General features: G+C 38.7%; 1 protein-coding gene across 1 annotated transcript; it reads left to right on the top strand.

Moving 5' to 3' along the window:
- Positions 1 to 58,280: 58,280 nt before the first annotated feature.
- Positions 58,281 to 112,795, top strand: SCML2 (Scm polycomb group protein like 2; the record flags this gene model as incomplete). Its single annotated transcript, XM_080718804.1, has 13 exons — positions 58,281 to 58,302; positions 65,487 to 65,557; positions 66,178 to 66,412; positions 69,221 to 69,309; positions 80,733 to 80,976; positions 87,967 to 88,184; positions 90,204 to 90,324; positions 92,494 to 92,697; positions 93,494 to 93,676; positions 105,746 to 105,856; positions 106,481 to 106,729; positions 111,240 to 111,391; positions 112,667 to 112,795. The coding sequence occupies 13 exons, from the start codon at positions 58,281 to 58,283 to the stop codon at positions 112,793 to 112,795; spliced, it is 2,028 nt and encodes a 675-aa protein (XP_080574930.1).
- Positions 112,796 to 144,179: the final 31,384 nt, after the last annotated feature.

Raw genomic sequence — 144,179 nt, 5'->3', positions numbered from 1 at the left:
AATAGTTAAAATACCAGGTGTATTGACACATGCCTATAATCCTCGTACAAGGGAGGCTGAGACAGAAGGAACACAGGTTCCAGGCCAGAATGAAGTACTATTGAGCCTTTCCTACTTTTTATTTTATGTATCTGTGGCCATAAAATGTAAGTTTTAAAAAGCATCATAATGAAAGCAATATCTGGGAGTCAGGTACCTATGTTGTTTTCTGATTCTAAACATACTCCCTTTATCTTTACTTGTGTCCTATTTTTCTACTTCTTTTTTGTTAAACTTTCCTTATTCTATAGAAATGTTATTGCTTCATAGATAAGTGTTCTTTGTTCTGGTGAGTTTTTGCTGTTCTTATAGTTGAAATGATGTGACTTTAAGCCAGGTGTTGTGGCATGTCTGGAATCCTAGTACTTGGGAGGCTGACAAAGGAGGAACCTATGTTTGCAGCCAGCCTCAGCAGCTTATAGGACCCTGTTTTTATTTTTTTATTTTTATTTATTTATTTTTTGAGGGTCTGGAGATGGAACCCAGGGGCATTTGACCTCTGAGCTACAACTCTTGCCTAATTTTTCAAAATTCTTTATTCTGAAACAGGGTCTCACTGAGTTGCGGAGGGCCTCACTAAGTAGCTGAGGCTGTCTGCGAACCATGATCCTCCGGTCTCAGCCTCCCAAATGCTGAGATTACAAGCGTGCGCCACCACGCCTGGCTTGGACCCTGTTTTTAAATGAAAAATAAAATAGGACTGAGGGTGTATCTTGGTCATAGGACAAACAGGCATTCACTTGTTGAGTAAAGGACTATTACATTTTTATGTAAATGAATAAAATAGTTCTTTGTGTAAAATTATGTATATATTAAGTTTATAACAGTGAAATTAGACAAGTTAAAATGAAAATTATTCAGAGAATATTTCCTTTTTTTAACTCAAAGTGGTTGTTTAGCTCTGGTTTGGGGGAATTTCCAACAAATTCCCCTTCATTGCAAGGTGTCTTTCCAAATCTTGTCTCTGGGCATCTAGAGAGAGGGAGTCAGTCTATCACATGGTCTATAGTCCTGGGTTTAGTAGCCCCTCAATAGCACAGTATTTTAAATAGCTTCTCTCCTCTACTCAAGTAGTAAGGACTATTGACCCATGTGCCTAAGAAAAGAAGATAGAGATTTGTGGTTTAGCATGATGGTTTGGTTAAACCCATAGTGTGCAAACCTATCTCTCTATCTACATATCTATCATCTATCTAGCTAGCTAGTTAGCACTGGCTAATAATGAGAAAGATAGATATATCAAGTCTAGATCTGAAAATGTCCAGAGCTTGATACCTTACAGCATCAATGTCATTAACAATCAGATCCTTGTTGTCTTCCCATTTGCTAGAACAGTTTCCAAATTTAATAGACAAACACTAAAGTTTCATAAAATGTCTGTCAATGCAGGATGGGTCAGCTTTCTGGCAACCTTTATAAGAAAACGCGTGGAAGTGTTTTTGGTTTGAACAGCCCTAAATATTTTAAATCCTTGGTAAACAGAGTTTCCAACAGTCCCAAATGTGTTTTACTATTTATGAATTGGACATTCAGAATTAATTTAGGATAAATCTTTTTCAATAATAAGTATTTTAAAAATTAATTATCCCAATTCCCTGTTTTAAATGTTAGAAATTTTGGAAAATTTTGTAAATGAGAAACATTAAAAGCCAAATTAGAGTAGTTGAGATAATGAAAAATTTCCCAGAGAGCATACTATACAGAAAATATTGAGCTGGACATATTGCCACCCACTTGTAATTCCAGTATTTAGGAGACGTTGACAGGATGATCACAGTTTTGAAGCAAGCCATAACAATTTAAAGAGGCTTTTAACAGCTTAGTGAGATCCTGTTTCCAAATAAAAAGTAAAATAGGGTTGAGGGTGTAGAAGAATTTGGGTCCAATAGCTAGCTACTTAAAAGAAAGAAGGCAGGAAAGGATGGGAGGGAGGGAGGGAGGAGATAGGAAGAGAGAGAAGGGAGACTGGCCAAAAAAACTTTGTCTTGGAGTTAAATGTCCCTGGGTTCAGTTCCTAGCACCCCTCACCAAACACACACACACACACACACACACACACACACACACACACACACACTCTCTCTCTCTCTCTCTCTCTCTCTCTCTTTCTCTCTCTCTCTCTCTCTCTCTCTCTCTCTCTCACACACACACACACACACACACACACACACACACACACACACTGATTTTGTTTCCATGTGTCTTATGATTGGTTAGGCTGAGTCAACAAGTACAAGTTTTGGGAAAGGAGTCTTAGATTTAAAAAAAAATCGGGAAACTCGTATTTATCCTCAGAGAACTAACATTTTCCTCAGAAATCCCAAACAAAAAATAGATAAAGCCCAAGATGGTGGTACACGCCTGTATTCCCAACTACTAGAAGGCTTAGACAGGAAAATCACAGGTTCAAGGCCAGCCTGGTTGACTTAGCAAGAACATCTTTCAAAACTGAGAGTATAGTTCAGTGGTAAAGCACTCCTCAGTTCAATCCTCAATACCACAAGCAAACAGTTAAAACACCAGAATGCAGTACTATAGCAAGAGCGTCTTTCAAATTTAAAAAATTTAAAAAGGCTGGAGGTGTGGCTCTGGGGTAGTACTCCACTGGGTTCAATTTCCAGTAGTGTGCACACATACACACACACACAGAGAGAGAATAGGGAGGAAGGCTAAGAGACTAAATTCAAAATTTATTTCACTGAAATTAATTAAAGCATTTTGGGGTATGGGTGATAGAACCCAGGGGTTCACACATGTTAGACAAGCATTCTACCGCTAAGCTATCCCCTAGCTCCAAATAATTTAAATTAAATTTGAAATAGCCTCATGCTTCAAGATTATAATATATTGGAAGCCATATTGAGAATATACTTCATGAAAACATGCTGAAAGTTAAAATCAGGTTATTAAGTTATGCTGGTTTCATAAACCTTGGATTTAGATATACCATCTTTACTATTGGTATAAGTTATTCCTAGAAGCCACAAAACAGTTATTTTTTTCTTTTTATTTCCTTCTTTTTCTTTTTTGTACTGGGAATTGAATTGAACCCATGAGAATTCTACTTCCAAGTTATACCTACAGCCCCCCTTTTTAAAAAAAAACACAAGGCCTGAGTTACTGAGTATCTTACTGAGTTGGTGAGGCTGTCCTCAAATCTGTAATCCTCCTCTTTCAGCTTTGGAAGGACTGAGATTACAGGCTTGGGCCCACCGCGACTGGTGCTTGGTGATAGTGTTAGATGGAATCTCAGTATAGTTTTGATTTGCATCACCCTTATTACTAATGATGTTGATCATTTTTTCATGTATCTATTGGCCATTTGTATCTCCTCTTTTGTGAAATGTCTATTCAATTCAGTTGCTCATTTCTTTTCTTTTCTTTTCTTTTTTTTTTTTTTGGTGGTACTGGGGTTCCTGGAAGCCCTTCTACCTCCGGGCTACACTCCCAGACCTATTTTTACATTTTTATTTGGAAACAGGGTCTCCTAAGCCAGCGCGTGCGGCTGGCTTCGAACCTGCGCGATCCTCCTGTCTCTTCCTCCCAAGTGCGGGGATTACAAGCGTGCGCCACCACGCCCGGCTTTTGCTCATTTCTTGATTGGGTTGTTTTTCTAGTGTAAAGTTTTTTAAGTTCTTTGTATATTCTAGGTATTAGACCTCTATCAGAGGGAAATCTGGTAAAGACCTCCCATTTTGTAGGCTTTTTAAAAACTCTTTATGATTTCCTTTGATGAGCAGAAACCTTTTAGCTTGATGCCATCCCACTTATTTTTTTTTATTTTTCATTTATTTTTATTTTTTTAATGGTGCACTGTAGTCTCACATCCTAATGTGGATCATGTGAATGGGATATATTCACAAAGAACTTGGTGCCCCCCACTTCCCCTTTTCCTTCCCCCCCAGTACTGAGTGTCCAGGTCAACAATGTTATATTCACATGTATACTCATATTCGAATGTAGCTTTTCTATTAATTAACTTCAGCTTTCTTCCTCCCTACTCATCCTTTCTGGTTTTGCTGAGGTTTCCCCTCTATTATCTGGACTCCCTCTGCTATCTCTAATACTGCCTAGCTTGAGCATATTAGAAAAAGCATATGTTCCTTCTCTTTCTGTGCTTGGCTAATCTCACTTAGCATAGTGTTCTCCAGATCTTTCTATCTTTTGTGAAAGACATGATTTTGTTCTTCTTTATAGCTGAGTAGAAATCCATTGTGTGTATTTCCTATAACTTTGCAATCCATTCATCTATTGATGGAGACCTAGGTTGGTTCCATATTTTGGCTATTATGAATTGTGCTGCTATGAACATGAGTATGCATATGTTACTGTAGTTCTCTGATTTCAACCCCTTTGCAAAGATAACTAGGAGGTATAGCCAGATCATATGGTAGATCCATTCCTAGTTTTCTAAGAAATCTCCACACGGATCTCCATAGCAATTGAACTGTTTTGTACTCCCACGAATAGTGTGAAAGAGTTTCTATGTCCTCACATCCTCACCAGCATTTGTTGTTATTTGACTTCTTTATACTTGCCTCTCTGATTTGGGTTAGATGGAATCTCAGTGTAGTTTTGATTTGCATCTCCCTGATGGCTAATGATGTTGAACAGTTTTTCATGTGTCTCTTGGCTATTTGTATGTCTCCTTTTGTGAAGTATCTTTAAATTCAGTTTCCAATTTCTTAATTGGGTTATTTGTTTTGTTAGTGTATATGAGCTCTTTGTATATTCTAGATATTAGCCCTCTATCAGAGTGGTAGCTGGTAAAGATTGTCTCTCATTCGTGGGCTTTCCCTTTAGAATTTTTTTCTGGTACTTGGAGTGGAACCCAGGGGCTTTGCTACCTCTGGGCTATACTCCCAGACCTATTTTTTATACTTTATTTGGAAACAGGATCTCACTAAGTTGCTGAGAGCCTCACTAAATAGATGAGGCTGGCTTCAAACCTGCGAGATCCTCCTGTCTCAGCCTCCCAAGTGCTGGGATTACAAGCGTGTGCCACCATACCTGGCTTTCTCTTTAGATTTCTGATTGTTTCCTTCGATGAGCAGAAACTTCGTGGTTTAATGCCATCCCACTTGTTAATTTTTTTTAACTTCCTGTGCTTTGGAGGTCTTGTTGAGGAAGTAACTACCTGTACTTATATGTTGGAGTGTTGAACCTATCCCCTCCTCTAATAGCTTCACAGTGTCTGGTCTGATTTCCAGGTCTTTGATCCATCTCTAGTTGATTCCTGTGCACGGTGAAAGGCAAGGATTTAGTTCCATTTTTTTTTTTTACAAATGGATAGCCAGTTGTCCAGCACCATTTGCTGTAAAGGCTTTCTTTTCTCCAGCATATTAATTTGGCCCCTTTGTCAAAATCAATTGACTATAAGTGTGTGGGTTTGTTTCTGTTTTTTTTTTATTCTTTTCCATTGTCAGTGTGCCTGTTATTGTGCCAATACCATACTGTTTTAACTACTATTGCTCTGTAGTATAATTTGAAGTGAGGGCTTGAGATGCCTCCTGTATGGTTTTTATTGCTGAGAATTGCTTGGACTATTCTGAGTCTTTTCTTTCTTCATATGAAGGTCATGACTGATTTTTCTAGGTCTATGAAGAATGTCATTGGTATTTTGACAGAACTTGAATTGAATCTGTAGATAACTTTTCACAGAATGGCCATTTTGATGATATTTATTCTGCCTGTCCATGAGTGAGAGAGATCTATCCATTTTCCAAGGTCGTCTTCAATTTCCTTCTTTAATGTTTTACAGTTTGCATTGTAGAGGTTTTTACATCTTTGGTTAGATTTCTTCCTAGGTATTTTATTGGTCTTGAGGTTATTGTGAATGTAATTATTTTCTTTATTTCTCTCTTTGTGAATTCATGGTTGGCATATAGACAAGCAACTGATTTCTTTAGGTTGATTTTGTATCCAACACTTTACTGAATTGGCTAATCAGCTCCAGTAGTCTTTTGGTTGAGTTCTTTGGGTCTCTAGATATAGGAACATGTCATCTGGAAATAAGGATAATTTTTTTTTGGTCATATTGGGGATGGAACTCAGGGGCCTTCTGCCTCCAGTCTACACTCCCAGACCTACCTTATATTTTGTTTGCAAATAGGGTCTCTTAAGCCAGCTGAGGCTAGCTTCGAACTTGGGCAATCCTCCTGTCTCAGCCTCTCAAGCGCCGGGGATTACAAGCATGAGCCACCACACCTGACAATAAGGATAATATTTGTGTCATGTGGTTTTTGTTCCCTGTTCTATTTATGTGGTGAATAATGTGTATTAATTTGCATATGTTGAACCAGCTTTGCTTTTCTGGGATGAAATCAACTTTGTTGTGATGTACAATTTCGTTGATATGGATTTGAATGCATATAGCTAGTATTTTGTTTATAATTTTTGCATCTATGTTCATCCATGATATTGGCCTATAATTTTCTTGAGATATCTTTATTTTGTTTTGTTATTAATGTGATACTGGGTTTGGAAGAAATCCATCTCTTTCAGTTTCTCAGAACAAGTTGTGAAGTACTCTGATTAGTTCTTTGAAAGTTTTGTAGAATTCAGCTGGAAACCCGTGTGGGCCTGAGCTTTTTTATTGCTGTTTCTATTTCTTTGCTTGCTATTGGTTTGATTAGGCTTTCTATGTCCTCTTGGCTCAATTTAGGTAGGTTATATGTGCTTATAAATTGATTTCTTCCATGTTTTCTAGTCTATTGGAATATAAATTTTCAAAATAGTTTCTGATAACCTTTGAATTTCCCCACTGTCTGTGGTGATGTCTCCTTTTTCATTTCTGATTTTAATTATTTGAGTTGATTTTCTCTTTCTTTTGGTTATGTTGGCCAGGGGTTTGCCAATCTTATTAATCTTTTCAAAGAACCCACTTTTTGTTTTGTTGGGATTACAAGCATGTGCCACCATGCCTGGCTGTACTTTCTTTTTGCACTATTGGGGATGTAACCCAGGGGCATTTTACCTCCAAGCCACACCCCTAGTCCTATTTTTTATTCTTTATTTTGAAACCAGGTCTCACTAAGTTTCAGAGAGCCTCACCAAGTAGCTAGACTGTCTGTGAACCACGAACCTCCAGAGTCAGCCTCCCAAGTATTGTGTTTACAAGCATGCATCACCATGCCCAGCTTGTGCTTTTGGTTTTGAATGAACTGTTTTCTATTAGTGATAATCTTTTTTTTCATTTCATCTAATATTTCAGAATTATTTACTATTGCTGTCTTCAGTTCATTTATTGACTCCATATCCTTCAAGGCCTCTTTCTGTTTCTTAAGGTCTCAATTTTCTCTTTTATTTCTTGTGCATTTAATCTGAGGCCTTTTATTGTATTGAATATCAGGCTTTGGAATTCTCAAATTTCTTGTAGATCAGTAATGGTGATTTTTTTTATTGTTGAGTTTATTGTTTCCTTATTGTTTTTTCTTCTCATATTTTCAGATTTCTCAGGTTTGTGTTTCCTATGTCTTGTCATCTTCTTTCTCTTTGTGTGTGAGTTCTGTGTTTATTTACTGTCCCTTAATAATAAGGTCTATGTTGGGGGTAAATATTCACCCCTACCAATTTGACTCATATACTCAAACATTTGAGTTTTTCAACCAGAGTCTCTTTAGTTGTTAGTGTGGATAAGCAATAGCCTGACAGACTGACTGGTTTTGCTAGAGAATAAAACTTGAGATTAACACAGAGACATTTCACATTTATAACAAGCTTTAGAGAGTTTACAGATTGACCTTTTAGGTATATTGGGTCTAAATATGTGGTGCTTAGCCAAGGTAGCTCTGCTGATTATTGCATCAAGGTGGGTTTTCTTCATTATGTCTTGGAAGAACCCCACAATTGAAAAAATGTGGGGGACCTAAAAATGCTGGGAGACCAATCTTTAAAATTTGTTTTTCTGGTCTAGTGACTTATATTCCCTCTAACCCTAGAGGGGGTATGTTAGTCCGATCACTCATCTTCTAAGGGGTAGTGGGTTTAGACCAGAAAAAAAGGGAGAAAGAAAATTCTCCTTTACATCCTATATCTAGATGATAAATTTAATAGCAACACTTTTGCTTAGTCTCAAAAGGTGTATGGGAAATGTTTCTTACATTCTAACCATATTTTATACAATAAAACACCAACAGACAACTAAGGAACATGGGGAGTCCAGCAGAGAAAAAAGAGTAGAAAAGTAAAAAGGTACCATTGAGCTCCTGCATGACTTTAGACTTCTAAGATGAAGACAGTGTGGGGGACTAAAAACAAGAGGAGGAGCCGGGCACGGTGGCGCATGCTTGTAATCCCAGCATTTGGGAGGCTGAGACGGGGGATCACAGTTCAAGGACAGCCTCAGCTACTTAGGTCTTTTGCAACTCAGACCCTGTTTCAAAATAAAGAATAAAAAAATAGGGCTGGGGTGGAGGTCGGAGGTAGAATGTCCCTGGATTCCATCCCCATTACTGAAAAAATGGAAGATTTTTGGAGGAACAGGGTTGACAGGGAGGGTATGGGAACCACTGACCATCTACTGCTGCAGTGGTGCAAAATTTAGCGATTGCTCTGAATTTGCAAATGGAAAACAAAATTTTTCTGACCATTGACTGTCATCGTCTAGTTTATATTGAAGCCAAATTTTATTGCAGAAGGATATTAGGTATTTGGGGTTAAAACCCACGTGAGGCTAAGAGCATTAAGATTGGGAAGAAGGCAACTGAGTGAGGTGTCCCCTGGAGGCTTAGAGGAAGTTTTCACTTGTAAACTGGTCTCTGGGAGGGTCCAGGTCACCAGGTGTTTTTTGGGAGGGTTTCTGAATCCTGGAAGTAAAGTGGTAATTTGTAAATTGATTTCTGAAGGGATCTGGACCCTCATATATTAGCAGGAGATCTTTGAGCCTTTGGAAAGGGAAGGGGAGTTTCAAAACCCGTTCTAAGAGGATTCTGAACCCTCAGAAGTTAAACCAAAGTGGAGGGGTGTCCCCACAACTCTTTAAAAACCTCAGAGTCAAAGGACCAAATAGCCTTTGAGTGTCTCAAAGAGACCTAGGGGCCAGCAGTCCTGGAGCATCATGGGAGCAACTCTCCTACCCACTGCCAGTATTTTCTTTTTTCTTTTTTATGGGTCTGGGGATGGAACCCAGGGGCATTCGACCTCTGAGCTACACCCCCTGCCTCTGAGTTGCGGAGGTCCTCACTAAGTACCTGAGGCTATCCACGATCCGCGATCTACTGGTCTCAGCCTCCCAAATGCTGGGATTACAAGCGTGCACCACCACACCCAGCTAGTGCCAGTATTTTCATAAAAAATTTAGTTAAGAATTGAATCTGGGGCTGGGCATGGTGGTGCACGCTTGTAATCCCAGCACTTGGGAGGCTGAGACAGGAGGATCACACAGGTTCAAAGCCAGCCTCAGCTACCTAGTGAGATTCTCAGCAACTTAGTGAGACCCTGTTTCCAAATAAAGCATAAAATAGGTCTGGTAGTATAGCCCAGAGGTAGAAAAGCTCCTGGGTTCCACCCCCAATACTACAAAAAAAAAAAAAAAAAGAATTGAATCTGGTCTTAGTGGAACACAACTCTAATCCCAGTACTGGGAACCTGAGTCAGGAGGATTGCAGTTTCAAGGCCAACCTCATCAACTTTATGGGAATCTCAGTAACATAAATCTGTTTTGTGTATAAACAGGGACAGGAGCAGAGCTTGGACATAGAATGCCCCCTCCCGGGTTCTATCTCCTATCTTAATCCACAAACAAAAATTAGATTTATAAATGGTTGGATTGGCATATGCCTATAATCCCAGTACTTGAGAGCCTGACAAGAGGATTGCAGGTTTAAGGCCAGGCAACTTTGCAAGACCTTGAGTTTCAATGTAAAAAATAAAATTGGCTCTGATGTAGTTAGTAGTGGAGTACTGTGTGTTTAGTATCATGCCCACACAATATGTTTGTTCCTCTTACTACCCCTTTTGAGCATGATCTTACTGTATTTTGGATGTTTTCTTAGTTTGTTTTGCCTAAATAGTTAATATCAGTCTTAACCAGCTTCATACCTATAATCATACTACATGGGCTATAGGAGGAATATAGGTTTGAGGCCAATCTCGGGAAATTAACCAGATCCTCAGCAACTTAGTCCCTGTTTCTAAATAAAAAGAGCTAAAGGAATAGCTAGGAGATAGATTGATGCTTGGTTCAATCCCAAGTACCAAGGAAAAAAAGTGTTTGTTAATCTTAAAAATCACCACTTGGGAGGTTGAGACAGAAAGACGATTGCAAGCTTAAGATCAGTACAAAATTTAGGAAAAACCTATTTCAAAATGAGTAAAATTAATAGTGTTGGGGGTTTGGCTGTATTATAGAGTGCCCTTGGGTTCAATCCTTAGTACCACAAGAGAAAGTTTACCATTTGGCAACCCTTGGCAAAATGTCAAGCCTCTCAGCCGGGCTTGGTAACGCATGCTGGCTTCAAACCTCCAGAATTCTCCTGTCTCTGCTTCCCAAGCGTGGGGATTACAAGTGTGTGCCACCATGCCTGGCTCATATTTACTTTTTAAAACTTATAAGTATAACCTTTATTTAAAATATATTTTAAACACATATATTTTATTTTAAAGGAAAAGACCAATCTGATATAATGTTTACCAATATTAATAAAACAAAATATCGGAGAAGTTCCACACATGTGACATTCTTGCTCATGAGTCTGAAGCTTATCCCTAGAAGAAACTTCTAATTCATGGTAATCAAGCCCTTTTTGGGGGAATGTGTCTGTTTTTCTTGAATGACTAAGAAAGTACTATGGTATAGATTACTATTCCCCCAAAGTTCCATATGTAAATGTCTTGTGCTAAGGGTGATGCTGTATTGGGAGACTGTGGAATCTTTAGGTGGTAGGGCCTAGTGGAGGTTCTTAGTCCACTGGGTCATGCACTCAAAGGGAATTATGAGACCTTGTTCTCTTCCTTTGTTTTCTTCCTCTTGATATAAGTGTTTTCCTCTGCAAAGTGTTCCCACTATGATGTACTGCCTTGCCATGCTGAAAAGCAATGGAGCCGCTTGATAATGGACAGAAAATGCCAAACCATAAGCCCCCAATTTTTCTTTATAAATTAATTTTTTCACAGTTATTGTTATAGTAATTGGAATGTGAATAATACAGTATTTATTCTGGGTTTGAGTAGGTAGAATAGGATTATATTATTTGAATTCTCTCATTTTATTGAATGTTTTTGGGATTTCATCTATATCTCAGTGTATACCTGCATTTTGTTATATAGTATGTATTTCATTGACTGAATATGCCACAAAACCCATTTTTCTCTTATTATAGCATGATTTGGGTATTTCTGATTTGGTTTATTATGCATAACTCATGAATTATGCTGGTATGAAGACTTAGAATTTATCTTGTACAATGGTTATATACAAGTTTCTCTGGGATATATACATATTCTAGTCCACAAACTTTGTTTCTCTTCAATCTTACTACAAAATGTCCAACTGTTTTCCAAACCAGTTGTATTTACACTCTCAGAGTAGTCTATGAGAGTTCTTATATTCCACGTTATCAGAACCTTATATTGTCAGAAATGTAAGTGTGGTACTGGGGTTTTACCCAGGGGTAAAACTATCTGAATTAAGCCCTCAGCTCTGTTTTATTTACTTTTTAATTATCTTTATACAGACCACCCACTAGTCTCTTATTACTGTGGAGTTTCCTTGAATTCTGATGGATGCCTAATGCTTCCTGCTTGCAATTCCAAGCATTTTCTGTTTTTCTGCCTTTCCTCCCCCATCTTCTATGTTAAGGTAAATGTCAGAGTCCCCAATTTTCATGTATTCATGCATGGCCGCACCAAAAAAAAAAAAAAAAAAAAAGCCGCCTTTTTCCTCCTTTGTAACTTTGGCTCTTTGCACTTTAAATATTCTTTTTCTGCTGTGGGTGCCTTGTTCCAGTCAACCAATAGGGGTCGCTGTTCTTGAATGGTCGATGACGTTTCTCCTTCTGGTTGGCCCCTTTTGTTTCTTCCGCGTCTGACCTCTTCTGCCCATCAGCCTTTGCGCCTGGCTGGCGAGGCGAGGCATGGCGTGCTGCCCGCCGTCGAGGTGTTGGTACCACTAGCGGTACCTAGAGCTGATAGTGCTGTTCATCCTGGGTTCTAGGGCATACTCTGCAAGAATCCTTTCATCCTCCGTGTGATGATGGTAGGTGAAATTTTTCTTTGACTCCACTCCATCGCCTCAGGATTCTGAATTTCAGCTTTATGGGGGTAGAACCTTCTAGAACCGTCTGGGTCCTTTGTTGTCAACTGTCAGCCCTGGAAGCGGCAATCACTTTCCAAAATAGCTCTTTTTCACACCCTTGACTTTACAATTTTTCAGTAATTATGAGCCCTTTGCCTAGAGAATGATTTTTTGTGTGTGGTTTTTCTGGTTGTACCAGGATTGAACTGGGGCCATTCTATCTCCGAGTGTCACCCAATACTTAATTCTTTATATATTCATTTTGTAGCCCTTGGCATTGAATCCACTGGTATTCTGCCTCTGAGGAATTTCTCCAACTCCAAACCCTCCCTTTTTTAAAGTTTCAAACAGCCGGGCATGGTGGCGCACGCTTGTAATCCCCGTGCTTGGGAGGCAGAGACAGGAGTATCGTGCAGGTTGAAGCCAGCCGCATGCGCTGGCTTAGGAGACCCTGTTTCCAAATAAAAATGTAAAAAAATAGATCTGGGAGTGTAGCCTGGAGGTAGAAGGGCTTCCAGGAACCCCAGTACCACCAAAAAAAAAAAAAAAAAAAAGTTTCAAACAATGTTGTGCTGAGTTTCTGGGTTCTGGCTTCAGAGTTGCCATCCTCTGGTCTCTGCTTCCCAAGTACTGGGAAACCAGGCTTGCACCACCATGCCTGCCTGTGAACTGAATACTTTATATTCAATTTTTTTCGGTACTGGAGATAAAACTCAGGGGTATTCTGCCTCCAAGCTACACCCCCAGCCCTATTTTTTTATTGTTGATTTTGAAACAGGGTCTCACTGAATTGCAGAGGGCCTCACTAAGTATTGGAGGTTCTCCAGAGCAAATGGTGATCCTTTGGTTTTTGCCTCCCAGATGCTGGGATTACAAGCATACGCCACCACACCTGGCCCCAATTTTTCTTGTTCAATTTCCTGATCTGATTTCTGTTTTCTTACTAGATTGTGATTTTAATTTAGATTCTCACCTTTATTTCTCTATATTCTTCATTTGTGAATCGCTTCCAAAGGCAGCACAGTAGCCTATGCCTGTAATTCAATAACTTGCAAGGCTCAGTACTTGTGAGGCTGGAAATTTAGTGATACCCTGTTTTAAAATGAGAAAGGTCTGAGAGGTCACACACTTGAGAGACTGAGGCAGGAGGATCTTAGGTTAGAAGATCACCTTAACAAGTAGTGAGACCTTGTTTCAGAATGAAAAAGGATATAGCTTGGAAGTAGAATGTCCATTGGTTAATACCCTCAGTACCACAAATCTAAATGAAAATTAAACTGGAAGCTGTGGTGCACATTTGTAAGCCCTGTTTTTGTAGGCTGTTAGGGAAGGATCATATGTTTGCGGTCAGTCTCAGCAATTTAGCCAAACCCTCTGCAACATAGTGACACCCTGATTCAAACTTAAAATAGCACCGGGCATGGTGGCACAGCTTGTAATCCCACCATTCAGGAGGCTTGTAATCCCAGCATTCAGGAGGCTGAGACCAGAGGAGGCTGAGACCAGAGGATCGCAGTTCTCAGACAGCCTCAGCTATCTAGTAAGGCCCTCTGCAATTTAGTGAGACCCTGTTTCAAAAATAAGGAATAAAAAACAGGGCAGAGGGTGTAGCTTGGAAGTTGAATGCCCTTGGGTTCCATCCTCAGACCCCCCCCAAAAAGGGGGGGGGCTAAGGAGTATAGTTCAGAGGTAGTAGTTATTGGGCTTAATTTCCAAAAGCATGACTACATACACACACATACAAAAAAGAAAATTGGTGTGCATAAGTGACTAAATTAAAATTTAATTAATTTTATTTTACTACAACTAAGTTTTTTTTGTGGTGTGGGAAATGGAATTCGGGGGTTAGCATATTTATTAATCAAGTACTCTACCAGTAAGCTAATATTCAGCCCCAAACAGTTTAAATTCAATTTGAAGTGGCCTCACGTAACTAGTGGCTACATATTGGAAGCCAGATTGAGAACATACTTCAAGATAACTTGCTGGAAGACTGTGTTCTGGAATTATTTCAGGTTAATAACTTATGCTGTTTTTTTTAAACGTTTGATTTAGATATTAGCATTCTAATTTACGGAAGACTGGGTGTTAAAGCCACAAAATATTTATGATTTTCATTCATTTTCTTTTTTTTTCGAGGGGGACTGGGAATTTAATTGAACCCATGGGCATTCTAGTTCGGAGTTAACACTTATGGCCCCATTAATTTTGTTTTGTACTTTTTGAAACAGATTATTTTTGCTAAGTTACTTAGGGTATTATTGACATGCTGAGGCTGGCCTCAAATGTGCTATCATCCACCTTGCCTGGTGTTTTCTTCTTCCTTCCAAGTTTGGGGTTGAACCCAGGGCGTTTCCTACATCCACAGCCCTATTTTAATTTTTATTTGGAAACAGGGTCTCACTAAGTTGTTAAAAACCTCTTCAAATTATTGCTGCTAGCTTTGAACCTGCAATTCTCCTGTCATAGCCTTTTAATTTTTTTAATTTTTTTTTGGTGGTACTGGGGTTCTTGGAAGCCCTTCTACCTCGGGGCTACACTCCCAAACCTATTTTTTATATTTTTATTTGGAAACAGGGTCTCTTAAGCCAGCACAGCTGTCTTCGAACCTGCGCGATCCTCCTGTCTCTGCCTCCCAAGCGCGGGGATTACAAGCGTGCACCACCACTCCCGGATGCCATAGCCTTTTAAATACTGGGATTTAAATACTGGGATTATAGGCATGTAGCACAATACTCAGGTCCATATTTTGTTTATAAGAATACTCTCTAGGAAATTTGTATTTATCTTAACTCCTGAAATTTGCTTCTAACATTTATTCCTCATTATAAAAATTTCCAATATAGCTAACTTTAAGAAAAGGAATTAAGATAACTAATTTTTAAAAATAATTAGTATTGAAAAATTTCATCCTAAACTAATTCTTTAAAGGGGTTCTTTTTTTGTTTTTGTTTTGTTTTTTTTGTTTTTTTTGGAACTGGGGATCGAACCCAGAGTGCCACACCTGCAAAGCTTTACCACTGAGCTACATCCCAGCCCCCACCCTAAACTAATTCTGATTGTCCAATTTAAAAATAGTAAAACATATTTGGGGCTGTTGGAAACTGTTTACCAAGGATTTTAAAATTTAGGTGTGTTCACACCAAAACCCACTTACACTAATTTCCTTAGAAAGATTTCGAGGAAGTTGTCCTATCCTGCAATGCCAAAACATTTTATAGTGCTTGCTTGTTGTTTGTGGGAAATGTGCTAGCAAAAGCATAGACAACAAGGATCTGATTCTTAATGACACTAATACTTTAAAGTGTCAAGCTTTGGACATTTCCAGGTATAGGTTTGATGTATACACACACATCTGTAAGTACACACACACACACACACACACACACACACACACACATTCTCTTAGCATATGTTTAAAAAAGTTTACACACTATGAATTAACCCAAAGCATCATGTTAGAACCACAGATCTCTTTCTTTTTTCCTCAGGAACAAGTGTTCATAGTCCCCACCAATAAAAGGGAGAAAGAAGCCATTGAGAGTCGTATGCTTTGATTGTCTACTAGACCCAGGATTCTAGACCATGTAGTTGACTCACTCTATTTCTAGATGCCCAGAGGCAAGGTTTTGAAAGAAATTTTGCAGTTAATGAGAGTTTGTTTGGAATTTCCTCTAACTAGCAGCTAAACAATATCTTTGAGTAAAAAAAGGGGAATATTATCTTAATAATTTTCATTTTATGTCCTTTAATTTTACCATGTTCTAAATTTATTGCATACAGTAAATTTATTTTACACAAAGTACTGTTTTATTCACTTATATAAACATGTGTCTCTTTGCTCAACAAATAATTACCTATTTGTGCCTCTCCACAACATGTTAACTTTATTGGTAAGTATCACCATTTAAATTGCTTATTTAAGGAATGATGCTTGGTTGTACAGTCCTTACCTAACTTGTGTTAGGCCCTTGGTAAAACACCAGTATGGTGGGGAAAAAGAATTTATTTTTCTTTAGACTGTGCATCTTGCACTGGAACTGGCATGTGATGTCTTAGTACTTCCTCCCTGAATGAAGGATGAACATGTATTTCATGTCATACAGATACATCCCAGTATTAGATACGGCCTTTGGCTTTGGAGTCTAGAATAGTCCTGAGAAGGGACTTTTATCTGGTGGGGTTGTTTTTCAATCAACTTAAAATCCGGTGAACTTTAAATCAGTCTCAGTTCCAGAAAAAAGCAGAGCCTACTTTATTTTTTTTAATTTTATTGGTGCATTGTAGTCATACATCTTATTGGGGTACAAGATAATGCAGGCATATATGCAATTAGTCCTTACCCATTTCCCGCCCAAGATCCTCAATTCCCATGATATTTCTTCTACTATCACAAGAACTTAGATATTCACAAACCATGTATATTGGAAGTAGAAATACTTCTTTCAAATTTGTATTGAATGTTTAATTTTGAGCTATGTGTAAATGCAAGCCTTTGAATTCATTTTACTCAATCTTGGGCTATTTGAATTTAAGCCTTTGAATGCTAAAGGGCTCAAAGCATTTTCTGTTACTCTTTCCATATGCCTGATCATCAAGTCAACAATGCTGTGTTCCTTGGTTTTCCTTCTCTTTCTTTCTTTCTTTCTTTCTTTCTTTCTTTCTTTCTTTCTGTACTGGGGATGGAACTCAGGGGCATTCTACTTGCAAGCTACACCCCCCAGCCTTATTTTTTTATATAGTTTATCATGAAACAGGTTCTCACTGAGTTGCAAAGGGCCTCACTAAATAGCTGAGGCCATCACCAAAATGGTATCCTTCTTTCTCAGCCTCCCAAATGCTGGGCTTACAAATGTGTGCCAGAACACCCTGCCTTCAGTTTTCTAAATTCATTCTTCCTGAGGATGGAGGCAGATCACTGTAATCCTAGTACTTGGGAGGCTTAGGCAAATCAGTGGTTCCAGACGAGTTTTAGAAATTAAGTGAGCAGGGCGTGGTGGCACACACTTGTAATCCCCGCACTTGGGAGGCAGAGACAGGAGGATCATGCAGGTTTGAAGTCAGCCGCGCTGGCTTAAGAGACCCTGTTTACAAAAATAAAAAAGTATAAAATAGGTCTGGGAGTGTAGCCCAGAGGTAGAAGGGCATCCAGGAACCCCAGTACCACCAAAAATAAATAAATAAATAAAGTGAGGCCCTCTCAATTTAGTGAAACACTATTTAAAAAAATAGGGCTGGGAGTATAACTCAGAGACAGAGTGCCCTAGAGTTCAATTCTCAGTACCACACACACACACACAGTCATACCCAAATCTAGATGAATTTTTTTTTTTGGATTGTAAAGCATTCTTAATTTATCCTCTCTTTTAAAATAAGCAATTTTAAATATTTAAATGAGGTTTAAAGGTTTTGGTGTGAGGTAGATGATGGGAAATGGCTCACTGGCAATACATGGTTATTGGAATAAAACCTGCAGGGGTAGCTCCAGAAAATGTTGGAGTTGTGTCTGCTTACAAACAAGAAGCCCATATAGGTTGTTTAAGAGGAAATTATACAGGGCAGTGGAGAGTGGTGTTAGATATTGTTAGGGAGGCTGTTGAGGGGAGTTAGTTGTTAGACCTGGTTTAAGGAAGACAATGGGAATTTCCAAAAGCAGAGGGAGAAGATAAATAAGACATTTATCAGGCACAGCTTGGAGAAGACAATGAGGAAAATTAATGGTGGGAGGTGAGTGTTTTTGAGTAAGATTTTTTACTTTTCTGGTTAACAAGAGGCCTGAAAAATGACACTTCTTCACAAGATGGGGACACTCATGTTTGGGACTCAACATTTTACATTTGTTTTTGTTATGCTTGGAATGGAACCTAGGGGCATTTTACCTCTGAGCTATACTCCTAGTCCTATTTTAAAAAAATTCTTGGGCCAGGATTTCACTGAGTTGCAAAGGACCTCACTAACAGATTGAGGCTGTCCTTGAACCGTGATCTTCCTGTCTCAGCCTCTCATATGCTGGATTACACGTGTGCACCACCATACCTAGAGCATTATTTTTCTTAATAGAAGTGAAGCATGATTTTGGGAAGGTTCTTAGGGTTTGGGGAAAGGATGTCAAGTAATTTCTATACCTGCTTCTCACAAATGATGATGTTGAGTTCAGCAGGGATGGGTAGCCTTTTATATACAAATTGTTGAGGAGGAGAACAGTACTGTAATGTTTTAAGTGGCAGTTTTGATGACAGTTGAGGCTATATGAAAAAATTATTAGATTCAACTTAATATGCAAGGGGCAAAGGTTATTACAATAAGCAGAATGAGAAGGGGGGTCATAATTGGAGTGATACAGGGTGCCGTTTCAGGATGTTTGGCCGGTATCCTCAGGTACTACTTGATTGCTTCTGAAGTTTGGGTCTTCTTTTTTTGGATTGTGTCACAAACTCTTCTGGATTGTTAAACATAAAAACATACTTGTGCTGTAGAAATAAGCCAGAAGCCTTCCTTTCAGCAGTGAGGAAAATGTAATCCTCATATATTTAGGAGCTTGACTCTTACCAGTAGGTCAATTTGGTTTTAGAGGTTTGTGATAGAGTAGGCCAGGTAATGGACATTTTCTCTATAGTTTTAAATAGTTGTTTGAAAGTATGTGGGCACAAAGGAGACTCCAGCTTTTTCCAGTCATAGTGCAAATGTGATCCCATGCCAGAGAGGTTGAAATTGACGTGTATCACTAGCCTGAACAAGTGGACAGGGACAGTTTGTTTGTTGGGGACAGGGCTCTAGGGGGAACAGAATGAATCAGGATACAGATTCCTGATCAATTATCTGTAAGGCTTAAGTGGTAGGCTGAAGTTTAATAGAGGAATAAAATCTCATATTGAGATAGAATTCTGATGCAGAGGACTCTAGCCATGAAGGTATTCTTTAAGAGTGTCTAGATTTGGCTACACATTGTGCTAGCATGAATATTGCCTGAAAGAGTGGCTCTGGTGAGGGGCTGAAAGTGTATTTTTAGAGCGTATAAGGGGGGTTATTCTTCTCTGTGAATTTGGCCAGATTTAGTAGAAGTCAGAACAATGCAGATCCATTGGTTAGGGTAATTTGGATTGGTGGGAGACAAGTGGGACACTCGGTATAGGGCATCTAGGGAAATGTGTCATGTGCAAAAAGGGGAGCCAAAATCAGAAGATATCATGTTAAAGTATGAGGGAACATTTAAATGATAACATAAGCATGGCTTTTTCTTTTTTACCTCAGAATTACTCGCCTTTTCATGTCTACGCTTTCCTGTGGGGTAATTAAGACCAAAAAAGTAGCCCTTTTTGAGTCCAACATAACAAAATTATTTTGTTATTAAACTTTGTGAAGGCTCCTCAGGGTTACTCATGGGGATTTTGTGAAGCTTTTCTTTCTGTCAGTTGTGCTGTGTTTCAGGTTGCTTCCCTCGAAGCATCAAGGATATTTCCCTCGTCACCAACCATCCTTTTTGAAGAGTATGTGTTGGTGGTGGTAAGTCTCTGGGATCTTAGAAATCCCCCTGTTCAGAGAGTGAGCTGACTTGGCAAAATTGGAAAACCCTTAGGACTCCCATCAATTGCTTTGGGTCCTATTTGACCTTGTAGAGAAAATACCACAATATTGGATGTTTTATCTTAGACCTTTTATTTTCTGATTATTTTCCAAACCCCAGTTGTTGAACCTTCAGAATATCAATATCAGTCCTTTTTAATGAAAGGGGCCAATATTTCAGCCTGTTTTCCCGGTGATGGCTATAAAGTCAAAATGCTGTTTTGGTCAATCTGCTTAGCTTAACAGATAACAGTCATGAAGAGTTACAAGGAAAATGCAAAGTCAAGTTATTAGAGTCAGGAGAAATTCAGTTTGTATAATAGTTCTTGTAATATTTGATGATATAAATACACCTCGATAAATTTATGTGTTTATATATGTAAATATATACTAATTAATGCCCAATTTTTAATCAACAGAGTGGTATATTGTAGATGTCAAGTGTTTAAATCAACAGAGTGGTATATTGTAGATGTCAAGTGTTTGAGCACCTCTACTTACATTTGCTGCAATTTGGTTGTAATATAATTTAGAAAAATACAAAAATAGAACAGAAAAAATGTATCAATAGTAAATATTTTGGTTTTGAGGGCACCAGATGGGTAAATGTTCTCCTAACCTTTATATTTCAGAAGATACTTGAGAAACAGAAATATGTTTGATAGAAAGAAGCTAGTATATTTACCATCATAGTTACACAATAGTTAAACTATGATAATTTAGCATTTACTATTGGATTGAAATGCAGAATTTATGGCTCACGTAACTATAATTACAGATCTATGTAGATTAACAGCATTGACACAAACAATAGATCTAGACCTTTTGTAAGTTGAGAAAACAGTGGTAATAATTGTAAACTGGTTTACTGTCTGATGGGCATTTGTATCTCTTTTATAGAATAAAAATATTCACTCAAAGCAAATAGATATAAACCATGTCCTAAATGGTAGGGCAGGTTTTTTTTTTTAATTTTTTTACTTATTGGTGGTACTGGGGGTGGAACCCAGAGTCTTTCTACCTCCAGGCTATACTACCAGACCTATTTTTTTTATATTTTATTTGGAAACAGTCTCACTAAGTTGCTGAGAGCCTCACTAAGTAGCTGAGGCTGGCTTCGAACCTTTGTGATCCTCCTGTCTTAGCCTCCCAAGCGTGGGGATTACAAGCTTGTGCTACCACACCCGGCTGATAGGGTAGTTTGAATGGAACTAAACATCAGTTACAATATACATTGAATAAGGTGATCACTTATTTTTACTTTGCATATATAAAAAAACCACATATCTAACTTTATAAGCTAATCGCAGATGCACAACATATTTCACCCTCATTTGCAATGTCCTCAAACCTATATAGTGACTTGCTTAAACTTCTAATTTTTATTGTTAGTTTTCTTTTTTCAGGATAATTTAGTCATTTAGAACAAAAATATTGCCATATTAAATCCTTTCCCACCTAAAAGCATTTCTCTATTTCTCTTAACTTTTTTAAATTAAAATACAAATTAAAAAGTCCTTATATTCACACGCTTGTAATCCCTGCGCTTGGGAGGTGGAGACAGGAGGATCACGCAGGTTTGAAGCCAGCTGCGCTGGCTTAAGAGACCCTGTTTCCAAATAAAAATAATAAAATAGGTCTGGGAGTGTAGCCCAGAGGTAGAAGGGTTTCCAGGAACCCCAGTACCACCAAAAAAAAAAAAAAGAAAAAAAAAAGAAAAAGTCCTTATATTTATTGAGTTTACTTTGTCTTTTAACTTTTTCAAATTTGTATTTAAAAAAAGTCTTCAAAAGATCTTTTAATTTTAAAGCTATCTGTTACAGGCTTAAGGTATGTGAACTAAACAGCATTTGAACCATTTTGTTGCTGCTGGTATTGTTTTTCGTGTTCTCATTTATAAGTCTGTTTTTTTGTACCATGTAGACAACAGACAATACATTCATTGGTACAGATATACATAAGCATAGACAGCCAATAAATATCTGTGGCTTTCATTTTCAGGAATTGTATCTTTATAGACAGTGGAAAGGGAGTTATAGATATTTACTAAACATAGTGGAATATATACAGTAGAGGATGTTCTGGGCAAGGTCTACCAGTCCAGGCTGACACCAAATCAAATTATTCAGGAGGCCACTAATCAACATGAGGAAGATTCTCCAACAGCCACAAATTATTTAAGAGGTCACTTGTCACATGAAGGTTTCCAGTAGCTATTACCATTGTTTACTTTATGGGGTGGGGAAATATTTTGATCTTTGTCCCTTTTTTTCTCATTTACAGAACAACCATCTATTCTCTAGTTTTCATAAGGGCAAACAGGTAACACAAAACAGGTTTTCTCCTTATCTCTTAAGTCTTCTGTCTTAATTTATAATTTTATGATAACAATGATCTAAAACCCTTAGGGAAGCCAGGTGTGGTGGTGCACTCTTATAATCCCAGCATTTGGGAGGCTGAGACAGAAGGATCTTGGTTCAGGGACAGCTTCAGCTACTAAGGCCCTCCGCAACTTAGTGAGACCCTGTTTCAAAATAAAGAATAAAAAATTGGGCAGGGGATGGAGCTTGGAGGTCAAATGCCTCTGGGTTCCACCCCCAGACCTTGAAAAAAAAAAAGAAAAGAAAAAGAAAACCTTTAGGGAGTATGTGAAGAGGAACTCAGGGCATTTTTAGACAAATCAAAGTTTAAGCAGATAACACTTTCATTTTAGGTATAGCCATTGCTGTTCCACAAAGGTGGAGCTATTTTTCTTTAAACATTATCACTAGTTATCTTGATTTAGACAAAAGGTCAGAAAAAGAGGCTGAATCTATATAAAATTACAAGCTTGTACTCAGATTCTTTGGAAGTATGAGATAAATGTCCACTTTCGTTAAGCCATTGTTTTTTATATTTGTTATAGTAACAATAGAAAGCTTTGCTTATCAGTGTTCTGTCACTGTGAGAAAATATGTAATATAAAGAATTTAAAGGAGAAAAGGTTTACATATAGAATAGAATCATTTTGTTTAGATTTTATCTTATTATATTAAATATTTTTGAGATTTCATCCATATCTCATAACTGTGCATTTGTTATAGAGTATGCATTCCATTGACTTAATATGCCACAACATATATTTTCATCTGTCTGTAGCTTGATTTTGTTTCTTATGCATAATACATGATTTTGTTTCTTATGCATAATACATGAATTATGCTGGTATGAGTAGGCTTAGAATTTATCTGGATGTACAGTGCTTGGATACAAGTTTCTCTAGGCTATATACACATTCTAGTCCATAGGCTTTGCTTCTCTTCAACCTTATTACATAATGTGCAGCTGTTTTCCAAAGGAGTTTTATTAATTTACATTCTCAACAGTAGTCTATGAAGAGTTATTATGTTCCACATTATCAAAACCTTATATTGTCAGAATGTGTGTGTGGGGGGGGTGTTGGGGATTTTACCCAGGGGTTAAACTCCCTCTGATTTAAGCCCTCAACCCTGTTTTATTTACTTTTTAATTATTTCTATACAGTTTCCCTATTTGCTGAGGTTTTTGCTATGTAGCTACAGGTGCATGTGAACTTGTGAACCTACAGTCTCAACTCCATAATATTGGAATTGCAGATGTGCGCCACCAGGCCTGGCCATTACTACTTTCTTCTTTACCTTCCACGTTTACTCAAAGAAGTAAAAATAACCTCATTCTAGAAGCAAAGTATTATTTTAAAAACTAAGTCATAATATACAGTAAGGTGAAGAAACCCTAATAGCGCACTTGATTTCTACCTATACGCATTTAATTACCACCCACATCAAGAGAGATGCTGTTTCCAGCAACCTCAGAAGGCCCTCTCATGAGGCCCTCTCATGCCCTATCTGTATTCCGTCCTCTAGGGGTAACTACTACTCTGGCTGCTAGAACTGTAGATTAGTCTTGCCTGACAGACAGAAGTTACCAGTATCTCTTCTAACCTACTAGTCTCTTATACTGTGGAGTTTCTTAGGATTTTGATGGATGTATATTGTCTCCTGCTTGCAATTCCAAGCATTTTCTTTTTTTTCTGGCTCCCCCCCCAATCCTCTATGTTCAGATAAATGCCAGGATCCACAATTTTCATGTATTTATCCATGGCCGCACCAGAAACCCCTTCTTTTTCCTTTGTAACTCTAGCTCTTTGCACTTTAAATTTTCTTTTCCGCCGGGCATGGTGGCGCAAGCTTGTAATCCCCATGCTTGGGAGGCGGAGACAGGATCCTGCAGTTTCGAAGCCAGCCGCGCTGGCTTAACAGACGCTGTTTCCAAGTAAAAATAATATAAAATAGGGTTGGGAATGTAGCCCAGAGGTAGAACGGCTTCCAGGAACCCCAGTACCACAAAAAAAAAAAAAAAAAAAAAAAATTATTTTCTGCCTCAGGCGCTTTGTTCCAGTCGGCCAATAAGGGTCGCTGTTCTTGAATGGTGGATGACGTTTCTGTTTCTGGTTGGCTCCTTTCGTTTCTTCTACTTCTGATCTCTTCTTCCCATCAGCCTTTGCGCCTGGCGGCTTGGCGAGGCGAGGCGAGGCGTAGCGTGGCGTGCTGCCCGCTGTCCATGTCTTGCCACCGCTAGCGATACGGAGGGTTGATAGCACTGTTTTTCCAGGGGATTCTCTTGAAGAATCCCTCCCTCCATCTTCGGTGCGATGGTAGGTGAAATTTTTCTTTGCCCCCCCCCATTCCATCTCAAGATAATTTCAGCCTTATGGGGGTGGTACCTTCTAGAACCTTCTGGGTCCTTTGTTGTCAACTGTCAGCCCTACAAGCGGTGGCGGTAGCTTTCCGAGATAGCTATTTCTCACAGTCTTGAGTTTGTTTGTTTATTTATTTATTTATTTATTTATTTATTTATTTATTTGCGGGCCTGGGGATGGAACCCAGAGGCATTTGACCTCCGAGCTACACCCCCTGCCCAATTTTTATTCTTTATTTTGAAACAGGGTCTCACTAAGTAGCTGAGGCTGTCCGCAAACTGCGATCCTCGGGTCTCAGCCCCCCGAATGCTGGGATTACAAGCGTGCGCCACCACGCCCGGCTTAGTCTTGAGTTTATTAACTATATTTTTAAGTAATAATGAACCCTTTGCTCAGAGAATGAATGTTTTGGGTATCCTTTTTATTGTTTTTCCTTTCATAGTTTTTTGGTTGTATGGGGGACTTAACTGTGGTCGTGCAACCTACGAGCTTTACCCCAAGACATTTAATTCTTTATGTATTTTTTTTGTAGCCCTTGGATTTGACTCCACAGGCATTCTACTTATGAGCATTTCTCCAACCCCTTTCCCTTTGCATATTTTCTTTTCTTTTTTTCTTTTTTCTTTTCTTTTTTTTCTTTCTTTTTTTTTTCTTTTAGGTACTGGGGATAGAACCCAGGGGCATTCTATCTCCGAGTGACACCTTTTTTTTTGGGGGGGCACTGGTGTTCCTGGAAGCCCTTCTACCTCCGGGCTACACTCCCAGACCTATTTTTTATACTTTTTTTAAAATTTGGAAACAGGGTCTCTTAAGCCAGTGAGGCTGGCTTCAAACCTGCGAGATCCTCCTGTCTCCGCCTCCCAAGTGTGGGGATTACAAGCATGCGCCACCACACCATGCCTGGCTTAAGTCTCTCTCAGTTTTGAAACAGGGTCTCGCTGAGTTGCGAAGAGCTTCTCTAAGTAGCTGAGGCTGTCAGAGAACCTTGATCCTTCTCTCTCAGCTTCCAAAAAGCTGGAATTGCCTGCATGTACCACCATACCCACCCCAACCCCCCTCTCTTTTTTTAAAGTTTAAAAGAGTGTCCTGCTAAGTTTCTGGGTTTTGGTTTCAAAAAATTGCCATACAACTCTCTGTTCTTTCCAAGTATTGGGTGACCAGGTATGTGCCACCATGCCTGTCTGTGAACACTTTTTTTTTGTGGTACTGGGGATGGAACCCAGGGACATTCTACTTCTTAGCTACACTCCCAGCCCTATTTTTTATTCTTTATTTTGAAACAGGGTCTCACTGAGTTGAAAAGGGCTTCACTAAGTAGTGAGGCTGGCCGTGAACCTGGGTCCTCCTATCTCAGCCTCCCAAATGCTGGGATTACAAGTGTGTGCCACCATGCCTGGCTCTGTGAACACTTCTTTATATTCAGTTTTTCTTATTCAACTCCTTGGCCTGATTTCCATGTCCTTACTAGATTGTTATTCAAATTTTTATTCGCCCCTTTCCTTCTCTATATCGTTCACTTATGAGTCTCTGCCAAAGGCTTTACCTTGGCCCATGCCTGTAATTTGAATACTTGGGAGACTTAGTACTTGTGAGGTTGGAAATTTAGTGATACCTTTTTTAAAATTAAAAATAAAGTCTTAGCTGAGTGTGGTGGCGCACGCTTGTCATCTCAGCGCTTCAGAGGCTAAGACAGGAGGATCACACAGTTTCAAAACCAGCCTCAGCCGGGCGTTGTGGCACATGCTTGTAACCCCAGCATTCAGGAGGCTGAGACCTTAGGATCACGGTTTGCAGACAGCCTCAGCTACTTAGTGAGGCCTTCTACAACTCAGTGAGACCTAGTTTCAAAATAAAGAATAAAAAATAGGGCTGGGGGTGTAGCTCAGAGGTCGAATGCCCCTGGGTTCCATCCCCAGACCCGCCAAAAAAAAAAAAATCCAGGCTCAACTACTTAGTGAGGCTCTTAGCAACTTAGTGAGACCCTGTTTCCAAATAAAGTAATAAAATATGTCTGGGAGTATAGCCCAGAGGTAGAAAAGCCCCTGGGTTCCACCTCCAGTACCACAATAAATAAAGTTTTGCGTGGTGATGCACGTTTGTGATCCCAGCTCTTTGAGAGGCTGAGACAGGATTGCAGGTTGGAGAATAGCCTCAGGAAGTAATGAGACTACTAAGTAAAACTATTTGAAAATAAAATTTAAAAAGGGCTGAGCATGTAGCTTCGATATAGAATGTTCCTAGTTTCAATCCCCAGTATCACAAAAAGTATGTATATAAGTAATAAGCTGGGAGCTGTGGGGTATAGCTGTAATGACAGTACTTGGTAGGCTTATAGAGTAGGATTTCAGTTTCCTGTACAGCCCCAGAGGCTTTGAGGTCCTCCAGAACTTAGAATCTGTTTGAAAATAAAAATCAGATGGCCTGGTTCTGTAGTTAAAATGTAGAATGCCTCTGGTTTCAGTTTCAAGTACCACTGAAAAGATAAAAAATAAAACAAAAATGCCATGGTTTGGCATGCTTATAATCATACAACTTCCCAGGCTGAGAAGAAGGATCTCAGGTTTGAGGTTAATCTTCTCAATCTAGTGAGAATCCCAGCAAAGATACCCTGTTTCATATAAATAATTAAAAGGGTGGGGTGGGGTTGTAGCTCAGGACTAAAAATAAATAAGTAAGTAAATCAGTTATATATATCAACTTACCTTTTTTTTTGGTGGTACTGGGGTTTCTGAAAGCCCTTCTACCTCTGGGCTACACTCCCAGACCCTTTGTTTTATATTTTTATTTGGAAACAGGGTCTCTTAAGCCAGCACGGCTGGCTTTGAATCTGCACGATCCTCCTGTCTCCGCCTCCCAAGTGTGGGGATTACAAGCGTGTGCCACCACGCCCGGCATCAACTTACCTTTTTAAGGACAATATGTAAAAATTCTGTTCAAATGTATTCAGGTCAGCACTCAGTATTGTCAGACTTTTATGTCTTTTAAAGCTTGGCTAATTAATGAGAGTAAGTACTGCCTCATTGCTGTTTCAATTTGAATTTCCTGATAATAATGTTGTAGTCTTTTGACATATTCATTGCTCAGCATTTTTTTTTTTTTGGTAGAATGTCTCTTTATGCCTTTTGCCTGTTTTTTGGTGGTACTGGGGAGTGAACCTAGGGACATTCTATCTCTGATCCACATCCTAGTTCTTATTACTATTTTTAACAGGGTCTCCTTAGGTTTTGAGGATCTCACTTAGATGCTGAGTCTGTCCTGGAACCTATGATTTTCCTGTCTCAGGCTCCCATATACTGGGATTAAAGACACTGTACTCTAGCTGCCTATGGTTATGCACGTTTGTAATCTCAGTACTTGAGAGGCTGAGACAGAAGGATCGTAGGTTCACTGCCAGACTCAGCTACTTAGTGAGACCCTCTGCAATTTAGTGAGACCCCGTTTCAAAATAAGGAATAAAAAATAGAGCTGGGGTATAACTCGGAGGTAGAATGTCCCTGGGTTCAAACTTCATTACCACAATAAAAATAAAAAGACATGGTACTACCATGTTTGGCTTGCCCCTTATTTAGTATTTCATTTCTTAGACTTTCCTTATTCTAGAAGCTTTTGATATACTCTAGTTGTGTGTATTGAAAGTATCTTCTTCCAATTTGTAACTTGTAATGGGGACTATATGTGGATTTGCTATTCTATTCTTTTACCGAATAATTGTCTTATTTATCATTGCATTTTAGCTAGTCCTAAAGCCAGGAAGACCAAGTCCTTTCTCCACTTTAGAAATATTGTGGGTGTTTTATTTCTTTCTCTTTAATAAAAGTTTTCTTTTGGTACAGGAAATTGAATGAACCCACTGACATTCAGGTTCTTTTTCGGGAGGTGGGAGTACTGGAGACTGAATATAGGGGCATTCTACCTCCATTTTAAACCTCCAGCCCTTCGTGTGTGTGTGTGTGTGTGTGTGTGTGTGTGTGTGTGTGTGTGTGTGTGTGTGTGGTGCTGGGGATTAAACTCAAGGGCATTCTACCTCTGAGCTACACCCCCGGCCTTATTTTTTATTATTTATTTTGAAACATGGTCTCACTAAGTTGTGGAAGGGCTCACTAAGTAGCTGAGGCTGACTGCGAACCCGGATCCTCCTGTCTCAGCCTCCTAAGTACTGGGATTACAAGTGTGTGCCACCACGCCTGGCCCCTTCCTATTATTTTAAATTTATTTTGAAACTGGATCTTGTTATGTCGCTGAGGCTGACCTCCAACTTATGATTCTCTTGTCTCAGCCTCCCAGAAACTAGGATTGCGGGCATGTTCTATTGGGTCCAACTCGGGGCATTCTACTTCTGAGCTATACCCCAGACTGTTTTATTTTTTTATTTTGTAACATAGTCTTGCTGATTTCTAGACAGGCCTGGAACCTATGATCCTCCCATGTTTTCCCCAAGTACTGGGATCACAGGCATGCACCACTGGGCTTAGATTCTTCTCATTCTCTCCCCTCTTTGAGGGGGGTATGTATGAGATTCTGGGGATTGAATGCAGAGGCATTCTACCTTCTTTTTTTTTTAAACTTTCTAACAGTCTCACTAAGCTAATGATGCTTTCTTCAAACTTGGTATATTCCTGTCTACTTTCCAAGTACTAGGATTACACACATACACTATCACATCTGGCTTATTGGGGTTTTTAAACAAACTCTCTTCAAAATTTGTTTGGAATTGCACGGGATCTTCAGATTAATCTGAAAACAATGCATTAAAGATGTGATTTTTTTTTAGGACTAGGGATTGAACCCAGGGGCATTCTACCTCCAAGCTATAACCCCAGCCCAATTTTTTACTCTTTTGTTTTGAAACAGGGTCTCACTTAGTTTTGGTGGTCCTAAGTAGCTGAGGCTGGCTGTGAACCTGTGATCCTCCTGTCTCAGCCTCCCAAGTACTGAGATTACAAGAATGAGCCACCACACCTGCCTAGGATGTGAATATTTTTTAATGACATATTATATACTAATTGATTGATTTTGATATATCCACATATACAGAGTGTGTTGATCATATACAACCATCCTCATTTGTGACTTTTTATGAACTTTTAGTCTTTCTAATCTCCATTCTATGTTGTTTTTCATTTCATTGATATTCTTACTTGGTTTTTTTTTAATTTCCTTGAGTTTATTCTTTTTTTTTCTTACTTAGTTTTATTTTTTTAAATTTCCTTGAGTTTATTCTTTTTTCTAACTTCAGAATTTGGAAGTGTTTGCTTATTAATTTTAAGCCTTTCTTTTCTATCTTATTTACCTAGGATCATAAAATATAAGTTATAAAGCATAATAATGAGAATAATATGTGGAAGGCAGGTACTTATCCAGTGTTTTCTGATTCTAAGTATATCCCTTTCATAATTATTAGGAGTCTATTTTGCTATTTCTTTTTTATGCTTTCTTGATGTCTATAGAAGTGTTATTGCTTCATAGGCAAATGTTCATTTTTACGGGGGAATCTTTTTTTGTGTGTGGTACTGGTGTGGTACTGGGAATGGAACCAAGGGGCTTTTTACCTCTGGGCTACACTCTCAGACCTATTTTATATTTCCTTATTTGGAAACAGAGTCTTACTACTTTGCTGAGAGCTTTACTAAGTGGCTGGGGCTGGCTTTGAACCTGCGCAATACTCTTGTGTCAGCCTCCCTAGTACTGGGATTACAAGTGTGCTGCTGCCATGCCCAGCTTGGGGGGGGTTCTTTTTTGTTTTTGTAGTTAAAATGTTGTAATTTTAAGCCACATGTTGTGGCACATGACTATAATTATAACCTAATACCCCAGTATTTAGGAAGCCGACATAGAAGGTCCATAGGTTCAAATCCAGCCTATTCAACTTAGCGACTGTTTCCAAATAAAAAATAAAGTAGGGATGGGTGTAGCTTGGAGGTTCAATGACTCTAGGTTCAATTCCCAGCATACACTCCCACACACTTAGCAAACACTCACATACTATGACTTTGTTTTATCTGGGTCTCATTATTGGTTAGGTTGAGTCAACAAGTATATATTTTGGGAAATAAGCTTTTAGATTTAAAAATTAGGAATAACCATTCTTATCCTCAAAGAACTAAACATTTTATTCAGAAATTCAAAATGTAAATAATAAATAAAGCCTGATGTGAGCCGGGTATGGTGGCTCATGCTTAATCCCAGTACTTGGGAGGCGGAGACAGGAGGATCACAGGTTCATGGCCAGCCTCATCTATTTAGTGAGGCCTTCTGCAATTTAGTGATTCCCTGTTTCAAAATAAAGAATAAGAAGCCAGGCGTGGTGGTGCACGCTTGTAATCCCAGCGCTTGGGGGAGGCTGAGACAGGAGGATTTCACAGGTTTGAAGCCAGCCTCAGCTACTTAGTGAGACCCTGTTTCCAAATAAAATATAAAATAGGTCTGATAATATAGCCCGGAGGTAGAAAGCCCCTTGGTCCACCCCCAGTACCACCAAATAAATAAAAAAAAAATAAAGAATAAAATATGGCTTGAGGTATAGCTCTGAGGTAGAAGGTCCCTAACTTCAATCCCCAGTTCCATAAATAAAACAAAGCCTGACATGGTGGTGCATGTCTGTATTCCCAGCTATTAGAAGGTTAAGACAAGAGAATTACAGGTTCAAAGCCAACCTGGTCAACATAGCAAGAATCTGTTTCAAAATACAAAAAGCTTTGAGGGTATGGCTCAGTGGTAAAACACTTGTGGGATCAATTCCCAGTAGTACAAACAAAACTAGGTGTAACACCAGGTGCATTGGCACATACCTATAAGCCCAGTACTAGGGAGACTGAGACAGGAGGAAAAAAGGTTCCCAGCCACAATGCTAAGTTAGCAAGACCTTGTTTCAAAAAAAAATTGTAAAAGGCTGGGGTAATAGCTCAGAGGTAGTATCCCATTGGGTTTAATTTCCAGTAGGAAACATAGGTACACACACACACACACACCCTTAGCTAATATCTAAATCAAAGGTTTGTGAAACCAGCATAACTTATTAACTCCAAATGATTCTATTATAGTTTCTTTCAGGAGGTTATCCTGAAGTGTGCTCTCAGTCTGGCTTTCAATGTTTGCCACTAGCCACATGATGCTATTTCAAATTGAATTTAAATTGTTTGTGGCTGAGGGACAGCTTAGTGGTAAACTGTTTGTCTAACATATGTAAAGCCCTGGGACCCAACCCCACATCATAAAAAACTTGAGTTTTAGATATCAGCTTCTTAAGTATTAGAATTACAGGCATGCGGAGCCATGCCCAGCTCCATACTTTATTTACAGTATGCTCTCTAGGAAATTTTTATCATCACTCCTGTAATTTGACTTCTAGTGTTTGTTTCTCATTTACAGCATTTCCCAACTTAGCCAACACTTAAGAAAGGAAATTAAAGACAACTCATTTATTGAAGTAATTATTTTTGAAAAGTTCATTTTAACATAATTCTGAATGTCTAATTCAGAAATAGTAAACCATATTTGGGACTGTTGGAAACTTTTCTTTTTACCAAGGATTTAAATACTTAGGGCTGTTCACACCAAAAAATAACTTGTACTTATTCCCTTTGAAAGATTACCAAAAAGCTAGCCTATCCTGCACTGCGAAAACATTTTATGGAACTTTAGTGTTTGCCTGTTATTTGTAAAAACTGTACTAGTAGAGTAGACAATAAGGATCTAATTCTTAAAGACATTAATGCTTTAAGGTGTCAAGCTTTGGACATTTTTGGATCTAGACTATATATATATATATATATTCTCTTTTATATATATATATATTTTATATATATATACATTTTTGGATCTAGACTATATATATATTCTCTCTTTTATATATATATATACTCTTTTTTCTGTGGTGTTGAGGATTGAACCCAGGGGTATTCTACCCTCATGGCTACACCCCCAGCCCTAATTTTCACTTTTTATTTTTGAAACAGGGTCTCACTAAGTTGTAGAGGGCCTAAGTAGCTGAGGCTGGCTGCGAACCTGCAATCCTCATGTCTCAGCCTCCCAAGTACTAGGATTACAAGCATGTGCCACCATACCTGAGTTTATTTCCCTTTTTTAGACAATGCTATATAATAAAATGTTGTGTGCACTATGGGTTTAACTGAAGCATCATGCAAAGCCATAAATCTCCCACCATCTTCTTTTCTTGAGTACATGGGTCAGTAGTCTATACCACTGGAGGGAAGATGAGAAGTCATTGAGAGTACTGTGCTATTGAGGGTCTGCTGGACCCAAGACTCTAGACCGTGTGGTTGACTGACTCCCTCTCTCTAGATGCCCAGGGGTGAGATTTGGAAAGATACCTTGCAGTGAAGGAGAGTTTGTTGGAAATTCCCCCAAAACAGAAGCTAAAACCTTCTTTGAAGAAAAAAAAGTGTTGTATTCTCTGAATGATTTTCATTTTAAATTGTCTAAATTCAGTGTTCTAAATTTACTGTATACAGGATTTTACACAAAGGAACATTTTATTCATTTACATAAACATTTAAGAGTCCTTTTGCTCAACAAGTGTGATTACGTATTTGTCCTATGACCAATATGTTAACTTTATTGGTAACTCTCACCACTAAAATTGATCTTTTACGGAATGGTGCTTGGTGGTAGAGTCCTTACCTAGCATGTGTAAGTCCCTGGGTAAGATCACCAGCATGATGGGGAAATAATTTATCTGTGCACTGTGCATCTGGCACAAGATCTTGTATGCAATAGGCTCAGTCAGTACCTCCTGCCTGAATGAGGGATAAATGTGCATTTCATTTTGTGCAGATGTACCCAAGTGCTAGATACTGGCTTAAGCTGGGTGGTCTAAAACAGCCCTGAGAGAGACTTCTGTCTGGTGGGGTTATAGTACACTTTGAATCAGTCTCATTCCCAGCAAAAATCAGGGCCTACTTTAACCCAGACCCCCAGCTCTCTGTGCTTTCTCTACTACTATCATGAGAATTTAGGTGTTCACAAATGGTATACAGTGGAAATATGGTTACTGCTTTAAAACTTTTTTACTGGATGTTTAATTTTGAGCTATATCTTACATATTTTAATGTGGTAAGCCTTTGGTTTAGAGTTTCTGTAATCAGTGTTTTTCACTGAAGTGGTGTTAATTCTTTATACCTTTTCAATTCCTCACTTTACTTTTTGGGGGGTATTGGGGATTGAAACCAGGGGCAATCTATCTCCGAACAAATCCTCAGCTCTATTTTAATTTTGAAACAGAGTCTTGGTAGGTTGAAATTCTTACCACTTGCTGAGGCTGTCCTGGAAGTGTTGATCCTCCTTTCTCAGCCTCCCAAGTACTGGAATTACATGTGTTAGGCCACCACTCCAGACAGTGCTAACATTTTTTTGTGATACTGGGTGTTGAGTTCAGGGGCATTGTACCTCTGAGCTACATGTACCCCAGCACTATTTTATTTTTATTTTGAAACAGGGTCCCACTTAGGTTATTGAGTCTCAGTACTTGCTGAGGCTGTCCTTGAACCTGTGGTCTTTCTCCCTCAGCTTCCCAAGTACTGGGATTACAAGTGTGTGTGTCACACCTGACTTATTCTTTATTTTGAAACAGGGTTTCACTAAGTTGCAAATGGCCTCACTGAGTAGCTGAGGCTGGCCATGAATCCTTCTGCCTCAGCCTCCCAAGTACTGGGATTACAACCCCGCACCACCACACACAGCAAACATACTATTTTTAAAGTGAGGAGTTGAAGCTGAGTATTACGGTGGGTGGTACAGGCTTGTAATCCCAGTACATGGGGGGCTGATACAGGAGGATTGCAGAGTACAGGATGGCCTAAGCAACTTTATGGGGTTCTCAGCAACTGAGACCCAATTTAAAATAAAAAAATAAATTAGGGCTGGGGACGTAGCTTGGAGGTAGAACATCCCTGAGTTCCATTTCCAGTACCACACTAAAACAACAACAACAAAAGGCAGAGGTTGTAGCTCATATGTAAAATGATCCTGGAGTTGATCCCCAGTTGAAAACAAAAACAAAAAAGTCTAACTTACTTATATTTAAAGTATGAGGATCGTCGGGCGTGGTGACGCACGTTTGTAATCCCTGCGCATGAGAGGCTGAGACAGGAGAATTGCGCCTTGCTGGCTTAAAAGACCCTGTTTCCAAATAAAAATATAAAATAGGTCTAGGAGTGTAGCACGGAGGTAGAAGGGTTTCCAAGAACCCCAGTACCACCAAAAAAAAAAAAAAAAAAAGAAAGAAAAGAAAGCTAATGCATGAAAAAATTCTAAAGAATCGCAATGATGGACTCAGGAATTCAGGTAGATCCTATTGTGAAAGTCTTACTTTCACAGCCATCTGTGGCCATCCTGTTCAGCTAGTTTCTCTAGCCTTCTATCACAGACTCCACCTCCTGATAGTTTTCAAGGCAAGTTAACTAATTTGAAGTTAGGAAAAGGGGTTTATTAAAATCAACAATAAGTCTAAAACCAATTATATCTTAATATGTGTTGTTGGATTAATGAGAGGAAAAGGAACAATTTGTTAGAAACAAGGATCTGAAGATTATAAATTCAGTTACTATTTAAATTAATTTATTCATTATTTAATACCTACTGTATGGATTTTTCAACGAGGTAAAAATATGAGTGGTATTTAGTAATAGTTGCACTTGGATCTCTAGTCCCTTCCAGGCTTAATTAGGTTTCTGTGTTTTAGGGGAGAAAGAAGCTTGTGAAGTAGGAAAATTAGGAGTCTTTATTAACCATCCTGTGATGTTAAGTTTGTATATGCAAATAATATTACCTCAGTGTAAGAATGTATATTGATAAAAATCTAGATTAAAATTTCTTATCTTACAAATATTAACTTTTTATTCTATTTGGCTAATCTTAAACTCTAAAGAAAGGAACAAAAGGAAGTAATTACACAGGTTTGAGATACAGGGGAATTTTGCATTACTGGGTAGGGTGATGTATCTTTTTTGAGATTGTCACAGGTCTTGGAGCCAGGTCAAGAAAATTATAGGAGCAAAAAGGTTTTATTGAAAAATACATGATGAAAATTTTGATTTTATCAGCCTTAGTTTTTACTTTTTTAGTTCAAAGAATCTCCTTTTCAGTTTTTAAGGCAAAATTAGTTGATCAGTATAAAGGAAGGTATTAATCTGTTCTCTTATTTAGTTATTTTTCAAATCCCTACTATGTGCAAGTTGCTTTCATATAATGTAAAAGAAAGTGATATTTTGACTTATTTTAGCAAAAAGAGGAAAATTAGGGTATATATGTAGATAAAATAATTATTATTGACTGCTTATATATAGTATATGATAAAAACATGATTGATGTTAGGAAGTGTTTGAATATATGTTCAGGATCTAACTCTGCCACCTATGTTCATTTTTCTCATCTGTAAAGTGGGATTAAGAGTAACTTCATGGGAAAGTGGTGGGAAAAAATCCACTGAGAATGTTAGAGTTTTTTGTATAAAGAGACTTGCATAGAGCTGGGTGTGGTGGTGCATGCTTGTAATCCCAGTACTTGGGAGGATGAGATAGAAGAATTTCAGGTTCATGGCCAGCCTCAGTTGCTTAGTGAGGCCCTCCACAACTTAGTGAGACCCTGTTTCAAAATAAAAAGTGAAAAATAGGAATAGGTATGTAGCTTGGAAGTAAAATGCCTGAGTTCAATCCCCAGTACCAAAAAAATAGACTTTCATGATTTTTAGCACATACTAGGTGCTTAATAAATAGTACCTATTGTGTGTGTCTCTCTCTTTCACACACACATACATACTTACACACTTACTCTGACGATTTAACCCAGGGTTGTTCCAACCTCCAAGATATACGTCTAGCCCTTTTTATTTATTTTGAAACAGCTTCTTGTTAAGCATGCTGGCATTGAGTCTACAATTTACCTGTCTCTGCCTCCTAAATACTGGGATTATGGTGTTAATCACCATGCTTGGTTAATACAGTCTTCATTTCTGATATTACAATTTTTGATGGGTTTATCAGGATATTGAAAGAGTGGGGAAGGAATGGGGGGCTCTATGGTAAAATTGGCTTTATTTAGATAAAACCTGCAGTGGAGGGGGATCTCCAGTAAAGGATGGAGCTCATGTCCATTTATAGGCTGAGGATTTATTTTGGAGGGAAGTTCACATTCTGGCAGGGAGTTACTAAGGCAGGAAAGTGGTGGTTGGTCCTTATTAAGAGATTATCTAAAGGTCCAGTGTAAACTGGATGTGGTGGTACACACTTTTAATCCCAGTACTTGGGAGATTGGGACAGGAGGATCCCAGGTTCACAGCCAGTCTCAGCAACCGTTTTTGTTTGTTTTGGGTACAGGGGATTGAACCCAGAGGCATTATACCTTTGAGCTACACACGGAGCCTGATTTTATATTTTTCTTCTTTTTTTCTTTTCACGATACTGGGGATTAAATGGGCATTCTACATCCCAGATACACCAAGTCTTATTTTTTATTCTTTATTTTTTAAACAGGGTCTCACTAAATTGTGGAGGGCCTCACTAAGTAGCTGAGTCTGGCCGCAAACCTTGATCATCCTTCTCAGCCTCCCAAGTACTGGGATTATAAACTTGTGCCACCATGTGCGCAGTTTTAATTTTATTTCTTATTTGGAAACAGGGTCTTGCTAGATTGAGAGTCTCAACTACTTGCTGAGGCTGTCTTCAAAGCTACAGTTCTCCTGTCTCAGCAGTTAAAGGTGTGTACCCCACATCAGGCCGCAGTCTCAGCAACTTAATGCCCTCCATAACTTAGTGAGACCTTGTTTCCAAATAAAAACAAAAAATAAATAGGGTATGTGTTGTAATTCAGAAGTAGAATACCTTCTGGGTTCAAACCTAACTACAAAAACAAAACAAAACCTCGTTTTCTTTCTGGCTTTAAAATTTTGTAAACTTTCCCTTGGAGCATTTAAACATTTTCTATGTGATACATACATACATACATACATACATACATACATTACTTTCTATTCTGTGTTATTTATGCAGAATTACATAGAGTATATAGTATACATAATATTACTATAATTATTATATGTAGTATACCATATATATAATATATACAGTATGTCATAGATATTATGTATTTGAATATATTCTGTATATATTATACAGTTGGTATTACATTAGCCTAATCAATTTATTTTCACCTTAAAGTTTAGTTGGACTTTGCAATAAAATTTATCTTTTCTTTTAAACTTTTTTTTGTGGTACTGGGGATTGAATCCGGGGCATTCTATCTCTGAGCTATATCTCTCAGCACTAATTTTTATTCTTTTTTTGGAAACAGAAATTTAACAAGTTGTGGAGGGCCTCATTAAGTAGCTGAGGCTGGCTGCAAATCTGGGTTCCCCTATCTCAGCCTCCCAAGTACTGGGATTACAAGTGTGTGCCACCACGCATGGCATTATTCTTTTAAAAGATTCAAAATCAGAGCAATTTTTTGTGGGGGGGGTGTTACTGGAGATTGAACCCAGGGGCTTTCTTCCTTGTAACTACACCCTAACCCTATTTTTTTTTTAATTTTGAAACAGTTTGAAACAGGGTCTCAATAAATTGTGGAGGACCTTGCTAAATTGCTGAGGCTGCCCAGAAATTCGTGATCTTACTATTTCATCCTTCCAAGTACTGAGATTAGTAGTATGTGACACCACACCTGTTTTTTTATTAAACAGGATCTCACCAAGTTGCCGAGGGCCCCATCAAGTTGCTGAGGGCTGGCCTGAAACCCGTGATCCTCCTGTCTCAGCTTCCCAAATTATAGTTGTTGGATTATAGGCTTGGGCCACCATGCCTGGCACAGAGCAATTTGATTTTATGCTATTCAGCAGTGTTTTGATAAAATAAAACACTTTAATTTGGGTTCACTTAATACTGCAAAACTTGTGGATGAAGATGTGGATGAGATCATTGTATTCTAGCAGATGCAGTGGTACACACCTGTAATCCCAATACGTGGGAGACTGAGACAAGAGGATCACAGATTTGAGGCCAGCCTCAGCAACTTAGTGAAATTGTGTTTCAAACTTAAAATTAAAAAAAAAAATAGGGCTGGGGATATAGTTCAGAGGTGGAAAGGCCATGGGTTCAATGCCTAGTCTCCCAACCCATCCACACCGAAGAGGAGGACAGGAGGATGGAAGGTTTGAGGCCAGCCTCAAATAGAGAAAAAAGCTGGGGCATAGTTTAGAGGAAGACCACCCTTGGCTTCAATCCCAACACCAACACACACACACACACACACACACACACACACACACACACACACACACGGGAAAGTACATCATGGTTGTATTTTAATCACGAATGCAACACCTACATCCAGCTTTGGAAAGAGTCGAGAAAAGACTGTCAGTTGTTTACTTTTTGATTAACACAGCAGATTGTATTTTTCAAGCAAAAGCTTAAAATCCGCTTATATTAAAATTCCGAAAGAGGGATTGATGTTTCTCTGGTTCTTTTTGCTGCATTGTGAACAGTGAGATTGGAGGCAGTTTTAAGACTCCTCTCTCCTCCTCTGTTGGTGCGACCTCCACCTGCGGGCGGTGTGGGTTCTGCCCGGGCTAGGGAGAGCAGGCAGAGGAGACGCCAGCCTGCCGTCCTGAGCACTCTGCTGAGGTTCATCTCAGTGAGAGAGTGAGTCCCCCTCGGTTAACCCGGCGTCTAGCTCGAGTCTGGGTTAAGAGAACGGCTACGTCCAGAAAGAGTTGAGAGTGGGTGGCGTGGCAGACAGACAGACTTTTTAAGGAGTGGCTTTGCTCAAGTTGGTGTTCAAAAGCTGCTTTTGCTCTGCCTCTTGCAGTTGTTGGAGTTTCTAGGGGAGCGCCTACTTTTTCCGGCGGTGGCCCCATTGGGTGGTGGCCAGGCGGCGAAGGCTCGGCGCGGGGGAGCCAGTGCCCGGGCTGAAACCTGATGCGGACCCCGGGGCCTGGTGTGCCCGGGCTCTGCTTTCTTTTCGGCGGGGGTGCTGGAGGACGCCGGCCCAGGGCTTCCCGGCCGCAGAGTGGCCGTCGTCCCGCGCCGCGGGCTCGCGGGCGTCTGTCCGTCCGGCCGGCGCTCGGCGCTCGCGGCTCCCGCAGCTCGCGGGCCGGCCGTGGGGGGCGGGGCCGCCGTGGCGGTGGCGGGGCATGCGCGGCTCCGCGCGCGGCTTCTCAAAAATGGCGGCGGCGGTGTGAAGCCCGCTGCCGGCTCGCGGGCGAAGTGTGACAGGATTTCTTGGCTCTCGCCGACGAGACCCGAGGTGCGTGGTGACTCCGGGCCCCGAGAAGGGCGGAGAGACAGACCCGTGGGGCCGGGGCTCCGGCCGTCCTCGGCGGGCCGCCTGGGGCAGCGCGTCCCGCGCGGGGAACGCCCCCTCAACGCCCCTCTGGCGGCCCGCCGGCGCCGCCAACCCCGCCCGCCCTCCGGCCGCGGCCTCACCCCCGGGGCCGGGGCTTCGCGATCCGTGTGCCGCGCCTCGCCAATCCCTCCCCGTCCCCCTCGCGCCGCCCCCTCACTGCCCAGAGCCCCTTCGCGGGCCCAGGTTGCCCGCGGCGGTCGGGCCTCGGCGGGGTCCCTCGGCTGGCGCTCCCGCAGCGCCGGCGGACCTCTCCCGGGTAGGTGGGGCGGGGCCGGGGTGGGGGAGCGCGCGGGGTTAGCAGGGCTGCGAGCGGGGCTGATTTCGCGGGGTCCGGCTCTGACGCCCCTTCCGGGACTTGTGAAGTAACTTTTGGATTTAGGGAGGAAACGTCAGCCCGGAAGGATGCGCTGATGGCTGGGAGCCCGATGGAGGCCAGGTGCCAGGTGCGCACCACAGGGCTCCCGGCGGGGACGGGGGCGCCGGTCGCTCGCCTCGGGGATGCTGCGGGTCCTATAGGCGCTGGATGGCGGGTCTGGGACGGGTAGAAGGTACAGGGGTCTCCAAGTCGTCCGAGGGGCTGCAAGGCGGCAGCGGTCCCAATGTCATCATGACAGGAGACTAGGGACCACTGCTGCTTTCTTTTAGAAATAGCCCTGAAATAGGCTTTTTAAATCTTTTTTTCTCTTCTCTTTTTTTTAAAACCTGGATAGTGTTTGTGGCAGAGAGAGAACGAAAAGGTATTGGGGGATGTGATCGATTTTGCTCCTTGAGCTATATATATATACATAGTTACAAGGGCTGGTATGTAGTCACCCTCTCTGCTCATATGGTTGGCAGCTCAGATATTTCCTTACATGGTCCCATATAAGAATACTGATACTTTAAAAAAGGTAGTTAAGCTTTTGTAGTACAGCACAAGTTGTGGTTAAAATTTGGAATTTGCTTCTGTTTTGAAGAATTAAAAGATGAAATTTTCCGGCTCACCTGTAGGGTGACTTTAGAACCTATCTAGGGAGTGGATCTGTAAGGGGGAAACAAGCAGGGAGACAAAGAACTTTCTTACAATTATATGCTTTTCAAAATTATTGGAGATACTTTTTCCCCCTGAAGTAACTTCAGATGCTGTTGTGTTTTAATGTCCCAGAGCTATTCATATTTCTGTTGAGGGGAGAGTATTGTAAAATGTACATTTATGGAGCACAACTCCCCATTATTATAATAGTAATTTGTAAATGTGTGTTTCTTTTAAATAACTACTTGGGAATGATCTTCAGTAATTACAAATTTGCCCTCATTGCCATTTTTGTCCGTACTTGCCAATTTAACATTTTTAGTGGTGAATTCTTTTAGGCTGTTTGTGGTTTTGTGTATTTAACGAGAGGAATGTTAAACTTTTGGAAGTGAGTCCATTAGGACTTTGAAGGGGGTGTGAGCTTATGAACATTCACCTAGTGTCTTGTATTTGTGTGGCTATACTATAGCTTTATTCGTAACCTTTAAAATAGTCTGAATTTTTGAAAAACATTTAAAATGGCTTCGAAATTTGAGCAAATTTTGTATATATTGTGTAGCCTTATGAGCTTTGACAGGGTGCATGCTTATTAACTCCAGAGAACATGATTTGTTTTGGAGTTGATAGTTTGGAAAAAAATAATTGTTAACATTGTGTGTGAGATTGCTTTGATACTGATGATATCATAAATGTACAAAGAACATTGGTGGGTCTTAAAGAGGTAGTATCAGTATCTTTCATGAGGCAATTGCTCAGTTCTTTTTATTTTTGGATCAACCAGCGCATCTTTATTAAGCATTTGACTGTCTTTAGCATGGAGTTCAGTTAAAAATACATTTTATTCAGAACCTACCATAAGTGCACTAGTTTCTGGGTGTTTAAGGTTTCCCACCAATAGTTTTATTACTGAATATCTCAGGATTCCAGCTAAGAAAATCACTATGAATGTAGAACATTTTACTTAAAGGGAAAAATTAGAATATTTTTGTCATAACTCTTTACACAAATTTTAAATTATTTCTGACTTATGTGATCTTTGTGCTTTTTTATTATGATAATATAAAACTATACATTTTTATGAGATTATTTTTCAGGTCAGATAGATAACATATCAGTCTTGAGGGAAAAGATGAGTTCTTGGTATAAATAGATCATTGTTGGTGCTGAAGATTGGGTATTTTTAATGTTCAGTAACATTTCGATGGCCAAGTACCTTAGGTTGTAATTGATTTTAACTTAAAATTCTAAAGCACTTTTCTCCTGCAAAATATTTCACAAATCACTCTGAGCTAAAAAATAACAAGAGTTATGATGGTCAGCTAAAGCCAGATGTACCTCTCATTTTCTTTGGGTGTGTTCCTTTTTAGTTGCCTGTCTGTTCCTCCCAGATGCTTCCTATAGCCCCTCTTCCTGCCCTCTTTGCTGTTGGTATCTGTTTCCGAATCAGTGAAATGGTCAGGGTAATCCTGTGCTGAGGAATAATTGATGACGGTAAAGTGCCTTTAAAAGGCTGAGTAAATGCTAAGTCTTTTGAATGAAAATGACCATAGCCCCTGTTTCATTTTAAGGAAGATCCAAAAATCAATTTTAGTTTGAGCTCTTGAGCTGGGAGAGGAAAATTTCACTTATGTATTTTATTGCCTCTCTCTCTGGGCTAATATTAATGACTGCTGTAACTTTAGTAATAGGAACACTGGTGGTGGGTGCAAGGGATCCTCTGCTATTTGAATTATTAGTCAATTCTTGGGATTTTTTGGTGAGGCAGGTTACCCAGTTTGTCCCCCACCCCTTTATATAAGTTCTATTCTTATTCCACTTGTGAATGGAAATCTGAGCTCATTTTCTCTATTAACTCCCCTTCTTGGGAACCTCATTAGCTCCTCATAGTCATATTCCTGGTTTTTAGGAAATTTTAAGGACAAAGTGAGCTCTGCTGTGCTGTGGTATGAAGATGGTCTGGTATCGCTAGGAGATGTTTTGTGTTTGGAGTTGGTAAATCATATATTCTCTAAGAATTTCAGACCCAGCAGTATTCTACTTCTGAGGTACTTCCAGCCCTTTGTATTCTTTATTTTGAAAGAGTGTCTCCCTAAGTTATGAAGGGTCTTGCTAAGTGGCTGAGGCTGGCCTAAAACCTTTGATCCTCCTGCCTCAACCTCCCAAGTACTAAAATTACAGGTGTACACCACTGTGCCCAGCTCAAACCCATTATTTTTTTCAGACTTATTATTAATGTCTGATAATTAGTACATAATATTTTACATTTGAACTGATTGTTGACTACAGAAACTTAAAACCTGGAAATGTTGAAAATGACCAGAGTTGATGATTTGGAAAGTTTACTTTCCCTCAATGGAATCTTAAGATTCACAATCCTTTTATCTCAGGAAAATAGATGAAAGATAGAACTTTTATTTATCCTAGATAAAATAGTATATTGATGTATACCATTTTATAAATACTGATTGATTTGTTAAATATGTTTTCCAGCCTCTAACTAGCTTGGGTTTTGGTTACTCTAAGCATAGAACTGTCTTTACTGTTGTAACATTTCATTTGTAAAAAGATAGCAGAGGTGGTGGTACTTAAAAAAGGGATTAGTGTGAGAAAATTTTCAGAAATCATCTAAGATTTCAAATGAGCATATGTTCTCATGAGTATGAGTTTGTTCTCATAACTTTGAGTTATTTTATCTTTGTGTTGTCTAAGTAAACCTTGACAACTGAAGATAATAATGCTGGTGGTTTTTAGGCTGTGATTTCTACTAAAAATGTGTTCATAAGCCTTCATCTTTCATTTTTTGGGCATATGATAGAAGGGTTTTAACTTAAAAAATGGGGATATCTTATTGTGTGCAAAGTGAAAGATTTTTGGCTCCCATAGTAGATTATATGATGGTGCTCTTCCTCCTAATTTCATGATCATTTGACCCTAAGCTAGATGAATTTTCCTCTCCTCCTCTTCCCCCCGCTAGGGACATTCTACCTCCAAGCTATACGTCCCAGCCTTTTTAATTTTGAAAGAGTGTCTCTTTAAGTTGCTGAGGCTGGCCTTGAATGTGTTGATCCTCCTGTCTTAGCCTCCTCAGTACTGGGATTACAGGATTGTGCCACCATGCCAAGATGTGAATTCTTTATTTAAAGAGTTACAGGAAGCTGAGATAGGAGGATCACAGCTTTGAAGGCAGCCATGGCAACTTAGTGAGATACTCAGGGAAGTTAGCAAGCCCCTACTTCAAAATAAAAAATTTCCTACCTGGGGGTCTAGCTGAGAGGTGGAATGCTCCTGGTTCAGTTTCTAGTACTGATCAATCATTCAATGAATAAGAGTTAAAATTGAATACGTTTATTGAATCTTTGTGTTAGTAAAGAACTAAAAAACATTTGAAAGTAGAGAGCATTTGACTACTTACTACTTGTGACTTAACGTTTATAGCTATGGCTCTGCCCCTTCCTAAGTTTATAGGAGCAAATTGTTGTAAAAGAGGAGATTGCCCACTTTTTGTAGTAATGTGCTATTGTAAACTTCAGAAGGAACAGATATTGGAATTCTAGGGCATGCCTTGAGGATGCTTTCTTTTCTCAAGGAACAGTTTGTATCTTTGCTTCTTTCTTTAGATTATATACTTGGTTTTTCTCAAACTGTTTTTCAAAAGAACCTCTACAGAATTCTGGACATAAATACCTGTAATCTCAGTACTTGGGAAGTTAAGACAGAAGGATAGCACGGTCAAGGCTACTGTAGTGAGTAAGTTAGGGAGACACTGTATCAAATAAAAACTAAAAGGTCTGAGGGTGTCTGGAAGAGGTAGAACACCCCTTGATTCAATCCCCAGTACTGCCAAGAAAAATATTTTGATTATATATGTTTATTATCATTTTTGTAGGGTTTTGTTGTTCTGGGGATTGAACTCAGGGGTTCTCAGGGGCATTCTACTTCTGAGATACACCCCTAGCCCTATTTTATTTTTTATTTGGAAACAGGCTGTCACTAAGTTGTAAGGGACCTCACTAAGTTGCTGAGGCTGGACACAAACTTGTGGTCCTTCTGTCTCAGCCTCCCAAGTACTGGAATTACAAGTGTGTACCACCATGCCTGGCTTGTTTTTTAAATTTTGAAACAAGGTCTCTGAGTTGTTGAGGCTGGCCTCACACCTGTGATCCTCCTGTTTCAACGACTCCCAAGTACTGGCATTACAGGCATGTGCTCCACCCACCACACCTGGCTAATACTTTTTGGCTTTTCATAGGATAGTACTTTGTTGTGAAACCTACCCTGTATACCTAAATCATGGCAGTCATTCTGGCAGAAACTATGTAAATAGCATAGGCTTGCTTGTATAACTTTCACCACCCATACTCTTAACAGAATCAATGACATACATTTGTTGGTGGGTATTAGCATGTGTTGGCTCCTCTTCATATACCCCAGCCAAGTACTTATCAAGTTGAGGAGCCTTCTGTACCCATAGATACCTGATACTTTTCTTGCTTCGCATTTAAGTTTATCCCTGTCATTTTATTTATTTGTGTGTGTGTGTGTGTGTGTGTGTGTGTGTGTGTGTGTGTGTGTGGTACTGGGTTCCTGGAAGCCCTTCTACCTCTGGGCTACACTCCCAGACCTATTTTTATATTTTATTTGGAAACAGGGTCTCTTAAGCCAGTGGGGCTGGCTTCGAACCAGTGCGATCCTCCTGTTTCTGCCTCCCAAGCGCGGGGATTACAAGCGTGCACCACCATGCCCAGCATCCCTGTCATTTTAAAGAAAACATTCTTTCCACTCATTTTCATTTATGATTCTGTCTTTCCTTAAAGCTTCAATTTGAATGTCAAATTAGAGTTCCCTCATTACTAAGCATGACATATTTACTTATTATTAGTCTTAGAATAGAAAAGCATCACGAATGATAGTGTACTTAATTGCTTATCAATGTTAGATTAAGCTTTAGAGTTTGGTAATTTATAATTAGTATCGGAAGTAATCGTAATATCTATAGAGAAAGAAAATAGGAAATAACTGGCATATTTATAAAACACTGAATCTAATATATTCTCTTCAGTTCTCTTGCCTCTAAATACTGTTGGAAACATGTTTACTATGGATCTGTTGTCTTTTTTCCCCCTTTAAATAAAAAAGTATTATTTGAATTACTGACTAACTTCCCTCCTTTTTTCCTTCTACACCCCCAGTTGCTGAAGATGTCCTCCAACCTATGAGCCTCCTATCTCAGCCTTCCAAAGTACTAGGATTAAAGGTGTGTGCCACCATACCAGCTTGAACTTTTTTTCAAAATACTTTAAAGTTACTGAGCTGGGCATGGTGGCACACGCTTATAATCCCCGGGCTTGGGAGGCTGAGACAGGAGGATCACACGGGTTCAAAGCCAGCCTCAGCTACTTAGTGAGGCTTTCAGCACCTTAGTGAGACCCTGTTTCCAAATAAAGTGTATATTTAAAAAAAGGTCTGGGAGTATAGCTCGGAGGTAGAAAGCCTCTGAGTTCCACCCCCAGTACCACCAAAATACTTTAAAGTTACTTGGAAAATAGTATAAGCAATATTTAATTTTTAACTAAATTGCTAGAGATTCATGAATCTGTTCAAATGAAAATGTCTTTGATACCAAATATCAAGATGGATAGATCATATTCAGTAAGTACATTTATATATCACTTGATTTTAGTTTATTTCAGAAATTCTGATTTGAGATTTTTGTCATGAGATTTTGAGATGTTTCAGAAATACTTAAATGAGTAATTTGCTGTTAGCAATTTTGTCTAATGTTTGAAGTATTGTTAGGGATGTTTAGTTTTTTGGTCACTTTATATTGTGGTTTATTGCATGCTTTTCTGCAGTCTGTTGTCTAGTGAGGATTGGTGTTGTCATCATTGCCATTATTTCTTGTAGAGCTGGTGTTAAAAACCATAAATCTAGACTGCAGTGATAATAGGAACAGGCCGTAACCTGATCCAGTTCTTTTGTCAAAATGTGGAACCATGAGCTGCCTGTGATAAATTGACATGCCCTGCCATCAACTCTGGTCCTCTACAAACGTCAGTGGGCAGCAGGTTTTTGGGCAATTAGCCTGTGGCTGTGCTTTAAAACCTTAGGAATTTACAACTACAAACTGGGTTTTTGGCAACCCCTGACTTGTCTTTCATTTGTCTGTTTTCTGACATATTTCTTAACTTAATACATAGCTTTCATATAAATCATTTTATTTTTGCAAGTGATTCGTTATTTTATTAGTTATATATTTATACATTTACATTTAAAATATTTAAATGATATAAATATTTATATTATATATTTATATTTTTAAATAACTCAAAAATTCTTGAAAATAGTTTTCCTATGGATTTGTTTGAAGAATTGAACAATAGATATATACATTTTTGTTTGAACTAAATCAGTGTATTCTTCCACATAGGTATAAATGTGAAGTATTTTCAACAAAAGAATAAACTATTTTCATTGAAAAATGTAAAGGTGTTCTCTCAGACCATCTCCCTTATATACTGATTGGACAATAAAGAAGGGCATTTTTGTTTGTTTTTCACAACTGAGATATTTCTTGTAACAAGATAGTTTGAGAAAAAATCCTTTCTACCCGTGCTGTCTCATTAATCTCTGTCTCATTAATCTCTGGTGAGTTATGTGTATGACTCCCATCACTTATTCCAACACTTTCTTTAAAACACCACCAACTACATTGTGAACCTCTCTGAGCTTTGAAAACATTTTTTTTTCTGTTTTTGGTACTGGGGATTGAATTCAGGGACATTCTACCTCTGAGCTACACCCTCAACCCTATTTATTATTTTTCTAAATTTTCAAACAATCTCACTAACTTGCTGATGCTAGCCTGGAAAATGCAGTTCTTCTGTCTCAGCCTCCCAAGTACTAGGATCAGAGGTGTGTGTCACCACACCTGGCCTGAAATTTCTTATACTCTTGATATGCCCAAGGGGATATAATGAAAGATTTTTGCAATTATTTTATAAGTAGGGAATGTTGTGTCCTTTTCCTTTTTGTGAATATTAGTTTGTTTTGAATATTTTTGTTCTATTATATAATTGGAATTTATAATCTGAAATCTAGTATAGTATATATTTCTAGTTTTTTTCTTTTCTTGAAAAAATATTTAGGATAGTAATCTGTTTATACTGGTTCCTATGTTTTTGAGAACTAAAACATCCTAGGAATCAAATTCAGAGTAAAAACAAATCAGTCAGCTGTTGGGGAAGAGGGAGATGTTGGAGGTGGAGGATTGCCTCAGATCTCATAGCATTGATTTAAGATGCATTGGCAAATTAAGACAGCGTATTTAATATTATAGGAAGGACTAGAGAAAAACAATGATGGCCAAAAGAAAAACCTCCCCAAAAAAACGTCAAAACCACAATATTGTCATTAGGATGCAAGTATCCTTTAGCACGGCATATTTTATTTACTTATTCAGCAAACATTTTGGGGCCCCTACTATATAAAAGATATTGTGTTAGTAATTCTGAATAATACAAAGAGGATCTGGATATGATATTGTCCCTCCAAGGAGCATATTATCTTAGCAGGGTGAATAAGGCATATACACAGTTAAACGCAACAGAAGTGATTTTAGCCTAATGGTTAAACATCCTTGTACCTGTATTTAAATCTAGCTGGATGATCCTGGGAGAGTCTTTGAGCTACCATATCTGTAACTTTCAAATGGATGTTAATAATAACATCTATCCTAAAAGTATATTATGGGCTTAAGATAAAACAATGTGTATAATGACTTTTATTAGGGTACCAGACATTTAGCAAGGACTCAGTAAATGACAGCTCCCAGGACATATTATCACTACTGCCAACACCACTCTCTAGATCTCTGGGACCATAACTTATTTTCTCAAACCCTCATTGATCTGTCCTCTCCTGGGTACATGTTGTATGTCCCTATTTCTCCCTTTCATGTATAGCATACTGGAACCTTTTGGCAACTGACAGACGTTGGTTTGAATAATTTTTATTTGACTACCACCTTTTATATTTTGAAGAATCAAAATAAGATAGATAATGGGCAAAGGAAGAGGGTAGTCAAAGTTGACTTCTAATCCAGAAAGATTGTGAATTTGTAATGCCTACTAAAACAGGAAGTAGAGGAAGTGGAGCTCAGTTTGGGTTTTTAAATATGTAGTGTTTGAGATGGTTATGAAGCCTTCAGACCTAGTATAGAGAGGTTAAAACTAGAAATACTCATATGGGAATCACCTGCATAGGTATGTTGCATTCAACACAGAATATAATCTTTAGAAAAAGTCTGAATTACCAGAAAAGTTAAGTGGTTAGAACAGAAGGAGGAAGTACCTAGAAAAGGATAATAGATTTAGGACAGCCAAGGAATAACACATACCTGAGGCCAAGAGAATAGCGAAGTCTGAAATGAGGGCGTTACCTTTCACGAAGGGTTTCTGAAGTATCTTCAGGAGAGTAAGGATGCAAGCACTGAAATAAGATTTGATGCCTAGAAAGCAATTGGGGCCTTGGAAAGCAGTTAAAGGAGAATAAGGAAGGTAGAGGGCCAGGTTGCAGAAGTTGAAGTGTCTCAGCAATTTTTTCCTCCATATTATGGATAGTCAGGCTGGCAAATACTGCTATGTTCCTAGCATTAAAGGCATTTCTTTCTTTCTTTTTTTTTTTTTTTGGTGGTACTGGGGATGGAACCCAGGGGCCTTCTACCGCTGGGCTACACTCCCAGACCTATTTTATATTTTATTTGGAAACAGGGTCTCTTAAGCCAGCTGAGGCTGGCTTCGAACCTGCGCGATCCTCTTGTCTCAGCCTCCCAAGCACGGGAATTATTAAAGGCATTTCTGACAGGAATTTTTGGCTGACCATGGGTTTATCATGATGTAACTCCACTATAAGTCAGGGAGCACTTGTATATGATATAGTTAAGAATATTTTATATACTCAAAATTTCAAATACTATCTCCATTTAAGGACAAATGCCCTAAAAAGCACTTTGCTTTTTTTAAAGGTTAATTTTTATCTAAAATAGGAAGCTCTGAAAAATTCTAATAATGAGTGCTTAAATTTGGACATCATTTCCTCCTTTAAGACTTCTGTCTTGGAAATATGGTGGCAAACCTTACTGTTGGTATGGGCACAAATTTTTTTTTCAGCTTAACATCTGTATTTTATTGATTTTTATGCTCTCTCAGGTTAAAATTATATAATTACATTCTTTATAACATCCAACCAATGGCCCAAAGTTGGAAAGAGCCCTGGGGGACTTCTTGTCAGATTTACTTAGTTCCTCTTTAGTTTCTATTCTTATCAAAATATTTACCTTTATTAACTCTTCAGGTAGCAATCTCTAATTAGAGACTAAGGTTTAGTTTACTTTCAAGGCAAAACAAATGAGACCCCCCCTCTCAATAAGATAAAAAGCTCTTCAAGTGGCATGCCTATAATCTCAGTACTTGGGAGATAGAGATAGGATGATCACAGGTTGGGGGCCAGCCTCAGCAATTTAGCATGAGATCCTGTTTCAGAATATAGTTAGATAGATAGAGGAGAAAAAAGAGAAAAGAAAGGAAGGATTAGGACTAGGAGGCCAGGCTCAGCGATTTAGCATGAGATCCTGTTTCAGAATATAAAAAGAAAGAGCGAGATCAAGAAAAAAAAGAGAGCAAGAGGAGGGGAAGGGGCCGGATAGAATAAGGGCTAGGGCAGGATGCTCCTGGATTTATCCTCAGTACTAAAAACTGAAGGAAGGAAAATATTCCAAACAGAAAACAAATAATGGAAAGGCCTTAAAAATCTTAGAATTACAGGTTAAATATAGTCTTTTAAAATAGTCCATTAAAAGCTGGGCATGGTGGCACACACCTGTAATCCCAGTCCTTGGGCTCCTGAATCAGGAGAATCACAGGTTCACTGCCAGCCTTAGCAACTTAAAGAGGCTCTTAACTTAGTGAGACTCTATTTCAAAGTATAAAATAGGGCTGGGGTATAGTTCAGGTAGAATTCCTCTAGGTCCAATAACCATTACCACAAAATTTAAAAAAAGTGTATTAAAATAAGCAATTTAGAGTTTTCTCCAGAATCATATTAAGAGAAATTAGGAGTTCTAGATTTGATAATTCCAACATTAATCAATGTTTACATGGTTTAACTGTATTGAGAAAATGGTTTAAAACAAGTGAGATTTCCCAAAGCATTTGTTGATCTCTTTATCATATCTTAATTTTATAATATAATACAGTTGGTAAAACAAATGACTTTGTAAACGATTCCAGATTGTTCATACTTGCTCAAAGCCTGCTAAATACAACTGGATTTAGTGTAACTAGTTTTGTAAAGGAAATTTCAATGTCAGGCATTATAAAATAATATTAACTTAATACGTGTTTGGAGGCTTATTAACATTTGAATATCTTTTTTCACACATTGGAGTTGTTTCTAAAAATGTATTTAGTGAGACAATTCCTTATTATGTTGGCAAATACAAAACTTCTATTTTTTCTATGCCAAAATTCTTTCTCATGTAACATGGAGAACTACTTTGGAGGTCTTATATAGTGTTGAAGAGATTTAAAGTATATCAAGAACAAAAATAAGCTTTTTTTTTTTTTTTTTGCAATTTACCCTGTGGACTACTAGCTACTGTTAGAAAAAGGTTTATCTTGAGAATGTCAGGTTCCTAATTTTTTTTACAGAAAAAACTGTGCAGTTTACATATCTTCTATGTAAATCATAGGTTTAATAATATATATTTGTATATAATTTGTAGTAATATATAATATAATATATAATTTGTAATAATATATAGGTTTAATAATATATATTTGTGTGTATATATATATATTTTTTTCTTTTTGCGGTAATGGGGATGGAACCCAGGGACATTCTACCTCTGAGCTATATCCCCAGCCCTTTTTTTATTCTTTATTTTGAAAAAGGGTCTCACTGAGTTGCAAAGGGCCTCATTAAATAGCTGAGGCTGTTCATGAACCTCGATCCTCCTGTCTCAGCCTCCCAAATGCTGGGATTACAAGCTTGAGCCACCACGCCCAGCTTAATAGTATATCTTTATTTGAGGGCCGGTGAGGATTCATCTCTGAGTTAGTTGATGCTCTTCAGTTTTTACCAATAGATTATGGGAATATTTTATTATTTTCTATCATTTCCACCTTTAGGAAAGTACTGGGGATTGAACCAAGGGACATTCTACTGCTGAGCTAGTACTCCAGCCCTATTTTACTTATTTTGAAACAGTTTCACTAAGTTGTGGAGGGCCTTGATAAGTTACTTTGGCCAGCCGAAAACCTGTGATCCTCTTTTCTTAGCCATTCAATTACTAGGACTCAAAGTATGCACCACCTGGCTATATTTATGGTTTTGAAAATTGGAATGGGGTGTGAGATGTGTCTTCTTTTTTTAAATATCTGTATTCTAATTTTGGGGGGGAAGCATTGTGTGATGATAAATGTATAAGAGAGGGGAAAATTAGTTTATAGGAATCCATAGGGCTATTTTGGCTCATGAAAGGCCAATAGCTATTTTCAGTTCTCCTTTAGCCTAAAGGAAATTATATTTTCATGAATAATTACCGGAAAGTCATCCAATACAGGTGACATTCCTTTTTTTTTTTTTTGCATGTATGGTGTTGGGGGTAGAACCCAGGGAACTTCTGCCTCAGAGTTATACCCCTGTCTAGGTCACCATTTCTCACTGCTAGAATCCAAGGCAACTGACCATACAACTTAGAGGAAGGAAGATTTATTTGATAATAGTTTTTGGAGATTTGGAGGCTCAGTCTATGTGAGGCCAGCATCTGCAAAGATCAAGGCATGGCAGCTGAAAGGAGAGAGGAAGAAAACGTGCAGGGGCTGGTCTACTCTCATAACATGGAGGCCAGAAGCAAGAGAAGGGAGAGCAGGGAGGGAAGGAGAGCTGTATATTCCCAAAGGCCACACCACCAGGGATCCCCTCCTAGTAACCAAGCCCTGCTTTCAAATTGCTATCTTATTTTCCTGAGGTCTGAGGTATTCCAAATCCAAAGCATTATAACCCCTAGTCTGATTTTATTTTTGATTTTTGAAACAGGATCTCACTAAGTAGTAGAGGGCCTCACTAAATTGTTGAGGCTGTTTTTGAACCTGTGATTCTCCTATCTCCCTAGCACTGGGATTAAAATTGTGTGCCATCATGCCAGGCTAGAATGTGTAACTTTTCTAATAATGCTGTAAGGTGGTATGTCTGATATGTGTGGTAATATGTCTGAGAAGTAAATACATTTATTTCTGCCTAATTGAAGAATGGATTAAATTTAAGAATTTCTGTTTAATTAAAGACCATTTTGGTCTATACTTTAAAAAAGTAATCAAGTAATGCACAGGAATCAAAACTGGATTATGGTTTATGTTAAACTGTAATTAATGTTAAGTGTTGATGCTAAAACTCATTAATCTCATTTTAGTTAGGATGGATGGGGTGGGATAAGGACAAGTCATTGAGTGTCCACTTGATCAAGACACTTTGATGGGTGTTCTATCTGTACTAATTTTATTTTCATGATTAAACTAGGAAGACTTTGTAGGTGGTATTAGCCTTAGCTTACACATGGGAAAACCAAGAATCCAGGAGAAAAAATAAATGGTAACAATTTTAAGTAACTAAAAATGATTTTTAGCCAGGCATGGTGGCACATGTCTGTAATCAGTACTTGTGAGTCCGATACAGGAGGATAACAGGTTTGAGGTCAGCACCAGCAACTTAGCAATATCCTCAGCAAACTATTGAGATCCTCTTTTAAAATAAATAAAAAAATTCTGGTGGTATAGCTGGGAGATAGAATGTTCTTGGGTTCAATCCTACAGTAGTAGTAGTAGTAGTAGTAGTAGTAGTAGTAGTAGTAGAGCTACTACTACTAATAATAATAACAACAATTCTATGTAGTTGACATGGCATTTCTGGTATCTATCACAGTATAAATTGTTTAAGGATATACAGTTTCTTTTTTTATACTTTCATTGGTACACTTTAGTCTCACATCATATTATAGCTCATTGTGATAGTTACATATATGTACATAGCAGTTGGTGAGTTTTCCCCTGCTTCACTCCCCACTCCCCATACAAGATATTGAGATAGGCATTGGTATTCTCACATGTGTATATAATGTCATTGGAAGTGTTTCTGTCATTAATTCTCCTTCTTCCCCCTCCCTGTAACCACCTCCCCCACCTCACTGGAGTTTATCTTTTATAATCTAAAGTTCCTTTTATATTCCAGTTATGCCCTAGCTTCCACATATGAGAGAGCATGACCCTGCACTCTCTGTGACTTGCTAATGTTGCGAGACTGATACAGTATCAGAGGAGTAGATGGCAAAGATCTTCTCCCACTCTGTGACTCCCTCCAGGTTCTTGATAGTTTCCTTTGCTTCACAGAAGCTTAGGCAGTCAAAAAGTGAAAGGCTGGATTTTCTGCTCATATACAGAAGCTAGGGAGAAATTGGGACACAGGAACTCCAGACAAAGGAGGAGAAATCTTAGTGTGGTAAAGGAGGAGACCTAACTGAGGGAGACAGGAGGACGAAGGAAGACTTGAAGAGGGAAACACCTCAATGGACATGATGCACAATACAAACATATCAAAGCCAATCACTGTTACACACAGTAAGGTGGGGAGGCAGAATGAGATGAGAACTGAGGAAGGGATCAGTGAGTGCTGTGTACATGTATGCCTCTATCACCCTGAACTTTGCCAAGATGTATGATTACAGTGCACCAATAAAAAAGTACAAAAAATATCAAGACTCAATAATGTAAAATTCTATGACCTAAAATTATTAAAATTTGCAGATAAAGAAATCTATTGATTATTTAATAAATATTTGTGAGAAAAAAACTTGAAACAAAAAGGTACTCCATTTTCTATTAAGAAAATGCAATGAATATTACCCTTCTAGACTTTATGTGGAATCATGCAACTAATATTTTTCTTCTCTGTGTTCTTTGTTGTTTAATTTTTAAAGACTTTTTTTTCCTATTTACAACCTTTAATTTGTTTGGGTTCTGATTAAGTTTTCTACTCCAAAAGTGCCTAATTATTTTATGCAAATCCTTTTTTTCTGTCAGGCATCTTGGCATAAAGAAATGACAATTTTCACCAGGCGTGGTGGCGCACGCTTGTAATCCCCGCGCTTGGGAGGCTGAGACAGGAGGATCACACAGGTTCAAAGCCAGCCTCAGCTGGTTAGTGAGGCTCTCAGCAACTTAGTGAGATCCTGTTTCCAAATAAAATATAGAAAAGGTCTGGGAGTATAGTCCGGAGGTAGAAAGCCTCTGGGTTCTATCCTCAGGACCACCAAAAAGAAAGAAAGAAAGAAAGAAAGAGAGAGAGAGAGAGAGAGAGAGAGAGAGGGAGGGAGGGAGGGAGGGAGGGAGGGAGGGAGGGAGGGAGGGAGGAGAGAGAGGGGGGGGAGGGGACGGACGGACGGACAATTTTCCTTTTAGGGGAAATGTATTATTAAAGTTCGGTGGTGCTGAGCAGGGTGGTGCATGTTTGTAATCCCAATACTTGGGAATGGAGACAGGAGGATTGCAGGTTCAGAGGTAGCCCCAGCAAGTAGTGAGACTCTCAGCAACCTAGAGAGACCTTGTTTCAAAACAAAAAATAAAATTGGGCTGGGGGTTGTAGCTAATTTGAAGGCAGAATTCCCATGTCCAATCCCTGGTATCACTAAAATAAAATAATGTAAATAATAAAAATATAGTTTGATGGCTATTATAGAATATTTACTTGTATTCACTTTGAATCTTGTGCTCAACACGGTTCTCAATGTCAATGGAATATAAACAAATAAATGAATCAGGGTCATGTTTGTGTTTTCTTAAAGGGAAGACTTTCATTTAATGTTGAAATGATTGGCTGGGTGTGGTGGCACAAGTTTTATCATTGGGTGTGTGAGGTAAGAGGATCACAGATTTGAGACAAGCCTCAGCAATTTAGTGAGGCCTTGTTTCCTAATAAATGTAGTGAGGCTGGATGTGTAGCTCAGAGGTAGAATGCCCCTGATTTCAATCCCCAGTAACACACACACACACACACACGCACACGCACACGCACGCACACATGAAAGAAATGATCTGTGTGGTAAAACATGTAAGGCACATGATTCAAGAAGGGAAAAAATAAAGGCTGTTGTAGTGAAATAAAGTGTGTGTAGGGAAAATGACTTTAATCATCACCTTGAAAGAATCCTTAACTTAAAGTGGACATAAACTCACTTTGTGATGCTTCACTGCATTTTAACACCATAGTGACTGAAAGGGAAGGCTTGTTAAATCACCAACATTTCCTAAACAGCATTCTTGTATATGGGAGTCTTTATTTTGGTATGATTTTGAGTTTCTCTAGAGGATATGTATATTTAGTACTGCTTGAATGACTATCATAAATGAAAAGGAAAACTTGCCGAACTGAATGTGCTGATCTTATCTAATGTGGATAATCTCAAACTAAAGGGGATATTGAAATTGCCATTGTCTTTATTTGGGGATATTTATTTTATTGCCTGGTCTGTGGCTCTTAACTCTAAACTAAGTAGTTTGAACTCCAAAGCATTGGGTTCAAAGTTAAGAATATTTGCTTTGTGGTTAGGTGGTATGGCTCAGAAGTTAAACTTTTACCTAGCATGCACCAGGCACTGGGTTCAATACTTAGAACTAGCACCAGAAAAAGAAAGAATTTTTTCCTCATGTTTAGCTCTCATAAATTTCTATTACTCTAGAGATAATTGTTTTAAAAGTCTACATTTATGCATTTGAAATGATACTGTTTAAAATTTAAATACTCCAGGTACTACTGCATTCAACTAGTTATATGAGTTTGAAATATTCTTTTTTATGTCCTCGTGACAGTGTTTTTACCCTTAATATTTGATATAGATTAAGATGTATGCTTAAAAGAAGTTACCAAACAGTTTTGCGGTGTAATTGTACCAGTTTATATTCCCATCAGCAATACACAAGTGTTCCAGTTGTTCTACTCTTTGCCAATAATTAGATTGTCATTTTTTAAGACATTTAAGTAGTGGAATCTCATTTTGTTTTTAATTCGTGCTTCCTTGATTGCTAATAATGTTGAGCATCTGTGTACATGCTTATTGGCTATTTGTATCTGTTTTTATTTTTAATTAACAAACCATAATTGTCATAGGGTACTGTGATGTTTTGATGCATTAACTGATTCATTACCTCACTTGTTTTTATGATAAGACATTTGAAATTTACTCTTATTTTGGAATATACAGTATATTATTATTGTCTGTAGTCGTCTCTCCCACTTACTATTTTTGTCTAGTTAGAACCTTGTACTCTTTGGCCAATAATTCCCAATTCCAAATTCCGTTTACCACTTCTAGTGACCATCATTCTACTCTTCTATGAATTCAACTTTTTCAGTTCTGCATAAAAGCGAGACCGTGTGGTTTGTGCCTTGTTTATTTCACTGAACATAATGTCCTCCAGTTTCATCTATGTTGTCACAAATGTAATAGGACTTCCCTTTTAAGGAATTAATAGTATTCCATTCCAATTTAAGATGGTTAGACTTGGGATGGGTTGACTGTGATGGGGCAAAAGTGCTAAGCATTCAGTAGAAACTATACTTTGAAATTTGAATTTTGGTCTTTTCTTGGGCTAGTGGCAAGGTGTTAATCTCCTGTGATGCTTGGAAATAGCAAGTTATAGCTTCCAGTCAGACACTCGGTCACAAGGGCAAACAACCAATATTCTATAGAGTTCTCTTGCTAAGCTATGATAATTTTTTAAATTTGGTAAAATAATTGCATTTTTACTTCTATATAGAATATATATATATATATATATATATATATATATATATGTATAGAGATGATTTTTATGGTTACATAAAGTAATAATTGACAAATTATTCACAGCCTACAGGAACAGTTGCTTCTAACTGAAATTAAGAATTCAGTTATGAGTGGGGCATGGTGGCATATGCTTGTAATTCCAGTACTTGGGAGGCTGAGAGAGGAGGCTCACAGGTTCATGGCCAGCCTCTGAAACTTAGATCCTTTTCCAAAATACAAAAATAAAAATAGGGCTGAGGGTATAGTTCAGAGGTAGAATGCCACTGGGTTCAATCCCCAGTACCAAAATAATAATCATAACTGTGATACTGAGGATTGGATCCAGGAGTATTTTATCTCTTGAGGACCCCCCCCCCACAACTGATTCCTAACCACCATCTTTCAGAAATGTATTATGCTAAAAGAATGCATTAATTGGATTTTTTCCTTGTAGGAAACAACACCAGCACCAGAAAGTAATACAATGGGACAAACAGCAAATGAAGGTAAGATATACTTGTCAAAAGATGTGGGTTTGGGGCTTAGCTCAGTGGCACAGTGCTTGCCTGGCATGCACAAAGCCCTGCGTTTGATCCTCAGTCCTAAAAAAAGATGATAAAAAGTAAACTTTTGAAGTAAAGCCTTTTTAAAAAAAGTAAACTTTTGAAGTAAAGCCTTTTTTAAAAAAATTGGATATGTTGGCCGGGCGTGGTGGCGCATGCTTGTAATCCCCGCGCTTGGGAGGCAGAGACAGAAGGATCGCGCAGGTTCAAAGCCAGCCACGTGCACTGGCTTAGGTGACCCTGTTTCCAAATAAAAATGTAAAAATAGGTCTGGGAGTGTAGCCCGGAGGTAGAAGGGCTTCCAGGAACCCCAGTACCAATGGAAAAAAAATAGGGTATGTTAGGTGCTTCAAATTAGAATTTAAAACTGTTTAGCAATTAGAGGTAACCATATATTTCCATCATAGTTTTATAAATGAGAAAGCTGAAGTCCAGGGAAGTCAAGTGTACAGTTAATACATTAATCTTGACAAAGCTTAGATTAGAACCCAAATCTAACTTTACTGTGAAAAATTTAAAAAAAGAAAAACTATTCTGAGCCGGGAACGTGGTGGCGCACGCTTGTAATCCCCACACATGGGAGGCGGAGACAAGAGGATTGCACAGGTTCAAAGCCAGCCTTTCTGGCTTAAGAGACTCTGTTTCCAAATAAAAATATAAAATCGGTCTTGGAGTGTAGCCTGGCAGTAGAAGGGTTCCATCCCCATTACCATCAAAAAAAAAAAAAAAAAAAAAGCAAAACCAAAAAACTATTTTGAGGAATGCAAGTAATTTCAGTACTTTGGCAGGCTGAGAAAAGATAGCAGGTTTGAGACCAGTGGAAACAAGACCTTGTTTCAAAAATTAAAAGATTCTGGGAGTTTAGCTCAGAGGTAGAACACCCCATTCAACACTAAAAAAAAGGTGCTTCATTGTCTCTTGATGTAGTGAATATTCTGCATATTGTCCCATGAATTGGTTGAACTTATTTGTACTTTGCTGTATATTTTCCTTCCCAATGTATATTCTTCACATATTTCTCTTCTTAAATTCTGTTCCTTTTTTGTAGTACTAAGTATTGAACCCAGGGACATTCTACCTCTAAACTACACTCCCAGCCCTATTTCATTTTTATTTTGAAACAGGAGCTCAATAGGTTGATGAGAGTCTCACTACTTGCTGAGGCTATCCTTGAACCTGTGATCCTCCTCTCTCAGTCTCCCAAATACTGGGATTACAAGTCTGTACCACCGTATCCAGCTTTGTGCCTCCTTTTAAGTCTTGTATCTGTCATAACTAGCTAAATGCTGAGTACTGAATACTGCCCTTTAATTTTAAGTGTATTATTTTAGTGTATTTTCTTTTTCTTTTTTTTTTTTTTTTTTTGGTGGTACTGGGGTTCCTGGAAGCCCTTCTACCTCCGGGCTACACTCCCAGACCTATTTTTACATTTTTATTTGGAAACAGGGTCTCCTAAACCAGCGCGCGTGGCTGGCTTCGAACCTGCGCGATCCTCCTGTCTCTGCCTCCCAAGCGCGGGGATTACAAGCGTGCGCCACCACGCCCGGCCTTTAGTGTATTTTCTATAACTAGATTTTTAGTTTCTCTTGAGCATAAGCCACACTTTTACAGTTTCACTTTCCTCTTAGAAAATCTCAAGTGTATATTTTTTGTACCACTCAAACAGAAAGCAGTCCATATATCCCTCTCAAGTATTCACGTATCTTGCAGAATCCTTCAATCATAATCAGTAAGTGGATCTGTTAACCTTGAAAGATCTTAGATTCTTCTTTTTTTGTCTGTGATACTGGGGCATTCTGCATCTGAGCTACTTCCCTAGCCCTTTTTTATTTTTTTATTTTTGTTTTAAAACAGTCTCACTAGGTTGCTTTTAGTTATTCACTCTCTAAGTTGCTGAGGTTGTCTTTGAACCTGAGATTCTCCTGCCTCACCCTCCCTGCATCCATCAGTTTACCTCTTTTTAAATGCATGAATTTAGAACCTTAGACCTCCCAGTTGTCAGGTTAGGGAACCACTTATACATGTTGTCAGTTTAATTTTTGAGCCATGGATCTCATTCTTCACTTTTTATAGAGCTACTCAAATTTAGGCATAATCCATGACATTTAGTGTTATACTGTACCATTTATTGAATGGCTTACATATATACAACTTGATTTAACTCTCAAAATACCAAGTAGTATGCATTTGTTTTCCCCTTTTATAAATAAAGGAGCTGAGAGCTGGGCGTGATGGTGCAAGCTCCCATTAATCCCAGTACTTGGGAGACTGAGACAGAAAGATCCCAGGTTTGAGAACAGACCTTAGCAATATAGTGAAACTCTTAGCAACCTAGTGAAATCCTGTTTCAAAGCAAAAAATAAAATTAGGCTGGAGGTATAGCTTGGAAGTATAATGCCTTTGGGTTCAATTTCCAGTACCACAAAAAACAACAACAGAAAAAAAACACTAAAGCCAAGAAAGTTAAATGACGTGTGTGTGTGTGTGTGTGTGTGTGTGTGTGTGTGTGTGTGAGAGAGAGAGGGGGGGGGGAGGGAGGGAGGGAGGGAGGGAGAAGGATGTAGTCACCCCACCTTATTTGTGGGGTATATATTTTTGTGGTACTGGGGATTGGACAAAGGAATAGATTTACAACCAATAATTTACCTGATTTAGTTTGATTTCTTGTTGCTATGATGAAAATACCCAGCAAGAATAACTTAGAGGACAAAAGGCTTATTGGAGCTCATAGATTCAGAGGTTTCAGTCCAGATAGCCAGATCTGCAATGGCAGAAGAGCTCTATTCTCCCAACATGGTAGCTAAAAGTAGAGAGAGAAGAGTGTTCCGGACAGTCAGGGCCCGGGTCGCAGGACCCTGGGCTCCGGGCCGGACTGGGCGTAGCACGCCAGACCCCTGGAGAAACCGGGCCCAGTAAGACCCTGGGTCCCGGGCAGGGGTCGTGCGGGGCACACCAGACCCCAGAACAGTCAGGGCCCAGCTGCGACCTGGGCCCCAGGCAGAGTAGTGCGGAGCACGCTGGACCCATGGAGAAACCGGGCCAGGTCACAGTGCTACTGAGTGCCTGATCCCACTACCTCCTCAAACTACACATACTGTCTTCTCTTATTAAAAAAAAAAGAAAAAAGAAAAAAGAAAAATGTCAGAGAGGTATTAAGAAGGCCATGGCGGATGCCAGGACACTGGAGATGCAGACAAAACTTATCCAAATGCACTGGAACTTATGGAAAAATTCCCCATGAAGGAGGACTGCTGTTTCTCTATATTGTTAAGAATCTTGGACATCACCTGTAAGGAGAGAGTTTAACGGAGATCAAGGAGAAAGGCAGTGTTGAAAGGGGTCTCTGCGATGGCGGTGGAGACTTGTATTCAGGAGAAGCAGAAATCGGATCCTACCTACTAACCTTATTTTTTTGGAGAAATTACACCAAATGTCGAATGCTACCGTCGCGCATGCTTAGGAACACTGGACAACATTCAGAGTGGAAAAAGAGCTTGGGAAAGATTTGAAATGGTGGAGGCAGTGGCAGTGGCCAGTACTCAGGGGAGGCAGAGATCTGATACATTACACCTGGAACCTTTGAAGTAATAACCCCAGAGGCAGAATGCTACTACCACGCACCCTCGAGAACGTGGGACAATTGGTTGGGCGAAGAGGGTGCTCGGATTGGAGCCTGCCGAGGGGTGAGACCAGCGACGGACACAGCAAAGCTGGGATTGGAGCCTGCCGTGAGGCAAGGCTGCTACTGAGGCCTCCGAGGCCGGGATCAGAGCCTGCCAAGGGGTTAGGCCGATGCTGGGGCCAGTGAGGCCAGGATCGGAGCTCACTGTGAGGCAAGGCCGGAGCTGGGGCCTCCGAGGCCGGGATCTGAGCCTGCCAAGGAGTAAGGCCGGTGCCGGTGCCGGTGCCGGTGCCAGTGCCAGTGGCAGGCATCGGAGCCTTCCATGAGGCAAGCCCACTACTGAGGCCTCCGAGGCCGGGATCGGAGCCTTCCGAGGGGTTGGGCTGGTGCTGGGGCCAGCAAGGCTGGCATCGGAGCCTTCCGTGAGGCAAGGCTGCTACTGAGGCCTCCAAGGCTGGGATCGGAGCCTGCCAAGGGGTTGGGCTGATTCTGGGGCCAGTGGCCAGCATCGGAGCCTACCGTGAGGCAAGGCCGGTGCTGGGGCCTCCAAGGCCAGGATCGGAGCCTGCCGAGGGGTTGGGCTGATGCCTGGACCAATGCCAGGTATTGGAGACTGCCATGAGGCAAGGCCGTTACTGGGGCCTCCAAGGCCGGGATTGGAGCCTGCCAAGGGGTTAGGCTGATCCCGGGGCCAGCAGCTGGCCTCGGAGCCTGCTGTGAGGCAAGGCCGGTGCTGGGGCGTCCGAGGCCGGGATCGGAACCTGCCGAGGGGTTAGGCCGGTGCTGGGGCCTCCTCCGAGGCCGGGATCGGAACCTGCCGATGGGTTAGGCCAGTGCTGGGGCCAGTGAGGCCTGCATCGAAGCCTGTTGTGAGGCAAGGCTGCTACTGGGGCCTCCAAGGCCGGGATCGGAACCTGCCGAGGGGTTAGGCCGGTGCCGGGGCCAGCAGCCGACATCGGAGCCTTCCGTGAGGCAAGGCTGCTACTGAGGCCGCAGAGGACGGTATCCCCTGCCTTGAGGCTAGGCCGGTGCTGGGGCCACCAAGGCCAGGATCGGAGCCAGTTGAGGGGTTAGGCCGGTGTGGGGGCCAGCAAGGCCAGAATCGGGGCCTCCCATGAGGCACGGCCGCTGCTTGAGCCAGCGAGGTCTGGATCAGTCCACCGGGTAGCCAGGCCACTACTGGGGCCGTCAAGAGTGGGATCAGTACTTGCAACGCGGCATGCACAGAGAAATATCACAGAAAATAAAAATCAGATGCTTCCCCTAATCAGCAATAACTAGGAGGAAAGGGGCAACAGGAAGAGGTTAAGCTATAGAAAGGGCCCTATAGTGAAGCAATTAAGGTGACCAATCAGAGGGTATGGAATAGGGGAGGATGGAGCCTCCTTAAAAACGCAGGAGGTACATAAAACAAATGTATCAAAGTTAATCACTAAACAAGCATGGGATGGAGGGAATGGGATGGGGGCGGGATGAGGGCTAATTGGATGATGTGTGCTTGTATATCCTCTCAAGTCTTGTATTCCAATTTATGATATATGATTACAATGCACCAATAAAAATAAATAAAAATAAAGTGTTCCCATCTTTGACATATATAGTACCCAAGATCACACCCCTCAGTTACCCACCATCTCCAGCCATGACCTACCTCCAAAGCTTTCTGCATTGGAGAATGCTTTCAATACATGAGCTTTGAGGGAACACTTTAAACCCAAACTATAACACCTAATCACAGATCATAGCAACTTCAGCATACAATGTTTTTTGTTCCTTAGTAATTTGAGAAATTTCAACTTTTACTTAAAGGCAATACCACCCTACAACTTATTTTTGGTGCATCTGAATTGACAGCATCACTATTTTTGTGTTTAAAGGCAAATAATAAGTAAAATGAAGGTTATTTGAACACAAGCACTTTGACACCTCAGCAGTATATCTGATAACTAACATGGCTACAGAGTGACGAATAGGCAGGTAAGCCTACATGGACAAAGGAATGATTCTTGCTATGTGTGGCTTTGGAGTGGGATTACATTAAGATTTCATCACATTCCTCAGAGCAGCTGCCACTTTAAAACTTAAGAATTGCTTATTTCTCAAAATTTCCTTTACATGTCTTTGGACTGCAGTTCATCATGGGTCACTAAAACTCTAAGGAAGAACTAGGGATAAGAGGGCAATTGGTAATACAGGTTCCCGGAAGGAAGGGAACTGTCAAACCCAATATTTTTATATAGTTAGGAAGTCTAACAAGAATGTTAAAAAACCTTCATGGATGATGAGAACTAAGCTTCACATGAGTTAATTAATATCTTCAGTATTACTATCACGTCTTTCAGTGTCTTAATCTAGCTTGCATAATGAATTGAAATGTTAAAGATAGGTAACGTATACTACTTTCTGATCTTCTGTGAAATTATAGTAAGTCAGGAAGTCTAAGTGACAGAGGGCAGCAAAGGTTTGTAAAAAGAAAAGTGTAGATCATTTATTACTTTGCTCTACCACCATCTTCTTAACATATTAAAGAGAAATTTAATAGTCCATTGAGAAACTACTTTATTTCTCAGATTTTTTCCCCATAAAACATTGCAAAAGTGAAATTCATTTAGACCATGCCAGGTGTGATGGCACACACCTGTAACCCTAGTACTTGGGAGGCTGAGACAGGATGATCACAGGTTTGGGACAAACTCAACAACTTTGTGAGGCCCTCTGCAACTTAGTGAGACCCTGTTTCCAAAAAAAAAAAAAATAGGGCTGGGGGTTTGGCTCCAGAAGTACAGTGCTCCTGGGTTCAATCTCCAGTACTAAAAATAAATAAATATTGTGGGGCTATAGCTTGGATGCAGAATGACCCTCAGTCTCCAGTATACCTTCAAATGTGCTTAGACCACATATCTAAACATTTTCAGCTCCCCATGACAGTGTTTCTTCTCATTAATGTGATGAAATGGTGCAAACATATTTTTGAATAAATTTATCATTGGGACAGACAAATAGACTTTATTTTACATCATAAAAATTTCTTTAGTTGTTTCTTAACGTCCACATTTGTAGAATCACTATGCTTTGTTCCTTGATACATTAAGAGGATCTGGGTTGTAATTTATATTAAAGACATTATCAGGAAATTGTATTTTGTTCTATTTCCATGCTGGTAATCATATGTCGATCACAAAGTTTGAATCTGCTCTTTAGGAATTTTTTTTTTTTTTTTGGTGTTACTGGGGTTCCCGGAAACCTTCTACCTCCGGGCTACACTCCCAGGCCTATTTTATATTTTTATTTGGAAACAGGGTCTCTTAAGCCAGTGCAGCTGGCTTCGAACCTGCACGATCCTCCTGTTTTCACCTCCCAAGCGTGGGGATTACATGCCTGCACCACCATACCCGGCAGGAAGTTGTTGTTTTTAAGACTTATGGAATTAAAACCATTTTATTTTTAAAGTTAGTATACATATTAAAGATTCACTAAAAGATCTTGTTTTCAATTTTTTTTCCAGATGATTTCCAGTGGGATACATATTTGAAAGAGACTGGATCTATAAGTGCTCCTTCTGAGTGCTTCAGACAGGTATGCCAAACTTCTGTAATGTTGTATATATTAATGTAAATGTAACAAGTGGAAGAATATCTTAGTGTGATTGTTAGGTTCCTAATTTGAGGAGAAGATGAGACTATAATAATGCTACTTAGTTGTCAGGTGGTCTCTTTGCATTCACTCATTAGGAATTTACCTTTTTTGTAAGGCCTTATTATTGTTCATCTGGAAGAAAAGACATATGTGTAAATAAATATGTGAAGTGTGGTAACTCTGTATTAGGTGAGCTTATAGACAAGGTGTTATTTGAGATGGTTAGAATTATGGGAAGGCTATTCTAGGCAGAGAGAACATCCAAAGCCACACAGTTGTGAAAGAATCTGATTATGGAAGGATGGCCTAGGGTAGATGGAGCATTTTCAGAATGTATAGAGGTAATAGTATGGGAATAAGATTAATATATGGGGGTGTTTAAATTGTGCCATGGAGTTGGACTTTATCATAGGTAGTGATGAGCTGCTAGTTAGCTTACTTCAAGGAGAGTAGCCTCCTGAGTGCAGATGCCTCTGCACTGTAATACTCTGTTGACATAACTAATGATCTGTTTTTCTTATAGTTGATGCATTTTAACAAATTTTCATCTATATAAATAGTCTAAGGTTCCACCAGTTAATGACTTCAAAGTTGGTATGAAGTTGGAAGCCCATGACCCTCGCAATGTTACCTCAGTATGTATTGCTACAGTTATTGGAATTACTGGGGCCAGATTACATTTACGGCTGGATGGAAGTGACAATAAGAATGATTTTTGGAGGCTTGTTGATTCCCCTGACATTCAACCTGTTGGGACATGTGAAAAGCAAGGAGACTTACTTCAGCCTCCACTGGGTAAGGATAAGTAGTTTTTAAAATAACATAGTCTTACTGGTGTGATATTTAGTAGGAAAAGTTTCAAATGGCATTTTAAAATATCATAGGCATTCGTGCAAGTAGATGGTCACATGGTTACTGTGGAGGCTATATTATGACAGTGAAACATAGCACTCTACAGTTTCATAAGTATGTTGAAGGGTGCCATTTCAGGGCAAGGCTCATGGTGAGTCTTCAAACTTGAAATGCTAAATCAGCTTTCTTAGATTGTACATGCAGATTCAGAAACACTTCTGGGGAAGAAGTTTGTAGTAATTTTATATGAGTTATATCCCCTTTTGATATTGCTTATTGAGCCATTTAGCAATTTTGGCATAGGGGTAAGCATAGGTGAAAGGTATGATTTCACATTATACCTTCATTGGAAAGAAAGCAGAGTTGAAAAGGGTGTGTTAGTACCTTTAGATCTATAAGACAGAACTCCAAATTCTAATCACCGGGGAACATTTATCTTTGAAAAGGAGGAGAGGATAGAATTTTTAGCAAAGAGTTTAAGGTACAAAGTGTACTTTGATTTTATCTAAGATTTTTGTCAAATTTACCATTTGAAAGAGTTTAATTTAGTGGCTTTTGTCCACTCACTATATTATGCAACCGTCATCATCTAAATCCAGAACATTTTTATCATTCCCTCAAAAGCCCCATGCCTGATTGCTCTTACTCCTCTTCTCCCCCAAGCTTGTTACTGTTTTGCTTTTTTTAGTTTTTATCTTGTATTGGTGCATTGTAGTCATACATCTTAATGGAGTACAAGATGGTAGAGGCATACATCACTCATTTAGCCCTTCCCCAATTCCCACCCCTGCCCCTTTTCTCTTTTCTCATGTTTGTCTTAGTGATTGACTGATATTTGTGAATGTACATCATGTACATAGGAAATTTCCCTCTTCCCCTTTCTATCAAACTAAGTTAGGCCACTTTATTTGCTCATCTATGACTTCTTCTTTGTCTAGAGTTCTTTCAATGACCTTTTTTCTCCCTAGCTTCCGTATATTTGTGAGAGCATTTGATTTTTTACTTTTTGTGACTGACCAATCTCATTTTCCCCACAAATGACATAATTTTGTTCTTTGTGGCTAAGTAAGATTCTATTGTGTACATATCTCATAGTTTTGTAATCATTCATCTGTTGATGGACATCTTGTTTTTTTTGTTTTTTGTTTTTTTTTTTTTTTTTGGTGGTACTGGGGTTCCTGGAAGCCCTTCTACCTCTGGGCTACACTCCCAGACCTATTTTTACATTTTTATTTGGAAACAGGGTCTCCTAAGCCAGCGTGGGCAGCTGGCTTCGAACCTGCACGATCCTCCTGTCTCTGTCTCCCAAGCACGGGTATTACAAACGTGCGCCACCACGCCCGGCGGTGTTGATGGACAGTTTGGCAATTTTGAATTGTGTGGCAATGAACATAAATATGCATGCATTAGTTTGGACTGATCAATAAATTCAGCAAAGTGTCTGGATACAAAATCAGTCTTAAAAAATCAGAAGCTTCACGCCGGGCGTGGTGGCGCACGCTTGTAATCCCTGTGCTTGGGAGGCGGAGACAGAAGGATCGCGCAGGATCGAAGCCAGCCGCGCTGGCATAAGAAACCCTGTTTCAAAAATATAAAATAGGTCTGGGAGTGTAGCCCGGAGGTAAAAGGGCTTCCAGGAACCCCAGTACCACCAAAAAAAAAAAAAAAATCAGAAGCTTTCCTGTATGCCAACCATAAATCCACTTAAAAAGAAATCCAGAAAATACTTCCACTTAGAATATCCCACAAAAAAATCTAAGGTAAAAGCCCTCTACAAAGGAAATTGTAAAGCATTAAAAAAAGAAATCAAAGAAGACATTAAATGTATACCAACTTTTTTATGGTTCTGGTATCAAGGCTGGCATATGTTGTACGAAACAGGCTACTGAAGAGTGAAACTGATGGACCTCTGCTACCTGTGCCAGATGCTGTGCTGGTAGTAGTGAGATCTCTTGCAAAGATACCTATTAAGTCTATTTTGGTAGTTTTTGACAGGAATTATAAGATCATATTTAATATGTGTAAAAATTGCTAAAGCACAAGCAGTCTTTTCCCTAACATTTTGTGAAAATTTCAAACTTACCGAAAATTTGAAAGAGGTTTACATTGAAACTCTTTAATACTCACTACCTAGATTCTATCATTATCATTTTATTGTACTTGCTTTATGACTTATCTGTCCGTTTTTATGCCCCACTATTTCACCAGTTCATTTTATTTTAATGCATATTGGAGTATTGGAGTTAAGTTACTGACACTGGTATGCTTTCCTTAAGTACTTGAGCATGTATAAAATTAAAAGGAATAAGTATTTGTAGTTGTGTATATTTGCTAAGTTGGAAAGGAAAAAAGCTTGGGACTCTGTACTCAAACTGGTTTGGAAGTCTTTTGTAGCCTGTGCCTGTGCTTTTATGGTTTTTGGTAAAATGGAAGCTCTCCTGGGCTCTGGTTTAGGTCATCCCTAGTGTTAACACCCATACCCAGTATATACACACTTCATTGGCAAACCCTAAACCTGTGGCTTCTCTAAAAAAGGAGTTTATAGCACCACTGTAGCATTATGGTCAGAAAGTACAGTGGGGACAGTAGTAACAAGAACAGGGTTCATCTTCTCCTCCTGCCTATATCCCAAGTTTTAGATAAGAAAGTCATTCCTTGAAGGAAAACTGTGAATGAAACCTATTTTTAATATCAAGTTGCTATGGTATCACAGTAAGACTTTTATGATAACTTATTTATTTTATAAAATAGGTTACCAGATGAATGTATCATCTTGGCCAATGTTCCTCTTAAGAACACTAACTGGATCTGAAATGGCACCTGCAACATTCTTTAAGCAGGTAAGAAAGGAATTATGAAAAGCTCTCAACTTGGCCATGTTTTTATTTTTTAAATGGGAACAGTTAAACAGATGTCTTGCTTTTACTGATATGGGAACACAGAAATACTTTAAAAATCACTGGATTAGCAAGTCTATTTGCTAGGGCCAACTATAATAAAGTATCACAGACTATGTGGCTTAAACAATAAAAATTTATTTTTTCACAGTTCTGGAAGCTAGAGGTCCAAGATGAAGGTACTCTTAAATTTGGTTTCTGGTGAGGTCTTTTTCCTTCCTTTATTAGATGGCTACTTTCTTACTTCATCCTCACATGGCCTCTTCTGTATGTGTGCACATGCCTGGGGTCTCTTCCTCTTTTTATGACACAAATCTGGATTAAGGTCATAATTCTAACTTGAGTCACACTGGTGTTCAGTGCTTCAACATGTGAATTTCTGGGGAACGGGGGAATACAATCCAATTCATGATTGTATCTTAAACAACAGAAAATTATTTTCTCAAATGTTCTGGAGGCTAGCAGTCTGATATCAAGGTGTAGGCAGAATTGGTTTCTTTTGAAGCCTCTCTCATTGGCTTGTAGATGCTATCTTGTGTTTTCATAGGGTCTATGTATCTGTGTCCTACTTTTCTCCCCTTTTAATAACAGTAAGTCAAATTGGATTAACATCTACCATAATAACCTCCTTAACTTAATCAGTTTCTTAAAGACCCTATTCCAAAATATAGTCACATTCAGGTAAGAGGGGAGAGGGGTCAAGGCTTCAACATAGATATTTATTTATTTATTTATTTATTTATTTATTTATTTTTCAATACTGGGGAATGAACTCAGAGGCATTCTATCTCCAAGCTACACTCCCAGCCCTACTTACTTACTTACTTACTTACTTACTTACTATATGCAGTACTAGGGATGGAACCCAGGGCATTCTACCTCCGAGCTACACTCCTAGCCCTGATTTTTATTCTTTATATTGAAACAGGGTCTCAGTTACAGAGAGCCTCACTAAGTAGCTGAGGCTGTCCTCGAACTGTGATCCTCCTGTCTCGGCCCCCCAAGTGCTGGGATTACAATTGTGCACTACCACACCCGGCCAACATGGATTTTAATGATACTTTCAGCCCATAAAAGCAGATCGTGAAAAAGTCTCAATTAAGCCAGGTTTGGTGATATATTCTTGTAATCCCAGTACTTGGGAGGCCAAAACAAGAGGACTGTATGATCAAGGCCAACTTCAGCAACCTAGTGTAGACCCTGTTTTAAAATAAAAACAAAATAGAGCTGGGGATATAACTTGGAGGTCTGGGTTCAACTCCCAGTACCAAAAGTAGGGAAGGGAGGGAGGTAGGCTCAATTATAATGACCTAGTAGTAAAATTATAATAGTACTCTTTTTTTTCTTACTTTATGTATAGAACGGATGCTGTTGTAGAAGCATATTTTATCTGCTGTTTTTATTATTTACCTTCAGAAATGAAGCCTCTCACATTTTTTATTAGTCATTCTTTTGATATTAGAGAAAATGATAATGTCCCTTCCTCCAAAATAACTAATTGAAAGTTACTTGGAGAGATTGGTTTCAGAGGTAAAGAATATTAAAAATGGTCATCAGGAAGAATTTGTTAAACGGAAATGTATGTTATGTTAAAAGAGGAAAATTTCCAAAAAACTGTTTATGTTCTGGAGAAGACATTGAAAAGGAAGGAGGGATGGGGTGGGAATTGGGTAGGGGTTAAATCGGTGATGTGTATGTTTTGACCCCAATATGATGTAGGAATATAATGATCCAATAAAAAATAAAGAAACAGTGAAGCCAGACATGGTAGCACACATCTCTAATCCTAGTATTTGGTAGGCTGAGATAGGAGGATCACAGGATTGAGGCCAGCTTCAGATATTTAGCAAAAACTTGTTTCAAAATAAAATAGGACTGGAGGTGTAGCTCAGAAGTAGAACCCCCACCCCTAGGTTCAATATACAGTATAACAAAAAGAATTCAAAATTATAATCTAAATTTTAATTACATTATGACTCAAAATATTTCTTCCTCGCTGTTTCCTAATTCTTTTTTAGTCACTTATATTTTAAAATTGTTGCTGGGTGTGGTGGTGCACATTTGTAATCCCAGCATTTGGAAGGCTGAGATGGGAGGATTGCGATTTGCGGAAAGCCTCAGCTACTTAGTGAGGACCTCTGCAAATCAGTGAGATCCTGTTTGAAAATAAAGAATAAAGCCAGGCATGGTGGCTCCCACTTGTAATCTCAGTGCTGAGAGACTGAGACAGGAATATTACACAGATTCGAAGCCAGCTTCAGCTACTTAGGCTGTCAGCAGCTTAGACCCTGTTTCCAAATAAAATATAAAAAAATAGGTCTGGGAGTATAGCCTGGAGGTAGAAAAGCTCTTGGGTTCCACCCCCAGTACCACAAAAAAAGAATAAAAAATAGGGCTGGGGGTGTAGCTCGTAGGTAGAATTCCCCTGGGTTCCTTCCCCAGTACCAAAAAAAAAAATTAAATTGTTTTTTGCGGGTCTGGGGACGGAACCCAGAAATATTTGACCTCTGAGCTACACCCCCTGCACAATTTTTTTTATTCTTTATTTTGAAACCAGGTCTCACTGAGTTGCAGAGGGCCTCACTGAGTAGCTCTGAGGCTGGCTGCGAACTGCGATCCTCCAGTCTCAGCCTCCCAAATGCTGAGATTACAAGCATGCGCCACCACGCCCGGCTTAAAATTGTTGTTTTAAAAAGCTATTGAAGAAGTCAGGTGTGGTGGCGCACGCTTGTAATACCAGTACATGGGAGGCTGAGATGGGAGGCTCTCAGGTTCGCGGCCAACCTCAATTTAGTGAGGCCCTCCAAAACTTAGTGAGACTCTTTTTCAAAATAAAGAATAAAAAATAGAACCGGGGGTGTAGCTCAGAGGTAGAATTCCCCTGGGTTCAGTCCACAGGACTTCAAAAAACAAGCAAAAAAACTATTGAAGAAAATGAAGGACATGAGGACATATATCAATTAACATGACTCCTGAATTGCCAAGAAACAATCTATGAGTATAGTCTTGAATAGCATGAATGCACAAAGCAGGCATGTTCTAGACAAGAGATACAGGCAGTAAATGCCATGTGAGAATAGGTAATAAAATTTTCTTGCAGCAGTCCTCTTTTTTTTTTTTAACTGTTCACAGAAGTGGTTTATCGATTCCATTCCCAAACATGGTATTTCCCATGGTGGGTGTGTGTGTGTTTCAGTTAGTGTCACTAGGGGCTTGAACCCAGGGACATTCTATTTCCAAGCTACACCACAGCCCTTTTATTATTATTTTGAAACAGTGTCTCACTAGGTTAATGAGTCTCACTATTTGCTGAGGCTGTCCTCGAACTTAAAATCCTTCTGTTTCAGCCTCTAAAGTACTGGGATTACAAGTGTGCACCACTACACCCGTTTTTTCATGTGTTTTTAAAAAGTTTTACCAGTAATTTTATTCTAGTACTTCTACTTTTTTATATGGTTTTGGTGGCTAAACCAAGAAGCCATTCTACCTCTGGGCTACTTCCTCAGCCTTTTTTATTTGAAACAGGATCTTGCTATGTGACTGAAAGTCTCACTAAGTTGCTGAGTCTATCTTGGAACCTGACATCCTTCTGTCTTGCCTCCCAAGTACTGTTATTACAGGCGTAGGTCACCATAATGCCCAATTGTACTTTTACTCTTAAATATATCAATCACATCTAAATATCTAGGAGGACTAGACATTTTATGTAAGAATTTGCCTACTATGAACACCACACTGGTAAATAAAGTTGAACTAATATTTAAGTATTATTTATAACAAACTAATATTTATAATTTAAAGTATCTTCTAATATGATATTTTGGCTTTGAACCATTCATTCCCTCTTCACTTTCTTCTCTCTGCATTCAGTCTAGTGGACAAGTATAGGCATACATAATGCTTAGGGATAGTTGAATGAATTCATATTCAAAAGTAATTGATAGAGGACATGCTTTCCTATGAATTTCAGCACAAATTGAAAAGATTGACTAATTTTATTAACTACTTTTTCATACACTGGCAACCTCTTTAACATCCAGAAACTAGATTCTACAAAATTGGAATTCATTTGTCCATTATATACACTATGTACACAGTAAAATAAAATGCAAGAAACATAGAAAAATGGTGTCTGAGAATGTTAAAGTATGAACACACTAGAATGTTGCCTTTTTCAATCTTTATTAGATGCCTATTATCTTGGGCTTTGGCTTTAGAAAAGTCAGATGATCTAATTTACTCATTAAATTGCCATTGTCATATGCCACATGTCATACTCATTATCATGTTTTAATTTTGTATGTGATTGTGTGGTATTGGGCTTTGAACAAACCTCAGGGGTATTCTACCTCTGAGCTATACCCCCAGTCACATTTTATCTTTTATTTTATAAAAGGGTCTCACTAAGTTGCTGAGGCTGGACTTGAACCTTCTATCATCTGGTCTCAGTCTCCCAAGACACCATGCCTTCCTAAATTTTTTAATAATAAAATTAATTCATTGCTAGTATGGAAGTACAGAAGTATTATAAGTTCAAAGCTGACTGTAACAAGATCCCATTTCTAAATAAAAAGATAAACAGGGCTTTGGCTCATAGGTAGACCTCCCTGGATTCATTCTTCATTACAAAGAAGAAAAAAGCAATTCATGTTTGTGTATTTGGGGAACTAAATCTATACATTTAACTTAGAGTAAAATTGTGTCGGCCTTCGTGTTGTCCATTCCTTTCTTCCATTCTTTCCTCCAAATTGCATATGGGCTCTTAATTTTGTAAGCACAAATGAGAGAGAACCATACATACTATGCTGTGGTTTACATTTTTTCCTAATATATGCATGTTTTGTACATCTTCCCATTACATTTCACAGATATTTCAGGTTGTATAGTATTCTTTAGATTATAAAAATTGTTCAACCCTTCCCTAAGCATGAATAATCAGATTGTTGCCACATTCTTGTTTATGTTAGTTCTACAGTGAACATTCTTATGGAGCTCTCTATGTAAGTGTGAATGGCCACATAATCTTACAAGTAAAATTATATTTGGGCATGGCGGTGCACACCTGTAATCCCCAGTACATGGGAGGCTGAGATGAGGATTGCAGGTTTGGAGCCAGCTCAGAAGTAATCCTTGGACTAGCCTTAAGGCTCATCCCTCATCAATTTAGTGAGACCCTGTTTGAAAATAAAATTAGGGATGTAGCTTGGAGCTAGAATGCCTCTGGGTTCAACTTCCAGTACCAAAAAACAAAACAAAACCCCACAGAAGAAGTAAAATTGTTGGTTCCAAAGGATGTATATGGTAAGTATTGATAAGTACTGTTGAGTTGAATTCCAAAAGGTGTTCTGAGCTATGCTCCATCATTAACATATGGACATGTTTATATCCTCATGCCTTCACTAGTATATTATTCATCTTTTAAAATTTTGTTAATTTTCTGGGAGGATATTGTGAAGATGGGGATGGTATCACATTTGAATTTTCATTGTGTTCATTAATAGTGAAGTTAACCTTTTAAATTTGTTTTGTTTCCTTTGTTTTCTGGTTGTAGCTGCCATGTCCTGCTTTGGATTTTATGTTCTAAATTATTTATGGTATCCAGTAGATACCACATTGGTTTTTAAAGCTGTGCTTTGCCTCATGCTGGTTTTCTCTGGCTAATTACTACCTTTTGTGTGTGTGTGTGTGTGTGTGTGTGTGTGTGTTACTAGGGATTGAACCCAGGGGCATTCTTTCTCCGAACTATAATCTCCATCCCTATTTTAGTTTTTATTTTGAAACAAGATATCCTATAAGTGCTGAGGCTGACCACAAACTTGTGATCTTTCTGTTTTAGTCTCCTAGCTACTAGCATTATAGGTGTGCACCATTGTGCCTTGCTTATAGACTAGAATTCTTGATGAGGTCAAAGAAGTAACTGATTAAAAGCAAGTAGGTAGCCGGGTATGGAGGGTCCCGCCTGTAATCTCAGTACTTGGGAGGCTGAGACAGGATTGCAGGTTTGAGGATGGCCTCAGCAACTTTGCAAGACAGTGTTTCAAAAAAAATATGGAGGGCTGGGAGTGCCCCTGCGTTCAATCCCCAGAACCAAAATAAGAAGTAAGGAGGTAGAAATTAAGGATAGGAATTTGTGGTTAGAGGTAGACTATGGTAATATAGCACTAAACAAAGCATAAAAAATTCCTGCCCTTATGGAAATTCCTTTTTTTTTTTTGAGGTTCTGGGATAGAACCCAGGGGAATACTACCTCCAAGCTACATTCCCACCCCTATTTTTTACTCTTTATTTTGAAACAGGGTCTCACTGAATTGCAAAGGGACTCACTAAGTAGCCGAGGCTGTCTGCAGACCACGATCATCCAGTCCCAGCCTCCCAGGTACTGTGATTACAAACGTGTACCACCACACCCAGCTGGAGCTTACCTTCTAATAAGAGAAATATTTCAGTGGGACGTGGTGGCGCACGCTTGTAATCCCCCCGCGCTTGGGAGGCAGAGACAGGAGGATGGCACAGGTTCAAAGCCATCTGCGCTGGCTTAAGAGACCCTGTTTTCAAATAAAAAAAAATAGGTCTGGGAGTGTAGCCCGGAGGTAGAAGGGCTTCCAGGAACCCCAGTACCACCAAAAAAAAAGAAAGAAAGAAAAATATTTCATAAACCATTCTAAAGAATTACATCATTTACAGGGAAATGGTTGGAACTGGAGGACATTATGCTAAGTAAGGTTAGTCAGTCACACACAAAAAAGAAATTGGATGCTTTCCCTAATATGTGAAAGCTAGGGAGAAATGGGTAACAGGAGAAACACTAGATGAAGAATGATATTCTGTAGATGAGCAAATAATGTGACCTAACTGAGGGGATGGGAGAGGGGAAGAGGGAAACTCTCTAAAGCATATGATATAATTAAACAAATATATTAATCACTAAGCCAAGCATGGGAAAGAGGGATGGGGAGGGAAAGGGGCAGTAATTGGGTAAAGGCTAATTGGGTGGTGTGTACATGTATGTCCCCACCATCTTTTATCCCATCAAGATGTATGACTACAATGCACCAATAAAAAATTAAAAAAGAATTAAGGTATATTATATTTCATAGTTATACATGCTTAGGAGAATGGAGGTTGACATTGTAGCTAGGTTGGCTGGGAGGGTATCACTGAGAAGGTGCCATTTGAATAAAGATACAAAGGGAGAGGAAACCATGTATCTACAAGTCTGAGACCATTCAAGGTAGAGGAGTAATGTGAATGATGCAGAGAGTGGCCTCAGAGTTGCTGATGGGATGTGGGATGAAATAGTCTTTAAGGAAAATCACGTAGTAGACAAGAAGGGAGGCTATATAAAAGCATTCTATACTAGTCATATTCCAGAATAGAATCATACGAGGAGTCAAATTCTTTGATTTAGTACTGGGGATTGAATACAAGGGGATTTCTGCCTTTGAGCTGTATCCCAAACTTTATTTTTTAATATATTATATAAATATATATTTAGTATGGGAATTGAACCCAGATGCATTCTATCTCTAAGCTATATCCCAAGCCCTTTTTATTTATTTATTTTTGTTTCAAAATAGGATCTTACTAAGTTACTAAGAACTTCTCTACATCGAAACTGCAATCTTCCTGTCTCAGCCTCCCAAACACAGGGATTACAGGTGTGTGCCACTACGTCTGGCCTTTTTTTTTTATTTGAAATAGGAACTCGCAAAGCTAGGCATGGGGATGCACACTTGTAATCCTAGTACTTGGGAGGCAGAGACAGGAGGATCACACAGGTTCAAGGCCAGCCTCAGCTGTTTGGTGGGGACCTCAGCAACTTAGTGAGCCTGTTTCAAAATAAAAGGTAAAAGTAGGACTGGTGATATAGCTCAGAAGTAGAATGCCTCCTAGGTTCAACCAGTACCACAAAAAAGGGATGCTGGGAGTAAAACTCTGAGGTATAATACCCTGGGTTCATTCCCCCCCACACACAGAAAAATACCCATATTTAAAAGCACTTTATTCCGGGTATGGGAGTGCTTGACAATAATCCCACTACTTGGGAGGCTGAAATAGTAGTATCAAGGGTCAGAACATAGTAACATAGAGACCCTGTTTTAAATAAAAAGGGCAAGGGATGTGGCGCAATGATAGAAGACCCCTGGGTTCAATCCTGAGAGAGAGCCCCTCCCCCTCCCAGTCCTCTCTCTTTCTCTCCCCCATTATGTTTTGTGGACAGCAGAAGGAACCATTTTTCCACCTACATAAACCTGAAGTTAACTTGTTTTGAGATAAACATGTTTATTTTTTAAAAGTATTTTCTTTGATTTTTCTTAAATAAAAACTTGTTTTCATCCAGAGGTCTATTTATATTTATTTGTATGTCTTTACTAATGTAAGTAAAGATGATGGAATATTTATAAAATTTTAAATAACTATTAAACGTTATAAAAATCTTGAGGTTGGGCGTGGTGGTACACGGCTGTAATTCCAGTACTTGGGAGGCTGAGACAGGAGGATTAGAGGTTTGAGGATAGTCTCAGCAAGTAGTGAGGCTTGCATCACCCTAGTGAGACTGTTTCAATAAAAATAAAATAGGCCTGGGATATATCTCAGAGGTAGAATGCCCTGGGTTTAATTCATAGTACCAAAGTAAACAAATAATAAATATAAATATTTTGAGAATCAGTTGCATTTTATTCATAATCATATTCTTTTTTTTCAGTACTGGGGCTTGAACCCAGGAGGATTCTACCTCTGAGCCACACCCCCAGCACTATTTTTTATTCTTTATTTTGAAGCAGGGTCTCACTGAGTTGGAGAGGGCCATGCTAAGTAGCTGAGGCTGTCTGTGAACCACAATTCTCATGTCTCAATCTCCTGAATGCTGGGATTACAAGCGTGTGCCACCACGCCTGGCATTTCTTATCACTTGCCAGCTAATATTGTCTAGTTGGTTTAACTTTTGGGTTATGTATTTGATTTTTTTTGCTCATTTCTATCTTTTAATTTTCTTTGGTAGCAGAAATTATATATTACCATTTTAAACTTAGTTTGTTCTGCTACAAGAAGTCTTATTCTAGTCTCTTATGTAAGGTCTGGGGATACTTGCATGTTCCTTGAAAGTTTTCTGTGTGCTGTGACCATTTAGCACAGAATTTTCAACTGCCCTATTTTTTCCTTGTTAAATCCCTTCTCCCTTTTTCTTCCCATAAGTAGTAATGGATAGTTGATCTTTATTCCCTTGATTAAGTAGCATTATGTAATGTTGCTACTTATATTCAAGTATATTATATCCCAGCTATTTATTTGTTAAATACTTCAATCTTTGATCAGGTTAACTTTTGACCTGTCAGCTTCTAGGATGATTTTTAAGAATATGTAATTTAAAGGACTTTAAAAGCTAAAAATTAAACTTTTTGAAGGAGTGTAGAGGATAACACTGAAAAAGTGCAGGAGGGTGAGATGGGCTTTAAAGGGGCATTTGAAAAAGGAACCAACCTATGAGATATGTATTGTCTTGATGAGTTAGTTGAGAGCTTGTTTATTGTTTGAGTGATTCCCTGGTCATTGATTTAAAAAATAAGAATTTTTCTGTTAGATTCTCTGCTGGAAATAACATGAATAAGATGTAGTGCCTAATTTTTTATGGTACTAGGGATTGAACCCAGGGGAAAAATATAAATGGGTGGCTTCCCTTTTTATTTCTGAGACAATGCCTTGGTAAGTTGCTAAAGCTGGTCTGGAGCTTGGGATTCTGCTTTCAGTCTCCCAAGTAGCTGGGATTGTAGGGATGTTGCACCCAGCTGCAGTGCCTACTCTTAAGAATCTTTTAGTCTTGGGTTGGGTATGTAGCTCAGTAGTAGAGCACTCACCCAGCATGTGAGTGTCCCTGGGTTTGATCCCCATCACACACACACACAAATCTCTTAGTCTCAGAGAAGCATGAACACTTTTGACAATGTTTAGATAATTGAAGGCAAGAGAGGCTCTATTTGAGGATTTGAGGTGGGCCTATGAGCAGGCAGAGATAGCATTCAAGGAGGACAGTAGTGCTGGGCTTTAAAGTAGATGAGTTAGAGTTGTCCAGGTTTAAAAATCCAGCTCTGCTACTTATGTATTCTTAAAACTACTGTGTATCAGTTTTCTTACCTTTTAATTGGGAATAATAATTGAACCTGGCCTTATAAAAGTTAATTGAATATATGTAAAACATTTCAAACAGTGCCATGCATATACTAAAAGAGGTTAACTTATTATTTTAGATGAGGGAAAACAAATGGCAGTTTGCACTTTTTTAAATTTAAGTGTGGGAAAGTAGAAGGGATGAGTCTAGGGCAGTGGTTCTTAAGCTTGGGTACACATTAGAAACATTTGGAGAATTAAAATGTGCTGGTTCCTGGGCCCCACCCTAGACCAATTCAATCCCTATCTTAGGATGCTATGGCTCCAGGTGATTCTAGTGTTCTGTAGAGCTAAGAATCTGGACTATTTCCAGGCTCCTGGCTTGGGTGACTAGATTGCACTGGTGGTGCCATTTAATATAAGGATGAAAAACTTAGGCATGGTGACAACACCTATAATCCCAGTACTTTGGGAACTGAGACAGGAGAAATGCAGGTTTGAAGCCAACCTTGGGAACTTTAAATCAAAAAGGCTGGGAGTATAATTCAGAGATAAAATGTCCCTGGGTTAAATCTTTAGTACTACCCCCAGAAAAACTTACTGAAAGAATAAATAGACATAGTTATGGGGATTTTTAACAACCTTATTAGCATTTACATGCTTTAAGTTTTTTTAAGTGAGAAATACATCTTTTAATATTGGTTTCTGGATATTGGATATTACTCAGAGGACTTTCATACTTGCATGTCTGCAATTTATACTTTGAATTTCTCTTAGGATATTATCTGCTTTAGGTGCTTTTTTATGGACTTATCACATTTCAAGACATTCCTCTAATTTACATATCTATTAGGTTTGTTTCACTTCCTCTTTTTAAAATTTTTATTGATTTCTCTCCCCTGTCCCCAGTCATTACCAGCACTACCACTAGAATATAAGCTTCACCAGAGTAGGGAAATTTGATATTTTTGTTTACCACTTACTCTTAAATTTCGGGTACATCTTATATAGAATGAATTTCTTTAATGAATAAAAGGATCTATTCAGCTTTGTTTCCATCCAGGTTCTTGACTTTGCTTCAGGAAAACAGTGAAATATTAGATTAAGAGCAGAAATTTTAATTTGTGGGAACTCTTTTCTTTCTATATAAATTGATAAATATGGAGCTTAATTTTTGATTGCTAAAGGTTATAATATACTTGAGAAAGTGATTCTTAATACATCTTAACAGTGAAGACATTTTAAAAATTTTTTGATAGGAACCACCAAGGCCACCCATAAATAATTTTAAGGTGGGGATGAAACTTGAAGCCATTGACAGGAAGAATCCTTATTTGATCTGCCCTGCAACTATTGGAGCTGTTAAAGGAGATAAAGTTCATATCACATTTGATGGATGGAGTGGAGCATTTGATTATTGGTGCAAGTATGATTCTCGCGATATTTTCCCAGTTGGGTGGTGTTGCCTAACAGGAGATGTATTACAACCACCAGGAAATAATGGTAAGCTACTAATTAAGTTAATGTTATTTTATTGAAGTTAGATCTAACTTCTTTTGGTGGCATTGCAGTTAGAAATGGCAATATTAGGACTTCATGATCCATTAGAATGGAGTCTTACTAGGCTATAGAACCAGAAGTAAAGAAAGGCTATGATTAGAATTCTTCAGTCTAACCCAACATCATAGTCCAAGTTGAAGTTCACACTGGAGAATATGGGCAAAGCTAAAAGTCACATTTGAAACATTGAAGCCTCATTGCTATAAGCACTGGGAAGGATGTCAGCTGTCTTTATAATTGCTATCCAATTAAAATTTACACATGGAACCAGGCATGGTGGCACATGCCCGTAATCCCAGTACTGAGGAGGCTGAGACGGGAGGATGGCAGATTCGAGGCTAGTCTCAGCAATTTAGCAAGACTCAGCAACTTAGTAAAACCCTGTTTCAAAATAAAAAATAAAAAGGGCTAGAGGTATCACTTGGTGGTAGAATGTCTCTGGGTTCAATCCTCATGACCAAAAAAAAAGAAAAAAAAAAAAAGAAAAAGAAAAATACACATGGAGAGCTGGGAGTGGTGGAACACTCCTGTAATCCTAGTATATTGGCGGTTTAAAGAGAAGAATCACAGGTTCACATCCAGCCTCAACAACTTAGCAATTCCCTCAACAATTCAGTGAGACCCTTTTTCAATATAAAAAAATAGCCCTGGGGTGTGTGTGGCTTGGAGGTAAAATGCATGATACATGGGGGCATAGCTTATTGGTAGACTGTGTACTTAGCATGTACAGGGCCCTAAGTTTTGTTCCCAAAACCAAAAAAAATGTTTTTGTACATGTTATGCCATTGTTCACTTTTAAAAGGTTGAGTGCCAGGCGTGGTGGCTCACGCTTGTAATCCCTGCGCTTGGGAGGTTGAGACAGGAGGATCGCACAGGTTCGAAGCCAGCCTCAGCTACTTAGTGAGGCTTTCAGCAACTTAGTGAGACCCTGTTTCCAAATAAAATATAAAAAAGATCTGGGAGTATAGCCCGGAGGTAGGAAGCCTCTGGGTTCCATCCCCAGTACCACAAATAAATAAATAAATAAATATAAAAAATAAAAAGAATTTAAAAAATAGGGCAGGGGGTATAGCTCGGAGGTCGAATGCCCCTGGGTTCCACCCCCAGACCCGCAAAAAAAAAAAAAAAGGTTGAGTGTAGTTGGGCATGGTAGAACATTTCTGTAATCCCAATACTTGGTCGCCTGAGGCAGGGAAATTCTAAGTTCAAGGCCAGCCTCAGCAACTTAGCAAGAACTCTGTTCAAAGTAAAAAGGGTTGGGGTGTAACTCAGTGGCACTAGAATGCCCTTGGTTCAATCCCCAGTACCACAAAAAAGAGTGGACATAGCATGTTTTCTCTTATATGTAAGCTAGAAAGAAAATAGGAAAGGAAGATGTCATGAAAAGGAGGAGAGAGCCCAATAGGATAGTACAAGGGGATTGGGGAAAGGATGGGAGGTGAAACAGGGAGATGAGTGGAAGAGAATCAGTCAAATAGTAGCATATTCATATAAAAATATATCACAATAATCCTCATGATTATGTATATGGTGGGAGAATATGAAAAAAGGGAGGACTGCGGAGAGGGAAATAAAACAAGTGGATATTGTGAGCATGTATGAATGTATAACTGACTCTCCTGATGATGTATCATTACAGTGTACCATAAAATTTTATTTTCAAAAGGTTGGATATAACTTGTAAAAACACTATATGATTTTGGTCCTGTTTTCAAGTTAAATTGGTACTTTGTTTTAAGTAAAAATCTACATGTGAATGAAATTTTTCAACTCTTTGTAAGCTATTATAGACTTCTGTTATTTTGGTTATAGTAGTGTTTATCAGTTGTAATGCTTTATTTCCTAAATTGAATACTATGATCATCTAGATTTTTTTTCAGAGAAAAGTCATCAAAATTTGAAGCTTCTTGGTTACTTTTCCAGGGCTTAGACATACCTGAATTGATCTTCTGTAATAGAAAAACTGCTGAGATTTAACTGAGACCTAATCACGGAACATAACCACTGGCCTAAGTTTAATGTAAACTTAGTAGTATTAGATGCAAGCATAATTAAAATTTACCCCCATGAAGTGTATTTATACCAGAATGAAAATAGATGTAGAAAGTTAGTTGATATGGTAAGGTATGTAGAAGAGAATGGTGACTAGGAAAGAGCTTGTTGTTGTTGTTGTTGTTGTTGTTATAACTGCTATTAAAAATCTAATTTGAGACTTTAGTATATCTTGTTATCCTACAATACCTCATACCTTGATGTTCTTTTTGTTAGGTACCTCTTTTAATAGTTTCTTGCTGAGATATTTCTAGGAAGTAAACATTAGTGGTTGATTTCATGAAATTTTGTATGGTACAGATCTATCTGCATATGATACTGAGGAAACTAAGGTATAGTCTCTGCCCTCAAAATGTTTACCTTCTTGTGGAAGAGAGATTACTGGTGGGATAGACATGTTTAAAAATGATAACAAAATTAGCAGTGCAAAAATAGAGATGTATGCTAGATGTGGACTTATCTGAGTTAGAGGGAAAGATGGTTGGGTAAAGGAAAGTTTTTTAAAAAAGACACATTATATGAATATTAAGAGAAGTTTGATAAACCAAATGTAAATAAAAGTAGGGCAGACACATCAGTTTAAAATTGCATAGTCCATCCTGAAGATTCATGAACTCAATTTGGACATGGTGAGTTTGAGAATACTATTTCCTTCTAGTATCTGTTCTCCCTTTTTTCTTAATAATACACTTTGGCTGTCCATAATGTCACATAATGGCTACTTTATAATCTCCTGGAAGTAAGGTATGGCTATGAAACTAAAGTACAGATAGTGCTTTCTATTTCTAGGATATGTATTACAGATAGATGAGTGTGTCATTCTCTTTTCCTTTTCCTATTTCTATCCTGCTCCTAGGGATGTGGTTTTAGATGGAGTTTAACCTTGGGCCATGAGATGGAGACTATGTCCTATGCAGTATGAAGCAGAAAGTAGGAAGGAGCTGGAGTCTCAGGACTATGCAGAAGAACTTTCATATTAGCCTTTATTATGTAAACCTTTTATTTGTTTTATTTGTATTATGTAAACCTTTATTACGTAAATCTTTTAGATTTATATGTTACTCTCTAGTACCGAAAAAAGACTATGCACTTCAGAAATTTCTTCAGTGAAGGTCCGCTAGTGGCAGTCTTAATTTATATTTATCTGAATGTCAACTCTTTCCTTCAAAGACATTTTTTGTGGGCATAGAATTCCAGATTAACATTTTCATTACCATTATTGCTGTTGAGAATTTAGCTGTCTTTTTCTCCTCTAACTATAATCTCTCAGTTTTTTCTCTAACTCCTTTAATATTTTTATGTCATCATTAGTGTTTCACAATTTCATCTTGATACATACTTCTAGGTGTGGGTTTCACTGAATCCTGATATCTTGACAAAGCTATGCATAAACACATAACAAATTATTTACTTTTATGTTGAGAAATTTTAAATGCTTAATGCTTTAACTGTTTTATCATTATTAAGAATCCTAAGGGGCACAAGTAATTTGAAATTTTAAAACAGTTTCCATGCAGGTTTGGTACTGGGCTTCAAACCCAGATATATTAGAATTCCAAGCATTGCATAGTTTATATAGAACATACTAGTTTTATAGATATAGCACTGGCTTTCAGTTTGAAAATATTTTTTATTCTCCAGTAAAAAAAAATTTTTAGAACCCTCTGCAGATACGTCTAGGTTCTGTCTTAAACCAGTAGAGCACAGGAAGTTTAACCCAGTTCTAGAGCTCAATATATTCGTCTCCTTGGTGACATGTATTCACATTTGGGGTGTAGAATTGTAGATCTATAGATTGTCAAGAGAATGAGGATATATTTGAGTTTAATAACTTGAAAGTTAATAACCTTGAAAAAATTCCTCTAAAATATGTTTGAGCTGTGTATGGTGATGCACACCTGTAATCCCAGTACTGGGGAAGCTGAGACAGGAGGATGGCACTTTTTGTGTGTGTGTGTGTGTGTGTGTGTGTGTTACTGGGGTTCCTGGAAGCCCTTCTACCTCCGGGCTACACGCCCAGACCTATTTTTTAACTTTTTTTATTTGGAAATAGGGTCTCTTAAGCCAGCGAGGCTGGCTTCGAACCAGCGCGATCCTCCTGTCTCTGCCTCCCAAGTGCAGGGATTACAAGCGTGCGCCACCACACCCGGCAGGATGGCACTTCCTAGACCAGCCTCAGCAACTTAGTGTGAGACCCTGTTTCAAATTTTAAAAAGGGATGGGGGCTTAGTTTGGAGGTAAAAATTCCCCTTGGTTCAATTTCCAGCACCAAAATAAAACACATTTTAAAGGGGAAAATGTTTAGTAGTGGCTGAGGAAATAGAATAAGAAGGAAAATGAAGTGTCAAGTATGCATTTTTTTTTGGTATTTCAGTAGTGAGTGGAGGAGAAGATTTACTCAAAAGGCTTGAAAGTATACCAAAATTAATGTAGTGTCTTAAAAAATGAGGGATATCTGAAAGGTTGTAATAGAGAGCAAGAAGTAGGAATTAAGTGTTAAAAGACCATGAGAGAGGAAATAAAAATGTCCCTGGGTAGTCAAAGAATATAGGTGTTAAGTCCTAAGTAAATAAAAGAGACAAAGAGAAAACTTTCTCTTAGACAAAGAGAAAACCTTTCATTTCATGCAAGTGTTAATATGATTGAAAATAAAAGTATTTCATAATGGAGAAATGAGATGTTTTATGTTATTCCCCTAAAGCGAATGGTGGAATCATTTGCTGAATGGAGGAGAGAGAGAGGGAGAGGGAGAGAGAGAGAGAGAGAGAGAGAGAGAGAGAGAGAGAGAGAGAGAGAGAGAGAGAAGGGAGGAGAGAGAGAGAGAGAGAACTTAAACAGAGAAAAACATTCTCCCATACAAACATATTTAAAATCAGTGAGTGATAGCAGTAACTCATCAATTAAAGTTACCATAGATTTTATACAAGTAACTAACTTCCTAATACCCTAAAGCCAGCATGATTTAGGAAACTAAAACCTGACAAATAAAAGAATAATGTGCAACAGATAATTAATGGCCTTGAAAGTCCAAAGTGTTTACTGTCTGGTGGTTTTACAGAAAAAAGATTGTAATCCCTTGTTCTGCAGTTTGAATCACATGTGTGATTCAGAGGTGGGAATTTGGGAATTAACATGTTATACATGATCAAAGAATAAGAGGGTGATAAAGTGGTGGGTATTGGTGGAGGTTAACAGGTACGAGTTGTATAAGGAATAAAGCAAAGTCAGAAGAGAGCTGGTGGACAGGATGAAGATAGGGAGCTTGTGGCTAGATGTCATAATGAGAAAGATGTGATCAGTTGGTTTGAAGCAGACATGGCAAGTAAGAAATTAGAGGTGAAAAAAGGGGACACATTTGTTAGACATAGAAGAATTCCAGAAATTATGTCAAGCATAATCATTTCAGGGAGTATCTGAAATCTTCAATGATAAAGTCTTTGTGATGAAGTATCAGTAGTAGCATGATAGTAAAAATCATGAAGATGATGGCATAGATATTATGTAAGAAGGAATAATACAAATTAGGCTATTAAGGGGAAGAGGGAAATCTAATACACATGATATACTTTAACAAACATATCAATATCAATCACTAAGCCAAACAAAAAGGAGGGAGGGGGATGGAATGGGGCGAGAACTAGGTAAGGGCTAATTAGATGATGTGTGTATGTATATCTCCACCATCTTGCATCTTGCATTTTTGGGGTAAAAAAAAATCAAAGAGAAGCCTGAAGTGTGAATAAGATGATGATGATGAGGGTAAGAAGAGGCTAATATAAATAGCTGAAGTACTTTATGAACGAGGGGAAAGTGATGGTGGTAGTTAAAAGATCTTGTATTTGCCTTGACAGCAAGGGATAGGCTGTCTCTTCCTTTTTGTTTGCTAAGTGATAGAAGATAGATAAAAGGTTTCAGAAAAGATATTATATTTTTATCACTATTCAGATTTATACACACAAAGACTTTGGAGTATGGGAATAGCAAAGCAATAGATTGTTTCAAGTTGTAAAATGAAGCCCTCAAAATGAAAGTAGTTGATTTTTGTAGTACAAATATAAAAATGTTTCAGTTACCCACATCTTCCTATAAAGAATTTTTATGTGATACTATTACTTTTTACTATGTAAAATTCAATTTTATAGTAATGAAATTATTAAATGATTAATACTAAAATTTAATTATTACCTGTAAACATAGAAGTATTCTGGCAGGTAATCTTCATTCAGAATATCAAAATTTTCTGGACTGGGCTACCAGATAACTACTGCCTGTCAATCAGGCATGATAATGGTCTTTCCTTGACAAAATTTATGTAAAATCTGTATTGTAGTATATGAAACTTTGTATTTGATGTGCATATAGGAATATAAAGTATTCTAGCTTTAAATATATGTAATTTTTATTTTTTAATTGTACCTCTATAAAGCTGAAAAAAAAGGCAAGAAAAAACGAGCCACCTGTCCTCTGAAAGATGAAGAAAAAGTCCTAGGTAGTTTCTTTGCTATATTTTTTTTACCTTAATGTACAAGATGATACCTGTATATGGCATAATTGGATAGTATTTTTGAAGGAATAAACTATTTTCTATGTTAAGAAAAAGATAAGTAGCCAAAAATTAAATTAGCATGATTTTCTTTCATTGTGCTAAGTAAAAGTTACTGGTTCCTCTTAAAAAGGTCTCCTTTTTTAAAAAAATAAAAATTAATGTTTCCTGAAACCGTCCTAAGAAATCTTAAAGTACCTAAAATTTTTAAATGTACCTTTATTCTAAGTAATTTTCAATGAATAACCTTTGGGAATAATTTTAAGGTTTAATTTAAACTTCTATTGAATCATAATTCCTTAATTATGTCATTTTTTTGTTGCTATGTTTTTTCCCAGTCCCTATCACAAAGAATGTAGCAAATCCAGAGCCGCCTTCCCTTTCCACGGAGCAGCAATCAGTGCAGTCTCCAGAGAACACTGCTGTAGTGCCACCACCAAAGCAGACCAAGAAATCAGGTCGATCTAAACCACCTGGAAAGACTTCAGTCCCCAAGAAGGGCAGTTCTGTTAAAAATGTCACACCAAAGAAAAAAGGCTCAAATTCAGGAAAAAAGGTTAATTATTATCTCCTACTAATTTGCATTGATTTGTATTTCTTTTTCTTTTTTACATTTTTATACTTTTATTGGTGCATTATACCAATAAAATTTAAATGTACAAAAAATGTATAAAATAAAAGTAAATTTATAAATATATAATTAATACATTGAAAAAGACAAAATAATTCTAATGTGAATCATAGATAAAATATGTATGTTAAGAAAAATTAAGAAAAGTTAATGGTGAAATTTTAAGTGAAGTTTTTATTATAAATACATTTTATAAACTAACACATGTATATTTTCTACTTGTTGAAAATCTTTTGATTAGCTGGTATAATGCTAAAGACATAACTCCAAATAATGATTTTTTTACTTCTTTATTTTTTAATTTTGTTGCTAATTTGTTAATTTTGAAGAGATTTTAAAAAATGTTTAGGGCCGGGCGTGGTGGCGCACGCATGTAATCCCCGCGCTTGGGAGGCGGAGACAGGAGGATCGCGCAGGTTCGAAGCCAGCCGCGCTGGCGTAAGAGACCCAGTTTCAAAAATATAAAATAGGCCTGGGAGTGTCGCCCGGAGGGAGAAGGGCTTCCAGGAACCCCAGTACCACCAAAAATAAAAAAAAATAAAGAATGTTTAGCCAAACGTAGAGGGAATGCACTGGTACTATAATCTTTTTGATACCAAACTATTTTTTTGTTTGTTTCAAAGGCATTTCAGTTCACCTTCATCTTCTCTAGCTTCATTATTTCATCATAAAAGAGAAAGATTCTTATGAAGTTCCCTATATTCATTACTGCCATGTTCATAGTTTGGATATTCAGAAAATCTTTGAACTAGAGTAAAAATTATTCTTGCAACAGACACTTTGCCAGTTGTCATTTTCTTCCTGCCCTTAAGGATTTTAGAAGTATAGAAGCACATTTTCTGAATTAGTGTACCTTTATTCAGTTTGCAGTGTTAACTTCAACATACTGTCAAAAATTCAGTTTTTAAAAAACCAGAAGAGTGAGATTAACAACACCATAGTTGTAATTCAGTACTTATAAAATAACTTGACTTATTAGAATACTATAAACCAAAATGGCACTCATTGATTTAAACAAATAAATTCCAACAACCTTGAATGCTATCCTCTTTTCTATGGCTTTGTCCCTGCCTTTTAAATGTCCCTTTTTGTGTGTGTGTGGTACTAGGGATTGAACCTAGTGGCATTCTGCCTCTCAGCTACACCACCCCCAGAACTATTTTTTTGTTGTTGTTTTTATTTTGAAGGATCTTTGTAAGTTTCTGAGGATGGCCACAAAATGTGATCCTCTATCTCAGCCTCCCAAGTTATAGGCATATACCACCATGCCCAGAATATTATTAATTTTTCAAGGCACATGAATTTCTTTTCTGATATTGGAGGGTAGTATTTCAAAGTAGGTCCTAGAAAACCCCAAGGTTTGATAGGAAAAAATAATAAAATACTGGTGGTATTTAACAGTGCTCAGGAGACATTTTCTCCTTATATGCAATAGACATAATTTTGTTGGACTTTAGCCATCCATTTGTAATCTTGTCAAAGTTACTGATATATGTACAATGGTGGAATTTGTGCGTGTGTGTAATTTTGTGTGTGTGTGACTAGAAACATGATAAATAACTGCTTTCTAAAGTCTTCTGCTTTACTGGGATTTTTTTCCAACTGGAAAGGTCTATAGACTGTTAGCAGTTTGAAAAATAATAACCTCAAAAATTAAAGTAGATTTTACTAAGAATTAATTTTAGTGATCAGTTTAAGAGCAGAGAGTTGGGCAGGGAATTCTAGCCTCTAGTTCTCTTCCTCCCTAACCTGGATAGCTTGTTAGGCCTCTGAGGAACTCAGTTTGGAAAGTACCTCAGCTCATAATATAGACAGGGGTACCTAACTTTGAGGACTTCTGATAACTGATAGTTTTGTGAACCAGGGATGCCTACAATGTTCTTAATTTCTCATCTAGAAAAATTTTAAAGACTAATGTATAATTACTCTCTTTTTCTTAAACAGGAAAAATGTATTCCTGTGTTGTGTTCTACATCTTCAACTTCTCTCAGTTCACTGATCAGAAATCGTGGCATGTTAGGTGATAATATCGATACTGGGCCATCTAAAATAGTGATGTCTACAGGTAAATTGGTATTTCAAAAAGAGTTACAAAATTAAAATTACCATAAGTCTGAATAATTTCCAGTGTCTTTGAAATCCTGGAAATAAAACTTCATAAAGTATATATGAAAAATGTGCAATATAAATAAAACATTAAAAGAATCTTTGTTATTTAAGAGTACAATGGGATGTGTGTGTGTGTGTGTGTGTGTGTGTGTGTGTGTGTGTGTGTTACCAGAAATTGAACCTAGGGATACTTTACAACTGAGCTGCACCCCAGCCCTTTTTATTTTTTATTTTGAGACAGAGTCTTACTAAAGAGCTCAAGCTGGCTTCAAACTTGCAATCCTTCCATCTCAGACTCTCAAATACTGGGATTATAGGCATTTTCCACCATGCCCAGCTAGGACATAATGATGTACTTTCATTTTTTACAGTGTATATTGATTTGCATGTGTTGATTCTCATAATGAAATTTATTGAAACAACATTTGTGTAATTATAGATGGATTACTTCTATATCCCGTACCTTCACTATACTAAGGAAAGACTTTAAAAATTTCTTCAGTAAACCTTGGTGTATATATTGAAAGAAAATTTTATTTTCTTATAATTAATGTAATAAATCTCTATGTCATTAGAATTTACTGTTACATATCTTCAATTATTTGGTTATTTGAAAGAAATTCAGTCCAAAAAAGAATATATCAAAATGTCTACTTTTGAATAGAAATTCTTGTACTATGTATATAATTAAAGAGGAATAGAAATTCTTGTACTATGTATATAATTAAAGAGGAAAATGAGCTGGGTGTGGTCATGCACACTCATGATCCCAGTACTGAAGTGAAGAGGAAAATATTAATCTAAGCCAGGCGTGGTGGCACACACTTGTAATCCCAGCATTTGGGAGGCAGAGACCAGAGGATTGCAGTTCGCAGACAGGCCCTTTGCAACTCAGTGAGACCCGGTTTCAAAAATAAAAAGACTAGGAGCCGGGTGTGGTAGCACAGATTTATAATCCCAGCATTTGGGAGATGGAGACCGGAGGATTGTGATTCGTGGACAGCCTCAGCTCCTTAGTGAGGCCCTTCGCAACTCAGTGAGACCCTGTTTCAAAAAATAAAGCTGGGCGTGGTGGCGCACGCTTGTAATCCCAGCATTTGGGAGGCTGAGTCCGTAGGATCCTGGTTTGCGGACAGCCTCAGCTACTTAGGAGGCCCTCTGCAACTCTGTGAGACTTAGTTTCAAAACAAAGAATAAAAAAAATAGGGTAGGGGCTGTAGCTCGGAGGTAGAATGCCCCTGGGTTTCATCCCCAGACCTGCAAAATAATAAGTAAATAAATAAATAAAATAAATAAATAAATATTTTAAAAGACTAAAAAATAGGTCTAGGGTGTACCTCGGAGGTATAGTGCCCCTGTGTTCTATCCTCAGTACCACACAAAAAAAGAAAATGTTAATCTATCTTTTTACCACTTTATGTAATATAGAATTATATGAAGATTAATTTTATAATGCTCTTGAAACTTTGTGTGTAGGAGTTGGGGAGGGATACTGGGAGTGTTCCACCACTGAGCTACACATTAAGTTTTTTTACTTTGAAATAGGATTTTGCTATGTTACTACACACTAGCCTCAAACCTGGGGTCATCCTATCTCAGGACTCCAAGTAATTAGGATTGTAGGCATTCATTCACCACCACACTCACCTCATGTTTCCTGTTTTTCCCCCTCTGTGGTATTGGGGGTTTGAACCCAGAGGCATTCAACCTCCGAGATATACTCCCTACTCTATTTTATTTTTTTCTTTTGGAAATGGATCTCACTAAGTTACCTTTTAATGGCATCAAAACTGTAATATTCCTGTCTCAGGTTCCCAAACAGTGGAATTACAGGCATGTGCCACCATGGTGGGCTTTCCTAAAACTTAAGTAGTTTCTGTGTAGTCAGATGGGGCAGTATGTTATAATACTGAAAAAAAATTTTTGATTATTTTTGTATTTTTAATATCTTTAAGCAAATATGGTAATATATTTTAGGTAGCAGAAATGATCATTGATTTTAAATATGTTTAGCTTCTTTTGAGTGAAGTGGTTAATGGGATATGGTAATTATGTAGTGTTTTTAAAAAGTTTCTTTTAATCAGTCTCATTATTGACTTTATCTGTATATACATTCTTCTTTAAGTTTGTGTCTATGTAAACAAACATGGAAACTGTGGCCCTCACTTGGATCCAAATAAAATCCTGCAGCTGCCTGATCACTTTGGCCCAGGCCCTGTTAATGTGGTACTCCGGCGGACTGTACAGGCCTGTGTAGATTGTGCCTTTCGGGCTCAGTCTGTTTTTGGATTTCTTAAGCCAGATAATCGTGGAGGAGAAATAATAACTGGTATGTTAATCTAATCCTTTATTCAACTTTTCCAAATTTGATTTTAAGTTTAAAGTTTAGGGATTTATAATGTAGTTAGACTATATTTTCATTCTACTAATTGTAATATTTATCACTGTTTTAATAGAATTGGTATATAATAGTTTCAGTATATGTTTGTAGACTTTTTTTTTACCTTGGTTTGGAAAGTTTTCTTTTTACATAGACAAATGAGCCAGGCATGGTGGCTCATGCCTGTAATCCCAGAATTGTGGTGTTAAGCTTACTATATGCACAGTACTATGGTTGATAATAACTATCTCACTAAAGTTGCTGAGCTCTGTACTAAGTTCCTGAGTCTAGCCTCAAACTGTGATCCTCTTGTCTCAGCCTCCCAAGTACTTGGATTATAGGTATGAGCCACCACACCCAGCTTTATGAATATTTTAAAATAATTTTTATGTATTTTAATGAGGGGAAATTTGTAAATTGAATTTTATAATTTATTAAAAATAATTTTATTGATGGTCATGTGCGTGTGTGTGTGCGTGTTGTACTGGGGACTAAACCTAGGGCTATTCTACTCTGAGCTACACTCCCAGCCTAATTTTACTTTTTTCATTTTGAAATAATCTAAGTTGCTGACAGCCTTACTAAAAGTTACTGAGACTGACTTCAAACCTGTGATACTCCTGTCTCAGACTCCCAAATACTAGAATTACAGGCATGTACCACTACACTTGACTTGCTGGGCTTTTTTGTATTGTAATTTTCTTCTTTTTGTGAAATTACTGACATATTTTCCCCCGCTCCATAGCTACTTTTGATGGAGAAACTCATTCCATCCAGCTCCCTCCAGTGAACAGTGCATCGTTTGCTCTTCGCTTTCTTGAGACTTTGTGCCATAGCCTTGAGTGTGATAACCTTTTGAGTAGCCAGCCTTTTAGCTCCTACAAGAGTGTTACTTATAATCCTACAGAGCATGATAAAGATAAATCAGGTGAGAGAAAATGTAAATTGTTATACTATTTTTCTATTTTATATTTAATTTGACAATCTTATGCAATTTAGAACTATACTGTCTTCCTCAAAGTATTTTAGCCACAATGAACTAATTAGAAACTATTAACTACATAATATATTGTTTCTGTTTTATTTAAAGTGAAAGTAATTTCTTATGTCATAGTGAATTTGAGAATCAAGCCAAGAGTTACAAATTTTCTAATAGATTGAAGTGTGATTTCCTAAGAAATTAACAAAGACTGTTGAGTCCAGTGGTCATAAAAATTTAACATTTAAGTCTCAGTTGCTTTTCTTCTATAAAAATGACAAACTGATACCTGAATAAGATGATAGATATAAGGTAGTCCTGTAGAACCAAAGGCAGGTTTCTTCTGATCCCTAAAGAAAGTTCTTTCAGATTTTGGCAGTTGTTCTTTATTCTTTGGAAGAAATATTTGCTTCTTTTTCATCTGACTTTGGAAAACCAACTCTGTATTCCTCATTATGACAGGAGTTTGTCTTTTTTATTTATTTATTTATTTATTTTACTATGGATTGAAGCCAGGGGCATTCTACCTCCAAGCTACACCCCCAGCCCCGTTTAATTTTTATTTTGAAACAAAATCTAGCTAGGTTGATGAAAGTCACTACTTGCTGAGGCTGTCTTTGAACCTGTGATCCTCCAGTCTAAGCCTCCCAAGTACTGGGATTACATGTATATGCCACCACACCCAGCTGAGTTCCACTCATATATGAAGCTTGGGCACCATTTCTCATTATCCTTTGTTTTTCCTTCCTAGTTATCCACACATTCTTCATAAACTATGTCTCCTCATCTAAAGTGAAGTTCCTCATATCTAATTTGTTCCTCTCTATTTCTTTGTTACTACCCTCCTTCATCTATTAACCCCTTCTCAGGTTTAGTAAAACAGTCTTTTAACTATTCATCTTTCTAGTTTCTTCCTGTTGGTATAACTGCCTAATTAGTCCCTTTGAAATAAATGTATAACCAGACATGGTGGCTCACATCTGAAATCCCAGTATTGGAAGACTAAGACAGGAGGATCACATGTTCATGACCCATCTCAGTCACTTAGCTAGGCCCTGCACAACTTAATGAGAACCTGTTTCAAAATCAGAGATGGGGCTGGAGGTATAGTTTAGGGGTAGAACCTGGGTTCAATCCCCAGTAGCTTCCCATATACACACAAAAAAGAAATATATGATTCTGTGAAATCTTTGCAAAAGTACAGAGAGATGGGAATGGAAAGAACACAGGTGTTGGAATTTTTCAGAACTAGGTAATATCGCTTCCCTTATAATTATTCATATGCCTAAAAGAGCATGAAGTGATAGGCCTAAATTTTAATCCAGGTCTTGCTGTTAATTATCCATGTGCTCATGGACAAAGTACTGAGCCTCCACAAATCTACTGAGTTGTGAGACTGAGAGAAAAGAGATGTAAATACACTGATTTATTCATGGCATGGAATTAGGAGCAATAAAATGTAGCTGCTAGAAGTAGGCAGAAGAGAAAGTGAATGCTCATGTTCTCATGTGATACTATCCTCCTTTTCTCCTTCCAAAAGAGGTAGGAAGTTACTAAAAGTGGTAGAATTGGATGATAGCCAGAAAGTGAATGGTTACTTGTGATAGAGACAGGTGTGTGTGTGTGTGTGTGTGTGTGTGTGTGTGTGTGTGTATTTGATACATTTTCTAATTCTAAGAGTAATTTGACAAAAAATGAGAAAATTTAAGAGCACAATTTTCTAACCTTTTTTTACCAAAGCATTAAGAAGAATGCTAATGAGCCAGGCATGTTGGTACACACTTGTAATCCTAGTATTTGAGAGGCTGAGGCAGTAGGATTGCAGGTTAGAGGCCAGCAAACAGTAACTTAGAAAGGCCCTGTTTCAAAAAAGTAGGGCTAGGAATGTAACTCAGAGGTAGAATTCCCTGAGTGTAATCCCTAGCACCACAAAGAGAAAAATAAAATGGATTTTAACAGAAACTTTTGTTAATTTTTTTAATTTAGCTTGCATTTAACAAAGTTGCATATAAATGTAAAGTTGATTCTTCTTGATTATACCATTTATCTTACATTATCTGAATAAGAGACTTCAAACTATTTTTAAGATAAAATGCTTTTTCCTTCCCTTTTTATTTTCTCCTGTTTCCTTTTCTTTCTCTTCCCTTCCCTTCCCTTTCATTTCCTTTGGAACTGAGGATAAACCCCAGTGGTACACTACCACTGAGCTGCACCTTTCCTTTTTTTATTTTGAAATAAAGCCTCATTAAGGTCTTTGAACCCTGTGATCTCCTGTCTCTGGTTCCCATGTACTGTAAGCATGCACTACCACACCCAACTGACAGAGTACTCTTAGGAGATTTTTTTGTGTGTGTGGTAAGGGGATGGAACCCAGGGGCATTGTACCTCTGAGCTACATCCCCAGCCCTACTTTTCAGTCATTTTAGTTTTGAAACATTCTCACTGAGTTGCGAAGGGCCTCCCTATGTAGCTGAGGCTGTCCACGAACCGCAGTCATACAGTCTCAGCCTCCCAAATGCTGGGATTACAAGTGTGTGCCACCATGCCTAGCTCTCTTAGGAGATTTTGAGAAATCCAGTGTTTGTATATTTTGGAAAGTCATTTTTAAAACATTTTACTCAAGTATAAAACAAAGGAAAAATACCCCGGGAATACAGCTTAATGTTCACAAAGTGAACACAGCAATATAACAAATAGACATTACCAGTATCCTGGAGGCACCCCCAGTGAGTCAAACCCTCTTCCATCCATTATTATACCCTTGATCTTGTCCTGACTTTTTGAACTAAATTAATTTTGCCTGTTTTAACTTTATAAAAATGGAATTAATATAGCACATATTCTGTCTAGCTTTGTCATTCATCATTATGATTTGTAAAATCCATCTCTATTGCATGTAGTTAGATCATTTATTCTTATTTCTTTACAATATTCTAATGTATAAATGTACCACTATCTTATGCATCCATTTAGATACTTTGGCATCCTTATCAATAGTGTTATTGTGAACACAAAATGCATAGGTTTAGCTTTAGTAGATACCATCAGTTATTCAAAGTGCTTGCCTCAATTTACTGCTCTGCCAGCCATTTTCTTCCTTTTGTATAGATTCTCTGATGAAATACTTAATTTTGTTCATTTTTCCTCTTTTTTTGGACATACTGATAAAAATGGTATTACAGACCTTTTCTATTGGCACTAATAGTTTTTCTCTCAATTATTGATTATATGGTCTTTGTCTTTTTTGCACATTGGACATAATGAGAAAAAGGTCTGTAGACACTCCAGATTTTAGAGTGTTTCTTCTATTCTTCTTTAGGGAGATGGAGGGAGGGAGGGGCTCATTCCCATTAGAGACTAAGGTAGATTGAGTCTCTAGTTCTTCCCTGTTCTAAAAGTATTACCCTCCCAGGCTTTTGGTTGAGAGCCTGGTAATTTTCCACCTTCTCAGCCCTGAAAGACTTTGGGAAATATTGTAGTTCTATCCTTTAGAGGTTAGCACCTTAGCTCTTTAGCCTCTTGTGTATTATCAAAATTCGATATATGTATTTAGAAATAGACAACTATGTGTTTGAGCTAGATCCCCACCTTGGGAAGAATCTTTATTTCATGAGCTCCATGACAATGTGGAAATTTAAGGTTTTCAGCTTAGCTTAGCTTCCCAGTTTCTTGTATAGCCTCAGAACTCAGCAGATGTCCCATCTATGAGTTTGAGTTTCCATTTTGTCACTCCAACTCTGTGAATTTGCTAAGTCTTTTTATTTATTATTGCTTTTAGCAGAGCTTTCTGACTGGACCAAGTCCTAATTGCAGTGTAGTAGTAAGAATTAGCAAATTACCACAGGAAAAGCAATTGATAAACTCTTTACCCTAGAATGGTTCTTCTCTTTGTGGAATTTGATTTTATTAATTCCTTTGATTGCCATACCTCTGTGGTGTCTTTCAATTTCATCCTTCTGAAATACTCCGTTAAGGGGCTTTTAGTATATTTACAAATTTGTGCGGTCATTAGCACTAATTTAGAGCATTTTCATCATCTCCAAAAGAAATATCATGCCCATAAGAAATCATTTGCCAATTTCTCCTCCTCACAGCCTCTGGACACCATTAATTTACTTCTTATCTCTATGACTGTGCCTATTTTGGGCAATTCAAGTCATTGGAATCATACTGTACGTAGCTTTTTGTGTGTGTGACTTCTTACTTAGCATAAGGTTCTCAAAGCTCATTTACGTACTACTGTGAATTTATTTCTGTGGCCAAGCAATATTCTCTTGTATGAATATTCCACATTTTGTTTGCCTATTCATCAGATGATGGACTTATGGATTGTTTTCTATTTTTTGGCCGTTTTAGGAATACTCCTGCTGTGAACATTTGTATACAGGTTTTGTGTAGATATGTGCTTGGTTCTCCTAGGTATAAACCTGAGAGTAGAATCACTGGGTCATATGGTAAATTTGTGTTTTTAACTCGAAGAGATAGTAGACTTTTCCAAAGAATTTATACCATTTTACGTTCCCATGAACAGTGTATAAAGGTTCAGTTTCTCCACATTCTTGTCAATCCGTGCTGTATTCTCCTTTTATTTATATTATAATCATACTTGTGAGTATGAAATGGTATTTCACTGTGGTTTTTTATTTGCATTTCTCTATTGGCTGATGTTGGGCAACTTTCCTTGTGTTTATTAGCCATTTTTGTATATTCTTTTGAGAAATATGTGTTCAAATCATTTAGTTTTTTGTCTGCCATACTTAGAATCAAACCCAGCAGTGCTCTACCTCTGAACTATACCCTAGGCTTGTTTGTTTATTTTGGAACAGGTTCTCACTGAGTTACAGTGCCTTGCTGGCCTTGAACCTATGAGCCCCCTGTCTTAGCCTCCCAAGTACTGGGATTAGTAGAGTGTGCCACCACACCAGCTTTCTTTTTTTTTTTTAATTTTATTTTATTGGTGCACTGTACTCATACATCATAGTGGGATACAAACTTTTGTAGACATACATGCACACATCGCCCAGTCAGCCCCCACCCGATCCCCACCCCATTCTCTCCCCATCCCTCCTTCCCATGCTTGGCTTAGTGGTTGACATCTAGTATTATAGCAATTTATCCAAAATTAAAAATGATAATCTCACATAACAGTTTCATTTGTCTGATACCAAGCGTTTGATGATTTAAAGATAGCATTTCAATATTTCTTTTTGCTTTCTTTCTTACTAGAGCATATTTTTTTCTGTTTTTTTAGGTGAAACTATCATATATTTATATATTTATTTTTCAGAAAAAAATCTATCCTAATATGGAATATGAATTCTAGATACCCAAAACGATCTTTAAAAAGAACAAAGCTAGCAGATATATATTTTCTGATTTCAAACCATATAAAGCTACAATAATTGAAACAGTGTAGTACTGTTCTAAAGGCAGATATATAGACCATTGGAGTTAAATACAAGCCTAGAGCTAAATTCTTCCCTATATTGTCAAGTTATTTTTGACAAGGTTTCCACGAACATTTGGTGGTGGAAATAATAATCTTTTAACTAAATATTGTTGAAAAATAATAATTACATGGAAAAGAATAAAATTGGACCTTTACCTAATCCCATATACAAGTATTAACTCAAAATAGATAAAAGACCTAAATATAAATCTTAAGACTATAAACTTTTAGGAGAAAATCTGGGTCATAAAACCTCACAACATTGAAATTGGCAGTGATTTCTTGGATATGATTTCAATGGCACAGGCAACAGAAGAATATACAAACTCCCTAAAAACTAAAAGAAAATATTGTATATCCAAAGACAATGTAAACAGAGTTAAAAGTTACTAATAGAATTGGATAAAATATTTCCAAATGCTATATCTGAAGGTATATTAATATTCCAACTAGAAATCCTAAAAATTAACAACAATAAAGGCAAACAATACAACTTAGAGATAGGTAAAAGACTAACATAAATAATGAATCTCCACAGATAACCAATCTTAGTTGTCTGTTGGATGGAAACTTGTTTCTCTGGTTCTGGTGAGTGTTACCTATTTCTTCTTTGTAGTTAATCTCTTTGAGTATTTTCTCTAGCGCTGGTTTTGAAGACATAAATTCCTTCAGTTTCTGTTTGTCATGGAAGCTTCTTATTTCTCCATCTAATTTGATAGAAAGTTTTGCTGGATAGGAAATTTTTGGCTGGAAGTTGTTTTCTTTCAGAGTTTGGAATATGTTACTCCAAGCCCTTCTGGCTCTCATGACTTGGTTTGGGAAGTCTGGAGTGATTCTAATTGGTTTGCCTCTGAATGTCAGTTGGCCCTTTGTTTTTGTTGCCTTTAAGATTCTCTGCTTGGCTTCCACATTGGTCATTTTGACAATTATATGGCGTGGGGATCCTCTTCTCGGATCCTGTCTAAAGGGAGTTCTATAAGTTTCCTGGATCTGTGTATCAACCTCTTGCTCTATATTTGGAAAATTTTCTGCTATTACTTCCTTGAAGAGATTGTTGATTCCTTTGGTATCACTTTCTTTTCCCTCCTCTATTCCAATTATTCTTAGGTTAGCTCTCTTAAGATGGGCCCATATTTCTTCAATGTCAGATTCCTGCTGTTGGATATTTTTTTCTAGATTAGAAACTATGCATTCATTTTTGGATTGCTCATCTTCTAAGAGCGAGATTCTGTTCCCCATGTGGTCTAATCGGTTGTTTGTGCTTTGAATTGAGGCCTTTACTTCATTAATTGCATCCTTTATCTCTTTTTGGCTCTCTCTGAGTTCTTTTCGAAGCACCTCTATTATTTCTACAGTTATTTTCCTGATTTGATCTTCTAGAAATCTCTGATTTTCTGTTTTATCAGGTTCTGATGTTGTGGGGTTGTGCACATTCATTGCTCCAGTGTTATTCCTCTTTCCCATGATTTCGGAGGTTTGTGCCTTCTCTGGGTTCTTCCCTTGGGTCACTATGGCTTCACTTAAGGTGCTCTGGATCTCGAGTCTGTATTATCTCAGACCCCACTACTCCTTTACTGGGTTGTATCACAGAGTCTCCGACCCAGGGAGTCGATAGAGGCTGCTTTAAACTATGGGGGGTGCCAGCTTGCACGTTCTCCTATGGTGTGATATCTCTGCCACCACCACTCCCTCACTGGGTCAAGTCCCAGGAGGCCCAATACTGCGATTTCTCCTCTGTGGCCCGCAATTTGACTCACTGTTCTTGAGTACGCAGATGTAGCTGTACTGGACTCGGTGAATTCACTGCTGCTGCCGCCGCCGGTGGCAATATGGCACCTCTGCCACGCCCTCGGCCATGAGGCTGGCGTATTTTTTCTTCTCTGGTTTTGATTTCCACTCTGAATCCCTGCAGCGTGTGCTGAGCTCAGCCACTGGGAGCTTTAAATGCTGCCTGCGCCGAAAGATCCCGCCTGGCTGTTCCGCAGCGGCTCACCTGGCTTGCTGTAGCCGTCCGTTGAGTTCGCCGCTGCTGCCGCGTCCTCGGGCGCGTGTGTCTCCTCTGTGGCCCTGAGCTCTGTTCTCAGTCCGCTTTCTCTCTGGAGCCTGGTGGTTTTTTTTGTTTTTCTGGTGATGGTGTTTTCTGGCTATGAAAGGTGCTCTTTTTGTGGTAATGGAGATTGGTTGTTAGCGGGACTCTTAAGCCCCGCTTTTCTCGGTCGCCATCTTCCCGGAAGTCTCTGAATATCTTATCTCAGTACCACCACACCAGCTTTCTGTCCATTTTTCTCTTTTTATTGATGAATTGTAAGAGCTTTTTATTCTAGATACAAATCCCATATCAGATATATGCGCTGCATATCATGTATGCCAGTCTTTGGGTTGTCTTTTTGTGTGTGTGTTATATTAGGGATGAAATGCAGGGGCATTCTACCTCTGAGCCATACTCCCAGACCTATTTTATTCTTTAATTTTGAAATAGGGTCTCACTAAATTGTTTAGGGCCTCACTAAGTTGCAGAAGGTGGCCATAAACCTGTTATCTTCCTGTTTCAGCTTCCTAAGTACTGGGATTACAAGATGCACCACCATGCCTGGCTTTGGATTGTCTTTTTGCTTCTTTATTGGTGCTAGGACAGATTTTTACTACTGAGCTACATTCCCAATCCTCTGCAGCTATTTTATTGTTGCATATTATTTGTGCATAATAGTCTGTTTCATTGTGGTATATTTATTTGCACATAAAACATAATTCAGTCATTTTCACTTGAGCACAAAAGTTTTTAATTTTGATGAAATTCAGTTTGTCTATATTCTTTTTTCTTATATTTTTGTTTCATATCTCAGAAACTATTGCCCAATCTTTTGTTTGTTTTAGAGATTGCTGAAATTGTGGAATATGTAGATGGTTTCCCATCAAATTTAGAAGTTTTGACTATTGCATATTCAAAAATTTTTCTCCTTTTTTTTCTTTCTGAGATTCTTCCATTTTGTTATTTTTATGTTTGATGGAGTCCTATGGGTTTTTGAGGTTTAAATTCATTTTTCCTCATTCCTTTTGTTCTACAATTCACACTGTATAATCTCAATTGAACCTTCTTTAAATTCATTGGTTGTTTCTTGTGCCAATTCAGAGTTGCTCGTTGTGTCTTTCTAGTGATTCTTTTCATTTTATTTATTGTATTTTAGCTCTTGAATTTATTTTTCTCAATTGTTTTATGATGTCTCTCTTTTTTCTGGTACTGAGGATGAAACCCAGAGGCATTCTACCTCCAAGCTAGACCCCAGCTGTGTGTGTGTGTGTGTGTGTGTGTGTGTGTGTGTGTGTGCGCGCGCGCGCGCGTGCGTGCGTGCGCGTGCGTTTTACGGAGGACAGAACCCAGGGTCATTTTACCTCCAAGCTACACCCTATTATTATTTTTTATTTTGAAACAGTGTCTTACTGAGTTCAAAAGGGCCTCACTAAGTAGCTGAGGCTGTCCTTGAACCACGATCCTCCTGTCTCAACCTTCCAAATGCTGGGATTACAAGTGTGCGCCACAATGTCCTGCTATGATTTTTGTCTGTTGATATTCTCTATTGGCTAGATTTTATTCTTATGCTTTCTTTTAGTTATTTAAACATTATTTTCTTTTTTTAGTTCTTGGAACATATTTATAATAGTTGACATGATGACAAAAACATTTCTTGTAAGTCCAATGTCCGGGCTTCCTCAGGGACAGTTGACTGATTTATTTTTTTTTCTTCCTGTTTCTTTTCATGTATCATAATTCTGTTGTTGAAAATTAAGTATTTTGAAATAACAATGTGGCAACTCTGGAAATCAGATTCCCTTCTCTTCCTTAGTATTTGCTATCATCATAGCTGGTACCATTGTTTTTGTTTTAGAGACGAGAGCGGGGTGTGTGTGTGTGTGTGTGTGTGTGTGTGTGTGTGTGTGTATAGGTAGTCTGTCTACTTTGTCATATGTGACCACTGACGTCTGCTCCATTAGTGGTAAGGTAATGATTATCTAGATACAGATTTCCTTCAGTACCTCCAACCACTCTATCTCCCAGCCTTGGCTGAGAGATTATCTTGTTTGCATTGTGTCATAACTTCAACACTATTTAAGAGGCAGTTTGTAAGTCTGCTTTGTATAGAGCCTCAAGGTCAGCTAGAGATGAAAGATGAGAGCTTTCTCAGGTCTTTCCTAGACACATATACAGCTCTGCACATACATGTGGCCTTCTAGATTTTCAGAATATATCAGTGTTCTTAGAGTCCCAGTTGGGAATCATATTATCCAATTTTTCCTTTTAAGCTTTTTTGCTCAGCCTCTTCTTAGCTCCAACTGGTAATGCACAGGCAGCTGCAAAGTTAAATAGTCACCACTGATCTTTCCTCAGAAGATGTCCTAGAAAGAGGGTTATTTGCAACAGAGCAAACTCTAATTCTGGTTAAACAGAGATAAGCCCTGAGAAAGCTTTTCAGTGAGCTCTAAGACTGGTCAAATACTGATAATTCTCTGGAGATGGGTCTTTCGATGACCCTTAAACGTTGCCCCTTCCATTGATGAATATGCTGCTGTTCTTCACATCTACTCTAGTTGCAAAGTTGATAGTTTTCCAAACTACTGTGAAAAATTGGGTAAGAGGGGAAGTTGTTGATTTTTAAGAATACTGTGAAAATTGGGTGGGGTTCATATTACTAAAAATTAAAAATGCCACAGAATTTGCTATTCTTTGTGTGATTCAGCTATTTTTCTTCAGCAAACACTCTTTGAATTGTGGCAAGCCTTTAATTTCCAGAGTTAGAGTTATTTTGATAGGTTTTGATAGTGTTTTCAATGATTTTTTAAGCAATAGATTTTTCTAAGTGGCCCTCTTTGATGATTTTTTTCAGTGTTCTGTTTTGTTGGTACTGAGAGCTGAATTCAGGGGCATTCTATCTCTGAACTACACCCCCACCCAGTCCTTTTTATTTTAATTTAGAAATGAGTTCTCCCTAAGTTTGTCGGGCTGGCCTCAAACCTGCACTCCTCCTGTCTCTGCCTCCCAGTTTCTGGGATTGTAGGCATATGCCACCGTGCCTGGTTTATAATGACTTTGGAGGGGTCTGGGGATCGAACCCAGGGACATTCTACCTCTGAGCTATACCCACGGCCATGTTTTATTTTTTTATTTTGAAACAGGGTTTCACTAAGTTGCTTAGGGCCTCGATAAGTTGCTGAACCTGGTCTAAAACCTATGATCTTCTTGTCTTGGCCTCCCAAATACTAGGATTACAAGTGTACAACATCATGCTCAGCTGTGATGACTTTTAAATTATCTGACTTTTCCTAGTTATCCCTGTAGAAACACTTTCTTGCCTAAGTTTACTATCATATACAGAAACAGAAGTTGAGTTAATTTTATGTTTGTTTCAGACCTAGATAGTAGTCTATATACCAGCTTCATAAACTTTGCACAAAGAAAGCATTATTATAAGCTTAAAAATAAGTAGAGACTTTATATAATTACACTGAGATTCTGAGGTAAGCAGGTATGTATAGAATATTATACTTTAGAACTATATCATTAAATGATTAGAGAAATTTTTTTTTCTTCCTTAGAAGCTAATTAATTAAAAAAATATATTTTTTTTGCAGGGCTGGGGATCGAACCTGGGCCTGAGGCTGGGCCTGAGGCTGAGCCTGAGCCTGAGTCTGAGCCTGAGCCTGAGGCTGGGCCTGGGCCTGAGCCTGAGCCTGGGCTTGAGGCTGGGCCTGAGCCTGAGCCTGAACCTGAGCCTGAGCCTGAGCCTGGGCCTGAGACTGGGCCTGAGCCTGAGCCTGAGCCTGAGCCTGAGCCTGAGCCTGGGCCTTCGTGCACCATAGGCAAGTGCTCTTCCAACTGAGCTATATCCTCAGCCCTCTTTGCTTAGAAGTTAAAATGTTTTAATTAAATGTAGAAATTGCATTATTTGTCATACACTGAAATATATTGTCTCTAACCTGCAATCCTCCTGTCGCAGCCTCCCAAATACTGGGATTACAGTTGTGCACCACCATGACCAGCTTCTACTGGAAGCTGCATTTTAGATACATTGTAATGGGTTGTGCGTTGTCTTCTGAGTTATTCAGAGACATCTAATGGTCCCAGGATAAATAAAGTTTCAACATACTTCTGGAAATACTCTTTGAGTATTATCCTATAGAAGAATGTAATAAGATGAAGTAATAAGCACATATTATTCATGAACAATTAAATAATTTTGTAGTACTGAAGATTGAGCCCAGGAGCTTTCTGCCTCTGAGCTACATCCCCTGCCTTTTGGATTTTTTTTTTATTTTGAAACAGGATCTTGTTAATTTGCTGAGGATCTTGCAGCATTGCTGAGGCTGGCCTTGAACCTCTAATCCTCTTGTCTCACCCTCCCAAGTACTGGGTTTACATGCCTGAACCACCAGGCCTGGCAACAATAAAATGACATTATTGATGAAGTTATAGAATGCCAATGATTTAGAAACAAATATGTTAGGCTGATATGAAAATGTTTGGGTACTTTAATTATTGGTTATAATGAAACCTTTTCTTTAAAAAAAAGAAACAGTAAAAGAAGACACAGAAAAGAAAAGCATCAAAAGATCTCCTCCACAGCCTCTACCTGTTGTTGTTCCAGTTTCTCCTAAGCTGCCTAAAACAAAGCTTCATGCCTTTACAGGTAAATAGCATTTATACATCCTAGGATCTGGAAAAAATATTTATGCTACCATTAATATAGATGCTCTTAGGGTAATCATGTTGGGAGTAGGGAAGTGTAGCTGCCCAAGTAAGTTTGGCAATTGGGATATTATTTGGCAATTTGGGCACTGTTTTTGCTTCAGAAGTACACTGATGTTATTTCTCTCTAGATAAGAAAAGCTTTGCTTTGCTAAAATTTGTAGAAGAATAGAACAACTTTGTACCTTTCCAGTGAAAATGTTTACTACTCAAGTAGTAAGCAAATGTTAGAAACCAACTGTTTGGTCATATTTGAACAAAATACTTTCACAGAACTACATTCCAAAGAACAAATGTTTTTGTGAAGGGTTCACAGCTTTGGTAGCAAGACTGGCAAGAGATGCTAAATTGCCTTGTGAAGTAAAGGTGATGTCACAGAATCATTTGGATTTCAGGACAGTGTCCTCTACTATAAATGATGAGGAGGGGTTGTTAGAAGTTTGTGGTCAAGTATAACATGAATTAAGTTAACTTGTTGGAAATGAGAATGTTTTACCTTTTAGTAGTAGCAGCATTTAAGCTGTAAGTCTTTTGAAGATAACTTCCTTTGTCTTTTTCTGTGTAGGCCATCTATTGTCTTCTGAGGCAAGTGAAATGCTCAAAGAGGGAAAGCTTTCTGAAAATTACAATAAGCCACCACTATACTCAGGACATCCTTTGAATCCTGTCTGTAGAAATATTATGCATACTTCAGCCCACAAGAATTTTCCTCAAAATGTGCCAAGCACCTCAAGTTCAACCCTAGTTGGGAACAAATCAACTACCAAGAACAGTTACTCTGAGCCAAAATTCCAAGTGCAAAGGAAAAGTGAAGGTATATTTTAAAACAGTCATTTTCAGCCAGTGTGTTTATCTTTCCCTTGAGATTTCCACATCCAACAGCATCACCTAGGAGTGTATCATATTGGAGAAAATGCCAGAATTGGGATAACCAGCCTCTCCCCTTCACATCACTGTCAGGGTCAAATCATTATCGATGCCCCAATCTTCCTTGTGTCTATTCTGCCTCTGGGGATCTGAATCACTAACCATGTCTCTGATAGAGACATCTCAGTGGTTCTTGAGTAGTTGTAATTTGTCATTTCCTTGTATACCATTTGGACTCAACCTCTGGACTCAGAGGCTTAGAAAGATAAATTTGTTATTTTTTCTGATGTATTCTTGCCTCTCTTGAGACCTTTCCAGGGTCCAGCCTTTGTGCATCTCTGGATCAGGGTTCTGGCATCCTGTTGTTGCAGTACACCATTTCCCCATGTTCCACATCCTTTCGCGTTCTCTCAGATACATTGGGAAAACATGGCATATGTAAACTGGGCAGCATCTTGTTGCCATTCGGAAAGAGTCAGAATATCTTTCCATGTGCAAAAAGGGCTACTACCCATATATTTTTAAGGGTTAAGCATGCAAGAGAGTAAGGGGTGGGAGTAAGTTGTTTTGTCCTATTTCTCCAGGTGAGCATCTAGGTCAGGTTAAAGAGTGAATGAAGTGGAAACCAAGTAACTCCCTTGTCTTTCATCATTGATGTTCTCTATGGGCAACTGCACTATGCACATACTGTGACACATTTAACATTGTCACTTCCATCCTTCACTTGTTGTGGAGATTTTCTCTGCTTCTAAAGTAATACTGTTTGCAGATAGTCTAAAAATATTTATTTTTTAAGGAGTAATATACCCTAAAATTTTAAGTATTTTTACATAGTATCAGCTTTTGAAGACAGGCCTTAGTAAAAGGCTCTAAAATGTTACTTCTAATACTGAATATCTCACTTACAAATGTATGCCTAATGCTATCATGCCAAAATAATCTGTATTTGGGCTTTAGAATGCTAACTTCTGGTCTTCGTAGGAGTAGAAAGGCTAATATTATTATTATTGTATTAAACTTAATGGTAATAAAATTGTCACATGAATCACCATGTGATATTATATGCCAGGCATATAATATTTTATACAACCTCCTAGGTTATCATTTTAAGAATTCTTTGAGATGTAGGTGCCTGGTAAACATTTTCAGGTGAGAAAAATCTCGGAAGTTATTTGGCTAAGTTCCTTCAGCTAGAAAGTAGCTGGCCTACCCTTGAACCCTATAAAGACTATGGCTCTAGGGCTGTAGTCTTAAGGATTATGCTTTCTCCATCTCTAGATAACAGGTAAGCATTTCACTTTTAAATTTTCTACAGGTGTCACTGCTATTATTTTCATTAAGGTACTACAACTGTTACTTAAAGCTGAGTTCACCCGTACAGCCAGTGATGCTCATGCAACTTTCTATCCTACTTTGCTCCATTATTTTAAGGAAAAAAATTTCTAAGCTGGGCTTGGTGGCGCATACTTGTAATCCCAGCATTTGGGAGGCTGAGGCAGGAGGATCAAGGTTCAAGGCCAGCCTCAGCTACTACTTAGTGAGGTCCTTTGCTACTCAGTGAGACCCTGTTTCAAAATGAAGAATAAAAAAAATAGGGCTGGGGGTGTAGCTCAGAGGTAGAAAGCCCCCAGGTTCCATTCCCAGTAGCCTAAAAAAAAATCTGACTTTTAATATATGGAAGAAAGCCAGTAACATTATTGGAGGAAATCAAATCACATTTATTACATTTATTTCAGAAATATGTTGATATCTCAGTGTATTTAAGACAGAACCATTCAGAAAAACATGACTGGACTTTGGTACTTCACATAATTAGTTTGTCTCATGTAGTTATTTCAATAACAGTAATATGTTTGCAACATTTTCTGATTAATTTGAAGATATGGGCTCAATTATTATTTCTAGCCAGGCATGGTGGCACATGCTTGTAATCCCAGCACTTGGGAGCCTGAGACAGGAGGATCACAGGTTTGCAGACATACCTAGCTACTTAAATGAGCCTCTCTGTAATTTAGTGTGACCTTGTTTGAAAAATAAAGAATAAAATATAGGGCTGGGGGTATAGCTTGGAGGTAGAATGTCCCTGGGTTCCATCCCTAGTACCGCAAAAAAAAAAGTTTTTTAGTATACTAAAATTATATAGTTGTTTTATTTTTAACATAAAATTATTTTTATAATAGAAATATCTATAAAACTGGTTAAGCATTATTCAAGACATAACTATACCAGATTCTGATGACACAAAACCCACAATGTAAATTAAATCAGAGGTATGATTTGCCTTGTTGGTAATTTATAATTTTAAATTTTGTCATTGTTGAACCAAAGGAGATGGCTTTTCTGTCTAAATCGTCAGAATTTCTGAGATAGGCCATAATCTATATCATCATTAATTTTACCTATATTTATAAACCCAGCAAAATTTCTTTTTCTCTGAAAGCTTTTTTCCACTGACAAGTAGATGGGAGGATATATTTTAGTATAGAAATTCTGTTTCACATCAATGTTCTGATGTTAAAAAAGTAATAAATTTCAGAACTAAATAAGTAAATAAAATAAAATTTAGAACTGCACAAAAAATTAACCACTGTGATTTGAACCATTGTCTATCTTTATTACCTTTTTCATTGAATGTTCAAAATGCTACTAAAATGACCATAGCTCAGATAATGAGAAAGAATGGATATACCTTTGTCTAATGCATACACAAAAATACCAAATTTACATTGACTGTCCTTGATTAAAGAAACTTAGCAAATACAAATCCCCCTTTAGAAATTATCACACACTAATTTTAGAGTCATCACTTTGCTTGAGTGAATGAGTAATTGTCAGGACACAAATTTCAGTGCAACTAATGAATAGCAGCGTTAAAAACTTTTGAGGTATGAATACCTAAATTGGTTCATAGATGTTACTTATTAAACCTATTAAACCTGTAAATCTCTAATCAGTGCATTTATTACTGTGCAATTAAACATGAAAGCAGAATTAAATGAAAATGTTATGCTACTTCTGTTTTAGCCCAGCAGTTTTTTTTTTTGTTTTTTGTTTTTTTTTTTTTGGCGGTACTGAGGATTAAACCCAGAGGCCTTCTGTTTTGGAACTATATCCCAGCCCTATTTTTTATTCTTTTTTTGTGTGCGCTGCTGGGATAAATCCAGGGGCATTCTACCTCTGAGCTATACCCCCAGTCCAAATTTTTATTCTTTATTTTGAAACAGGTTCTCACTAAGTTGTGGAGTGCCTCACTAAGTAGCTGAGGCTATCTGTAAATCACAGTCCTCCTGTGAGGGCTCCACTAAATAGCTGAGGCTGGCCATGATCCTCCTGTTTCAGCCTCTCAAGTACTGGAATTATAGACATGCACCACCATGACCAGCATAATCTCGTTTTCTTAGAAGTTTAGATTAGCCAGGTGTGGTGTCCCCATCTATAGTCCCAGTACTTGGGAGGCCTAGATAGGAGAATCACAAATTCAAGGATCGCCTCAGCAATTTAGCAAGGCCCTCAGCAACTTAGTAAGACCTTGCTTCAAAATAAAATATAAAACAGGGCTGAGGATGTAGTGTAGAGATAGAACACCCCTGGGTTTAATTCTGAGTACCAAAAATTTATATTAATATTTAGGCTATCAATGTTGGCAAGGTGGTACATACCTATAATCCCAGTACTTGGGAGGTACTGAGACAGGAGGAACAGATTCAAGGCCAACTTTGACAATTTAGCAAGACCCTGATTTAAAATAAAAAAGAGCTCAGTGCTATTAGTATACCCCTAGGTTCAATCCTCAATACTTTCCCCCAACACCCCCCCAAAAAAAACATTTAGGTCATGAGGAAATGGACCCTGAAGATTAAAAATGATGCTAAAAATTGCCATATTATACTGGGAGGCTGAGACAGGAGGATTGAAGGTTCAAGGCCAGCCTCAGCAACTTAGTGAGACTCTGTTTCAAAATAAAAAATAAAATAGGATTGAGGATTTGGTGGTGTAGCTCACCACACACACGCATAGGAAAAAAAAAAAACAAGTGAACAAATTTAAGTGATTATAAAACTAAATGGGGTGATTTCCATTGTATTTATGTGGCAAAGTAAACCAAATTAGAGAGATTAAGAGAAATTAATTGAAATCTTAGTAACAGATCTTTTGCCACTTTTGCCTGTGGCCAAGAGCCCTTGGATTGCTTGGTCTGTTTTATGATCTTATGTGTCATGGAACTTCTGGAGCTGCTTCTGCTGTGTGGGGGAGGTCAGATGGGACATTTTTGTGCAGCTCTCCTCAGATCATCTTCATTTAGGCTTTCACTAGATTTTACTGTTGGAGTCCTGAGTCCTTGTTTGGGTACTTAAGAGAAGGTTCCAGGAATGAGACCATTATTCCTAAAATCTCTTCTTGGAGGATAATGATCAGGTCAAGTATGATTTGTCTTTTTTCTCCCCCCCCCATTGAAGCTCCAAGATATATAGCTGTACCTGACCCCAGTGTCCTGAAACAAGGCTTCTCTAAGGACCCTTCAACCTGGTCTGTGGATGAAGTGATACAGTTTATGAGACATACAGATCCTCAGATATCAGGCCCCCTCGCTGACCTCTTCAGGCAACACGTAATGTATCTTTTGATCCGGTTTTCCTGCTACTGTAATGCCTTTGAATGACCTCTGTGCAGGCCTTTCAGTTAAATAGTTGTGTGGATAGTGGGGGAACCCTACCAACTGATTTTTTTCATTTGTGAAAAGGGTTATTTTGCACAACATTAGATCTTTAAATGGTGGATTAGTGGTCTTCCTTTAAATGCGTTTCCAAGTGCCTAATACACTAAATAGCCTCAAGTTAACAAGAGGTAATGTTAATTAAGCATCTCCACTCTGGGGGAGACCACCCTTTTTGTAATGGTAGATGGTAGAAGGATCCTCCTTACCTACCCACAGCTTTCTGCCTGGTCTTAAGACCATAAGTAGGAGGGGGTGAGCACAGTTCATAATATGGTGGCCTTCTTGTTATGATAACCAATTAATCCAACTTTATAAGATTAAATGTAAGCTGGGTGTGCTTGCACATGCTTGTAATCGATTACCAGCATTCAGGAGACTGAGACCAGAGCTTCACAGTTTGTGGACCGCTTAAGATACTTAGTGAGGCCCTCTGCAACTTTAGTGAGACCCTGTTTCAAAATAAAGAATAAAAAAATAGGGTAGGGTATATAGCTCAGAGGTCGAATGCCTCTGGGTTCCATCTACAGACCCACACAAAAAATGATCAATATGGCTTTATTTTAAACAGGAACTCTTGACAAATAATATGCTTTTATTACATATATTGGTTAAATAAGATAATTAAGAATTTGAAAAAGATGCCTATTAAGTAAAAATTTCAGTGTTTTCTGAAAAATCAAATTGGTGATCTAATTACTGATATCATTTTTAATATTGTAAGAAAATCACTAATTGGTTTTGGCATCTAACTAGCTTCACATAACTGATTAATTTTCAATATAAAGGTATCACCATATAGCATATGTATAGATTGTGACATTGTGACATATTCTGAACCCTTCTTAGAAAATTGATGGCCATCTAAAATTTATTTCTACTATTCATATTTTTGTCATATATAATGTATTTTATTCAACACAATATTTAAAAATTATATAGTTTCCTTGGGGCATTCATCAAAGATAGTAGATTAAATTTCCTTTTTCTTAAAATTTGAATTATATTTAAATATCAATGATACCTCATTGTACAAACTATTTTAATAGTTTTCAGGAAAGAAATGTATATTCATAGAATACATAGAATATATAGATGCTCCATTTTATGTATAAATAACTTTTGACAAAATATGAATAATTAATTATAATTTTATTCTTCTGTCTGTAGGAAATTGATGGGAAGGCTTTGCTATTACTCAAGAGTGATGTGGTGATGAAGTATATGGGGCTGAAACTGGGGCCGGCATTAAAGCTATGTTACCACATTGAAAAACTTAAAGAAGGAAAATATATTTGAAAAAAAGTGTATGTTTAGATTGGACATAATTCTCAGGTGTACTGATAATGTTTTAAAAGTAACAGTCCAGTCTACTTTTAAAAACCATTTAACATGTTAGTATTAACATACTCAGATTGTCATTTTATTCTTTGTCTTATATTATTTTCATTGTATAGTTTACAAATGCTCTTCATATAGTAAACAGAGAAAAACCTTTGGTTTTGGTTAAACTTTGTATCTATAACCAAACAGCTAAATTCCAAAGGGGAAAATATCAGGGATTTAACAACTTCTTTAAATCCATAAGAATTTTCTACAGAATTTAAAGATGCACCTGTAGCTATAATCTCTTTCTCAAATATTTTGTCTGATTCTACAGTGTTGTATTCTTCTTCTACAAGTTTCTAGGAAGGCAATAGCCATATAAATTAGTTTCCTTTCTGTTAGTACTCTTGATTGATGTTGTATTTGTTCATATTTAAAGGAAAAGAGCAAGCTTATACGCTTTCATAAAGTGTTCTTATCAGCTTTTAAAACTTTTAAAAACTAGGAGATAATGAACATTTTTTCAGAAGAGTTTATACTACAAAAATAGTTTGGATGAATTTAAATTTTTTCAATGAAATACCTATTTTACAATTTTTCTCTTTTTGCTAAGCTTGGACATTAACTAGGCATTCATTTCTCAGACCTTTATATCAAGATAACTTGTGTCCAAATTTAAAAATATATATATATATTTTATTGTATGTGTTTATTCCTTATGTGGATACATTTCCATATTTATATACTTTTCTATACCTTTAGGTATATACAAGTAAATGTTTTCTCTTTGAATTTAATATGGCACTTTGCACTGCCACAGAGTTATGATGAACATGTATATAGTTGTTATTATTCTGTAAAAAAATAAGTGCATCATAAGCTGGGTGTGGTGGCACACACACATGTAATCCCAGTACTTGGGAGACTGAGACAAGAGGATCAAAAGTTTGAAGCCAGCCTCACCAATTTAGCGAGACTCTTGTTTCCAAATAAAAAAATTAAATAGGGCTGGGGTTATATAGCTCAGAGGTGGAGTGCCCTGGATAGAATCCCCAGCACCACTAGAAAAAAAAGTATATCACTTGCTATTACCAGTACCTCTCAGCTTATTTTTCAGGTGATAAGAAACAATCCATAGATTGGTTTCCATACAGGGAAGTTCTCTTTTCTATGCAATGTTTCTAATTAACTTGCTTAGTTCTGAGCCATTTATTCTGCTACAGTTTGAAGATACATTAGTTCTGACTTGTTGTTCAGGACTTTATAAGTTAGAACTTTCAAGGGGATATGGTGCTATGTGTTTATTGTTATTACTTTTTATGACATTGGTATAGTGTTTATAAGCTATGAGAATCAGTTATAAATGTATTAGCCATTTGCTATAAATGCCAATAGAATGTTCTCCAGGGCAAGAATGTACGTTTTCTTTTTAGAAAACTCTGTACTTCAGAAAGAATGCAGCTATTTAAAGGATGGTTTCATCTATATCATTCCTTTTTAAGACTAGATTCTTCCTTAAACTTGGTCTTCTTTCAAATTGTTTGTGTGAAGACACTGTGCCCATTTGAACAGTCCTCAGGTGTTCATACAAATACAACGTTTTACATTTTTCAGATTTTAAAATATAATAAAGTTAAATAACTGCAACAATTAATGTCAAAGCCTCAAATTTTCTTTTACTTACCTCTATATTAAAGTGTGAACTTGTTAGATTTGAAAAAGAAACTATTAATAGTGTTATGAGAAGGAAAAACTGCCTTTTCAAGCTATGGAAGGTTTGCATTTGCAGTTAGCTGAGTAAATAAAATAGGTTTAAATTTCTAGTGCTTGCTAGACACAGTGGCACACACCTGTAATCCCATTACTTGAGAGGCTGAGACAGGAGGATTGTAGGTTCGCAGCTAGCCTGAGCAATTTAGCCAAACCCTATTTCAAAAAGGACTGTAGTTGTAGCTCAGGGGTAGAATGCCCCTAGGTTTAATTTGGAGGTATAGCCCAGAGGTAAACCCCCCTGGGTTCAATCTCCAGTACTCCCCCTAAAAGAAAAAATAACTGGCACTCTTGATACAATTCAATGCTGGGATGTGCTTAGAAAGTTCAAGAAGCCAGGTGTGGTGTTTCATACCTGTAATCCTAGTACTTGGAAAGCTTGAGACAGGAGGATCAAAGGTTCGAGGCCAGTCTCAGCAACTTAAGTGATGTCCTCCACGACTTATACCTGCTTCAAGATTAAAAGAAAAAGTGAGGCTAGGGGGTATAGTTCTGAGGTAGAACTCCCCAGGGTTCAGTCCACATTACCATGCACACACACTCAAAGTAGTGCTGGAGGTGTGGCTCAGATGAAAAAAGAATGATGGGAGGCTGAGAGGAGGATTGCAGATTAGAAGCCAGCTTCAGCAACTTATCCAGGCTCTCAGGAAGTTAGTAAGTCCTGTTTCCAAATAACAGAGGTCTGGGGGTATTGCTCATAGAAAGAATGCTCCTGGGTTCAATCCTCAACACCACACACAAAGTTGACACATAAATCAGTCAGGTTTTGTGTGTCTCTATGTTTGTCTGTTCACCATTTGAAGATGTAACTATATGATCTATAAAAACTCAAGTTTTAATAAAGCTATATATCTCTAAAGAAACAGTTGGGTAATTTCATTTTGATTGACCCAATCTAATGCTCTGTGAAATTTTAGGAATCATCTTTTTCATGCTTTGGAAGAGGAATGTCTTTTTGTGGTACTAGGGATTGAACCCAAGGGTGCTCTACAACTCAGTTACACCCCCAGGCCTTTTTTTTTAAAAAACAGGGTCTTGCTAAATTTGTCTACACTGGCTGGAACCTGCAATGCTCCTGTCTCGTACTCCCAGAGATTAAAGGTGTGTGCCATTTTGCCCAGCTGAAATTGTAATTTAAAAATTACAAAATAGAAGATCAAAATTGTGCTTTGTGATGGCATCTACTATAAAACTTGTGTGTGTGTGTGTGTGTGTGTGTGTGTGTGTGTGTGTGTGTGTGTGTGTGTGTTACTGGGGATGGAACCCTTCTACCTCCAGGCTACACTCCCAGACCTATTTTATATTTTATTTGGAAACAGGGTCTCTTAAGCCAGCAAGGCTGGCTTGGAACCTGCGCGATCCTTCTGTCTCTGCCTCCCAAACACAGGGATTACAAGCGTGCGCCACCACAGCCAGCAACTTGTGTTTTCTTGAGCAAATCCTGGCTTTATCAAATATCCTTTTATCTTTTAAAAGCTTTACTTACTGCATTTCAAGCCAATTTAAAAATAAGAGTAGTGCCAAGCATGGTAGCACACACTTGTAATCCCAGCACTCTGGGAGGCTGAGACATGAGAATGGCAGGTTCAAGGACAACCTCAACAACGGTGAGACTCATTAACCTAAAGAGAACCTGCTTCAAAATAAAAAGTAATATAGGGCGGGGGTATAGCTCAGAGGTAGAATGCCTCTAGGTTCAATCCTCAGTACCACACACACACACACACACACACACACACACACACACACAAAATGCCACAAATGGAAACCCCTATGCCATTATTCAGCATGTGATAAGCCTTTGACAAGTCCTGTTTCATTTACACATTTATTCATATTTCCCAATTCCAAATGATTTTCAATCAAATCTAACTGATTGGTCTATAAATATGTCAATATGTGTATGCCTTTGATAAATATGTTTCTTAAAAGTATACCATTATCAGACATATGGCACATGCCTTTAATCCCAGTATTTAGAAGGTTGAGGCAGGTTTATAAGTTTCAGGGCAGCCTTGAAAAATAACAGACCTTCAGGAACTTATGACCCTGTTTCAATTTTTTAAAGGGTGTGGATGTATCTCACAATGGCAACACCCAGGGTTCAACACTTAGTACCAATGCTATGACAAAGGGCAATAAACATCCCAAAATGTAATACTCAAAAAGGTGTCCTGAGGGAATATAAAAACATGGGAGGTTCCTGGCCATTTTTTTAATAAAGTGCCTTTCCAGCTGCTTTGCTCTGGGTTGTACCCCTCCCTGCACACACACACATGGCCTCTTATACAGTGCTTTTATTTTTCTAAATCTTGCATTCTTCACTTTGTGTTTTCTTTTTGAATGCTTTCTAAGAAGTGAAAACTGAGGTTGTACAGAATAATTTTTAAAATATTTCACTAGGTAACAGTACTGTGAATGAAACTTGGAGGCACCCTTCCTCCAAGCTACACCTTCAGCACCTTTTTATTTTCAAACAGGGACTCCAAGTTGCTGAGGGTATCTCTAGATTGCAGAGGCTGGCCTTGACCCTCCTCTCAGCCTCCCAACTACTAGTACAGGCATGTGCCACCATACCCAGCTGGGAAGGTAATTTTCTTGGAGTTAAGTGTAAATAATATGGGAGAACAGGCATAAGAACAAGAAGATTGGAAGAAATATATTGCTGGCACAGATATGTTGGAGATGAAATTGAAAGACATGGTGGAATCAAACAGCATCAAGTTCAGACTAAGCAAAAGTGGTCATGTACAAACTCTTAGAGCATTTGAAGCTTGTGATTGAAACATACAGGAAAGTAACTGAGTGTGGTGACACCTGCCTTCAATTCCAGTACTTGGGAGGCTGAAACAGGAGGATCATAGGTTCAAGACTAGCTTTAGCAATTTAGCAGAACCTCATTTCAAAATAATAATAATAGGGTTGAAGAGCCAGGCATGGTGGCACACATTTGTAATCCCAGTACTTGGGAGGCTGAGATAGGAGGATCACAAGTTTGTGGCTAGCCTTGGCAACTTAGAAAAACCCTCAGTAACTTAGGCCCTGTTTCAAGATAAAAAATAAAATGTGTCTAGCTCAGAGGTAAAATGCCCCTGGGTTTAATTCCCAGTATCAGTAACAATAATAACAATATGCTGGGCATGGTGGCACACGCTTGTAATTCCCGCGCTTGGGAGTTGGAGACAGGAGGATCGCGCTGGTTCGAAGCCAGCCATGCTGGCTTAAGAGACCCTGTTTCGAAAATTAAAAAAAATGTGTAAAATAGGTCTGGGAGTGTAGCCCGGAGGTAGAAGGGCTTTCAGGAACCCCAGTACCACCAAAAATAAAAAAATAATAGGTCTAGGGATATAGTTCAGAGGTAGAATTCCCCCTGGGTTCAGTCACCAGTACCAAAAACAACCTAAGAGAGTTGTTTTCCTTCAAGATAGGTGAGATTTGCACTTGTGTGTAGTCAGGGAAGGATCAGGGCTTATAGAATGTAAACAATGGAGTGTTTCAGTCCAGGACACTTTTTCCAGGAAGAAAGCACAGGCTTATCCTAGTAATTGGTGCGGGGGGGGGGGCAGGGGGGCTGAGACAGGAGGATTGCAGATTTACAGCCAGCCCCAGAAATTTAATCAGGTCCTCTACAACTTGGTGAGACCCTGTTTCAAAATAAATAGGGTTGAAGGTATAGCTCAAGGGGTAGAATGCCAGTGGGTTCCATCCCCAGCAAGAAAAGGGAGGGAAGAAGGAAAGGAGAAGGCAGGCAGCAAGGGTTGGAATGGAGGAGTTTAGAATTGGGGGAAAAAAGAAAAGGAAGGAAACAGCAAGGGCTGGAATTGAGTGTTTAGAATTGAATTTGTCCACCAGTGGCACTCCAGTAATCCCAGTACTTAGGATCACTCGTTTCAAGCCAGCCTTAGCAACTTAGGCTCCCAGCAACCTAGCCAGACCCTGTTTGAAATAAGAAAATCGGGCTGGAAGTGTATCTGAGACATAGAATGTCTCTGGGTTCAATCCCCAGTAACACAAGAAAGAAAAAAAATAATTGAACTTGTGCAAGTGAGATGGGGTGGCTGGCCCAGCTAGAATTCATTATTGCCTTGGGCTAGGTAAGAGCTTGGAAGAGCTGAAATAACCCTTACTGCAATGGCAAGGAAGAGAAGTAGGCTGGTAAAATGGTGACCACCTGTATTCCTAGTACTTGGGAAGCTAAGACAGGAGATTGCAGTTTGAGGCCAGCTTTAGCAACCTAGAAAGACCCTGTTTCAAAACAAAAAATGGGGGCCTGGGGGTGTAGCTCAGAGATAGAAAACCCCTGGGTTCCATCCTGAGTTTAAAACAGATTAAGAAGGGGTGTGATTAGAAATTAATCCTGGGCTGGACAGTGTAAAATCTAGTGCTCTGCAGCCTTTGTGTGTGGTGGAATGAGTCTCACAAGAGCTTGAAGGGATGGCTCAGAGGCTTCTGAAGCCACCTTTGAGCATGTGAAGGTAACTGGACAGCAGCCTGGGAACCCAGCCCTGGGAGCCTAGTAGGCAAGAGTCAGGATGGGCTTCCCCTGGGATGAAGCTCAATACAGACCCCCTTTCCAACATAGGTGTGTGATACAACATGAAGACTGAGTTAGGAAATCAAGTTTTTTAAGTATACATTCTGCAATGGCCTCTGCCTCTGAAATCTTCAGTGTCCCATTGCAGACAGCTCTGCTGTGCGTGTCTGTGAAGGCAGCCACTAGGTCACCTCTTCCCACGTGTGGTGACACAGGCTTGTAATCCCAGTTCGTGGGGGGGGCTGAGAATGGGGAATCACAGGTCCCAGGCCAGCCTCAGCAACTTAGCAAGATGTTCCGTCAGCAACTTAGGGAGACCCTGTTTCAAAACAAACGATTAAAACACCGGTAATGTAGCTCAGAGGTAGAATGGCCCTGGGTTCAATCTTTAGTACAAAAAAAGGAAGGAAGGAGGAAATAAAGGGAAAAAGGAAGGAAAACAGTAGACTCCTGGGCCTCTGACTTATTGCCACCATCTGTGCTTTCTTCTGCCTATCTACCTATTCTCTAATGTTCACATAATTCATCCTTATCACAAAGCAGAGATGTTTATAGAGGATTTGAAAAACTACCTTGGCTCCTTTGAGACTGGAGTGAAGCTTCTCAGTAACTGAAACCCCCAGACAGGAAAGAAGAGAAAAACATTTGAACTGGGCTATAAGCAAAAATAAATTTATAGACCCTCAAGACCCTCATCCTAGGAGCCTTCCCCTAACAGTTGTTCTCCTTTGTCTGGTGGACAGTTAATAAGGTCCCTCCCCACTGCTCCTGCAGGGAAGCTCAGTAATGGCCTGCTTCTTTTCTCTTGTGGTCTCTGCTTCTTCTGATGGAGAGTCCATGAACCATCACCCAGTCAGACAGCACTGGGGGGGGGGGGTCCGGAAAAGGAAGTCTCAACACAAGAGTACTCAAACTTGTCCTTTATCCCGCATTTCCCTACACCCAGTCTCACTGCCCACAGTTTAGCCTTGTCCCAGAAAAGCAGCTGTGGTATTGTTGTTAAAGACTTAAGTTTGTTTTCCAAATAAGCAGATTTTGGGATACCGAGCTAGACATAGGTATAAAGGAATTTGGGATTATTTTTCTTTTTGCAAAACTATAGCTTAACAAAAGGTAGACAGTGGGGAGGCAGAGTGGCTCGCTGGATTTCAAGTTGATTGGTACCCCAGACTTATACAGCTTTCCTGGTCCTTCCTGCAGCCCCTGCCCACACCCTCAACAGACTTTTGGAAGCTACTAGTTTTCAGCCCCTCTCTTTTTACATCTCAGTCTCTCATAGACACATGGCGGGTGAACTAGAGCCACCTCATAGAGACCCATACTCACTCAGCTAGGCACCACCGCAATGTCTGAGGAACAGGGTAAAGGTCCTCCTCTTAGATATCCCCAAAATATGTATCCCAAATTTCAGACTGAAATTTCTTACATTATCTCAGGTGACTGCCCGATTGATCATTGGCCAGGGCATGTCCGGTAGCAGCCTCCAAGTGTTGCCTGCAGGCCACTGGCCAACTCTTTGGTCAGCAAGGTCATCTTCTATTGGTCCACGTGTGAATGATAACCCAGGCACTATGGACCCCATATGGCCCGGGCATCTTTGGTGGCTAAGGTGTACCTCAGGTGTATCTCAGGCAGGAGTCACTGAGGTTCACGGGGTTTATCCCACGAGCTCCAAGGCTGGATGTGATCGTGGACTTAACGTTGTCCCTAGCTAGCATCATTCCTGGGGTTCAGGGGATACTAGACCTTGTGGTGTCAAGGGGGTTCAAGATACCAATCTTACGGCTGCGATAGAGTCCAGTGCTTTTGAGGGTTTATTGGGGTCCTGAGGAAGATGGGAGAGGCAGAGTTCAAGGTGATTCCAAAGACCCCCAGCATTCTTGGGGGTCAACGTCCTTGGGGGCTCGTTCTTTCCAGGTCCTAGCATGGACAGCTTGGCCACCTGGCCACTGCAAGACTAGTTTCCCTGTGCCCTCCAGAAGGCAGCGCAGCCAGTGGGAGGCTTTAGTGTCTGGCCACACTTTTTTTTTTCTCTCTCATGTGCAACTGCAGAGCACACCCGAGCTAAAGTGGGAAAGCAATTTTATTCAGCCACTGGAGTACTTCAGGCAGGAGACATTTACTGTGCGAGAGGGAGCGTGTCTGCTACTTGCATTTCCAAATTTCAGCAGTGCAGTGTGTGGAAGGAGATTTGAATAGTTCCCATGGCCTCTCCTAGCTGTGAGCTTTTGAGATTAGACCACTTACTGAGTACTTAGTCCTGACTTTCTGGGAGCGGTTGGTCCTTTTACATCCTTTCTCTTATTTGGTGGAGGTGGGTAGCAGATAAAAAGACTGACCCACTTTGCATTACAGAGTTTTCATGATAGAGTCCAGGCTACCATGGTAAATTAGCAAGTTCCTGTCTTAAAAAAGGACGGGGGTGTATTCCAGAGGCAGAAACCTCTATGGTTCAATCCCCAGTGTCCCCTTCCTGCTCCCAATCAATAAATTCCTGAGCTGAGTAAAATAACATCTTTTGAGACTGCAACATAGACTTTGAAGCTTTGGTGGTAACCTCATCTGGTGCAGCCTCAGTTTATTTTTTATTGTAAAGACATAGTGAGAAAGAAAATAAAGGTGTAGGGGTATTGTTGCAGACCTCCCCAAGTAAAAAGCCTATTGGTTGCTTTAAGAAGGCAGATATGTGGGGCACAGTGATACATGACGACAAGCGAAAACGTAGGAGGCTGAGACAGAAGGTTTGTAGGTAGGAAGCCAGATGCAGCAATTTAGCAGAGACCTTGTTTCAAAATTTAAAAAAAATAAAAAGGACTGGGAATGTAGTTCAGAGGTAGAATTCCCTTGGGTTCAATCTCTATACATAGATAGAATGGGATAGATAGATAGATAGATAGATAGATAGATAGATAGATAGATAATAGATAGATGATAGATAGGGGGCTAGCTGAGTCTAATGACACACACCTGTAATCCCAGGACTTGAGAGACTGAGACAAGAGGATTGCAGGTTCTAGACCAGCATGTGGTTATTTAGGGAGATTCTGATTCAAAATTTTTTTTAAAAAAGGGTTAGAAGGTGCCCTTTTGTAGCTCAGAGTGAGAAACCCCACGGGTTCACTCACTAATGCTGTAAGGACATGAGCAAGGGAGAAAGAAGAAATTTTGGTTTATATGTGGAATAAAATTTTACGGTCACAACGAACAAAATTAGCCAAGCATAATGGTGTACACTTGTAATTCCCATACTTGGGAGGCTGAGACAGGATTGCAAGCTAAAGGCCAGCCTCAGCAATTTAAGGGATCCTCAGCTATTTAGCGAGACCCTGTTTCAACATAAAACTAAGAATGGCTGGGGATATAGCTGAGAGGTAGAACACCTCTGGGTTCAATTCTTAGCACAGAAAAAGGGTGGGAGGAGGCTAAGGGGGTAGTTCATTGGTAGACTGCACCCCCGTTCTATCTCTGGTACTAGAAAGGAAGAAAAAGAACAAAGAAAGAAAGAAAAAGAAAATACGCATTAAGTGAAATATACCAGATTCCAAAATCAAGGAAGGGTCTCATTTTTTGCATATGTAGTAACTAGAGGAAAAAGGAAAGAAAAGAGGCCTCATGAAACTTAGGAGAGAGACCTAAGTAGTGGGAGCCTAAGTAGTGGGAGAAGGTGGGGGAGAGAGAAGGGGAAGGAGGGAGTGAAAGGGAAGGTTTGGGGAAGGAAACAGATAAAAGGTTAAGTGCCTGTATGAATGTATGTGAATCTCACTAAATGTGGCAAATCTCACTAACATTTACAATTACAGTTAACCAGTAAAAAAAATTAAAAATTAAATTTTATGGAGAGAAATAAAAGGTTCTAACATTGTCTCCAGGATTGCTTCCCTCGCTCCTCTACCAGCTCTCTGGAGTTCCGGGTGCTCTCCAGCTGTATAACATGAAACTGTAAAGTGATTTATTATTTACAAATAGTGATTTTCCAAGCAACTTTTCCAGAGTGATTTTTTAGCAGGGCATGGGCTGGATGCAGTTTGAGTCTCATCTGTCTGCCTAGCAGCAAATGCTAGGCAGTGGGATATAATTTGGCTACCTTATTCCCACCTGTCTGGCAGACTTCTTAGTCTCTAAAATTGGCTATGGGTGGTGGAAGGGCTGTTTTTTTAAGAGTCTTGCCAGAAGATTCAGAAAGTGACAGGTGTACTAAGAGGAGGTTTTGGTTTTAAAAGCAAGATCTGCCCTGTGTTTTCAAAGAGGTCTTAGAGTGAAAGGTCATTTTTAGCTCTCATTGCTGTGAACTCTGACTTATGGAATAAATTAATGGTAAGCCAATGCCTTGCTCCTTAGGAGCATGTTTTTCAAAAAGAAAAACACAATTCTAAATATGATGTCATTTGTGATTTGATTATTAGGCTTATGTTTATAGCCTAAAAGTGTTCATTGGATTTTCATACATTTACTGAAAAACTTTAATGGAGGTATCAATAGCTTTATTAAATCTACTCTGAAATTTTTGATACATGAAAGTTTGTGTTAAAAATCAATTTTCAGCTGAGTACATTGGCCCATGCCTGTAATCCCAGTACTTAGGAAACTGAGACATGAGGATCACAGGTTTGAGACCAACCTCAGCAATTTAGCAGGACTATTTCAAATATAAATAAATACAAATAATAGCCAGGCATGGTGGCACATGCTTTTAATTACAGTACTTTGGAAGCTGAGACAGATCACAGGTTTCAGGCCAGCCTCAGAAACTTAGGCCCTCAGCAACTTGGATTCTATTTCAAAATAAAATCAGACTGGGGGTGTAGCACAGAGGCAGATTGCCCTCCGGGTTCAACACTCAGTATCACAAAGCAAAATAAAATAAAATAGAGCTGAGAGTATATCTCAAAGATAGAATGTCTCTGGGTTCATTCCCCAGTACCAGCAGACAAATAAATAAATAATAAAATAGGGGCTGGGAGTGTAGGTCAGAGGTAGAATGCCCCTGGGTTCAATCCCCAGTACTACAGAAAAATCAATAAAATTTTACTTACCTTTTAAATTTTTCTTCTAATTATAAAACCTAAAGTTCATTGAAGAGGTATAAAGAGAAATCTAATGAAGATAATAATTTTGCTACTCAGAGATAACATGTAGATAATCATTGGTGTTTTCTTCGGCTCTCCAATTAGTACTCTAGTGCATTTTCCCCTTTTGAGTCCTTTCACCTATTTTAACATTATTTCACAAGCATTCCTACTATCAAAACATGCTCTTTGAAAACATGCTTCCTATTGGTTAAATACCATTCTACTTTAAAGAAATACCATAATTTATTTCATCTTTTTATTTAACCATTTTGTTAAGATAATTAAAGTATTAGGTTTTTCCATAAATACTATTAGTATTCAGAGTGACCCTTCAACTCCAGCCCCATATTTTGTGAGTTAGAAAACTGGCAAAAAGCCAGTAGTGAGCTGGCCATGGTGCATTTGCTTGTAATCTCAGTGCTTGAGAAGCTGAAACAGTAGCTGAAGTTCACAGCCTCAGCTACTTAGTGAGGCCCTCTGCAACTTAGTGAGACCCTGTTTCAAAATAAAATAAAAATAGGCCTGGGAATGTAGCTCAGAAGTAGAATGCCCCTGGGTTCAATCCCCAGTATAAAAAAAAAAGACCAGGTGTGGTGCCACTCTCTTGTAATCCCAGCACTTGGGGGACTGAGGCAGGAGCATTACAGGTTCACAGCCAGCCTCGGCATCTTAGCAAAACCCTTAACACCTTTTGAGACCTGTTTTAAAATAAAATGTAAAAAGGTAGAATGCCCCTGGTATGCTAAGAGGTAATGCCTAGAGATAGACTGCACCTGAGTTCAATGCCCAGTACCATCCCACACAAATACATGTGGGGCAATTCACCACATAAATAAAACACTAAGGACAAAAATTTTCAGGTGTGGTGGAGTGTGCTTGTCATCCTACTACTTGGGAGCCTGTGACAGGAGGATGGCAAGTTTGAGGATAGGCTCAGCAAGTAGTGAGACTCTCATCAACCTAGCGAGACCCTACTTCAAAAATTTAAAAATAGCCGGGGTGGTAGCGCACACTTGTAATCCCCGTGCTTGGGAGGCAGAGGCAGGAGGATTGCGCAGGTTCGAAGCCAGACTTGCTGGCTTAAGAGACCCTGTTTCCAAATAAAAATATAAAAAATAGGTCTGGGAGTGTAGCCCGGAGGTAGAAGGGTCTCCAGGAACCCCAGTACCACCAAAATAAATAAATAAATAAATAAATAAATAAATAAATAAATAAAAATAGGGCTGGAGGTGTAGCTTGGTGGTAAAATGTCCCTGGATTCAATCCTCAGTAACACACACACACAGAGACACACACACACACTCCTCATATGATCATCTCAATAGATGCTTAAAAAGCTTTGACAAAATCAAACATATATTCATATTAAAAACACTGCAGAAAACTGGAATAGAAGGAATTTACCTCTATATCATAAAGGCAATATACAAGAAACCCACACCAACATAATACTGAGTGGGGGAAAACTGCAAGAATTCTCTTAAAAATCAGGAGTCAAGGATAACCACAGTCACTACTCCTTTTCAATATAATACTCAAAACTTTAGCTGAAGCAATAAGGCAAATGAAGAAAATCAAAGGAATACAAATTTTAAAAAACCTGAAATTACCTCTATTTGTAGATGACATAATTCAATACTTAAAAGACTAAATATCTCAACCAATTGACTTTTAGAGCTGATTAACAAATTTAGCCAAATAGTGGGATATAAAATCAATCTACAAAACTCATTAGATTTTCTATATGTTAACCACAAATCCAGTAAAAAAGAAATTCTGAAAGCAATAACATTCACAATAACCTAAACTAACAACAACAACAAAAAAAAAACCTAGGAATAAATCTAACCAAGTAGGTAAAAGACCTCTACAGTGAAAATTATAAAACATGAAAGAGAAAAGTTGACGATCTTAGAAGATAAAAAGAGCTCCCATGCTCTGGGGTAGGCAGAATAAATATGATCAAAATGGCCATTCTACCAAAAGTGATCTACAGACTCAATGCAATTCCTATTAAAATACCAGTCATTCTTCACAAAGCTAGAAATGTCAGTCCTAAAATTCATATGAAAAATAAGAGATCCAGAGTTCATCTAACCCCAATTAGAGTGACAATCACCAAAAAGTCTAACAGCCATAAATGCTGACGAGGATGTGGAGAAATAGCAACTCTTACACATTGTTGGTGTTTTTGCAAATCAGTGCAGCCATATGGAGATCAGTGTGGAGATTCCTCAGAAAATAGAGAATGGATCCACCATGTGATCCAGCTATACTACTCCTGGGTATCACTCCAAAGGGACTAAAATAAGAATGTTACAGTGATACATAAATATCCATGCTTATAGCAGCACAATTCACAATAGTGAAATTATTAAATCAACTCAGGTGTCCATCAACATATAAACAGATCACAAAATTATTGCATATACACACAATTGAATTTTATTCAGCAATAAAGAAGAACAAAATTATGTTATTTTGAGAAAAATGGATGGGCCAGGAGAACATTATATTAAGTGAGATTAGTCAGTCACAGAAAGTGAAGGGTCATATGTTTTCTCTCATATGTGGAAGCCAGAGCATAATTGGGATACAAGAGGGACTTTAGGTAATGGAGGAGTGAGGGAAGTGGTCTAGGGGAGGGTGGTGGTGAGGGGTTAGGGAGAAAAAATAGGGCTGGAATATGGACTTCAGGGGCAGAATGCCCTCAGGTTCAACCCCCAGCACCACCCACATATGAAAGAAAAAAAGCCAAAACAAACAAATAAAAACCCCCAAACATCAATGTTTCCTGTGCAGTTCATATCAGCTAGTAAGCATTCTCAGAACTTTGCCTTAAAAAATACATTGACTTGCACATTTATTTTTCTCTTATTTGTACTTTATATTTGGTATAAAAAACTGCAGTCCTGTTACTTTAAAATAGATTGTTTATCCCAGCGTGGTGGTGCAACCTGTAGAGATGTATATACATCTGAGGGCTAAACATACTGTATATCTGAGATTTATCTATATGTTACATAAAAGTTGATCTCAAGTTGAGGAATCACCCTTCCCCCATGACAATTTGACTTTAAAATTAAAAACAAGCTGGGCTTGGTGGCACACGTCTACAATCTCAGTACTTGGGAGGCTGAGACAGGAGGATCAGAGGTTCAAGGCCAGCCTCAGCAACTTAGCAAGATTATGTTTCAAAATAAAAAAAGGAAAAGGGTGTGGGAGTAGTTTGGAGGTAGAATGCCACTGGGTTCGATCCCCGATCCCCATTCCCACAAAATAATTCAGCTGATGTTTAAATTATTCCCCTCCACGAAAAAGCCATCACTCCAGCAAAATATTTGTGTAATCTGAAAAGAAACACAAGCAAACTGAGAGCCCTGGAAATACAAATGGCAGGTAATGGCTACTTCTGGTCACTGAGAGTGAAATTAATTCCAATTCTGGCTGAGGTCTGCTGGGCAGGGAAAGGCCTAGTCCAAAGTTTACCTGGGAGACTAAGGTGATTTGTTTTGCTCCAGTGAATTCCTAAAGTACACACCAGAGAACAATATGGTACTGCAAAATTTTAAATAGAGACTATAAAAATAATGCTTATCTACCAATGAAGAACACTGTTTATTTGACCACACCTTCAATGTATTTTGCACTATGATTTTGCTTCTAATTGAATAAATTTCAAGATCAGTTCAACAGTAAATATGGATTATGTACAGAAATGCATTCATGACAAAATTTTTGACTTTTTAAGAATCCCTCTAAACATATCCAGCTTAGCTGGATGTGGTGGTGCATACTTGTAATTCCAGTACTTGGGAAGCTGAGACAGAAAGATCACAGGTTCACAGCCAGCCTCAGCAACTTAGCAAGGCTCTCTGAAGCTTAGTAAAACCATTTCAAAATAGAAAATAAAATAGGGCTGGAGGTGTAGCTCAGAGGCAGAATTCTTCTGGGTTCCATCCCCAGTATAACACATATTGAACAAAAATATAATACTGTATAATATATAAAATATATAACATAAAATTTAATATATACCTATCTAGCCTTATGCACATCTTACACTAAAACCTTTAATTCCAAATTCACTTTGAGATGAAATATAAATAAAGCAAGATTGCCCCCTAGTGACTACAGGGACATGGCTATTTAAAAACGACTACAAATACATATGGCATTGATACATCAAGGACTTGATTGCGAAAGCTTTTTCAAACATTAACCACTAATGAGCCAATGATTACAGAATTCTGCATTAACTATTAAAGTTGGACACCTAGAAACAAATAGAAGAGCTCTTTCTACAGTACTTTATTAAGTGGGTGATTATTCCACTGTGTTCTGTATCACTATTTACTTCCTGCAGGTGTTCTCTTGCTTCAATTGAGAAAATTCATAAATACAGGAAGACCTTTGTCAGAAAACTGGAAAATAAAGAGGACTCTGGTACTGAAAAGATTTGAGAAAGTTTCTAGCATCTTCTGAACTTTTGCATAATTGATAGATCTTCTGAGAAACAAGACAAAGCCTAAAACCAGGAACACCCACCAGAGGCAGTACTGACCATCCAAGTATCCAGGGAAATAGGTGAAAAATATGACCATCGGGATGCAATAGGGAGAGACTGAACCCTGAGATGGCCCCATACCTTCCTGCAATTGAGGTGTTCAGGCAAAAAGATAGGAAAACCCCAATCCAGGTGAAGGGGAATTCTCCCAATCCAGGGAGAAAGAACGTGAACATGCAAATCCCCTGATTTCCCATGGTCAGATCGTCAGCATTATGAAAAGCATCCTGACCACAAAATCCTCACCTCTTCCAGGAACCAAAGAGATGATGGTTTGAGTTTTGTTCTCTCCTCTTCGTTGGAACTGGCCCGTGTTGTTAGCCACATTCTAAGAAGGGGCTTTGGAAACCCCAACGGATCTTTGTAGGCAAAATATGCTGCACTCGGTAGGACACGGCAGCACATGCCTGTAATCCCAATATTTGGGAGGCTGAGATGAGAAGATCACAAGTTCGAGGTCAGCCTCAGTAACTTAGACCCTGTTTCCAAATAAAAAATAAAATATGGCAGAGTGTATAGCTCAGAGGTAGATTCAATCTCCAGTACCACACACCACACAGACACACACTCATAAACACACACACACACTCACACACTCACATGCTGCGCTCTGCAGAGATGCCGCTGCTGTGAGGTGGAGGAGCATCGCCTGCAACCGGTTCAGGTTCCCAGGCTCTTTTTCTTTCTGCAACTGCTGGTAGTGGCTGCCACAGGCCAACACCAATGTCATTGCATGGCCAGCTGCAGGAAAGGGGGGCATGCGAGCACTGAAGGGGCACAGGTGCAGCGGTCGGGGAGCACACGGAGGTGGAGGCAACATACCTCCATGGCCGCGATGGCTGTTGCCTAGTGCACAATTGTCACCCCAGTACTTGGGAGGCTGAGACAGTAGGATTGCAAGTTTGAGGTCAGCCTCAGCAAAATAACATTTTAAAAAGGCCGAGGTTGTGGTTCCGAGGTAGAATGCCCCAGGTTCATTCCTCAATACCACACACACACACACACACACACACACACACACGCACACGCACACGCGCGCGCACACGCACACACGCACACGCACACACACACACTGTTTCATTTACTCAGATAGGAACATGAAATCATCCCAGTGCAGATGAAAAAAACGATAGTCCCAGAAGCAGAAGTCACACATTGCAAAGAACTCAAAAGTGAAATTTACTGGGGAAAAAGACCTATTTATCTTAGAACAGATTTGGCTTTGGGTCTTTTGACCTATGGATATAAAACAGGAGGAAGAGCATAAAGATAACCCTGAAGTTTTTATAAAACTATTTAAACTGCAGAGTAGTGATGCAAGATCTGAAATTCTTTGAGAAAAGAAAAGCTCCCTTTGAACTCTTTTCCATTGTCCTACTTGTTACTTCAAAGGAAGATTTGGTATGATCTTCAGAGCCATTCTTTGCCCAAATATGGGAGTGTGAACTGGGTAACCCATCCACAAATCTTCCAGCATACCCCTGCATTTCCTCAATGTGCCTATCCTCACAAGGAATGAACATTGAACAGCTGCAAACCATCTTGCAAAGAATAATGGGCAGAAAAAATGTTCTTGAATAATTAATTGCCTCCCAAAATGCAAATAATGGAGTCGGGCAGTCTGGAGTCAGGCCTCATTCTGTTCTCTTTTTTTATTTGTTTGTTTTCTACTGGGGATGGAACCCAGAATCATTCTACTTCTGGGCTACACCTCCAGCCCTTTTTATTTTGAAACAGGGTCTCACTAAGTTGCTGAGGTTCGACGTTGACCTCAAATCTGCCACCCTCCTGTCTCAGTCTCCCAAGTACTGGGATTATCATTCTCATTTTACAGAGAATGGACTTCTTTGCCCAGGCAAGGAAATCATTTTCACAGGAAGTGTCTAGGGAATGACCAGTCCTCCCTGAAGGTGGCAGCAATGTCTCAATGTCCCACTTGGAGCCAATGCCAAATCCTGTTGTAGTTTCCAGGAGCCTTTGCAGTGTTAGTGTATTCCCAGGCAAACACAAAAAAACCCCATCCATGGCCCCACATCCACACTGATGCTAGTTGTAAATACTATCCTTAAATATTGTGCCCTCCTTTACTTTTTCCCTCTGCATTAATTTGTTTTATAGGACTACTCTGTGACATTCTATTAGCAGTGAGGTCATTTGTATCTGACTACATACACTGAGGGTGCTCACTAAATGTGTCCTTCAACATTCTCACTCCTGTAATCCAAAGCAACTGACCACACAACTTGGAGGAAGGAGGATTTATTTGCTCACAGTTTTTGAAGATTCCAGAGTTCAGCCTATGTCAGACTGGGTCTGTGGAACTCAGGGCAAGGCAGTGGAAAACAAGTCTCTGTTCTCACATCGTAGAGGCCAGAAGCCAGGAAGCAATCAAGCAAAGGGATTCAAAGGCAAAAGCACAACCCCTGAGGCCACATCTGCAGAGACAAAACTTCTCTAGCCACACCTGTTTGGCCGAGGTTACCACCCAGCAAATCCATTATTATCTACTGATGACTTAATTACATCAACGTTGGGCATTAGTACATGAGCTCTTCAAGGGACATTCTATATCTAACCATAACACTAAATAATGTGTTCATCATGAATTTCACCATGACTCCTCTATGTTTCAGAAGATCAAAAGCAAATGTTAACAACTGAATTGTCTGACATTAAACAATAAGTATAAATAGTGTAAGACTTGCTGCAATTCTTTTTCTTTTGTCTATTGTTTTCTTTTCTTTGTTATGGTACTAGGGATTGAACTCAGAATAGTAAAAATAGGACTGGAGATGTAGCTTAGAAGTAAAATGCGCCTGAGTTCAGTCCCTAGTACCACTCAAAATCAATTATCTTTTGTCTGGTATTAATTTCAAGGTGTTTGGGTTATCATTATTTTGAGTATATCCTTTATTTTAACTTATACATGTTAAATTTTTAGTGTTTTTACTCATTTGTATAAGCACATATTAATTATACAGAGTGGTGGGTTTCATTGTGGCATATTTGTGAATGCATAAAAATAAAATTTGAATCTCAATGTGGTGGTGCATGCCTGTAATCCCAGTATTTAGGAGGCTGAGACAGGAGAATCACAGATTTGAGGCCAATCTCAGTAATTTAGTAAGATCCTGCTCCAAAATTAAAAGGACTAGAGGTGTAGTTCAGAGAAAGAATGCCCCTAGGTTCTATCTTCAGTATCAAAATAAGAGCATAATTTGATCAATTTTACTCCCCAATACCTCCCCTGGATTCTTTACCTCTATCTTACTCATCTCACTTCTAATTTAATGGAGTATCTTTTTCCTTATAGCCTCCACATATGAAAGGAAACATGTGACACTTTTCTGAGTCTGAGTTTATTTCACTCAATAAGTAATGGATGGTCTTTAGTTCCATCCATTTTCCTGAAAATGACACAATTTTGTTCTTCTTTATAGTTGAACTAAATTTCATTGTGTGTTATTAGGTGTGCCTTTTTTATAAATAGCCTATGTCTAGCCTTTTGTTTGTGATACTGGGAATGGAACCCAGGAGCATTCTACCTCTGAGCTACACCCCTAGCCCTATCTTTTATTCTTTATTTGGAAGCAGGGTCTCGCTGAGTTGCAAAGGGCCTCACTAAGTAGCTGAGGCTGGCCGCGAACTGTGATCCTGTCTCAGCCTCCCAAATACTGGGATTACAAGCGTGTGTTACCATGGCCAGCTTTTAGCTTTTGTTTTTCATCCACTCAACATAAACATATTTATTTGCCTATTAATGATAGTGTTTAAAACAGAATTTTGCTATATTTGGGTTTAACATTTGTTTTGTTGTTGCTTGTGTTTATTTTTATTTTCTTCTTCTGGATTTAAAGTGACTCGTTATATTTCATTGTTTATTACTTATGTTTCCATTTCTATTGCCTTTTGGCCTTTTATATTGCTGATGAGATACTTTTTTTCAAGGCCAATTGTTTTTCCTTTGCTTGGCATAGCTTAAATACATGAGAAATATTGATCTTATGGAGTAACGTTCATTACCTATTTGAGGGTAGTTGCTGTGCATCTGATGACAGAGTGAATATGCTGTTTACTCTCTGCTCATGGAGAGTAGAAGCAAACTAGGAAAACCTTCCCAGACTTCCTTTAGTGTTTCTATCCACAGAACATAGCAGATCCTGTTTCTTCTCCTTTTTATTTTCTCATGGCATTTCACCAGTAAACTTTAAAAAGGAGCCTGGAGAAGTGTCCACATGGGTTACAAGAGATAGCAAGTGCATGTATGTTTATGTCCTTTTGAATCTCACTATGATGTATAATTATAATGCACCAATAAAGTTATAAAAAAATGAGCCAGGCATAGTGATGCGCGCTTGTAATCCCAGCATTTGGAAGGCTGAGACCTGAAGATCTTGGTTCAAGGACAGCCTCAGTTACTTAGTGAGGCCCTCTGCAACGCAGTGAGACCCTGTTTTAAAATAAAGAATAAAAAAATAGGGCTTGGGGTGTAGCTTGGAGGTAGAATGCTCATGAGTTCAATCCCCAGTACTGAAAATAAGATAAAATAAAATAATAAAAAATGAAGGAAGGTTTGGTATATCAAGTTATTCAACCCACATTACTCAATTGTGAGACGGCAGTAGCTTTGGAAGGAATCTCTTTGATCCCTTCTCTGCATTTGTGTGACTGCTTTGTCCTGTGACATGTGCACCTTCCTCTGGCTTTTGAAAGCCTGCTATTTTGGAGGTCATAATTTTGACAGATGAGCCTATAATTAGTAAGTGCTCATTAAGTACTCTGTCCTAAGCATTTCAGGGGGTGGGGTAGGATGGTGGTAGAGAATAATCTTAGCAGCTGCCGGGGTGATAACAGTCCTGCAAATTGGAATGACTCCAAAAGTAACCAAAGAACTTTATAAAGATCAAAAGAAAGCAAAGGAAAAAGTACCAGCAGTAGCTGTAGCAGCAGCAGCTACAGAAGGAAGAAAATAGTGTTCTGGCCTCTTGACCACTAAATCAAAGGACCTCCTTGTCCTTATTTTCTCCATAGTGTTTGAAGTTCAGTACTCTCTTAAGTCTTCCTTTCAGCTGGTTGCTACTGGCTCTTGGTCCTCCTGCCTTCTAGCTACACGGTGTTTTTTTCCCCAAGTGTTGATCCCTCATCCTTCTGCACAGAGAACATTCCATTCTGAGGGCTCCAAATATAAGCTTAATGTTGATGACCCCCAAATCCACATCTCTGGCTTCTATCCCAATCTCCAGCCTCATTTCTTTTTGTACTGAGGACTGAACCCAGGAGTATTCTATCGCTTAGCAATCCCTCATCCCTTTTTATATTTTATTTTGAAACAGTCTCGCTAAATTGCTGAAGGCCTCACTAAGTTGCTGAGACTGTCCTTGGATCTGTGGTCCTCCTACCTCAGCTTCTCAAGCACTGGGATGAAAGGTATATGCCCAGTCTTTAAAAATACTTTAAAATAGTAATAATAATAATAATAATAATAATAATAATAATAATAATAGCTAGTATTATTTTAGGTACTGGAGACTGAACCCAGAGGCATTCTATCTCTAAGCCACACCCCCAGCTCTTTTTTAAAAAGCATTTGAAACTGGGTCTTGGTGAATTTGTGAGACCGTAAGCCCACATTTTAAAATTTTTGGTGAACTTTTCCCCCTGAAGCTGCAGCTCACTATATATAAAGCCAAACTCATACTCTTTTTCTTAAAACCAAACTTCTATATCCTGGGACTCAGCAATTCCTTTCCTATACAGAATTGCTCAAATATATGTGTACTCGGTGTGCTAGAAGACATATGTAGGAATGTTCATAGAATATGATACATCAAAACCAAATTGACTTTGATCCAGGATTGCAAAGTTGACTCACGGTTAGAAAATCAAACAGCATAGTTCATCATATAACAGAGCAATAAAAATAATCACATGCTTATTTCAACAGATGTAGAGACTTTATTTGATAACATTAAACAACTGCTTATGAAAAAAAAAACTCTTAACAAAATAGGAGTTGAAGAGAACATCTTTAATCTCCAAAAGTCCTACTGCAAATATTGTATTAAATTATGAAATGTTGAAAATTTTCCTTTAGAGATCAGGAATAGAACAGGGGTGCCCCTGATATCCACTGTGATCCAACATTTCAAATAGTGTTCCAGCCAGTGCATAAGACAAGGAAAAGAAAGTTAAAGCCCAATAAATGGAAAGAAAAAAGCAGAAAATTCTTATTATTTGAAGATGAAATAATTATATTAATAATAAATCCAAGTGATCTGAAAAATAAACTATTGGAATTAATAAGATAATTTATCAGCCGGATGTGGTAGTGTACGTTTGTAATCCCCATACTTGGGAGGCTGAGACTGGAGGATCGCGGTTCGCCAACAGCCTCAGCTAGTTAGCGAGCCCCTTTGCAACTCAGTGAGACCCGGTTTCAAAAATGAAAAGACCGAAGCTTGGGGTGGTGGCGGACGCTTGTAATCCCAGCATTTGGGAGACTGAGACAGGAGGATTGCGGTTTGAGGACAGACTCAGCTACTTAGTGAGGTCCTTTGCCACTCAGTGAAAAACTAGGGTTGGTGGTGAAGGTCGGAGGTAGAATGCCCCTGAGTTCCATCCCCAGCACCACACACACACACACACACACACACACACACACACACACACACTGAATAAAATAGGGCTGGGGATATAGCTCAGAAATAGAATGCCCTTGAGTTAAATTTCTAGTACCAAAAAAGAAAACAAGCCGGGCATGGTGGCGCACACTTGTAATCCCAGCATTTGGGAGGCTGAGACCCAGAGGATCGCAGTTCGTGGACAACCTCAGCTACTTAGTGAGGCCCTCCGTGAGACCCGGTTTCAAAAAAAAAAGATAAAAAATAGGGCAGGGGGTGTAGCTCAGAGGTCGAATGGCCCTGTGTTCCATCCCCAGACCCGCCAAAAAACAAAAAAACCTCATTTCTAAATTGGACACAATTCTAATAATTTCTTGTGGAACTTGATAAACTGAGAGATATTCTCCACTTCCATCCATTTTTTGCAAACAACATAGTTATGTTCTTCTGCTCCTGAGCTCTACTCCCAGCTTTCTTCATTTTTTATTTTGAAACATGGGCCTGCTAAGTTGCTGAGGGTTTCAGTAGTTATTGTGCATTGCTCTCAAAGCTGTGGTCCTCCTGCCTCAGCCTTCCGAATAGGAGGATTACAGGTGCATGCCACAGTGCTAAGCTAACTCTCTATTTTAAATTATTCTTTAGGGCATTTCAATTATACATCATAGTGAGGTTCAGTGTGATACAAACCCTTCTGCACACAGCACTTGGGGCGTTTCCCTCCACTTCCCGCCCGGCTCCCCCTCCTCCCTCCCCACACAGGTGGGCGAGGTTGGTGGTGATGCCTTCACACAGTGCCATGAAATCATTTGAACTGCTTCCTTCTTCAGTCCTTCCTCTTCCCACCCTACCTCTTTCCAACAAGCCATGTAAGCTATTTACACATCTCTCTGCATTATTTAGTCCCTTCTGTTTTCTGTTTTTATTTAGCTTCTACACATGAGAGAAAACATACTACCTTCCACTTCCTGACACTGACTAATCTCACTTAGCATACTCTTTTGCAGTTGCTTCCATTTTCCTGCAAATGACATATGGTATTCTTCTTGATGGCTGAATACAATTCCATTGTATGTATAACCACATTTTCTTTATCCATCTATCTGTGGATGGACAGCGGGGTTGGTTCCTTAATTTGGCTGTTGTGAATGGTGCTGCTATAAACATGGGTCCGCATGTTTCGCTATTGTATTCTGACTTGAATTCCTTTCGAAAGATACCAAGGAGTGATATAGCTGGGTCACATGGTGGTTCCATTTCTAGATTTGTGTGTGTGTGTGTGTGTGTGTGTGTGTGCGCGCACTTGTGTGGTACTGGGAATTGAACCCAGGGGCATTCTACCTCTGAGCTATACCTACAACCATATTTTATTTATTTATTTATTTATTTATCTCTCTATATTTTCAAACAAAGTCTCACAAGATTGCTGAGAGTCTCACTAAGTTGCTGACGCTGTCCTCCAATCTATGATCCTCCTGTCTCAGCCTCCCAAGTACTGGAATTACAAGCATGTGCAACCATGCGGGGCTTGTTTTTAGATTTTGAGGAACCTCTAAAGTGATTTCCATAGTGTTTGTATGAATTTACAATTGCACCAACAGCGCATAAGAGTTTCTATGTCTCCACTTTCTCACCAGCATTTATTATGTTTGTATTCTTGGCTACCATTCTTCCTTGTTTTAGGTGGAATCTCAGTGTAGTTTTGACTTGCATTTCTCTTATTGTTAGTGATGTTTAACATATTTTATACACTTATTGGTCAATGGTATTTTATCTTTTGAGAACTGTTCAGTTTTATTGCCCTTTGTATTGAGTTATGAGGGTTTTTGTGGTACTGGGGATGGAACCCAGAGGCATTCTACCTCTGAGAAATACCCCAGCCCTATTATTTTTATTCTTTATTTTGAAACAGGTTCTCACTGAATTGCAAAGAACCCCACTAAGTAGTTAAGGCTGGCCGCGAACCGCGGTCCTCCTGTTTCAGCCTTCCAAATGCTGGGATTTCAAGCATGCAACACCACACCCGGCTGAGTTACGAGCTTGTTAATATATCCTAGATACTTTTGCAGTACTGGGGATATTATTCATCTATCAGGGAAGCAGATAGTAAAAATGTATTCTCATTCTGTAGACTCTGTTTAGACTCTTATCTAAAGCATCTAAAATATTTTTGTTTTCCCCAAATTAATTTACTATAAAATGCACTTTCATAGAATACATAGTAGGTAGCTTGAAAACACACCTTTGGTGAGAAAAGGAGATATAATTTAAGTGATCCTACAGTTAGGATTGCAAGGCTAATAATGAGGTTTATATTTTAATAAGGTTTCAGTTGGGTGATATATTTGGAGCCTCAACCCACCTAAGCACCAATGTCTAACCTGGAAGAGAAAACTTCTAGAACGTAAGAAATTAAAGATGTTGTCCCTGATTATATGCTTTTCCAGATTTTCTCAGGTGTGAGCATCTCATGTGGTCTTCAGTAGTGTAGATGAGACAATCTTAATATTTTAGTCAGAGGTCTTGAATTCCTCAGATGAAATAAGAAAGTCTACTGTTCTATAGAGACTAACATATGTATAGGGAAGGCATGACATGTGTTTGTATGTGTGTTTGTGTGTTGTATGTGTATGTATTTGTGTGTTGTGTATGTATGTGTCACTGTGGATTGAACCCAGGGGTATCTACCTCTGACCTACAAACTGACAGCTCTTTTTGTTTTTTGTTTTGAAACAGGGACTCGCTAGGTTGCTGAGAGTCTTACTAAGTTGCTGAGGCTGGCCTCCAATCTGCAATCATCCTATCTCAGCCTCCCCTGTACTTGGTTACAGGTGTGTGCCAACATGTCTGCCAGGACAAGACGTTTTTTGTGTGTGGTGCTGCGGAATGGAACTCAGAGTCTTTCTACCTGTGGGCTATACTCCCAGACCTATTTTATACTTTATTTGGAAACAGGGTCTCACTAAGTTGCTGAGAGCCTCACTAAGTAGCTGAGGCTGGCTTCGAACCTGTGCAATCCTCCTGTCTCAGCCTCCCAAGTACTGGGATTACAGGTGTGGGCCACCTCGCCTGGCTAGGACAAGACCATTTTATTCACTACTGAAAACAAAGAGCAAGGCTGAGACAGGAGGATTCACTGCCAGTTTCAGCAATTTAGCCAGACACTTTCAAAATCAAAATCAAAATAGAGCTGGGGTTGTACTTTAGAGGTAGAACGCCCCTGGGTTCAATCCTCAGTTCCTTTCACCCCCCCTCCATACCCCACCCACCTCACACAAAGAAGAGATGGCAAACTAACTGCTTGGGTCTCAGAATAAACATTCTGACCACACTAGTGCACTAGGAGCTGTCCAGGGTTCTGAACAACAGCTGGCATCTCTCCTGCTTGGTGGGCGTGTCCTCTCACTAGTACCTCTTGCTCAACGGAATTCACTACCTTGCTTGCCTTGAAATCTGGCCTCTGACTCCTGGACATTGTATGTCTGTGTCCCACACCTAAAAGGCCTTTCTGATCACTGACTGCTCTCCACTTGTATTCGCAATTTCACTGATCAGGTTCTCCCCTCCTCCCCTTTGTGGCACTGGGGATTGGACCCAGTATTCTACCTCTGAGCTATACCTCCAGACTTATTTAATTTTTATTTTGAAGTGGTCTAATTACATTTCTGAGGGTCTAATTAAGTTTCAGAGGCCAGTTGCTGCGGCTGGCCTTGAACCTGTCCTCCCATCTCAGCCTCCCAAGTACTGAAATTATAGACTGTGCAGGACTACACCTTGCTTATCAAGTTTCTCTCGCTCTCTCTTTACATTTTGGTAGTAGGGGTTGACCCAGGGATGTTCTGCCTCTGAGCTACTCCTCCAGTCCTATTTTATTTCAAAACAGGGTCTTGCTGAGGTCCTCATTATGTTGCTGAAGCTGGCCTCGAACCTGTGATCCTCCTGTCTCAGCCTTCCAAGTACTGTGATTACAAGCATGCACCACCATGCCTGGATCACTTCTTCCTTCCTCCCTTCCTTCCTTCCTTGCTTGCTCCTTTCTCTTTCTTCTTTCTTTCCCTTTTTTTGTGGTACTGGGGATTGGATCCAGAGGCATTCCACCTCCTAGCTACATCCCAGCCCTTTTTATTTTTTGTTTTGAAACAAGGTATCTCCAGGTTGCTGAGTCTTGTTAAGTTGCTGAGGGTGTCCACAAATCTGTATTCCTCCTGTCTTATACTCCGAAGTACAGGCATTACAGGCATGCACCACGAATGCCTGACTTCAGGTTTCTTTTAAAGGAAATTTCTTTGAGCTTATTTTAGTGGGAGAGAATAAATGTTTTATTAAGTCTTGATTATACTATCAGGAAGAAAGCTCATGAGAAATAGTTTTCAGATATGGGGTCTCTAGGATCAGCAAAGACTGGTACCTGTCACTGTGACTGTTTCTGGGAATTAATCACAGAGTTAAGAGATACAAAGAGCCTTATGACTTTACAATCATTATTTTACCTTATTTGGGGTAATGGGAATGGGACTCAGGGGTATTCTACCTCTGAGCTACATCCTAGCCCCATTTTATTTAATTTTATTTTGAAATATGGTCTTACTAAGTGGCTGAGGGTCTCTCTGAGTTGCTGAGCCTGGCCTTGAACCTGTGATCCTCCAGTCTCAGGCTCCCAAGTACTGGGATTACAGGTGAGGTGTATACTACCATGCCTGCTTTCAAACTTAGTTTCTTGTCAGATTCTTTAGGATGCCTATAATTTACCAGCCCATAGGTTTGATAATAAGTGGTAAGTTCTATGTTCTTTGACAGTTTTCCATGGTATATTTATTGGGAAAAGAATGTTTATTGTTAGGATTGTCATGTATGACATCGAATTAGTCACATGCAAAAATGCACATATAGACCCCTCCCCTTTTTAATATTTAAGAGTCCCTTCACCCTCAGTAGCCAGAAGCTGGTGTTCCCAGTAACTCTTAAAGCAAGCACATAAAAATATAGCCCCCTCCAAATTTTCCTTCTCAGATTTGCCATGAATCAGAGGATTTCATAAATCACATTGCGCTTACGTACCAAGCAACACTCCAGTGATTTCTGAACACTGATCACTCTTCGGTTTCATTATGTCTTGACCTGAAGCTAGCACAAGCCATCTGGGAAGGGCTGTTATTTAAGCAAATATCCCTCAGCCAATGACTGAGGCATCGTATCATGCTGAACTGTGAGATTTCTTCCAGGGATAAAATGAAATAATAAGAAATCACAATAGCGAGGAGCATACTTAGAGACCCAGCTTAGTATCCTGAAAGGAGAAAAAGAAAGACATTTGTTTGAAACCCTGGGGCCTTTGGGTAGCTCACCAGAGCATGCTGAGCCTTAGGAATAATGTCTAATTTATCTTAGAGCAGACCAATCTCAAAGCTTAAAATTCAAAGCAGAGATTATACATATTGAATTATTCTCAATATGTATGAAATAACTGAATGTGAACATGACCTAAAGGAAATTAGACTGTACATTATCATGCATTTTGGTGCATTGTGGTATTAATTTAGAGGTAGAGAGCCTTGCATTTTTCGGAAAGAGAAGCTGGGATGTGAAAATGAATCAAAGAAGGAGATGCCCTTGGAAATATGAATTGCTATAAAATAAAAGCAGAGTCTAATAGAATAAAAGCCTTCTACAAAAAGACTGTCTCTCATATCTGGGTATCTCACCTATTTATGTCTTATCAAGAAAAAAGTGGGTAGGGGAATTATACCAAAGCAGAGATCTTTCAGCTGGACAAGCTTTGAAAGAATTAAAAACAGTCTCCTACTCTCTTCCAGTGACTCTCAATGGAGATCTTTGTTTCCCTCTTTTTAAAAATTTCTACTAGCCATTTGCTGGTAACATTTTTCCTTGAGTCTCATTCTAAGTGTGTGTATTTTTTCATCCCATGTGTGATGAATCCATGCAAATTGGTGCCAAATCCAAGTGTGAAACACCAGAGTCAAGTCCAGTGTGGTGGTGCACGCCTATAATCCCAGAACTTGGGAGTCTGAGACAGGAGGATCATAGATTCAAGGCTAGCCTCAACAATTTAATAAGATCATGTGCAAAATAAAAACAAACAACAAAACAAGGACTGAGGGCGTAGCTCAGAAGTAAAATGCCTCTGAGTTCAATTCCCCCAGTACCCCCCAAAAATGTTCTGTTTTTACTTTGTCTCAATTCCCTCATCTTTTCTACCAATATTTCTTGGGATCACCTCTCAAACAAACTCTGTATTTGCATTCAAATTCTTGTTGTAGAGCCTGTTTGTGAAACCCGAACAATGACACTTGTTTTGTAGCCCATTACCTAGTACTGTTTTGATTTGTTTAAAGCTCCCTATTACTCTGAGCACTCTTGAGAGTCTGAAGCGTAGGAACTTCTATCATGATATAAAGATAAAACTGCAAGGAGAAATAGATGAATCACTATTATAGTTGGTACTTCAATACCCTTCTATCAGAAATGGGCAGATCTAGCAGACAGAAAATAAGTAATGACATAGTTGGATCCCACAGCACCATCAATCAATTGGACACAATTGACATCTATAGACTATTTCAGGTGAGACTCAAGGAACCACTGAGTAGTCTACTAACTTTTTTCTTTGGTAGTCCTTCAGGCCATCTAGAATAATATACCAATTGGAGATTTGCAACAAACTTTGGCTTGGGGTACCCTCTAATGTTGAAACAGTAACAAAACACCAACACAGCAAACCTTATCTTATGGCACCATGTAGTGCTCACATAGTGGCAGTGACCTCAAGGTCAGAGAACATAATAAACAACCCACTTAAATTTCTAAAAGTACTGATACAAACAGATTATGGAAACCTGAATAAATACCTAATTCTTCTATGTTCAGATATCATTGTGTGGCAACAAATATCAAGAACTTCAGAAATCTGGAATAGGCAAAGTATTTTATTATTGTTGTTGTTAAGACTATAAAATCACAAGAAAGAGAAAAAATAGACAATTGACATTTTTTTAAACCAAGAAAGCATCTGAACAGCAAAGGAAATAGCTAACAAAGTACAGAGACAATTTACAGACTGTGAAAAAATATTTGCAAACTATACATCTGCCAATATCCAAAGCCTAGAAGGAACTCAACTGAGTAAGAAAACAAATGTCTCAATTTTAAAATGGGCAAAAGATGCAAACATACATTTCTCAAAAGAATACATACAAGCTGGATGTGGTGGTGCCTGCTTATAATCCCAGTACTTGGAAGGCTGAAGCAGGAGGATCACAAGTTCAAGGCCAGCCTCAGCAACGTAGTGAGGCTCTCAGCAATTTAGCGAGCGCCTGTTTCCAAATAAAAACTAAAATAAATCTGGGTGTAGCCTGAAAGTAGAAGACACCTGAGTTTCATCCCCAGTAACACACACACACACACAGAGAATACATACAAATCACCAACAGGTATATGAAAAATTCTCAGCCACTAATCATCACAAAAATGTATATCAAAAGTTCAACAGTATATCACCTCACCCCAGTAAGAATGGCTATTATTCAAAAGATTAAAGTAACAAGTTCTGGTGAGAGTGTGGAGAAAAGGGACTTTACTGTTGGGGAAATGTAAATTAGTATAGCCATTGGAGAACAGTATGGATGGTCCTTATATAATGAAAACTCGAACTACCATATGATCCAGCAGTCCTACTATGGGATCAATATTCAAAGGAAATGAAATTAGTGTGTTGAAAAGACATCTTCATCCCCATGTTGATTATAACCTATTCACAGTAACCAAAAAAGAAACAACTTAAATGTCTATCAACTGATGAATGTGTAAAGAAATGTGATACATACACACAACAGAATACTATTCAGCCATGAAAAGAACACAATCCAGTCTTTTACAACAACATAAATGAAACATTATGTTAAGTGAACTAAGCAGGGTACAGAAATACAAATACTACATGATTTCACTCCTGGGTGAAATCTAAAACAGGTGACTCATAGTTGAGGGTTGACTTGTGATTGCCAAAGGTTGGAGAGAATGTGTGAGGTGTGAAAACTGATTAATGGATACTAAGTTACCTGTTTATTAATGGGCACTAAGACCCTGTTACAGAGTCTGCTGGTTTGTTTAGTCTCGCTACATTGATGCAGATGTCCTCACATCTGTGATCCTCCTGTCTTGTTCTCTCAAGTACTAGAATTATAGGCATGTGCCACCACACCCAGCTGAGATCCTATTTCAAAATTTAAAAATGGTGCCGGGCATGGTGGCACACGCTTGTAATCCCCACGCTTGGGAGGTGGAGACAGGAGGATTGCGCTGGTTTGGAGCCAGCCTTGCTGGTTTAAGAGATCCTGTTTCCACATAAAAAGGTAAAAAAATAGGTCTGGGAGTGTAGCCCATGGGAGTGTATCCCGGAGGTAGAAGGGCTTCCAGGAACCCCACTACCACCACACACACACACACAAAAAAAAAAAAAATTTAAATGGGGTGGGAATTGGGTAAGGCTAAATTAGTGATGTGTGCACATATGCCTTTACCATCTTGTACTCCATTAAGATGTGTGACTACAATGCACCAATAAAATATTTCAAAAAAATATCATGACTTATGGGTTAAGCAAGACAAAATAGTAAAAATAAAGCCGGGTGTGGTGGCACACACTTGTAATCCCAGCATTTGGGGGACAGAGACAGGAGGATTGCAGATTTGTGGCCAGCCTCAGCTACTTAGTGAGGCCCTTTACAACTCAGTGAGACCCTGTTTCAAAATAAAGAATTAAAAAACAGGGCTGGGGGTGTAG

Source organism: Muscardinus avellanarius (assembly GCF_963383645.1).
Source record: "Muscardinus avellanarius genome assembly, chromosome: X".
Classification (NCBI taxonomy): domain Eukaryota; kingdom Metazoa; phylum Chordata; class Mammalia; order Rodentia; family Gliridae; genus Muscardinus; species Muscardinus avellanarius.
Note: the sequence above shows the minus strand (reverse complement) of the source record. Positions and strands in the feature narration are given on the sequence as shown.